The sequence below is a fragment of the Pan troglodytes genome, chromosome 7, assembly GCF_028858775.2.
Source record: "Pan troglodytes isolate AG18354 chromosome 7, NHGRI_mPanTro3-v2.0_pri, whole genome shotgun sequence".
In the NCBI taxonomy this organism is placed as follows: Eukaryota; Metazoa; Chordata; class Mammalia; order Primates; family Hominidae; genus Pan; species Pan troglodytes.
The window spans coordinates 153,789,546-153,911,040 of NC_072405.2; the positions used below are offsets into that span (position 1 = coordinate 153,789,546).

The 121,495-nt window shown below is 58.1% G+C and overlaps 1 protein-coding gene across 3 annotated transcripts; it reads right to left on the reverse strand.

Moving 5' to 3' along the window:
• Positions 1 to 3,391: 3,391 nt before the first annotated feature.
• Positions 3,392 to 118,641, reverse strand: ZC3H3 (zinc finger CCCH-type containing 3). 3 transcript variants are annotated; one of them, XM_063816627.1, is made up of 13 exons: positions 118,501 to 118,641; positions 106,103 to 107,119; positions 102,734 to 104,051; positions 100,995 to 101,191; positions 72,528 to 72,681; positions 40,799 to 40,986; positions 34,008 to 34,050; positions 33,773 to 33,931; positions 33,600 to 33,669; positions 31,080 to 31,211; positions 6,675 to 6,859; positions 5,769 to 6,103; positions 3,392 to 3,821 (listed from the first exon to the last, which is right to left on the reverse strand). In XM_063816627.1, the coding sequence occupies exons 2-13, from the start codon at positions 106,653 to 106,655 to the stop codon at positions 3,790 to 3,792; spliced, it is 3,366 nt and encodes a 1,121-aa protein (XP_063672697.1). In that variant the 5' UTR covers positions 106,656 to 107,119; positions 118,501 to 118,641; the 3' UTR covers positions 3,392 to 3,789. The 3 variants fall into 3 exon arrangements, with proteins under 3 accessions (XP_063672697.1, XP_063672698.1, XP_519998.6); XM_063816628.1 differs by lacking the exon at positions 118,501 to 118,641 and adding an exon at positions 116,830 to 117,037; XM_519998.9 differs by lacking the exon at positions 118,501 to 118,641 and having other exon boundaries at positions 106,103 to 106,309.
• Between the last annotated feature and the right edge of the window lie 2,854 nt (positions 118,642 to 121,495).

The following is a 121,495-nucleotide window of genomic DNA, read 5'->3' on the forward strand; positions in this document are numbered from 1 at the left end:
AATTATTTCCTTAAATCTGTAGAACTGAGGACCGGCTTCTTGCTGGCTGGAGGCTGGAGGCCACCCTGAGCTCCTCACCAGGTGCAGCCCCAGCACAGGCCCTGACGCCTCGGGCCAGCAGGGAGAGGCTCTCAGGGGGGCGTAAGGTGCCGTGATCACAGCTGCGGCATCTGGCCACCCTCCAGGAGTCTGTCGGAGGAAAGGGGTCACCCGAGGGTGGGAACGCTGGGCGGGGGGGGGGCGTCACAAGGCTACCTCAGGGCCTGTCCCCCACACACGTTTGTGAGAAGGCGGAAGGTTGGCTAGGTGGGGAGTTCTGGGTTGGTGGGGTTGGGGGGCCTCACAGACACCTGAGCAGATGGAGGGGCAAGCCCTTCAGGCCGGGGAGCAGGGAGCCCAGAGCCACTGCCTGGGAGGGGCCTGGAAGGGCCCAGGGTGGCTGGGTCAAGATCAGAGCCCATGGGGGCTGGTGTAGGGCCCAGGAAGTCATCGTGGGCCCCCAGAGGGCTCTGGGTGGAGGGAAACCTGGTACGAGGAGGGACAGGGAGGTTGGGGTGCTCACCAGCTGAACCCCACAGCTCCCTCTGCTGTCCACCATGGGACCCCACGCAGTCTGCTGTCTGCTGGGGCCCTGAGCTCATGCATTTTACTGCAGGGAGGGGCCTGAAGGGACCGTCCTGGCACAGCTCCTCCACCCCTGCCAGAGCACAGCTGCGCAGGAGGGCTGAGCTAACCCTGCCAGGCCATGCGTGGACCTCCTGAACCTCACCCTGCTGCCCCAAGAGTAAGTGCTCAGAACTGCGTAGAGCCTCGCGTGGGGTCTGGAGTGTCATTTTGGGGGCATGTATTTAGGTGGGAGAACCCCCACACCCCCAGTGCCTGCGTTTGCTGTGCGGAGCTGATCACAGGAGACAGAACCTTCTCCGTCCCGCAGACAGAGGCTCTGCATCTTCTGGGCTAGGGGGCTGCTGGGGCTGCCTCCACCCCCACCCTGCTCCTGCTGCCCGGGCGCCCCTCCTCCACGCAGGGGCTCATTTGCATTTAAAAACAAGACAACCAAAAAACAAGCCCAGGGCCTCCTGAGAGTCCCTCCTCAGCCTGTCGCTGCTCTGCCCAGGGCCTCCTGAGAGTCCCTCCTCAGCCTGTCGCTGCTCCGCCCCTTCCTTGTGCCCCTACTCACGCACGGATGGTGCGCCTGCTGTATGCCAGGTGCCAGTCAGGGCACTCGCTCAGCCACTGCACGCCCAAGCTCCCTGCCCTCCCGGAGCACCCGTGCTGCTGGGCGCTAAGTGAGGCGGGGTCAACACCCTCAGCCCAGAGGCAGGATGGGCACAGGCCTAGCCCAGGAAGGTGCTGGCACTCCCGGCGGACCCCCAGACACTCTCCCTTCGGTCACCTCCCAGCCCCCAGGGGCATCCAGGCCAGCATCCGACTGCCCAGCCGGCACCCCTCCAGGCACACAGGGCACAGAGCCACACTCTGAAGTCACTGCTGCACCCCTGCTCGCCCATCCACCTCCCGCAGTGGCCCTGGACTCTGCCCACGGCTCCCACCTCTGCGGCCATCACATCTCCCTTATAAGAGACAACAGCGCTAAGACCCATCTGCTTGGCGCTGGGGGGATGCATCACCTGCCTGGGACCCGGCCGTGCCCCGCCAGGGCTCTGAGGACCCCCTAGAGTGCTGTGTGCTTCCGCTTCAGGGTTTCCATCCGGCTGCCCCAGCACACACCACTCTGCTGCACGCACAGGCTTGGGTGCAGGGTTACGCCCTCCTCTCCTCAGGAAGCCTTCTCCTTCCCTGTTCCAACCACCCCAGCAGGGGACATTCCACCAGGCTGTCCTCAGCTGGGGCCATGGTCAATACAGGGGCAGGGACTCTGCTAGTCCCAGCCTCCCGGGTCCCTTGGCCAGGTGCCCTGGCAGTCACTGGTCTGCTGCCAGCTGCCCCTTGGCATGAGGGGCCTCGTGTGACCAAATGGGCACACTCCATGCAGGGGAAACGCAAGGACTTGAGACCAGGCAGAGCCCAGGCTGCACAAGGTCCCCAGATGGGGGATTGGGACACCATGGTGGCCCCCTGAAGGCAGTGGCCAGCCTTTTCTGAGTCTTCCTGCTGGCCACTCCCGGTGGGGGCTGCATTTGGGGACAGTGGACCTGGCCCTGAACTGCCATCACACTCCCTTGCCCAAGAGCAGTGCCCTGGGCCTCCGAGGGGCTGTGCCGTGTGTCAGATGGCAGCGCTCACGGTCCCAGACAGGCGCTGGGTGGACGGGGAGCCTATTCCCCACCCCCCACGAACGTTTCATGTTTCAGGGGCTATGTGCCAGCCGCAGGGTGGCCGAAGGAAGTGGCACCCATGGGTGGGTCCAGCTGCCCACCGGGCCTGCGGCAGACGCTTCCCGGTGGCACAAAGTGAAGTTAGAGGATCTGGCCGCCTCATGCCCAGCCGGTGCCCACCCTCAAATCTGGGGTCCCAAACAAGGACACAAGCCCCTGTGAACACTTGGGTCTGGGTGAGCTGAGCCAGTGTTGGAGGGGACAGAAGCCAGCTGGGCACACCCCACCCACAGCTCTGGCTTCCAGAATCCGCCATCCCACCCAATCCGGCTGGAATCCCAGCAGGGCCAAGGCCACAGGCTGGGTCCCAGGGCCCCAGGGTAGAGGTCACAGTGATGACCACTGTGGAGAGAACCGGAAACTGCCGCCGTGTCACCCAGCACTCGCTCTGGTGGAACCGTCGCACGAGCCTCGCGCCTCGTCCCCTCTGATGCCAACGTCAGGACACCCCACTTCAGGGTGGAGGCCACGACCTCAAGGGGGCGGAGCATTCTCCCCGCCCGAGTGTGGACCAGGCCAAGGGGCCTTGCGGGGTGTGGGGTGGGCAGTGGCAGTGCCACCCACCCAGAGCCCAGGCAGGCAGAGGCTCGTGCATCTGACTCCAGGCTGTGCCGTGGGGCCCCTGAAGGTGTTGCTGGCCTGCCTCGCCCAGGGGCCACCCCCCATTTCTTTGGAGGTGAGGGAAGGTGGGAGCGGATGCCTACAGGAGCCTTGCCCCTCCAGGCCTTGCCTCTCCCAATCCAGGGTCTGTGGCACAACCTCAGCCAGGCCTCCTGCTCAGGCCCCTCCAGCACGGGCACCCGTGCAGGGCAGGGGAACCGGGAGCTGGCCGAGCTGCCCCACCCACCATGGCTCTAGCCTGTTGCATCCGGGTCCCCAGAGTGCCCCCTAGGCCTTCCCCACCCCAGATGGTGCTGCTCAGGTCCAGGGAGAAGCGCCTTCTGACTTCTGAACCATCGTGGGAGGTAGGAAAGGGGCCCCATACTCCTGCCCAGAGGGGCGGTGCTTTCCGCCTGACGGTGGCATGGCAACAGTCAGGACAAGCCAACCAGTTACGGATAGAACCTTTATTGCTGAACATAAAACACCTGCCTGGGAGGCCTGGCCAGTGGCCTCTTCACTGGGCCGAAAACCTGGGTGGGGAGGGCTGGGGGGTTGCAGGGCCACTGTTGCCAATGGCAGTCGGGGACAGGCCTGGAGGCCAGCCCTGTCTGGCACCCTGGAGGGTGGTGGGGTGGGGACAGGGGCCTGGCTTGGGGGAGGAAGACCAGGCCCTGGGCACACGCTGGTCATGGAAGGTTGAGGGCCAGGCAGGCAGAGCAGTGTCCCTATGGCCCCCAGGTGAGGCTTGGTGGCGGGCGGCCCTCCTGTGGGGTAGAGTGGTGGACAGAGCCTCTTTCCTCTCCAAGGATGAGGGTCTGAGGTAGGTGCAGGCCGGTCCCTGGGGTCCTCACAGACGTGGTTTGATGTGCAGAGGCTTCCCTATGCAAAGAGGGCAAAAGTTAGGTGCCCAGAAACCCCTGGAAGAACCTCCCCAGCCTGCAAAGCTCCTGATCGGGCTCAGGATGGGGGGGCTCTGTCAGCCCAAGCACACACAGCAAGGTCTGCAGAGATATCCTCCTGAGTTCGAGGGAGAAGAGCACAGACAGGCCACAGGCTTCAGCTTCTGCCCCCTGCTGCCAACAGGTCCTGGTGAGCCTCTGTGGCTATCTAGCCATGGTGCAGGCTCAGTCTATGAGGTCAACTGAGGCTTCTGCCTACAGTCCAGGGGTCCTCCTGGGCGGGCGGCAGTCCCGGCCACAAGGTCTGCAGGGTGGGCCATCAGTACTGGTGCACACAGCACCAGACAGCCCTGCACGTGCAGTGAGGCTGCCAGACACATGAGGCGGCCACGATGCACCTTCCATATGGAAAGCCGGGGTGCACACAAGCTGTGGCGGGGAGGGGCAGGAGCAGAGCAGAGGCCCCAGGGTGAGGCGGGCAGGGCCTGGAGGCAGGCAGTGTGGAGGGAGCAGTTCCCCACAGCGGGGAAGCCCAGGGGCTCCTGCCCCATGAATGTTCACTCACTGGGTGCCAGTGCCTCTCCTCCCTGCCCAGATCTCCCCTCCAGACCACCCGACAGGCACCACGGTGGCCTGCTGAATAGAGATGTCTCCGTGTAGCTGCCCACAGGACTGGGCCTGCCCAGGTACCCCTCTTCAGGGCCGATGAGCCCGCTCACCCGTGCACAGCTGAGTCGGGCCCAGCAGCCAGGGCCCAGGCTACAGACTACACAGGCTCTGACCCGTCAGCCTGCCCCTGCGGTGGCTGCTCCAGCAGCAGCTCCAGCTTCCTACCCAGAGACTGTCCCAGGCACCTCCACCTGCCCGAGCTCCTGGCCATGGCCAAGCAGGGGAGGTTTCTGCAGCCTTTCCAGGCCCCGCCCAAGGTGCACACAGGACCCCTCAGCACCCTGCCCACCTCCACTGGCTCTGGAACTGGCTGCTAGGTTCCTGATCTTTAAAAAAAAAAATAAAAGTGGCTGCCTCGGGGCCCCATCTGCTCCCCGACCCCAGAGAGGCCCACCCAGATGGAGGGAGCGGGTGCCCAGGTCTCGTGGGGCGGAGGGTCTGGCCACGGCTCCACGCCCCTGACGTGGAGGCTGCGAACAAGAGGCGGCCCCTCCGAGGCAGGCGTTTGAGCGTGCTCAGCGGAGCTGTTGGAGAAGGCTGCAGCAAGCATCTTCCATTAACGTTACGACCGTGAAATATGACAATAAAATGATAGCCGTATGGTCGCAAATTTGCAGCCCGCCGAGCTGCGTGGGGTTTATCGTCACTCAAACGCGCGGAGAGCTGTAAAATGTTTACAGAAAGGGTCGTTTGCAGCCATAAAATCCTCTTTTCTCTCCTAAACAAGGCTGAGTGGAGCCATTTACCAAGCCCCAAATGCTCATCGGGGGAGAGGGAACATCTGTTCTCTCCAGGAGTGCGTGGTGATCTTCCAGAACAAATTAACAGAAATGGGTGCTTTCTAATTAAATCAGCCCTCAGCTGGGGCAGACTGCGCAGCGGCCACCGCTACACTCGCACCTTGGCTGGCCCTGCCCCAGGGCTGGCAGGTGCACCCCTGGCGCCCGTGGGACTCACCCAGGCCCCACCTGGAGATTCTGACGTGGTGGTCTGAGGGGGCATTTAAAGCTCCCCTGTGCCCGAGCCCGGCCATGCTGCCTACCTGAGTCCTTGGTGAGGGGGGCCCTGGGGGCCCGAGCCAGGCCGTGCTGCCTACCTGAGCCCTTGCTGAGGGGGGCCCTGGGGGCCCGAGCCAGGCCGTGCTGCCTACCTGAGTCCTTGGTGAGGGGGGCCCTGGGGGCCCGAGCCAGGCCATGCTGCCTACCTGAGCCCTTGGTGAGGGGGGCCCTGGGGGCCCGAGCCCGGCCATGCTGCCTACCTGAGTCCTTGGTGAGGGGGGCCCTGGGGGCCCGGACCCTGGGCTGGGCTCCTGGGCTGGGCGAGGACTGCAGGGAGATGAAGGAAGGCAGCTTGCAGAGCCTGTTGGAGCACGCTGCTGCTAAGGCGGCCTCCTGGAGAGATGGTGCCTCGTGGTCCAAGGAAGCGGGAGGGGATGAGGAGGAGGAGGAACAAGAGGAGGAGGAGGAGGAAGCCTTTGAGGATGCGGGAGAGGCTGACCCCCCTGGGCAGTGGGGAGGTGCAGCCAGGGCAGCCGCAGTGAGGGCAGCCGAGCTGGGCGTCTGCCTGGTGGGGCGCTGGGATGCTGAAGGCTTCCTGCAGGGAAGGAAGGGGCAGACGTGTGAGGTGGGGTGACGGGTGGGGATCCCAGCGACAGGCTGCCCATGATCTTGGCTGCTTCCTGCTCCCGTGGCCCTCCGTGGTCTCAGGGCAGAGCTGGAGGCATAGGTCAGGCCTGGCCCTTGGCCGCAAGGACAGGCTGGGTGCAGGGATGGCCCCAGCTCCACACCGAGCCTGCCCCTCACATCCAGGGCCTTAGCTTCCTGGTCTCCATGGGGCTCCACACCCACATGGCAGGTGGGCTGGATAAGGGGGCCCCCAGACTCCTCCCGGGGCTGGGCCTCCCACCCTGTCCCAGTGAGCAGGTCTCTGTGAGGCCCCACCTTCCTCCATTGGCCAGGGATGCCCTTGGCTCTGTCCAGACTTGGAAGTGGGGTAGGGGCATCTCTGGAGGTCATGTGATCCCCAGCCTTGGATTGGGATTTCTTTCTGGTCTGAGGCCCAAAGAGCTGGAGTTGGCGGGAGCTCAACCAGAGGGCCCTGGGCATCTCCCCAGACAGGGAGGGGCCACCCAGGCTCACATGCACAGTGCCCACTGCCCCATCACCTGGGCCCGTGGCTGGCCGAGACCCTGCTCCTGGCGGTTGCGTCGCTGGGCCCTGGGGCGGGGGACGTGGCTGCCCGCCGACTGTGGCGTTTCTGGGTACGGTGGAGCAGCTGGCACTGGGCGCCGCGGGGACACGCCCCCCTGCGGGCAAAGTCGGGGCACAGCAGCGTGTGTTTCTTCTTGCACTGCAGAGAGAAGGTGTGCAGGTGGGTGGGCCGGCTGGAGGCTGTGGCGCTGCACGGGGAAGGCAAGGAGAGCCGGGCCAGGCCCCCCGAGTACCCACGGGGCCCCATAGGCTCCGTCCAAGTCTTGGGGCCAAAGGCTTCCTCTTGGAAGGCTGAGGCCACCAGTCCAGAGAGGTTCCACCTGGGCCCTCACCCACCCACAAGAGGCCCTCAGCCAACTGCAGGCCCTGGGCACAGACTGAGAGCAGGGCGGGGCTGGGCCAGCGTGGGGACTCCCAGAGCCTGCGGCCAGGCCATGGCTCAGGGCTCTGCCCACCCGCTGCCTCTGCCAGACCCCAGCCAGCCCATCCTGGCAGCACAGAGGGAGCCCGGGAAGGTGGGTGTGGCTAGAGACCTGGGGGTCTTAGGCTGGGCCGGGAGAGGGTGGGGCAGGTCAGCCAAGGCCAGGCTGCACTGGGTCAGGGCTGGGCTGGGCACGCGATCCCTAGCACCTGTCACAGTGCTAATTATACCCACAGGGCAGGGGGTGTGCCAGCCAGCAGGTGCTCTGGGCAGCAACATGGCCCCAGCTCTCCTACCAGGCCCACAGGGAAACACAAAGAGGCTGCCCAAGGCCCCAGCGGCCCAGCCTGGCCTGTGGAGCAGGGCGCCCAGCCTGCCGTTCCTCTGCCCACCCCTCCCGGGCTCTGCTCTGCAGCCCAGCTGCCTGCCTGCCTCGTGCCCAAGGCCTTTCAGGGAGGGTATGCCCTCCCCCTCACCCTGCAGAGCCCACTGCATGGGGCACCCAAACTGCTCTTCATGGGACTAAGCGACAGGCGTCCCCAATGTGAACTGTGACAAGCTCCAAGAGTGGAGCTCAAATCTGTCACGGCACTAGAGTGGCCGGAGTGCTTCCAGCTCGTGGGGTGCCACAGCCTTGAACCCACATCCTCCCAGCCACACAGTCCCTTGCCAGGCACCGGACCTAAGAATCTGGGATCCCAGGTACTGCTCCTGTACCTGGGGCTGGCCGTGAGCACCTGCTCAGAACCGGGCCCTGCACTGTACCCCATACCTTCCCTGGATCCTGTGGTGTGGCCCCCGCCATACCCCCAGGTGGAAGCCAGGCTCAGGCCAGTGCTTGCACCCTCACTCACTCACTCATTCATTCCTGCGACACGGAGTCTGAGTCCCTCTACACAGGGCCTGGTAGTGCTTTGGGGCCCAGAGACCAGGGGCTCCTCAGGGGCCTGCGGCTGGAGAGATGCCCGGTCCTGCAGCAGAGCAGGCTTCAGGGGCCCGGGGGGGGGGCGGGGGCAAGGCCTCCTGGGGGGGGGCAGGGGCAGTGGCTATGCCTGACAAGGAAAGCCCTGCCACCAGCACAGGCATCCCACGCGGTACTGGGACGGGCGTGGCGGTGTGCAGGTCCATTGTTCACAAAGGGGCAGGACTGCAGGCATCACCAAGGCTGCGGGTGCATTTTATCAGATGCACCCACAGCCCCAACAACGGCTGGTGGGCAACACTGGATGCAGAGTGCCCGGCTGAGATGTCCAGAGGGCACCTGCCACACAGCCAGTGTGAGCTGAGGTGTGGGTGTTGGTGTAAACCACGTGCCAGGACTCAGACTTAGTAGGAGCAAAATAATGTAAAATGCACATTTCTTTTTCCTTGATGACATGTTGAAATTTTTGATAGGATGGGTTAAATAAAACATGATTCCATCTGCTTTGGTGTATAATCTTTTTTAACCTTTTAAAGGTGGCTACTAGAAAAGCTGAAATTCACATATGACTCATACATGTCTGTACTGGACAGCGCCGATCAGAACCCTCCTGCAGAACACAACCAAATCCCGAGGATCAAAGAGAACTTTCTGAGGCCCTGCACAGTGGCTCACGCCGGTAATTCCAGCACTTTGGGAGCCAAAGTGGGTGGATCACTTGAGGTCAGGAATTCGAGAGCAGGCCTGGCCAACATGGTGAAACGGTCTCTCCTAAACCGTCTCTACTAAAAACATGAAAATTAGCTGGATGTGGTGGCACGCACCTGTAATCCAAGCTACTTGGGAGGCTGAGGCAGAAGAATCGCTTGAACCTGGGTGGTGGAGGTTGCAGTGAGCCAAGATTGCACCACTGCACTCCAGCCTGGGCAACAGAGTGAGACCCTGTCTCAAAAAAAAAAAAAAAAAAAAAAAAGAACTTTTTGAAATTACTTAGGAGCGATGAAGAAAGTAAAATGATGGAAGAAAATATACAAGGAAACACACTGGACATGAAATGAATCTTAAATTTCAAAGGCCTGAGACCTTCATCTCATGTTCACTAATGAAAAACCCAAACCAGCCAATCAAAACCCCCAGAAAACTCTCCAAAGATCTGGAAATGTATCACCATCTGTGGAACAGCGAAAACAGGGCTTAAAGGAAAATACATAGCCTTAAATGCTTATATCACAACAGAAGACCTAGCTTAAAAGTTAGGGGGAGAACAGCAAATGAACTCAAAGCAGAGGGAAAGAAAAACAAAATAGGAATTAAAACCAAGAGAGTTAAAATTTGGTTCTTTTAAAACAGTAATCAATTTATCCAATAGGGTTAATCAGGAAATAAAGAGAAGGAAGATGTAAACAATGTTGGGAACGCTAAGCGTGTAACTAAAGATGCTGCAGATGATGAAAGACACCGCACGCTGTGATAACAAACGTCATGCCAGTATGTTTGAAAACACCAGTGAATCGACAAATTCTAGAAAAACTGACAAGAAAAATAAATCCAAGTATTTCTATAACCATGAAGAAATTGGAATCAGTAGTTAAAAAGCAAAGCTCCAACCCAAAGGGTTTTACTTGTAGTTCTTTTTTTCCTTTTTTTTTTTTTTTTCTGAGACAGAGTCTTGCTCTGTTGCCCAGGCTGGAGTGCAGTGGCACGATCTCGGCTCATTGCAACCTCTGCCTCCTGGGTTCACGCCATTCTCCTGCCTCAGCCTCCCGAGTAGCTGGGACTACAGGTGCCCGCCACCATGCCTGGCTACTTTTTTGTATTTTTAGTAGAGATGGGGTTTCACCTTGTTAGCCAGGATGGTCTTGTTCTCCTGACCTTGTGATCCACCCACCTCAGCCTCCCAAAGTGCTGGGATTACAGGTGTGAGCCACCGCACCTGGCCTTTACTTGTGGTTCTACCAAATACTCCAGATGTACAATTCCAGTCTTCCATGAACAAGTCCACTGTATAGAAAAACACAGAACACTACTCAGCTTATGGGGCCAGAATAATCTTGAAACCAAATCTGACCAGGACTATATGAGAAAAAAACATTTAGGCCAATATCACTCATGAAAAGAATGCAAAAAGTCCTACACAAATTATAAACGAGAGTCTTGCAATGTGTAAAAACACTAATATATCAAGGACCAAGTTGGATTTATCTCAGGAATGCAAGGTTGGTTTAATATTAGAAAATCAATGAACAAAAATTAGCACATTAACAGGTTAAAAGAGAAGAATCATATGATCACCTCACAGATATGAAATAAGTATTTAATAAAATTCAACAGTTTTTTAAAAAGAAACATTTAGCAAATTAGTGATTGAAGGTAACTTCCTCAGCCTGATATACAGGGTTTCTTAAAAGATAACTCCCAGAAAGCATCACATGTCAAGGGGAAAGTTTGGAAGCCCACTATCATCACCAGTCAATATTGTATTGGGGTCCTATCCAAGGCAGGAAGACAAGAAAAAGAAAGAAAACTTGTTTGGACTCAAAAGAAGAAGAAAAAAAGTCATTATTTGCAAATGACATAATTGTTTATACAGAAAAATGCAAGAGAATTTATAAACTAATTACTAATATAGTTCAGCAAAGTTGCTGGAGATAAAATCTATATAAAATTATATTTCTATACGCCAATGAACAGTGAGATAATACAAATTTTAAATATACTATTTATAGTAATAAAAGTATTAGGAATAAATCTAACAAAACCTAATCAAGGGCTGGGCACAGTGGCTCACGCCTGTAATCCCAACACTTTGGGAAGCCAAGGCAGGCGGATCACCTTAAGTCGGTGGTTGGAGACCAGCCTGACCAAAATGGAGAAACCCTGTCTCTACTAAAAATACAAAACTAGCTGGGCATAGTGGCACATGCCTGTAATCCCAGCTACTCAGGAGATTGAGGCAGGAGAATTGCTTGAACCTGGGAGGTGGAGGCTGCAGTGAGCCCAGACTGCACCATTGTAGTCCTGCCTGGGCAACAACAGTGAAACTTTGTCTTAAGAAAAAAAAAAAAAAGATAATAAAGAACCTTATTAAAACACATTAAAGGTAGGAGGCCAGGGCGGGAGGGTGGAAGGATTGCTTGAGACCAGGAGTTCGAAATCAGCCTGGGCAACACAGCAAGACCCTGTTTCTACAAAAGATTAAAAAAAACAAAATTAGCCAGGTGTCATAGCATGTGCCTATAATCCCTGCTGCTTGAGAGGCTGAGGCAGGAGGATTACGTGAGCCCAGGAGTTGGAGGCTGCAGTGACCTATCATCACAACACTGCACTCCAGCCTGGGTGACACAGTGACACCCTGTCTCTGTCTCTTAAAAAAAAAAAAAAAAGACATTAAAAGGGAGGGTCTAACTGAAGAAATACAGATGTCATCCCCACAGGCTGGCAGCTCATTGCTCTGGGGACAGATGCCCATTCCACCAAACCGAGCTACAGATTCAAGACAATCCCAATCAAAATTCCAAGTTTTTTTAACCTGACAAGAAAAATCTAAAATGTATTTCTGGGAGAATAATGGTCAAGAATAGCTGAAATTCGTTCTAAAAAAGAACAAGGTGAAAGAACTTGCTTTATTATTATGAAGCTCAAATAATTCAGAGCATGGTTTGGCTCAGGGACAAACTGACCAATGAACAAACAGAGAGCCAGAAGCAGAGCCCGCATCCACGCAGACCTTACCACAGGAGGGAGGGCTGCACCGCACACCCGCTGGAAACAATGGGCTTTTCGAGGCCAGGCGCTGTGGCAAAATGAAACTGGACCTCACCGCACGCACCACACAAGAAAATCACCTCCAGCTGGATGAAAGTCTCAATGCGAAAGGTAAACACAACAAAATATTTAGAGGCAACTGAGCACAATCTGGTGTAGAGAAGAATTTCTTATTCAAGACACTAAGGGTGCAAAATGTAAAGAAAACTATAAAACTATGTCCGTTAAAATCAAGAACTTCTGATTTTCAACACGTCACAAAGAAATGCAAAGATAAACCACAAACAGAGAAGACATGTGACTAACAGATTAAAGTCCAGGACATTATATGTATTTTTATGTTTGTTTATGTTTATAAATTCCCTCTGAGTCAGTAAGAATCAAACAACCCAAAAGAAAAACACCCTCACCCTCACCAAAAAGATTCCAAAAATCACCAAAAAGATTTTCCAGAAGCGAAGACACAAAGGCCTTAGAAACATGGGAACAGGTCTTCCACCTCAGTTTACATCAGAGAAATACCAATTTAAAATATCAGACAGCTTTTAATCCTTCTAATGGTCAAAAAGTAAAAAAAGGTTGAACACAGCCTTCACAGAAAGCACAGAGGCCCGTCCAAGCTGCCGAGCGTGACAGGCCAGGCGGCCTGGGTGGGCTCATGTTTCCAGCTAAGCCAATGTCCACACTGCCTGGCCACGCACTGAGGCACTGCTTCCCACAGGGGGCCCTCTGGGGCCTGGACTGGGGCCCGCAACCGGAGAACTGTCTTCAGATAACTAATTGGTCATCTGCCTTTTCTATCAGCACCAAGACAGTGGAGAGCCTCAGGTGAATCTCCCAGGCACCAGGTCACCTCTTCCCCAAGCCAGCCTGGCCCTGGGAGCATGGTCCATAGGGAGACTCTTCCAGCCTGTGCTTGCGGAGCTGACATGAAGGGCACAGGGACTGGGCCAGGCTCCACGGCGCTCTCTTCCTTGGCCAAGAGCAGGCTGATTTGCCCAGCTGGCTTGACCACAGCAGCTCCCTCACCACCCGTGCTGGTTCAGCCCAGGGCCTGAGGGGCCCCTGCCCTACCACAGCACCCAGCCCTGCTTAGTTCTCTCCTGGGGGTGAGGCCCTAACCCCACAGCCAGCAGCACCTCTGACGGCTGTGACGCACCCTTTGTCCCCAGCAGAGTTGCCAGCTTCCTTCTCACTGTCCAAAATCAAAGCTGGCCCCTCTACCACCACCAGCCACCTTGGAGGACGTGTTCCAGACACTTCTATCCACGCTCTCCATCTTTCTCACGCTCCTCTGCACTCCAAAATCAGTGACTTCATGGAATGTAGTATCTTGGAACAGAAAACAGCATCAGGGAAAACTGAGGAAATCTAAATAAGGTCTGGAGTTGACAGTTACACCACACCAAAGTGGATGTCTCAGTTCTGACAGCGAGATGGTACATGAGTCCATTCTCGCACTGCTATAAAGACATACCTGAGACTGGGCAGTGTATAAAGAAAAGAGGCTTAATTGGTTCACAGTTCACAGGCCGTACAGGAAGCATGGCAGCATCTGCTTCTGGGGAGGCCTCAGGGAGCTTCCACTCGTGGCAGAAGGTGAAGTGGGAGGGAGGCACTTCACACGGCCGAGCAGGAGGACGAGAGAGAGCGGGGCAGATGCTACAGACTTTTAACTGACCAGATGTCATGAGAAGCCTACCACAAGAACAGGACTCGGGGGATGGTGCTAAGCCATTAGTAACCGGCAGGGATGGCCGGGTGTGGTGGCTCATGCCTCCCACCACTTTGGGAGGCTGAGGCGGGTGGATTGCCTGAGGTCAGGAGTTCGAGACCAGTCTGGACAACATGGGGAAACCCTGTCTCTACTAAAAATACAAAATTAGCCAGGTGTGGTGGTGCATGCCTGTAATCCTAGCTACTCAGCAGACTGAGGCAGGAGAATTGCTTAAACCCGAGAGGCGGGGGGTTGCGGTGAGCTGAGGGAGTGCCATTGCGCTCCAGCCTGGGCAAAAAGAGTGAAACTCTGTCTCAAAAAACAAAACAAATAAACAAACAAAAAATTAGCCAGGCGTGGTGGTGCATGCCTGTAATCCCAGCTTCTAGGGAGGCTGAGGCAGGAGAATCGCTTGAACCTGGGAGGCAGAGGTTGCAGTGAGCCAAGATAGTGCCATTGCACTCCAGCCTGGGCAACAAGACTGAAACTCTGTCTAAAAAAAAAAAAAAAAGACAAGGCAAGTCCTTTCTACCTATGAACCCATAAAATCAAAACAAGTTAGTGACTTCCAAGATACAATGGAGGCATAGGTATTGGGTAAATACTCCCATTTCAAAAGGGAGAAATCAGCCAAAAGAAAGGGGCTACAGGCCTTATGCAAGTTCAAAACACGGCAACGCAGTCATTAAATCTTAAAGCTCCAAAATCATCTCCTTTGACTCTACGTTTCACATCCAGGGCACAGTGATGCAAGGGGAGGGCTCCCAAGGCCTCAGCCAGCTCCGCCACCATGGCTCTGCAGGGTTCAGCCCCCACAGCTGCTTTCAAGAGCCAGCACTGAGTGCCTGCAGCTTTTCCAGGTGCATGGTGCAAGCTGTCGGTGGATCTACCATTCCAGGGTCTGGAGGACAGTGGCCCTCTTCTCACAGCTCCACTAAACAGTGCCCCAGTGGAGACTCTGTGTGGGGGCTCCAATGCCACATTTCCCCCTAGCAGAAGTTCTCTATGAGGGCTTGACCCCTGCAGCAGGCCTCTGCCTGGACATACAGGCTTTTCCACGTATCCTCTGAAATCAGGCAGAGGCTCCCGAACCTCAACTCTTGCACTCTGAGTACCTGCAGGCTTACTACCACGTAGAAGCTTCCAAGGCTTACTGTGGTTTGCACCCCCTGAAGCAGTGACCAGAGCTGTGCCTTGGCCCCTTTGAGCCACAGCTGGAGCTGGACTGGCTGGACACAGGGACCCAGATCCTGGGGCTGTGCAGGGCAGTGGGGCTCCGGGCCAGGTCCAGGACACCATTCAGTTCTCCCAGGCCTCATGCCAGTGATGGGAGGGTCTGACATGAAGGTCTCTGAAATGCCTTGAGGCTTTCTCCCCATTGTCTTGGTTATTAGCACTTGCCTTCCTTTTAGTCACACAAATTTCTACAGCCTGCTCGAATTCCTCCCCTGAAAATGGGCTTTTCTTTTCTACTACATGGCCAGGCTGCAAATTTTCCAAACTCTATTTCCCTTTTAAATATAAGTTCCAGCTTGAGGTCATTTCTTTGCTCACACATATGAGCACAGAATGTCAGAAGCAGCCAGGCTACACCTTGAACACTTTGCCGCTTAGAAACTTCCACCAGATTGGTTGTGTACAGTTGCTCATGCCTGTAATCCCAGTACTTTGGGAGGCCAAAACGGGCGGCTCACCTGAGGTCAGGGGTTCAAGACCAGCTTGGTCAACATGGTGAAACTATGTTTCTACTAAAACCCCATCTCTACCAAAATACAAAAATTAGCTGGGTGTGGTGGTACATGCCTGTAACCCCAGCTACTTGGGAGGCTGAGGCAGGAGAATTGCTTGAACCCAGGAGGCAGAGGTTGCAGTGAGCTGAGATCGCGCCACTGCATTCCAGCCTGGAGCAAGACTCCATCTCAAAAAAACGAACAAAACAAAACAAAACCAAACCCACGAAATTTCCACCAGATAGCCTAAATCATCATTCTCCAGTTCGAAGTTCCACAGATCCCCATGGCAGGAACATAGTGCAGCCAACCTCTTTGCTAGCACATAACAAAAGTAACCTTTGCTCCAGTTCCCAATAAGTTCCTCATCTCCATCTGAGACCTCCTCAGCCTGGACTTCACTGTCCATATCACTCTGAGCATTTTGGTCACAACAATTTCACAAGTCTCTAGAAAGTTCAAAACTCTCCTCATCTTGCTGTCTTCTTCTGAGCCGTCCACACCCTTCCAACCTCTGTGGGTTACCCAGTTCCAAAGCTGTTTCCACATTTTCAGGTATCTATATAGCAACGCCTCACTCCTCAGTACCAATTTTCTGTATTAGTCCATTCTCACATTGCTGTAAATAAATACCTCAGACTGGGTAATTTATTTCTTTATTGAGACAGTGTCTTACTCTGCTGCCCATGCCGGAGTGCAGTTGCACAATCTCAGCTCCCTGCAACCTCCACCTCCAGGTTCGACCGATTCTCATGCCTCAGCCTCCCAAGTAGCTGGGATTACAGGCATGTACCCCTGTGCCAAGCAATTCTTCTATTTTCAGTAGAGATGGGGTTTGGCCATGTTGGCCAGGCTGATCTTGAACTCCTGGCCTCAAGTGATCCGCCCACCTCGGCCTTCCAAAGTGCTAGGATTACAGGTGTGAGCCACTGCACCCAGTCAAGACTGGGTAATTTATAAAGATAAGAGGTTTAATTGGCTCACAGTTCACAGGCTGTACAGGAAGCATGGCAGCATCTGCTTCTGGAGAGGCCTCAGGGAGCTTCCAATCGTGGCAGAAGGCAAAGGGGAGGCGAGGCACTTCACACGGCCGAGCAGGTCGAGAGAGGGGGCTGGAGCAGGAGGTCGAGAGAGGGAGGAGGTGCTACACACTTTTAAACAGCCAGATCTTGTGAACATTCCATCACAAGAATAGCACTGGAGGATGGTGCTAAACTATTAGAAACCATCCCCATGATCCAATCACCTCCCACCAGGCCCCAACTCCAACATCGGGGATGATAATTCGACATGAGATTTGGGCAGGGACATAGGTCAAAGCACACCACACTGCTGGCTGTGGATCTGCAGGACGCTCCTGGCAGGGGAGGCTGGCTGAGGGTGTATGGGAACTCTCTGTGATACGTCTGCAACTTTTTGGTAAATCTAAAATAATAACAAATATATTAAACACAGTAAGTGACTGGATGCTTTCTACCCTGACCAGTGAACAAACCACCAGAGAAGGGCTGTGGGGCTGCTGTGGGGGACTGCGGGTGCCCACATGGACAGCAGGGAGGGGCTCCTGAGAGGGAGGCCAAGAGCTCAAAGCACATCAGCCAGAACCCAAAACCTACAGACACGGGAACAGGTGCTCCCAGAGCAGAAGGCAGGAAGCAGGACAGGAGCCCGGGGAAAACCTAAAGCAGGAGGGAAATAATAAAGAGCAATGACAGAAGTCAATGAAAAAGAAAAGGAACAAGCAACAAAGAACACTAGCAAAACCAAAAGCTGGTTGTCTGAAAAGGGCAATAAGATAGACATGCCCCTGGCAAGACTGTTCCCAGAAACAAGTGAGAAAACGCAAATTAAATACAGATGAAAACAACTCTAGACGCGACAAAGGATGTTGTAGACACACCGACATGCACCCATACGTTGAAAACCTCAGTAAAACGGATCCACTTCTGGGGGAAAATAAGCCAAAACTGGCATTAAAAAGAAGTAGGCCGGGCACGGTGGCTCACCCCTGTAATCCCAGCACTTTGGGAGGCTGGGAGTTCAAGACCAGCCTGGCCAACATGGTGACACCCTGTCTCTACTAAAAATACAAAAATTAGCCTTGCATGGTGGTGCACACCTGTAATCCCAGCTACTTGGGAGGCTGAGGTGGGAGAATTGCTTGAACCCAGGAGACAGAGGTTGCAGTGAGCTGAGATCGCACCACTGCCCTCCAGCCTGGGTGACAAAGTGAGACTCTGTCAAAAAAAAAGAAAAGAAAAGAAAAGAAAAAAGAAGGAGCTTGCATTGCATTGCTGGGAAGACAGACCCAAAGTACCAACCTACCATCCCTGTACTTCCCGCTAAGTGCCACCGTAACAAATCCAAGCCACCTCTGGCTGCGGAGAAGGCGCTGATGGAAGGGATCGGGGCACAACTGGTGCTGGGTGCCCTTGGGCTGCTTCCTGCCCCATCCAAGACTTGGAGTCAAGGAAGCCACAGCCCAGAAATGCCCAGAGGCACAGGCAAAGGGCAGCCCAGCAAGACAGAAGGTCTCGGGCAACAGCCATCCTATTCCAGCCAACACGCAAAACCACTGCACCCCCAGCCAGACCAGCAAAGGCTGAGGAGGGAGCCTGGACTCAACCCTGGCCAGGAGGCCCTTCCCTTCCTTGCCGGGGTGGTGAAAAGCCAGGACATTCACCCCTTCTCCATCCCCCACGGAGTCAGTGGAGGCCATGTGGAAGAGGCACTGTGGAACTCCTTCCCCCAAGGCAGGGAGGGAAGGTTCAGGGAAGGTCTGTTTTCCACACCACCCTCCACAGTGTCAATGAGGCCAAGGCAGGGAGCTGGGTTTCCACTCCTAGCTGGCAAGAAGGAGGCAGCCCCTCCACCCAACAGCCAGCATGACTAGGCTCCCACAGAAAGTGGCTGCTCACACTAAGAACAAGGGAGGCTCCAAGCTCGGTGAAGAGGGGCAGCACCAACGCTGACAGACAGGGCGTCGGAATTATTTCATAAAGACAGAACAGCATCACAAAGACACTTCTACACGCAATACAAACATGCTGGAAACAGAAGAAATAGAAAGTATCAACAGAGAAAAAGAAGATATAGTAGAACCAAATAAAATTTTAGAACTAAAAAATACAATAACTGAAATAAAAAACTCAGTGTGTGGCTCAACAGCTGAATGGATGAGACAGAGAACTGGAAGACAGAATAACAGAAATTAACCCATCTGAACGACAGAAAGAAAATAAGGTTTAAAAAATGAACAGAGCCTTCGGGACTTTGGGACCACAACAAAAGACCTAACATTCATGTAACTGGAGATGCAGAAACAGAGGAAAAAGAACTCAAAGAAATAATACAAACTTTACAAATTTGGTAAAACACATAAGCCTATAGATTCAGGAAGTTGAGCAAACCTCAGACAGGATAGACCAAAGACATCTACCCCAGATGTCAGACAGGATAGACCAAAGACATCTGCCCCAGATGTCAGACAGTGAAAGTTAAAAACAAAGAAATAATCTTCAAAGCAGCCAGAGAGAAACTACATTATGTTTGTTTTTTTGAGACAGGGTCTCACTCTCTTGCCTGGTGGTACAATCATAGATCACTGCAGCCTCGACCTCCAGGGCTCAAGCAATCCTCCCAACTCAGCCACCTGAGTAGCTGGGACCACAGGCGCATGCCACCATGTGTGACTAATTTTTGTTTTTTTTGTTTTTTTTTTTTTAAAGAGATGGGGTTTTGCCATGTTGACCAGGCTAATCTCAAACTCTTGGGCTCAAACAATTTGCCCACCTGGTTCTCCCAAAATGTTGAGATTACAGGAACGAGTCACAGCACCCCACAGAAACCACATTTTACCCACTGGGGAAAAATTCAAACAACAGTGGATTTCTAACCAGACACCATGGAGGACGTAAGGAAGAGGCATAACATTCTTCAAGCTCAAAAGAAAGAACTGTCAACACAGAATCCCATATTCAGTGAATTATCCTTCTGGAATAAAGGGGAAATCAAGACATTGTCTGATGAAGAAAAACAATGTCACCAGCAGTCTTACCCTAAAAAGTGGTTAAAGTTCTCCAAACAAAAAGGAAACAAAAGAAAAAGGCTTGGCACAACAGGAAGGAATAAAGAACAAGATAACCAAAATATGGATAAACATACCAGACTTTCCATCTCTTCCCCAGTTTTTAAAATTATGTTTGATGATTGAAATAAAAATTATAACTGTGTCTGTTGTGGCTGTAACTTCTGTAGAGGAAGTATTCCAGATGGTTATAAAAGGGGAGGTTAAGGGAGATGAGGGAAGGTAGGGTTTCCACACTTCACTCAAACTGGCAAAACGACACCACCAGCAGACGTGGATCAGTCATGCAAATATAATATAATACCCAAGGTAAGCACTACAAAAGCTATATAGTGGTCCTCCCCTTTCCACTGTTTCACTCTCTGCAGTTTCAGTTACCTGAAGTCAACTGTGGTCAAAAAATATTAAACGGAAAATTCCAGAAATAAACAATTCATAACTTTTTCTTTTTTTTTTTTTCCCAGATGGAGTTTCACTCTTGTTGCCCAGGGCTGGAGTGCAGTGGTGTGATCTCGGCTCACTGCAACCTCCATCTCCCGGGTTCAAGCAATTCTCCTGCCTCAGCCTCCCAAGTAGCTGGGATTACAGGTGCCTACCACCACACTCAGCTAATTTTTTTTTTTTTTTTTGTAACTTTAGTAGAGACAGGGTTTCACCATGTTGACCAGGCTGGTCTTGAACTTCTGACCTTAGGTGATCTGCCCACCTTGGCCTTCCAAAGTGCTGGGATTATAGGTGTGAGCCATCATGCCCGGCCAGCAATTCATAATTTTTTTTTTTTTTGAGATGGAGTCTCTCACTGTCACCCAGGCTGGAGTGCAGTGGCGCAGTCTTGGCTCACTGCACTGCAAGCTCCGCCTCCCAGGTTCACGCCATTCTTCTGCCTCAGCCTCCTGAGTAGCTGGGACTACAGGCGCCTGCCACCATGCCCAGCTAATTTTTTTTTTTTTGTATTTTTAGTAGAGACAGGGTTTTACCGTGTTAGCCAGGATGGTCTCGATCTCTTGACCTCATGATCCACCTGCCTCGGCCTCCCAAAGTGCTGGGATTACAAGCATGAGCCACCGCGCCCAGCCAACAATTCATAAATGCTTAAGTGCATGCTATTCTGAGCAGTGTGATGAAATCTTGCACCGTCATGCTCTGTCCTGCCCAGGACATGAATCATTCCTTTTTCCACACTGCATACACGACCTAACATTAGTCACTTAGTAGCTGTCTCCCTCATCACACTGACTCTTGTGGTACTGCAGCACTTGGGTCCGGGTAACCCTTATTTTCATAAAAAATGGCCCCAAAGTGCAACAGTAGTGATGCTAACAATTTGGATAAGAGAAGCTGTAAAATGCTTCCTTTAGGTAAAAAGGTCAAAGTTCTCAACTTAAGAAAAAAAAAAAATAGGCTGGGCGCAGTGGCTTACGCCTATAATCCCTGCACTTTGGGAGGCCAAGACGGGTGGATCAGGAGGTCAGGAGTTCAAGACCACCCTGGCCAACACAGTGAAACCCATGTCTACTAAAAATACAAAAATTAGCTGGGTGTGGTGGCGGGTGCCTGTAATCCCAGCTATTCAGGAGGCTGAAAAAGGAGAATCACTTGAACCCAGGAGATGGAGGGTGCAGTGAGCCAAGATTGCACCACTGCACTCCAGCCTGGGTGACAGAGCTAGAGTCCATCTCAAAAAAATAATAAAAATAAAAATACAAAAATTAGCCAGGCGTGGTGGCGCGTGTCTGTAATCCCAGCTACTTGGGAGGCTGAAGCAGGAGAATCGCTTGAACCCGGAAGGCAGAGGTTGCAGTGGACAGAGGTTGTGCCACTGCACTGCACTCCAGCCTGGGTGACAGAGCGAGACTCTGCCCCCCCCCCAAAAAATAATAATAATAATATAATATTCTGAGGTTGCTGAGATCTACAGTAAGAATGAATCTTCTATCCATGAAATTGTGAAGAAAGAAAAAAAGAAATTAATGTTAATTTTGCTGTCACACTGCAAACTGCAAAAGTTAGGGCTACAGTGTGTGATAAACGTTTAGTTAAGATTTAAAAAGGCAGCTGGGCGTGATGGCTCATGCCTGTAATCCCAGCACTTTGGGAGACCTAGGCGGGTGGATCATTTGAGGTCAGGAGTTCAAGGCCAGCCTGGCCAACATGGTGAAACCCCATCTCTATTAAAAACATAAAAATTAGTCAGGCGTGGTGGTACACACCTGTAATCCTAGCTACTCAGGAAGCTGAGGCAGAAGAATTGCTTGAACCCAGGAGGCGGAGGTTGCAGTGAGCCAAGATCACACCACTGCACTCCAGTCTGGGCGACAGAGTGAGACTCTGTCTCAAAAAAAAAAAAAAAAAAAAGACTTAAAAAAGCGTTTGATTTGTGGGTGGAAGATAATAGAAACATGTTTCAAATGATAGAATTGGGTTCCATGACATCTATGGGTTCAGGTACCCATGAGGGATCTTGGAATGTATCCCCCACAGAGAAGGGAAGACTACTGAATAAAGATCTATATTGAAAAACACTATAAGTAAATCAAATAAAAATTCTAAAAAGTGTTCAAGTAACCCATAGGAAGGCAGGGGGAAGAAAACCCAGAGGGAAAAAAAGAACTAATAGAAAACAAAATAAATCAAATGATACACTTAAGCCCTAATATAGCAATAACCACATTAAATGTAAATGTCCTACATATATCAACTAAAAGACAGAGATTGGCAGAGTGAATTTTAAAACATGATTGAACTATCTGCTGTCTATAAGAAAGTCACTTCAAATATGACACATATATAAATTTAAAGTAAAAAGAGAAAAAAAAGACATGAAAACTTGATTCAAAGAAAACAGGCGTGGCTATATTAATATCAGAAAAAGATGACTTCAAAGCAAAGAAAATCATCAGAGACAGAAACATTATATAATAATAAAAGAGTAAATCTATCAAGAATGCATAGTAGGGCCACACTTATAATCCCGGCACTTGGGAGGCCAAGGAGGACCACTTGAGGCCAGGAGTTCAAGACTAGCCTGAGCAACATAGCAAGACCCTATCTCTACAAAAAAAATTTTAAAAGTAGCCAGACATGGTGGTGCGTGCCTGTAGTCCTAGCTACTCAGGAGGCTAAGGTGGGAGGATCGCTGGAGCTCAGGAGTTTGAGCTTGCAGTGAACTGTGATTGTGCCGCTGAGCTCCAGCCTGGGCAACAAAGCGAGACCCAGTCTCTAAACAAACAACAACAACAACAAAAAGAATGCACAGCAATTCTAATGTAAATGCACCAAACAAAAAAGCTGTAAAATACATGAAGCAATAACCGTTAGCTATGAAAGGAGAAATAGACAAATCCACAATTATAGTTAGAGACTTCAGCACCTCTCTCAACAACTGAAAACTAGACCGAAAATCATCAAGGATATAGAGAACTCAAAAACACCTTTAACTAGCAAGCTCTATTAGACATTTATAGAGCACCAACAACAGTGGAATATACATTTTTTTTCAAGTACACATGGAACATATACCAAGATAGACTATATCCTCAGCCATAAAACAAACCGTGAGAAACTCAGAATTAAAATCTGTATGATTTTAATCAATATAGATCGAACTAGAAATCAATGAAAGAAAGGTAACAGGAAAATCTCAAAACACTTGGAAACTAAATAACACACTTCTAAATAATCCATAGGCAATACTCTGGTTTCTCTTCAGATCATATGACTCTTATGCCTTTTACTAAATAATCCATAGGGCAAAGAGAAAATCTCAAGGGAAATAAAACAAACAAAAAAAATCACAGGAGCTGGGCTTGGTGGCTCATACCTATAATCCCAGCACTTTGGGAGGCTGAGGCGGATGGACTCTTAAGCTCAGGAGTTTGAGACCAACCTGGGCAACATAGCGAGACCTCATCCCTATAAAAAATACAAAAATTAGCCAGGTGTGGTAGCATGGACCTGTAGTCTCAGCTACTTGGGAGGCTGAGGTGGGAAGACTGCTTGAGGCCAGGAGTTTGAGACCAGCCTGGGTGACAGAACAAGACCCTGTCTTACAGAAAATTAAAAAAATTAATCAGGTATGGTGATATGCACCTGTAGTCCCACCTACTCAGGAGGCTGAGGCAGGAGGATTGCTTGAGCCCAGGAGGTTGAGGCTGTAGTGAGCTATGATTGCACCACTGCACTCCAGCCTGGGTGAGAGTGAGACCCTATCTCAGAAAAAAGGGAAAATATTCAAATTATTCAAATCAATAATCTAAGCTCCCATTTCAAGAATGTAGAGGAAAAAAAACAGCAAAATAAACCACAAGTAAGCAGAAAGAAAGAAATAATAAGAGCAGAAAGCCCAATGAAATCGAAAACAGAAAACCAAAAGAGAAAAATCAGTAAAACAAAGAATGGGTACTTTGAAAAGATCAATAAATTGACAAACCTCTAGTAAAACAGACAATGAAAAAAAGAAGTCACAAACTTCCAGTAACAGAAATGAAATTTCCAGTATCACTGCAGATTCTGCAGACATCAAAAGGACAATTATTAAATACTTCAAACAATTATACACACATAAAATTGACCACTTCGATGAAATGGACCAGTTCCTAGAGATACACAATCCACCAAAACTGACTGAAGAGTAGAAAATCTAACTAGATCTACACAGCAAGGAGATTGAGTCAGTACTCAAAAATCTCCCAACAAAGAAAAGCCCAGGACACAGCTGGGCACGGTGGCTCACGCCTATAACTCCAGCATTTAGGGAGGCAGAGGTGGGAGGATCACTTGAGCCCAGGACACAGCTGGGCGCAGTGGCTCACGCCTGTAACCCCAGCATTTAGGGAGGCAGAGGTGGGAGGATCACTTGAGCCCAGGACACAGCTGGGTGCAGTGGCTCACGCCTGTAACCCCAGCATTTAGGGAGGCAGAGGTGGGAGGATCACTTGAGCCCAGGAGTTCGAGACTTGCCTGGGCAATATAGCGAGACCTTGTTCTTCAAGAAAAAAAAAAGAAAAAGAAAGAAAGAAAAGAAAAAAGACAGAAAAGCACAGGACCAGACGGCTTCACTGGTGAATTCTACTAAAACATTTAAAGGAAGAATCAACACCAATTCTTCTCAAACTCTTACAAAATGTTTAAAAGAAGGAAACATTTCCTAATTCACTCTGTGAGGCCAGTAGTACCCCGATAACAAAACCAGACAAAGACACTAAAAGAAAACTACCAACCAATATATTTTATGAATATTGATGCAAAAATCCTCAGCAAAACATTCAGCAACACATTAAAAGGATTACACATCAAGGGCCAGGTGCAATGGCTCACGCCTATAATCCCAGCACTCTGGGAGGCCAAGGCGGGCTGATCACCTGAGGTCAGGAGTTTGAGACTAGCTTCACCAACATGGCGAAACCCGTGTCTCTACTAAAAATACAAAAATTAGCTGGGCCTGGCAGCGCGTGCCTGAAATCCCAGCTACTCATGAGGCTGAGGCAGGAGAATTGCTCCAACCTGGGAGGCGGAGTCTGCAGTGAGCCGAGATCGTATCAGTGCACTCCAGCCTGGGCAACAAGAGCAAAATTCTATTTCAAAAACAAACCAAAAAAAGGATTACACATCATAACCAATTATTCCCAGATGCAAGGATGGTTTCATACACAAAAATCAATTAATGAGATTGTGACTGACTGTGATTCAATGTGGTCAGAGTCATGAGCTGACCACCTTAATAGAACAAAGGAAAAAGACCACAAGATCATTTCAATTGATCTACAAAAAGGCCTGACAAAATTCAACACCATTTCATGTTTTAAAAAAACCAAAAACCTAATAAATAGGATAGAAGGCAACTTCCTCAGTGTGGTAAACACTATACATAAAAGCCCATAGCTAACATCATATTCAATGGTGAAAAATGAAAGCTTTTCTTCTAAGATGAGGAAAAAGACAAGGATGCCCACAGTTGCCATTTTAATTCAATATAGTATTAAAAGTTCTAGCCAGAGGCTGGGCATGGTGGCTCAGACCTATAATCCCAGCACTTTGGGAGGCCAAGGCAGGCGGATCATCTGAGGTCAGGAGTTTGAGACCAGCCTGGCCCCACGGTGTGACCCTGTCTCTACTAAAAACACAAAAATTAGCTGGGTTTGGTGGCACATGCACCTGTAGTCCCAGCTACTTGGGAGGCTGAGGCAGGAGAATCACTCGAACCTGGGAGGCAGAGGTTGCAGTGAGCCGAGATCATGCCACTGCACTCCAGCCTGGGCGACAGAGTGAGACTATGTCTCAAAATAAATAAATAAATAAATAAATAAATAAATAAAAGGCACCCCAATTGAAAAGGAAGAAGTAAAATTATCTGTTTGCTGATGACATGATCTTATATGTAAGAAAACCCTAAAGAATCCACACACAAAAAAAGTTAGAATAAAGAAATTCAACCACAACAAGTGGTGGGGAGGGTGTGGAGAAACGGGAACCCGTGCGCCGTTGCTGGGAACGTAAAATGCTTCAGCCACAACAGAAAACACTTTGCCGATTCCTCAGAAAGCTAAACACAGAATGACTCAGACTCCAGCAATTCCACTCCTCAATATGCACCCAAGGGAAGTGAAAGCGGGGCTCAGACAGACGCCTGGTTGTCAGGAATCACTACAGCACCAGTCACAGTAGCCACATACCCACCAGCACACGAAAGAACTAACAAAACGCAGTGCACACACAACGGAATGTTACTCTGCCATAAGAAAGGAATGAGGTGCTGCCACACGTGTGAACCCTGGAAACATTATGCCGAGTGAAAGATGCCAGACACCAAAGGACAGATGCTGGATGATTCCACTGACGGGACACAGCTAGACCCTGGAAACATTACGCTGCGTGAAAGACGCCGGACACCAAAGGACAGAATGTGCGATTCCACTTAGAGGACACAGCTAGAGGAGGCGCCTTCACTAACTAGTTAGGTGTCTAACTAGGGTTTGGGAAGCGGGGAGTGGAGAGTCATTGCTGAATACTCAGTGTTTCTGTCAGGAGTGAGGAAAACATTTTGGAATGTTTCCACGGTGTTGTGAATGTAGTTAGCTATTGAACTAAGTGCCATTTTGACACTTAAAAATGGTCAAAATTTATGTTATATATATTTTACCACAATTAAAAAGTAACACAGTATACCAAAAACTATTGAATTGTACACTAAAATGGGTGAATTATGTGGTACGTGAATCATATCTCAACAAAGCTGTTTTTCAAAAAAGATAGGAATGGCCCATAAGCACCCAGGTGCTCTGCGCATCCAGGCCATCAGGGAAATGCAAACCAAAACCCCAGGGATACGGCACACCACACCCACCAGAACGGGTGTGCCAGAAAGGCAGATACCCAGAGCTAGCGAGAAAGTAAGCAAGACGAAAGCCTTGCTCGCTGCCGGCAGGAGTGTCAAACAGTGAAGCCGTTTTAGAAAACAGGAGGCTGTTAACCTAGAGTGACCCTGTAGCCCTGCAGTGACCCTATGGCCCTGCAATTCCACTCCTAGGTGTCTACCCAAGAGAAGCAAAAGCATCGGCCACACAAAGGCTGGAGCGCTGACATTCAAGGCAGTATTATTCACGACAGCCCCCAACTGGCAACCACCCGAACGGACAAAGAAAGTGTGGAGAGTCTCTGCAGCGGCTTGACTCTGTAATAAAAAGGGGTGCAGCGCTGAGGTGCTGCAGGACAGACCTCCAAACATGATGCAAAATCAAAGATGCCAAACAACCATGTACTGTATGATTCCAGCAACACGAAAGGCCCACAGAAGAAACTTACCGAGACAGAAGTGGATGAGTGTTAGGGGCCGGGACTGATGATGAAAAGAGTGAGGGAATTCTGGGGGGCGATGAAAACGACTGAAAGCTGCGTTGTGGTGCGGCTGTACCACTCTAAGTTTACTCAAACCCACAGAACCGTACACCTAGAGCAGAGGAATTGTGTGGGAGGGAAACTGTACTTCGATAAAGCTGCTTTTTTTTTTTTTTTTAAGCTGACACCACAGATCAAAGGGTTAGATCACTGTTGAGGGAAAGCACCCACGACATGAAGAAAAACTAAGTGAGGCCCCACCTCACACAACACGCAAATGAAGAACAGCAAACGGCAGCCGACTTGTAGGGAGGCCTCCCTGTGCCAGGGCCACCCAGGACACCGCCAGGCCCACTGTGGCCCCCTGAAGAGTCACCATGACCCTCTGAGATAGGCAGTGCCGTTATCCCGACTGTATATAAAAGGAGACTGAGGCCAGAGGAGGAAGTAACCGTGCAGGGACAAGCGACACCCACAGCTGCCTCTTGAGCCAGCAGCAGGCAATGCGGGAGGCACTCTGTGACCGTGGGTGGAGACTGGTCCTAAACAAGACCCCGAGCACAAATCACAGGGCAAAGGATGTCAGGACCTTGCCTCATAAAGGATGAAGGATTCGGCCTAACAAAGGGCAGCACTGGCGAAAGCAAGGCACCAACAGAGAAGCGCTGTATGTGAACAAAACCGAGACAGGCGCTGTCCAGAGGACACAGGAGCCCCTGCAAGCCTGGAGGATGAAGGCAGGGTGTGCGTGAGGGGAATCCCAGGTGACTCAGGTCTCAGCTCGCACTTGGGGAGCTGAAACCCAAGGCTCAGCCAGGGCCTTCCCTCTCCCGACAGCTCCCTGCAGACAGGCACCAACCACACACAGGGTGTGGGGAAAACGGCAGCACAGAGGCTCATGGAGCAGGCACTGCAGATGCAGGAGGGCCAAGGTGTGCAGGAGCTCTCAATGCAGAGGTGGGGATGGAGTCACTGTCACCCCTGCACACATGCACACGATGCTCCCCAGCCCTGTGCACTGGGGGCGCTGGCAGCCAACACCCTAGCTGCAACAAGCACACCCAGCGCCCAGACCCTGAGTCCTAAACACACCCAGAAGGAACCAGGGCGCCCTGCAGGAGCAGCTGTCCCACCTAGAGCCACCAGGAGCAGCGCCCAGACCCTGAGTCTTTTTTTTTTTTTTTTTTGAGACAGAGTCTCACTCTTGTCGCGTAGGCTGGAGTGCAGTGGCGCAATCTCGGCTCACCACAACCTCCACCTCCCAGGTTCCAGCAATTCTCCTGCCTCAGCCTCCCGAGTAGCTGGGATTACAGGCATTTGCCGCCACAACCGGCTAACTTTTCGTATTTTTAGTAGAGATGGGGTTTCACCATGTTGGCCAAGCTGGTTTTGAACTCCTGACCTCAGGTGCCTCGGCCTCCCAAAATGTTGGGATTACAGGTGTGAGCCACCGCGCCCGGCCCAGACCCTGAGTCTTAAACACACCCATAAGGAGCCAGGAGCGGCTGTCCCAGAGCCGCCGGGTGCTGGGAGCATCTGGGTGCCAGAAAGCAAGGAAGGGTGAAGAAACTGTCAGGCAGATCATAAGGGCAGGAGCCCTGGCAGGGCAGCATATTAAAAGGGGACGGCAATGGACACAGCCGGACACACCCGTGGACAAACAGGCGAGCGGTGAGCACGGAGGAGGGAAAACTCTTCCGTTCAAGGACGCCGGCCGCGGATCAGAATTTGACAGCTGGCTATTAAGACTAAGGGGAGAAGGTGGAGTTTTCTAGTCTCAGAGTCTCCCCCCAGCAAAACGTATCAGCCGGGGAGATCCCTTTGACAAGGATGGAGCGAGCGCCTGAGGCAAGGGAGGAAAACAGCGCTGCACCAGGACAGGGACGCCTACTGGGGAGGACTCTGCGTCTCCGGGTCTGGGCAGGACGCGGCAGACCCCGCAGGTGTGTACAAACAGGCAGTCTGAAGTCATCCCCGTCCTGATATCTAGGAGGGCAGGCGGCATCTGGCAGAGGTTGACCCCTGAGTCATAGCCGTGGCCCCCCAAAAGGGGAAGGAGCGGAGATTTACTCCCAGCCTAAATTATTCACAAGGAAAGGGAATGTGGCTCTTTAACAAGCCATCGCTTTATGAAGCAAGGTTAACAATTTCACTTGATTCAGTGGAATATTATAAACTCTCTGGGGCCCATTTGAGGACTTCTACTTCAGGCGCAAGGTGACGATTCAGCACTTTTCACATTATTTAGAGAATAAAATTAACCCTCGCAGGCCCGGGCTGCCGCCTGTCCCCGCTGGATCTGGCCGGCTCAGCGCTTTCCCATATATAATTACAAGCTGCTATCCATCATGCGGGCGCCGCGGCGCGGACACACGGAAAGGCAGCAGTAAGCACTTCCACTAATAGAAGCAGGACCTAAATATCACTTTGATATTTTCATTTAAATCGAAACATTTTACAATAATCAGCCATGGCCGCCATGGGGATCCTGCCACAGCCCCCGCAGAGTCTGGGGCTGCCCCAGCCAGGCCCTACCTCCCCGGAGGGGATTGCCTGCCAGGTTTCAGGTTGGGGAGCCCGGCCTGGCCAACCCTTGGCCTGGCAGCAGGGGCTGCAGGCTGACTCCTCCTGGGAAGTGGGTGTGAGGACTGAGGATGAGGGAGAGGATGCTTGGGAAGGGCCCGGCCCACCACAGAACGCTGTGCACAGGAAGGAGTGCGTGGCCCAGCTTCTACAGGACCCCACAGGTGAACCCAGCAAGGGAGGGGCAGGAGAGCCGCCAGAGCCTCGGGCCCGGTGTCCTTGCGGGTGGGCTGAGAAAGGGTTCCTGGGGTGCCTGGTGTTCTCGGCTTCATGGGGGCTGCAGACCCTGAGGCAGCGCCAACACAAGTGTGAGGTCCGGGTGGCAGTGAGCCGTGCTGCAGGCCCCGGGGCTCCCTCCCAAGATGCCAGGGACAAGGAGCATCTCCAGGTCCCCCAGCTCTGGCCCCTCCCCAGCCTGAGCCAGGAGGCCCCCAGCCTCAGCCACCAGCCTTAGGCCAGGTGCAGGAGCCCCCACGGCGGGGAGAGAAACAGGCGTGAGAGGCTGGGGGAGAGGTGGCTTGTACCCGGGACCAGGCCCACTGGAGATGCTGAGGCCACACTGCTTGTGGCGGGGAGTCCTGGTGAAGCCCAGGAGGGCAGGTGAGGCAGAGGGGAGGAGCTGGCTGCACTGCCGGGAACTTCCCAGACAGGTGAGCCTGTGAGTGCCTCTGCAACACAGGAGTCAGTCATGCCCCCAGGAAGAGGGGAGCCGCAGCCATCAGCTGCAGCCCAGGTCCCCAATTCTCCACCCAGCAGTGGTGCCCCGCAATGAGCTTCAGCGCCAGCTCACTCCACCCTTGCCAGCCACGGCTCAGGCGGCCCCCTTGGCTCTGCCTGGCCCACCCCTCTGCCCCAGGCTGGGTGGGAGTGTCCCGTCCACCCCCTGCCTTCCTGGGGAGGCTGCTGGCCCCACATCCACCTGCAGCCCTGCCGGCTCCCTGGCCTCCAATATCCCCTTCACTGCACTGCCACCCCCAGCAACATCCCAGGAGCTGCTCCGGCCCAGTCACCACACCCCTACCATGGGGGGCCAGCTCCTGGGGCTACCAGTGCTGCACCTGGAAGTCTAGGTCCTCTGCGCCTCACCTTCCCATGGTTCAAACCCCGCCCTGTGTTGGTGCTGTGCAACCCCGGGAAAGTTGCTGGACCTCTCTGAGTCACCTGTGAGGTGGAAGTGATGACACTGACCACCTCAGGGCTGCAGAAGGGTCATCCAGCCACCACGGCAGGTACCCAGGAGTGAGCAGAGGACGAACAAGCCACAGGAACCCCGCCCACTCGGGCCCCCACGGACCACTCACCTTTGCACCCAGGGGGCAGTAGCCTTTGAGGAAGTCGCTGCAGACCTCGGCCTTGCGGGACACGTACACGTGACTATAGGGACAGTTGCTGTTGCTGCAGATGCCCTTCAGGAAGTAGGAGCACACCGGCATCTGCAGGCAAGGCCGGCAGTGAGGGCCAGCAGGCAGCCACCCTCCAGGGCCCAGAGACGGTGGCTGGGGACCCTCCTGCGGCCCCGCCCGAGAGAGAAATGGACACGCGGCACCAGCAGGCAGGAAGGGCAGCCACCACGACCTGCGGGGCAGGGAGGCTGCTGCTCAGAAGTGGGCCCCAGCCTCCCCAGGTGAGCCACACCCCTGCCGTGCTCTGTCTAGAGGAGGCATGGAGCAGCCCTGTGGCCCTGTGGCTCAGCCTCAGGGGCGCCCTCCTCTGAGTCCCTCACCTGTTCTGAGCCTGCCCACCGTCCAGGATAAGATGGCAGCCAGGGCTCCCAACCACTAGCCTGTGGCCAGGGCTGCCCTTGGAGCCTCTCAGGCCATGGGGACCAGTGTCCAGGTGGGAGGACGAGCCACGGGCCAGCAGCCAACAGAGGGCTCTCCCTCTCCAGGCACCTGACCCGTGGGCCACAGGCAGTGTCCCTGGGCTCTAGGTGGGCAGGAGCCACCTGGAAGCAGGCCTGGTGTAGCACTGGCTGCAGGCCAGCACCGTGGAGGCCAAGGCTGTCAGCAGGAAGGGTCCAGCAGCGTCTTCCTCCCCAGCACAGGGCTGCTGGCCACAGTCAGTGCTTGTTATCACCACTGGGCTGGGAGAGGGAAAAAATGTAACTTTCCTCCCATTTGGGGGAACCTCAGGCCTAAGGAGCAATGGCTGGGCTAGGGCCACCCAGGGAGGGAAACAGGGGGTCTCTTGCCATCTCCAGGAGACATCTCCCTGCCCCTCGTGGGCCACCACGGGCTCCTCCTGGGCTGCCTGGGTGTCCAGAACAAGGATGTCACCGTCCAGCCTCAGCATGGAGCCCCCACAGAGCCCCTGCCAGCACCCCAGGGTCTCCAGTCTTGCCCCAGGCTATTCCCGCTCCCCTCCCAGGGCCTTCCTCCCTCCTGGGTCAGACCACCCTCCCTGCTCCCACTACCCTTGTCCCCCTCCCCTTCTCAGCCTGCTCAGAGCTGCTGGGGCCTGAGGAGCCCTGGGGGATCTGGGCAGACCCAGAGGCTTTAAAAAGTCACTTTTCTGGGGCAAGGTTGGGGATGGGAAAGGAACTTGTCTAAGGCCAAGGAGGGAAGAAGGGGTCCAGAGAGCCAGCGGCCAGGGCTGAGAGGGAGGGAGGGAGAAGGCAAAGAAACAAAGGGTGATTTAACGAGCGGGAGTTTATTTCTAATTGTCTTTTAACTGCAGCCGCAGAGGGGAGAGGGGCTGGGGGCCGTTTGGGGCTGGCGGTGGTGGGCTGTAGACAATTCCCTTAATGTGGTTTTTGATATAGAGCCCAAATTAGCTCTAATAAAAAGGGATGATAAAGCCAACTCTACAGCAAACGGAGCTCCTCTTGGCTGTCAGAGCGGGGCTGTTATCAAGAGGAAACTGCATTCTCATTTCAATTAACCTTGTTTGCACCCCGCCACGTCCACACAAATAACAATAACATTAATTCAGGGCACTGGTGCGGGGCGTCCACATTAGACAGCTTGGAATGTGCTCCGGCTTTGGAGCTGGGAGCTAATGAACCCGAAACTCGACGTGAATTTCCAAATTGCTCACAACAGAGTTCCGAAGCTCTATTAGGGAGAAAAATGCTGATTCTTTTCAAGTTCCTCAAGGGGAAAAGCTGTTGCGGCAGCAGCACCCCTGCCCAACACCGCCTCCCTCTCCCAAGGCAGCCCTCACTCCACTCGCATGCTGTGGTCACACCGTGGCTGAGTCCGGGGCACAGGAGCTACATATGTCCGCCAGCACTGACCCCTGACCCCAGCCCCAGGGCTCTCTTGCTGCTTCCCAGCAGGGGACCCACCTTGGCTCAAAGCAAGTCTGTTGGGTTTCAGGCCGCGGGGATAACCGCATGAGCCAGGAGTCCAGCTGTTCCCCCTCCAGCCCCTCCCTCCCGCCCTCTGCCCAGGCAGCCTCTCCACCCAGCCCCTCACATACAGCTTCCCCTCTCCTGCCAACCCCAGTCTGAAGAGGCCCTGAGGCCTCAGCCCTGGGTCCACAGGGGCACCTTCCTGGGTCCACAGTGGGACCACCTTCCCCTAGGCATGTGTAAGGGGGGCCTGGGGATCTGGTGAGGCCTGGTGCTGCCAGGAGAACGGAAAAGAGACCCCTGTGTGTGGTGAGCAGGGACCCTATCAGCGCTGCTTTCCTGGGAAGAGGAAGCCCGGCTGCAAAGCCTGCAGTGGGGTAGAGACGGTACAGCAGACTCTAAGGACGCCAGGGCAGGGATCTGCATGTCCCAAACCCAGGGAAAGCTGTGGCACCATCTGCCCGGAGGCCAGGTGGCTGAGGCCCCGGAGAAAGGTGCACGGGAGCAGGGCCACCAGCACCGCACTCACCTTCTCCTTGGACACATGGTGGGAGAAGGGGCAGGTCCCATCCGTTTTCTTGCAGGTGCCCCGGACAAACCTGCAGCACCAGGAGAAACGGGTGTGAGGAAGGGCCGGCAGGGACCAAGGGCAGGGCCCTGCACAGAACCTCCCCCAGGCCCACAGCGAGGGCAGGAGGGCACCTGGTGCACACGGCCACCTTCTCGGGATCGTGGATGTAGGGGCAGCGCTCGCCGCGGTTGCACCTGCCGAAGCGGTTGTAGTACATGCAGTACTCCTTCCTCTTCTCCCTGCGCTGCCGCGCCTGCCGGATGATGGCCAGGCTGCGCTGCACTGCCCGGCTGCAGACGGGGAGAGAGGTGCGTGAGCCTGAGGGCGAGCAGGGAGCCCACCCACTGCCCAGCCCAAAGGCAGTACCTGGCCAGGGAACGGCTACAGCTGCCTGCAGGATCCAGCCGGCCTATGGGGGAGAGAGGCACGGGTCATAGCAGGCCACAGCCTGGCCCGCACGCCCTTTCCCTGCTGACCCCCTTAGTCAAGGCCCTCAGGGGTCCCAACACTCAGCTCAGGCACAGCCTCCCCTCCAGGAAACTGCCCAGAGCTCCCCTCCCCACAGTGGTTCAGATGCCCTGGGCCCTGCCAGGCCCCTCTGGGGACACAGCACCTGAGAGTGGGGAGCTGCTGGGCCCTGTGTCTGGCTCCTCTCCAGGGCAGGGTCCGGGCAGGGCTCCTGTCCCTGCCCTCAGAGCCAGCAAAGCCAGGCAGCATCCGCAGAGGGCTTGGCCACGTGGGCTGGAGACACCCGCCTGTCCCTGCTGCCTCCCTGGCCAGGCTCCCCAGGGCCACACTCTGCTGGCTGGAACCCCCCTGCTGGCTTCCTCATGTCCCTGGGTGCCCACCCTGGGCCAAGGCAGTGACTGGCCTATGGACACTGCTCCTGGCTCTCTCCTCAGCCCTGGCCACCCAGGAAGCCGCCCTGTAAACAGAACAGCTGCTAAGAGCAGCACCTCCCTCTGCCAGAGCCTGGGCTGGGGCTTGTAGGGGACCCGCGGGGTCACTTAGACCAGGGTGTGAATATGGCCCGTGGGGCACACATGGTCTGGCCTTTTGGGAGCAAGAATGGCTTCTGACTTTTAGAGGGCTATAAAACTAAAGACATGCAGCAGAGAAGGTGTAGGGGCAAAGCCCGCTTGGCGGAGGCATCTGCCCAGCTGCCCACTTGCAGCTGTGGAGGCCTGGGGGAAGGGCACCTGTCCCTGAAGCCCTGGGCTGGCGCTGGCAGATCCTGGCTAGTGTCTGTTACTCTAAATTTTAGAGGTGCCTCATCAGATGCTCCTCAAAACCCCAAGCATAAGCGCCACCCCCGTCTTTCTGAAACCGCACACCACGGCCTGGGAGGGCGGCCTGGGAGTGCGGTGGTGGCAGGAAGGAAATGGACCTTGGGGCTGGACATGGCCGAGTGCTGCCAGGCCTGAGAGCCAAGGGGATGAGGCGGGGAGGGGGTGCCATCTGGAGGAGGAGGGTCTGCTCCGGTGACACAGCCCTGCCTGCCTTTTACAGACAGAGGTCACCCAGGATCACGGGGTGGGCAGGGCAGGACCAGCCTGCTGAGGGCGGCTTTCCCGGGTTCCTCAAATACGCGCATGATCCTTCCCAGACCAGATCCAATTTCCTACAGGGCAAATGCTGAAATGGACACTGCAGTTAAGAGGCAGAGGTGACATCACTCAGAAATTCTGGGGACCTGAGGTGGTGACAAAGCCATCCTAGTTTAAAAAGGGATGTCCCAAAGCCGCCCAGCCCCAAATAGCCAGACCTGCCCCACTCTGAGCACCAGAGAGCAGCCTCGTCCTCACTCTCCCAGATGGCCCAGCAGCCGCAGACTCCCACCCGAGGACCCAAGGCTTCCGCTCCCTCGCACCCCCAGGCTGGAGCCCCCCACACTCCTCGCTTTGTGCTTTGCGTCCAGCCCAGTGTTCCCTAGCTGGGGTCAGTGGTGCTGCTGCCCTTCACCCTCAGGGGCCCTGCCTACTGTCCCCACTCAGCCCGTCTCAAGTTTCAAAAGGGCAGCTCCAGAGCTGACTGGCCAGCGAGCCCGGCTGGGGCAGGAGCAGGAGCTAGTCATGGTACCTGGGGCAGGAAAGGAGGCGCTGAAGAACGCAGAAACCTGGGGCGTGTGGGGGGCCAAGGGCAAAGGGAGGGTGATGAGGGTCTTGGTGTGGAGGGACCAACACGGGGGTGCTAAGGGCAGCCCCCGTTCTCAGGCCGGGACCCTTATCCCCGGGTGGGTAGCAGGGCCCAGTCCAGACGGCACAGGCACGCCCTCACACCTGCCAGCCTGTGGGGTGAGGGACGCGGCAATGCGGCGGTCTGTCAGCACTGCTGGTTCCCAGGCTCTCGCCCAGGCTGCCAGTGACACTGCGACGCCATCTGCTCCAGGCAGGGACACGCTGGCATCACGTGCCCGCCTGGCAGGACTGGGTGCAGCAGGAGGGGTTACCTCCCTTTCCACTTTGCGCTCTTTAAAAAAATGCCAGTGTGAGGCTCACGGCGGGAGTTCTGACAAGAACAGGAGGCACTTTTTCAAATGCTTTGCAGTGTTAAAAAATGCACATAAAATAGCTGGCTGGAAAAGAGGCAAGGGCTGCCTGAGAAGTGCTAAAAAGTTCAACTGAATAACCCCCAGCAGCTCCACAGCAGAAGGCGCCGTGCATTCCAGAGAACTTTCACTTCCCCGGGATCTTCCCAGAATAGACTCGGCTCCCACCAGCCCCACCCCCTGCTCGGTGCCCCAGTGCCGGCTCTGGGCACCACTGGATGTCAGGTTCTGCAAGGCAAGCGGGGTGGGGGCCTTGCAGTCAGAGGTTCCTCAGCACCTCCAGCCCCTGCTCCGGCCAGCACCCACTGGACAGCTGCTGCCTGGCCCAAGGGACAACATCCACGATGACCGGGGCACGCAGGCAGCCCCAATTCCCAGGCCAGCCCTCTCCCAAGAAGTTAGGCAGGGCTGCGCCAAGCCCTGGTCTGCTCACAGCGTGCCCACCAGGCCCTCCAGGGCACGTCCGTCTGGCACATGGAAGCTGTGCTCTTGGGAGAAGGCGGCCAGCGGCAGAGGGCGCCCCAGGAGAGGCAGTGTGGGGCGGGGGCAAGCCGACAGGGCCTTCATCACCCCAGGGAGGGTAGGCAGGTGACCAGCAGGGGAGGCGCAGAGGCCGGACGTGCCAGGAACACGCAGCAGCTGGCCCACAGCAGGGAGGGCCACGGCCACAGGTGCCTGGGGGCTTTGGGGACACAGAACAAGCCAAGGCCAGCCCTGTGGCCAGAGACTGGGGCCTCTGCCCCACCACAGGAGCCATCAGGCTCTTGGTGGCCACATATGGGCCATGCTCACTGGGGGCCCACACAGGATTCTGTGGGGAGGGACCCTGGAGCTCAGGCCTTCAGGTGGCAGGCGGGCCCAGGAGGGAGGGCTCAGCTTCAGGGAGTGGGGAAGCTGGGGGTAGAAGCCATACTGTCCTCTGCCGTCTGGGGCCCAGAGCCCAGGGGGTCAGCCAGGACAGCCACCCCCACCCCTTCCAAGAAGGCTGCTGCACTTTCTTGTTGAAGTCAAATTTCTGCTGACACCAGGGGAGGAAATTTATTTCTTTAATTATTATTCCTCTTAAGTGGGCTGGTCAGCGGTATCCCACAGCTGGGAGCCATCTACCTTCCTCATGGCGAGGCGGGGCCGGTGGTGGCCCAGGCAGCTGGAGCTGTGGCCTCGCCTGTCGACCCAAAGGGCGAGTGCGGCCTCACTGGGCTCTGCACAGCCCCAGGACTGCCACAGTCGCCACCAAGGCTGGCCAGCGGGACACCGGAGGCCATAGCCCTACTCGATGGCAGGCGGGGCCTCCCCAGGGGCAGGGGTGGGAGCAAGGAGGCCCCTGGACCCCTGCCTGCCCTGGCTGGCACCAGCCTCTGTGCACCAGACCCTCCTTGCTTGCGTTGCTGAGGCTGAATGAAGGAGTTCTGGGTTGCTGCTGGTGCAGGGGTGAGACGTGCCCCAGAAGGGCTGGGGGAACCAGACTGACTCTCTGATGGCTCTGGGCCAAGGGAAGGGCCAACAGAGGCAGAGGCCAGTCAGCAAGGGTGGCCGGGATAGACTGTTCACAGTGTGGTGACGTCAGGGGCTCTGCGCCCGCCAGGGCTCTGCCATGTGTGTAAATGGCAAGGCGAGATTCTGCGGAGCTCAGCACTTGGCACCGAGGGGGAGACACAGCAGCACCGCAGCCTCCCAGGGAGGAGTGTGGCAGCCCCTCCTTCTCCTCCCCACTGCTGAGCGGGCCAGGGCTATGCACTCCCTCCTCCCCAAAGCTCAGACCCTGGGCCATCCGGGTGGTGGGCACCGTGTCTGAGGGGGCCAAGTGCAAACCTGCTGCCTGCCACAGGCGTCTCTGTGGACACTGAGGGATGGGAGAGCTGGGATGGCAGGTGCACCTCCCCCCACAGGCCCACCCAGCCCAACAAACGTGGGCCACAGGATCCCGGCGAGGGCTGAGACGACCCAAGGGCCCCGGTGCGGGGAGACGGACCCACGCCACAAGCCCCTCCGTGGGTCCCACGGGTGCACGGTGCGGGGAGAATCCCAAGGACACACCGCGACCTGGGTGAAGAGGCGGGGCCAGCCTTGGCCCTGTGCAGGGAGTGGGATGCAGCTGCTGCAGTGGGGGCCACTCCCTGAGTGGGTGGGTCCTCCCTGGGATGGGCTCTGGCTCTGGAAAGGGCAGTACGCATCCCCTCCCTGGCTCCAGCTTCCGCAGAGCAGGGCAGGGCCTGCAGACTGACTGCCAGGAGCAGCCTCAGCTGCCTATCCTGGCCGCCTGGGGCTCTCGCGGATGTCAGGACATCATGGTCTCCATGGCTGCTGTCTTGGCCACTTAATTATCAACCTCAGTCAGTACTATTATCATGACTACCGGGAGCTTTCTGAATGTGGGTGCAGTGGTGCCAGGTAGACCCTGCCTGCCCCCAACCCATCTCCTCCCCCTGCTGGCTGTGCACAGGGTCCTGCGATGCCTCACACCCCCTCCCACTCCTGCCCAGGCCTCTGCATGGTGGCCTCAGGATGCTCTTGCTGCTCCTGTCCCTTCTGAGCCCCTCTCAGTTTTCAGCTCATGAGAAAGGCCTCCCTGACCGCCTGACTGGACACGAGTCTGCGTATTTACACCTGTGGGCCCCAGGAATCTTCACTGGTGTTCAGCCCACACCTCTCCCTGCACTAGGGACGTCAGAGGCAGCATCCATGGGAGATGCAGGGCACCCTCCCACCCAGGCAGGCAGGTGAGGGCTCAGGGTGCCCTTCCCTGGGCAGAGGGATCAGCCTGGCTGCTCTGCCCACTGCCTCTAGGACCAGAGAGGAAAGCCAGTGCCAGGACTGTGCCTGCAGCGTCAGTGCACTCAGGACAGTGCCAGCCAACGTGGGGCTTGGCCTCTGCCAAGGAGGCCCAGGGGAAGGTGGGACCACCCGGCATGAGCAGAGAGGCACCTCATGGCTTTGTCCCTGGGGGTCAAGCACGATGTCCTCAGAGCACCTGCTGCTGGCCCTGGGAGCTCCACTGGTCAGGGTCCCTGTTGGTTCACATGGCTGGTGGCTGCTGGACGGCCACAGGCGCCTGGGACCTGCTGTGCCAGAGACTGGCCAGGGGCTTATACTTCACTCAGGGAAATGACTGCTGGAAAGAAGCCCGAGGCCCCTGCCCTCCACGATACAAACAGCTGTGTGTAGCCCCATAGGCCACCAAGCTCCAGAGTCCGAGGATCAGAGGTAACCAGAGAAGGCCCTGCTGGGTGACAGGAGGGCCTGTCCCCCAACCCACGGCAGCATCCCCCAGGGGCAGAGCCTCACCAAGGCCCCCATGTTCTGAGCCAGCTCCTGCACTGAGCACCCGGGGTGTAGCAGAGATGAGACCACACGCACAAATCACACAGCCCAGTCCCTCAAGGTACGGGTGGGGAAGCGGAGGCACACACAGGGGTGACACAGTGCCCAGGAAGGGACCCAGGGCTTCTCACCAGATCCTCAGTGAGTGGGAGGCACACACAGGGGTGACACAGTGCCCAGGAAGGGACCCAGGGCTTCTCACCAGATCCTCAGCGAGTGGGGACTTATTCCCGCCCAGTTCACCAGGGCCCCCCAGCCCCAGCCACCAGGCTGCAGGCATGGTCATGGGCACTGACCAGCCACAGTGTGGCTCAGAGCCCTGTGGGGCAGGTGCCAGGGCCCCCGTGCTGCTCCCAGCGACTCTGCCCAGGAAACAGCCCAGAAGCCCCTGGAGCCCAGAGATGGATGCTAGGAACACAGCCAGGCAGGGCGGCCAGTGAGGCTGGCTTCCAGGGAGGTACGCTTCCTGCCTCTCCTCTGACCCCCGCAGACCCTGCCCTCGGAGTCCACCTCCTCCAGGGGCTGAATCTGTTCTCTCTCTAGGTCCCAGGCGGGTCGGGGAGCCAGCATGGCCAGCCTCTGCAATCCCAACACCACCTGCAATCTCCCTCTTTTTTTTTGATGGACAAGAAAGGGGGTAAAATTGGACTGAAACCAAAATATTTTTCTAGTTAATTTGTAGGATAAGCGAATCCAAAGCATTTCCTTCTCCTGAGCCTGTTTCCCTGGGCTGGGAGGGCGCGAGGTGGCGGCGCCGGCTGCCTCCAGACACAGTTGTCGAGGCGTCGCCAATGCGATTATGGGCGCCGCGGCCCCAGGTGTGCGCTCGCCCAGGCATGTTTGCCGTACCTGGCATCATCCTTTTTCCAAAAGCGAAACACGGCGCTTGTGAGCAACTCTCCCCCACCCCACAGAAAATCAGGGGCCGCTCAGCCACGCGAGGTGGGCGCCACTCCAGGGCCCTTCCTGGGGGATGGCAGAGGAAGGCCTCCTGGCACCCTCCATTCTCCGGCTGCCCTGTTGGTCTCACTAGGGATGGCTACGAAGGCGCCGGGTGTATGGAAGAGTGAAATTAACTCCCAGGATGGGACATGACCCATTTGGGAAGTGCTTGTTTGGACTGGCTCCCTGGGAGCATGAGGCCCCTGACCTCTTCCCCAAGACAGGGGCGTGAGCCAAGGCCCAGAGCAGCCACAGCATGTTAGAGGTTAGGGGGTCTGGCCTGCAATGCCCACCACACGCTAGCCGGTCGGTGTCATCTCCCAGCGCCCCCGCCCTCACCTCTCACCTGTGCGGAGGAGGGGCCTGCTGCCCGCATCGCTGGGCTGGCCGGAGGTCTTGGAGAGCTTGTTGGCAGATACCTTGTAGAGGACCCCTCCGATGCAGCGGTAGCCTTTGCTCCGCCACCGAGGGGAGCCTGGTTGGGCTTTCCCACCCCCGCTGGCAACTGGACGCAGGCGGTTCAGCACCAGGGACCTGCAGAGACAGGAAATGCCCGTCAAACCTGGCCCCAGGACAGACTACAGCTCTGATGGTCAGTGCCAGGGGCAGAGCCCAGGCCTGGCCTCCCGAGGGGGACAGGGAGCAGCACTTGCGGTGGGTACACACTCCAGCTGGGTGACCACGGGCCATTGGCCCAGCTGCCAAGAGACCTCTGTCCCCCTCTGGCCCCCAACCCCCACCTCAGGGACATTTTGGCCGTCATCAGGGAACACTGACAAGGAGTCCCAGGAGGTGGCGCCCCCGACCCCACCCACGAGGCTGGGAACTCATGCGCCCCTAGAAGCCACGGTGAGAGGGCAGCGTTCTCCTCCAGTGCACACCTCTCCCGTGGACATAACCACCCCTGGGCCCCTGACCACCTGGCTGTGTGCTGCAGGGTAAGGGTCCCTGGGGCTGCAGGGCAGAGGGGCTGCAAGGTGTCTGCGTGTTGGTGAGAAGCACACCTGGCCCTTGGCACCTGGGCTGAGGCTCCCTTGAGTCGGCTTCAAGGCTGGGGCTATTTCTACCAACGCGGCCCCGGCACACACCACCCTGGCCGTCAGGACCACAGACACCATAGGGTCAGCAGGCTACCCTGCCTCTTCTCCTCCTCCACCCTGTCCTGCCTCCCCTTCATCCATAGCTCAGAGAGCCCTGCACTGAGAGGGCATGGGGACAGCCTCACAGACCCCGGGCCACGCTGTTTGAGGGAAATGCTGATGTTGCCTCAAGTCCAAGGGCTGAAGAGGCCGCGACAGCCCCTGGAGTTAGCTGAGCCGACAACCCTGGCTAGAGGAAGAGACCTAGGCCGACAGACCCTGAGCCCTGGCAGCCCCCACTCCTGCCAAATACTCCACAGCCTCCAGGAAGCCAAGGGGCAGAGTAAGACAGGAGGGGCCTGAGCTGTACTCCAGAGGCACCTCCCTGCAGCTGCCAGCCACACCCACAGCCCTGCGGACCCTCGGGCAAGCAGCCCCCAAGGTGGGGGGCTCAGGGCCTGGCAAATTGAGCTTGATTCCACATGAGCTCACGCTCTGCTCAAGCTGCCATGACCCCTGAGGTGGATACCGTGCCCCCAGCAAATCTGGGCAAGACATTTTTGGGCAGCCATGGGTGCGCAGGCAGCAAAGGGACCAGTCAAGTGGGAGGCGAGGACGGGCAGCTCAGGCCTGGCACAGGGCTGTGCCCCTGCTCTACGCTCCCCATCCCACACTGGTCCCCATGGCCCTGCAGCTACACAGCCCTCTCTGCTATGGAGTACCTGAGCCCCCCAACCCATCCACAGCTGCAGGAGACCCTTTTCCAGCTGGTCTGGGCCAGGGTGGGGTGCCCCCTAGACCCAGGCCTGCAGCATGCATGAAGGTGGGGCTCGCTTGTCTGGCTGGATGGGGCAGGTGCAGGGGGACAGCAGCATATCCATCAAAGCCACCCCACGAGGAGCCAACAGACCTGGTGGTACTGGGGATGGAGCAGCCCTGCTGTCGGGTTCCGCCGTCATCCCCACCACTCAGCCCCGCAACCCCTCTGGGCCTTGGTCCCTCTGCCTGCAAGCTGGGGTAATTCTCAGCAGCCGGGGGCCTCCAAGGGCCCATTAGAGAGAGAATGGGAGCAGAGAGAGCCCGGCGCCGGGGATGGGAGCTGCAGTGTAAGTACAAGCACGGCGGCCGGAGCACTTAACCCAGTTTCCTTTAATTAAAATTCAAGTTCACAAACACCAATCTTGGCGGGAAAGAGCCCACCAAGGGGCCTGGCAGTGCTGAGTGGTCTGCTGGCCCCCACCTCCCACCTATCCTGTCTGCGCCCTGCACACTCCAGCTGCTCCCCAACCCCCAGCCGGGCACTGTCTGGGCCAGAGGGGTGGAGGGTAGGCATCCTGCCAGCCAGACTCAGACCTCCAGGCTCTCATCAGACCCTGGGGTCCCAGTGCAGCCCCGGCCTCCAGGTGCCTGCAGGCCCAGCAGGTGCATGGCCTGTACCTTCAGCTTATCCTGGCACCAGGCCTGGAGGGAGGCGCCAGGCAGGACCTCCTGCACCAGCCTCTCAGTTGGAGAACCCCATCAGCCTGGGGGGCTCAGAGGCAGGTTCTGACCTTCCACAGGAGCTACGGCCACTACCTGGGGGACACTCAGCTTGACCCCAAATCCCAGTCAGGCTGAGCCCAGGGCCCTGCACCAGCCCCACAGTACTCACAGGCCTCAGGGGTCTCACCATTGGGAGGGTGAGGGGGCTGGTGGCCAGGGTGCACCCCCCCACCGCAGCACCAGCCACTCACAGAGCCTCTGGCCATCATACAACTGGGGCCAAAGCTAACTGTGGTCCTCGCCCCGGAAAGGCTGCTCAGGGCCAGCCTGGACTTGCTCCCGGGAGCCCCCAGCTCCCTGCCTCCCCACAGGCTCCAGTGAGTAGATGGTAAGTCTGCACTCTCAGGGGAAGCACCCAATCCTGCATGCCTGACCCCGCCCACAGCACAGGCTGGGTTCAACCCTGGCCGCCACAAAGCAGGAAGGACGAGCAGGCAACAGAGCCAACCCAGCTCTCCACCTGGGTCCAGCCAGGACGCCCTGAGGAGATGGTTGGGTGGGAGGCCCAGAACCCAGGTGTGCAAGGACTCACCTGCATGGGGACAGGCCACCACCCACTCACTGTGTGGCTCTCCAAAGGCACCCGGATGGAGGGCAAGGCCCGGGCTGCAGCACTTGCTCCCCTCCCCCAGGGGCAGCCACAGCTAGCCAGGCCCAGGGAAGGGCCCGTGGGGCAGAGGCATCAGGGCCTCTGGGGGTCAGCAGGCATTGGAAGCTTCCAGGACCGCCCCACCCACCAGGGCCGCCCCTCAGCTCTGTTTCAGGACCTCGGTCTGGCTGGGCGCTACAGCAGCCATGCCCCCGCTCCTTCTTATTTTTTTGTTTTTTTGAGACGGAGTTTTGCTCTTGTGACCCAGGCTAGAGTGCAATGGTGCGATCTCGGCTCACTGCAACCTCCGCCTCCCGGGTTCAAGAGGTTCTCCTGCCTCAGCCTCCAGAGTAGCTGGGATTACACGCATGTGCCAACATGCCCGGCTAATTTTTGTATTTTTAGTAGAGATGGTGTTTCACCCCATTGGCCAAGCTGGTCTCGAACTCCTGACCTCAGGTATCTGATGGCCTCGGCCTCCCAAAGTGCTGGGATTACAGGCATGAGCCACTGCGCCCAGCCGCCCCCGCTCATTCTTTGGATGAACATGAACAATTAGCTTGTCCCCTTCTCTTCCCTCCTAAAAAAAACACCTTACTGGAGTGTGAGAACACCCAGAGGACATTAGAGGATCTGGGCGGAATGGAGATGTGGCAGCCCCTGCTGAGCCGTCCCGGGATCTGCACCCGCTCTTCATGCTTGGGAATGTTCCCAGCCCCCCACTGCCCACCACAGCCTGGGAGCCCAGGGCCTCCCGGGAATGGGGCAGGGCGCTTCCTGGTGCTCAGCACACCTAGCCCAAGAGCCTCATTCCAAGAAGCTGCATCCTGGGAAGATGCTGTGGCAGAACCTCGGGCCTGTGCAGGTTGGCAGGGGTGACGGAGAGCTGTCTGGGGTTGCCCTCACCCCTGCCCTCGCCCTGGCTGCCTGGCTGGCTTTGGAACCTACAGCAGGAGGGTGCTGGGAGGGCATGGGGCGAGGGCCTTGTAGCTTTTCACGGCCGTGGGTGTCACAGCACTCCAGTAAATTGTGACCCTAATGGAGAGGATGGCCTTTGGAAACCAACTGCATTGAGAAGGGGGATGAAATTAATGAGATAATAGCAGGGCCAAGGACCCGGAGCGCGCGTCTGCCCTCACGGAAGGCTCTGTAATTCCTTTTCTGCAACGGGAGCTGCAGATCTAAAGGCCTCTCCCATCCGTCCGGCAGGCCCACACCGCCAGGAAATTTCATTAACGCTGGAAAATAGGAAAGGTATTAAGCGTGGATAATGAAGGCCAGGGAGGGAACAGTGCCTTAAGATAGTCTTCTTTCTCGCCTTTGTAATGGGAGGCATGAACTTTCCCTTCAAATCCATTTCTAATCCATTTGAAATACTACAGCAAATTATCTTTCCTTCAGCCCGAAATCGGCCAGCCAATTTACTCCGAATAGAAGTGACAATGCCCCAGGATTTATCACCATAACCTTGACTACACCAGGGCGAGGCTGGGCCTCCCCTCTCCCCCCTGGGGGGGCACAAAGGCCAGGAGGGGGAGATAACATTTTAAATGAAAAGCAGCAGTAATGGGGAGAAAGACACACACACTACAAAAGCAGGTGTATAAAGAAGCTGTCTGTGCAGTACTGCCTTAGGAGTAGCTGGAAACTTCCAGGCCAGAGGCTGTCCGGGCTGGCGAGGGGCACCACAGGTGCCCAGAGGGCTGAGCCCAGGCCCTCCTGTCTCTGAAAGCCCCTGTCCTGCCTCAGCCTGGGCCCCTCGGACCTGCTGAGTGCTGCCAGCCTCGCTAGGCACAGGTAGCAACAGTGGGGGCCGGGCGGACCTCTGGCTCTCGACCCTCAGGGACTCCTGTCACCTGTCCCCAGGACTTCAGTGGCGCTGGGGGCCTGGGCAAGATGGGAGAGAGGCTCACTCTGAGGTCTTCGTTTTCCTGAAAGCCCAGGGGCAAACCTGGTGCATCCCCTGCCGGCATCCACAAGGCATGCCCACGCACAGCCTGCCAGCTGCCAGGCTCCCGGGCCTGCAAGCCCTGGCCTGGGCCACTGCTGCCGAGTGGCCCATGCAAGGACTCTGAGGACCAACCCTGGACACCCACACTCTACCCACTCCCTGAGGGCACTGCCCGTGGCAGGTCAGAGCAGCCCCCTCGCCACGTCATGTGGGCCGTGCAGGCTGAGAGGGGCCTCACCCCAGGCCACGTCATTGATCCTGGGCACAGATGCACACATACACATGGACCAGATCAGTGGCCTCGCAGTCAGGGCAGTGCATGCACAGCAAGCAGGCCCCGTGCACTGCCTGCCCCCAGGGTGACAGCCTCAGCACTTGCGCTCCCAGCAGCAGAAGCCCCAGCTCAGCAGAAACACATCTGACAGACCAATGCGGCTCCTCGGGTGAGTCCAGCCCTCTGAGCACCCAGGCCCTTTCAGGCCCTGCTCCCTGCCATGGGCACTGCCTGCGGTGTCTCCGTGCCATGGGACCCAGCTCTGAGACCAATCAGAGAGTGCTGGGCCTGGCAGTCAGCGTGACTGGCACACTGGCATGGCAGGAAGGCTGGGGAAGGGGCCCGGTCTCTTGACTCAGGCAGAGGTGGTGAGGGGACTGGGGGAGGCCTCCTCCACCCTAGAGACCCGGGAAGCAGCCCAGCACCCAGGATGCCCCGGCGGGACACACACTGGTGGGACCCGAGGGTCCAGGCCACAGCCAGGCAGCTTTTAAGCCCAAAAGTTGTGTCTTCCGATTGCCCAGTCCCACAGCACCTTCAGACATGCTGCCCAGGACACCTTCCCTGAGGCTCTGTGGCTTGTTCAACAGGGTCTTCCAAGGCCTTGGGTCATGTGGCCAGGGGTTCGAGGTCTAGGCCAGATTGCAGGCAGCCCTGGGAAGGCTGGGCCTCTCCGGAGCATCCTCCCAACCCAGCTCCCAGGCCCAGTGGTGCGACCAGCGGCTACACAAAGGCCAACACAGACCACAGTGGGTCCAGAGACCCTCATCTGGAAGAGAGCCGCTGATGGGAACCAGGGGCTCCTTCCCCATAGCAGCCCCTCAGCATCCTTCCCTCCCCCCCACCCCCGAAGCTCCCATGCCAGCCTCGGTGACATGGCACCCCATGTGAGCCTGAGTCCCTCCCCACCCTCCCAAAGTTCCCATGCCAGCCTCAGTGACATCCCACCCCACGTGAGCCCCTGAGAACTCCGTAAGGTTGTGTCTGTGCTTGAGGAGAACACCTGGGAACAGAGAGGTCACTGTGTGACCAGGGGCGGGAGAGGCGAGGCCAGCAGAGGGGAGAGCCGCTCCCAGACCCTCCAGACCCGCCAGGGGCTCCACAGCAGGGAGGGCTGGGATTTGAAGATTTCTTCCTGCCAAGCGCCGCCACACGGTGGAGCCAGCGAGGGGACATCAGACCCTGGGAGGGAAACTGAAGGCAGACAGGGACGATGGGGACCTTCCAGGACCCTCGTGTTGTCGCCCTGCACCTCCGGCTGCTGGCAATCCAGCTCCAGTCTTGTCTGTTAAACACACTCCAGCACCAGCTGGCCCTCCTGCTCCCAAAGCCAGGCCCCGCAGCCAGTGTCGGTCAGCAGTTCTCTCCATGAGGGGCCTCATCAGCCTCCACTCGGACCCCCTGCCCAGGGCCCTCAGCCTCACCACTGGCAGAAGCCCTGCCCCGAGGCAATGCCCAGGCCCTGAACACGCCACGCAGAGCCCCAGGCTGGCACTAAGCCAGCTGGGTCTCCGCCCTGGTTCACAGCTGAAAGGGGGGCTGCACCCACCCCACCCTGCCAGTTGGTTTGAAAGCTGCACATTTGATCAAGTCCCTGCCAAGACCCTGCAGTGGGTCCCCTTGTTCTCAAGATGACCAGGTCAGAAGGCCCTGCGGGGCCAGGCACTCAGGTCCTGCTGGCCACAGCCCCCATGCAGCCTCTCTCCAGCCTAGAACTCCAGTTCCCCTGGGAAGTTCTGATTTCTGGAAAGCACCGTGCTCCCTCCTGGCGCCAGGTCTTTGCACGTGCTGTCCCTCTGTCCAGATCCCAGGGCAGGCCTGAGGCCAAGTGCAGATGTCACAGCACTGGGGAGGCTGGCCCTACTTACCACTGGGGAAAATGAGCACAGGGGCCGTATCTGCAGAGACCACTGCTGCACCCCTGGCCCTGCAGATGTGCCGGGCACGCAGGGGGCTCTGTAAATGTGTGTTGCGAGAACACACCCAAGTGTGTGCCACCCTGGGGCTCCCAGGACCTTAAGAGGTCCTAAGGGAGGAGTGTGGGGTGGGGAAGGGTCAGGAGGCCCTGGTCAGTTACAGACACTCAGGAAGGAGACCTGTGGCAGGGAGGTGGCTGCCAGGGCTTGGTCAGCAGATACAAGGAGTGGACTCAGGCAGCAAGGGCCAGGCGCTGGGAATGCGGGCTGGGGCAAGATGGGCTCTCTGAGAACAAAGGGAGCAGCGGGGCTCAAGGAGGGAGGCATGGTCAGAACACATGCCCTGAGAGCTCCGAGAAGGGCGAGCCTGTCCCTGTCTCCCCAGGACGATGGCCAGGCTGCTACGGAGGTGACACAGGGACGTGCAATATGCAGACGTGGAAAGACCCTTGGGGGCATAAGTATGGTGACAGCAGGAGAGGCCAAGGGCTGAGCGAGGTCTTGGCCCGGCCCTAGCAGCCAGAAGAGGCAGGACCACAGGAGCAGGTACCGGGCCTCGGGGACACGACCTCAGGGCCTCCTAGGCCAGGGTTGTGCCTGTGTGTGGGCCGGGGACCCAGCAGCTCCTGGCCAGGCCGCCCAGGCCAGTGGCAACGTGCAGTAGACAGGCAGTCCAGCTGAGACACAGAGAAAACAACCGGAGAAGCATTTTTCAGGAAATGGAGCACAATTTTTCGAAGCTTGGAGCCCGAGCGGGGAGTGCGAAGTCAGCAGAAGAGGAGCGGCCGGGGGGAGGTGGCGCCGCAGCGAATCCCCAAGTAGGTCAGGCAGAGCCGCGCCGTGACAGGCACTAAACTGCTTAAGTGGGGCTTTCCACTGGAAACGCTGACACCCCCATCACAGTGCTGGCTCGGGAGGGCGAGCATGCATGTGTGTCCATGCGTGTGCGCGTGTGGGGCTGGCTGGAAGCCTCCCTCCCGGTTTCTCCCGGTGCTGAGCCACTGCGGCCCCCGAATGGGTTGGCCAGGCTACATGGGGCCCTTGCCTGGAGAGGCCCAGCCCGTGAGGCTGGGGCAATGCAGGGGAGGTGGTTCTACTGGACAGACACTCACAGAATGTCCTGAGTTCCAGAGGAGGAAGACAGAGTCCCTCGCGGGAGGGGCCCAAGCTGGGCCGGCAGGGAGGGGCGCTCAGGCCAGACAGAGCAGAGGCGTGCAGTGGGGGTGCTAGGCGGGCTCCTGGACCCTGCCCCCACGATCTCAGGGGCAGGGCTAAATGCTCAAGGGCCTGTGGCTGCCAGGGCTGAAATCTGACTACGTGGTGGCCACGCAGGCCTCACGATGGCTATGGCCACCTCATCTCACAGAAAGGACCCTCTTCTAACTTACTCCTCACAAGTCTGGCCCCCTATCCTCCAAATCCCTATACCCAGACCGTGGGGCCCTCACCAGCTCCAAGGGGCCTCCAGGTACCTGGGGCAGTAGCTGCTGTTCAGCAGGGGCTCCGGCGCCATGGCCAGATGGGCTCTCTAGTCCCGCTGTCACCCCCACAGCATCTACCTCCCAGTACGGGGGCCTGCAGAGACCGGCCAGCCGCTCGGCTTTCCAGGATACACCTTCAGCAGGCAGGCAGGGTTACAGGCCTGGGTGGGAGCTGAGAGCCCTGCACCAGAGGCCAGGGGCGCCGTGAGGGGAAAGAGCCATGCAGCCTTAGGGACAGCAGCCTTGTTTGGGGGCCCCATGAGGACAGGGACAGCCTTGAGTGCGACTGGTCCAGCTGAGGCTGAGCAGGGCTGGCTCCCCGGGCCCCTGGGCTGACTCGTCGGGTGGAGGCTCTGTTGTGACATCTGAGGACTTCCTCACTGGACACTGGTCCTTCCGAGGGCCATCCCTGCCCCGTCTCACCCCAGTAATGAATAAGAAGGATTCGGAGGCACCTCTGCAGCCTGGCTGGGCGGCAGGGGGCAATACTAATGACACTGCCTCCGTTACAAACGTCGTGCTCCATTATGAGGGGCTGGGACTATTTTATGTATTTTATGTGCTCACATCTATTCAATTGGTATTTCGATCAATGGATGCATTACAAGCTTTCCCTTTAAGAGCCTAATAAACAACAAGATGGAAAGTAAAATTCTCCATAAAATGACACTTTTAAAAATCCATTTCAGCTGAAGCTATCGGTGTTTTGTATGTCAGCTGCAAAAAACAAGTATTAGTGGGACTTCATGGCCCCGGAGCGCCGAGTTCAGCTCGTCCGGCAGAGGTGCCAGGCGGCCAGGTGCAGCTGTCCTTGGCGGGCCCGCGACCCTCTGCACCTGTGCCACCCTTTGGGCTGGGTCATCGGCCCAGGACCCACTCTGTCTGTGCCGGCTACTGAGGGGCAGGCTGGCCAGGAATCCTGCCTAGGCCCTCAAGGACCCCTCAGGTCACTGCTGTCTAAAGAGACTCACAGCAGACATCCCCCAACTCCCAGGCCCTGGGACAGCCCCTCCGAAGACCACACAGCAAATCCGGCTCAGCTCCCTGGAAAGGGATGGTGACCTCAGCAAACTTCATGCAGCCCTTGCAAGGACAGTGGTATCTGCAAAAACCACGGGAAACCCACAATAAAAACCCACTCACTTCAGAGGGGTAACCAGAACTGATTATGAAGCAAAGATGTGTGAAAACCAAAGCCCTGCAAGACAGCGGCAAACACCAGTTGGAACATACAAAGAAGAGAAGCCAGAAACACTCTCAAAGAACTGAGGAAAAATTCTACAGCAGGGGCGCCGGGCCAACATGTGGAAGTTATGGAGCATGGGTCCCCCTGGTGCTGAGAACAGGAGGGAGGCAGGCGGGGCCAGGGATCTGAGGTGTTTGTTGTGTGTATGGCTGAAATCCTAAGAAGAAGAAAATGCAAATCTATGATTTGGAGGCTGGTTCCTTGGTGAGGCCGAGAACCTGCTCCAGAGTTTCTAAGGTGATCTGGAAGAGTGAGCATTCAGGAATAACGAAGGGCACAGACAAGAGGGTCAACAGTGAGGATGGAGAGTCTGGGAACAGCCCATACATCTGCTCACCCGAGTGACACGGGCGCCCCTGCACCTGAGTGGGTCAGGATCTCATTTCAATACATGTGTCTCCATGGGGACTCTGGCCCCTACCTCAGACCACAGGTAAAAATTAATTCAAGAAGCCTCAGGCTTAAAATATAAAAGCTAAAATAGCCAAGCTTCTAGAAGAAAACATGAATGTGGGATAGACAAATATTTCTTAAACAGGACACAAAGAGCACTACTCATAAAAGGCTGAAAAACCAGATGCCGTGGAAGAGCAGGTCCCTCGCTGTAAGCAGATGTGTGGGGCGGAAGACATCCACAACAAAAACAAACTCCCACAAATCAGCCAAAAGGCAAATCACACAAAAACAGGCCAACACCCAAAGAGGCCCTTTACAGTAAAGAAGGGCACCACCAGGAGACCTGAGTGAAGAAAAAGATGCCCAGCAATGCCAGCCAGCGGGATGGGCGTGAGGCCCCACACCCCCCAGCATGGCGAGAACAGGAGACACGGGCCTGCGAATCCTGGCCAAGGCCACGGGCCAGCCACAATGCTCACATGCTGCTGCTGGCAGGCTGGGACAGCTACCTGGGACAGCTTCCAAAGCTCAGTGTCCATCACCCTCTGAGGCAGCAACTCCACAGAAACGAGGGCTACCAGCACCCAGAGACACACCCAAGACAGCAGCTTCATAACTGGCAAGGATGGGAGAGACTCCAGATACCCACCCATCAACTGCAAGATGGCGCATCCGTATCACAGATCACCACACGGCAGGGAAAAAGAATGAGTTCCCGCCAGGCACGGCACTGTAGCGGAGTGAGAAGCGTGGGCGCCTACGGCTGCCTGGCTGCTGCCATGGAATGCTCTGCAGTGGGTGGCTACGACAACAGAAGCACACTTTCTCACAAGGCTGGGGCGCCGCACCGAGGCTCTGGCAAGGCTGGTTTCTGGTGAGGTCTCCCTTCCTGGCTTGTACTGTCCTCCCGTGGCTTTTCCTCTGGGCATGTGCCCCTGGTGGCACTTTTTATTCTTGTAAGGACATTAGTCCTAGTGGATCAGGGCCAAACACGTATAATCCCATTTAACCTCAATTACCTGTTTGAAGACCCCATCCCCAAACGTAGTCACATTGGGGGTTAGGGTTTCCATCTATGAACTTGGTGGGGGACACAATTCAGTCCATGAAAAGTGATGAACAAAAGAAGTCAGACACAGAACGGCACCCGCTACATGACCCCACCACCAAGAAGCTCACACAGAAAACAGCACCTGCTCCACAACCCCACCACCACGAAGCTCACACACAAAACAGCACCTGCTACAGGACCCCATCACCATGAAGCTCACACACAGAACAGCACCTGCTCCATGACCCCATCACCACGAAGCTCACACACAGAACAGCACCCGCTACACGGCCCCATCACCACGAAGCTCACACACAGAACAGCACCCGCTACACGACCCCATCACCACGAAGCTCAGACACAGAACAGCACCCGCTACACGGCCCCATCACCACGAAGTCACACACAGAACAGCACCCACTACACGACCCCATCACTACGAAGCTCACAGAACAGCACCCGCTACACGACCCCATCACCACGAAGTCACACACAGAACAGCACCCGCTACACGGCCCCATCACCACGAAGCTCACAGAACAGCACCCGCTACACGACCCCACCACCACGAAGCTCAGACACAGAATAGCACCTGCTCCACGACCCCATCACCACGAAGCTCACAGAACAGCACCCGCTATGCGGCCCCATCACCACGAAGTTCAGGAACAGGCAAAGCCAATCGAGGTAGGCAGAGAGCAGAAAAGCAGGTGCTCATGGGGTAGACATGAGTGGGAAGGGCCAGAGGGAAGCTTCCAGAACTCATGCCATCTTAGGTAGGAAAGGCTGTTCTAAGCACATCAATACATGAAATCTCAAGAGACTGGCAGATTTAAGTGCACAGAAAAGTAAAAACTTCTGCAAACATCCTCACGAAATTCAAAGCGAGGAAAATGACAAAAAGGCGACTCCCCCTGAACACTTGGAGTTCCATGAATCCATAAGAAACAAGCCAGCTGGAGACAAGCGAATAGGGAACACAAACCATGTTGAACTTGACCAAGAATTAAAGTTAAGCCTGGATGGCACCCTCCTCAGATCTGCTGTCCATGTTTCTGCCCGTGGCTGCTGACGCTGACGAGGCCCGGAAGGGCCAGCAGTCCATGCCCCCTCTATCCCCCAAGCCAGTGGCAGCGCTGACCCCCAGGACTGTTCATCCAGCTGAAGGCGCTTCTCTGGGAAGGGCCTAAGACCAGCAATGAGAGGAGCGAGGTGGGGCCTGGGTGGGGATCAGCTTGTGTCTACCCGGCCAAATGTCATTGCCTGCAGGGAGCCTTCCAGGCTGCAGACACCAGAGAAAGGTTGGAGCTGTGTCTGGTACCTGTGCCCTAACTGAATCCTCTCCTTGCTCTGCCACTCCCCATGACTGCTAGTACCCACTGGGCAGGGGACGCCCCAGGTGGGAAGGGCTCAGCCAGGGCCTGGTTCCAAGAAGCTGGGTAGGGTGGGGTGGGGGAGTCCTGGAGGACGCGCAGCCAATGGAAAGGAGGGAGCTGGGGCCCCTCAGCCAACCTTTGGGGGGATGCGCCCTCCCACCGCGGCTGGGCCACGGAGCCCCGCCCACCACCGCCTGGCCCCGCCCACCGCCCTGGCTAGGGGAGAGGGGCCAGGGGAGGAGCCGGCTGGAAGCAGCCTCCGCAGGCAAGGGGGCGCCTTGCCCCTGTCCCGCCCCAGGACCGCCCCAGGCAAGCCAGAGCACTGAGGGTACTGAGCTGGGCCATAATTTATGCCCGCCCGCCTATGCTTTATGGCTTTCTTAATTCAGCTCCTGCTACTATTAATGTAGTTAATGCTGAGATTATATCTATTTTCTGGCGTCAGGCGGTGATTTATTCAAGCCATTTTTCCGGTGGAGGCTCCCACGCTGTTAAATCAAGCGCCTTGCCAATTAAGTGCTGACTTGGGAAGTGGACGCAATCTTAGCAGACATCCAACCGCAAATTAAACCGCGCCTGACTCTGGGGAGTGGACGGGGCAGCGGGACCCTTGCTGACTTGCAGGAAAGTCAGGAAAGTGGTGGGTGCATCCTACCCACTGTGGTCCCTGGGCCGGTCCCTGGGCCTGTCCCTGAGCCATTGGTCTCTGGAACTGCAGCCCACACCCACACTCCAGGCCACAGGGTTCCAGGGAAACACCCTTAGACACCCGTGCTTCCTAAACCACGCCCAGCAAGCACCTGACACACAGGGCCCTGGCAGGTGCTGGGGATGGGGCAGGGGCGGCGGAGGGGAAGGGGGCCATGAGGAAGGTGGGAGCCTCCCCAGCAGGTGGGTGGAGCTGCACAGTGCTCAGCAGCTGGGAGGCCCCCCGGGGCCTGGACCCTGCAGAAGTCTCACCCACGGTCCCATCTCTGAGGGCCCACATAGCAATACAATAGAAAGGAGGTAGGGAGGCCAGGGTTGGGGGCAGCCAGGCTAATGACTCCCACCCCCAACAGGCCCAGCTCTCCTGAACACTCCTGTCCCCTGTGGGGGCCTCAGTCCTCTGTCAGGCACTGTCCACATGCCAACTGCAGTGACCACCCAGGCCCAGCCCAGAGACCACCCGGGCCCAGCCCAGAGAACCTGCTGTCACCCTCCTCCCTAGTGGGGCCCTGGGACAAGGTAGGCAGATGTGCCACCCTTGTCCATCTGCCAGATACTCAGCCCAGCCTTGAGAGGTTAATCATGTTTTGGAGTGAGATCTGGCTGGAGGATTGATATATTCGAGGAGTTAAATAAGATACTGATGGCCGGGTGCAGTGGCTCACGCCTGTAATCGCAGCACTTTGGGAGGCCAAGGCAGGCGGATCACTTGAGGTCAGGAGTTTGAAACCAGCCTGGCCAACATGGTGAAACCCTGTCTCTACTAAAAATACAAAAATTAGCCATGAGTGGTGGTAGGTGCCTGTAATCCCAGCTACTCCGGAGGCTGAGGTAGGAGAATTGCTTGAGCCCAGGAGGCAGAGCCTGCAGTGAGCTGAGATTGCACTCCAGCCTGGGCGACAAAGCAAGACTCCGTCTCAAAATAAATAAATAAATATTGACTATGTAAATAATACTTTACGACCACCTCTAAAACCAAGGTAAAGTGGTATTTAAAACGGCGTTTAACTGTGTAAGGCACCCAGGTAGCGCCGGGTGACAAGGACATTTTATTTCTTCCTGTCAGGGGTGGTTTTTCAGTTTCCAGGAATGTCCATGCTTGCCCCTCCCTCCAGGGAGCCCAGGCACCAACTGGCAGACACACACATATCCACGGCTGGGCAGACAGGGCAGGAGGGCCCAGGCACAGGGGGCTCCGCCCTCCCCGGCCTGAGAGGAATTCCACGGATCCCACAGGAACCCCTGGGGGGCCCTTGAGCTCCCTCCCCGAAGGTCCTTGTGCAAACTGAAGGAAGGCTCCCTCCAGATTTGTCACCAGACACTCCCTGCAGCCTGTCCCTGCGATGCCACTGCCGGCCCACACGGAACCACGCTGTGGCCTGCGGTTCCGCCAAGGTGGCAGCAGCATCTCACCAGGGAGCTCCTGCATCCTGTCCCAAGGGCTTGCCCACAACATGGACAGGGACAGCCATTCACAGCCGGGCCTGGGCGAGGCTCACACCCGTATGACCCCACAGGAGCCAGCCCGAAAGGGCAAAGCAGCATCTTGAGCCCCACGGCTGGAGACGCAGTGTGCCACACCCGGCTCGGGGCACATGCCCCATCACCAGCTCCTCAGGCCAGCCCAGCCTGGAGCCATGCATTGGTCACAGTGGTACAGAGAGGACCCCCCTGTCCTGGACTCACGGGTCCCTCTGCCACCGTTGCCCAGCAGGCCATGCTCTCACAGCAGGGATGGGGTGGACTGAGCAGAGCTGCCCTCCGGGGCAGGGGAGGCAGAGGCCGTGCAGGGCTGTGGGGCTGGGTGCAGGGTGGGCCCTAGAGAAGGAGCAGAACAGGGCATGACTCCCTCAGTCCTGCAGGCACAGGACACCCTCGGCCCTGGGCCTGGCTTGGACCACTCACAGCACCTACTCCTTTTGGCCTCCCTCTTTGCTAGGAAGCCCTCAGCCACCGTGTTTCTGGCAGCCCACCCCACAGGCACGTTGCCTCCACCTGGTGCACCAGGCGCAGCACCTAAGCGTGGCGCGTATCCCTGGGGAGGAGGGCAGAGAAGGAGTGAAAGCAGAAAGAGGGCACACTACAGAGAGCTGGACACATGCGTGCAGACAGGGAATGGAGAGGAGAAACAAGAAGGAAAAGACAGACATTGCATGGGACCAAAGGGTGGAGGCCTAAGAGGCACAGAGATGCAGGGATCAGCAGGCCCAGGTCGGGCGGCAAAGCCTCGGGGGGAGGAGTGTGCTGGCCTTGGAGGCCTCCAGGCGCCCCCTCCTCACTGGCCACCCACTGAAAACACCACAGTCAGGGGATACACACCACAGACTGGCCCAGTGGGGGGGATCCGGTGGCAGCCACCTCCCTCCTCCCACCAGGGCCTCAGCATCAGGCCACTCCCAGGGCCCTGGCCCGCCTTATATCCCCCACCATCTGGACCCTCAGTCCAGGACACACTGGCCCTGACCCTCTGCAGCACTGACCACAGGACCATCCTGAACTCCCTGCCAAGAGCTGCCCACCTGTAGCGTCAGGAACGGAGCCAGCAAACAGACCTGGACCCAGAGCCACTGCCGGCTGGATGCTCAGCTCCCAAGGGACTGATGCCAGAGGGGCCTGGGGAGGGCCTCACCTCGCACCCACACCTGTGTGGGCACCTGACCACATGCACGTCCTGCTGATCAGAACAGCAAAGGAAGAAGGCACCCTGGCCCAGGGGCTCCCTCCTCAGGGTCCTGTGTTCTGGCCCAGGGGCTCCCTCCTCAGGGTCCTGTGTCCTGGCCCAGATCTGCCCTGCCTGCCAGCAAGGGCTGGGGTCTAAGATCTCCAGGAAAAAGTCCCTCTCCCTTTGTCCGGAAAAAGTCCCAGAGGATCAGAGGTGTCCCTCAGGGACACCCCAGCCTCGGTGTGGATGCGGACTAGCTCAGGCCCTGGCAAGACTGGCTCTCCTCCCTCTTCCCTACCCCAAACCACCAAGGCAGAGGCTGCAGGAGGGGTCTGGCCCTCGGCCACACCTGGAGAAGGTGGAAGGTATGCAGGCTCGGGGGGATGCCAGCTCAGCCCTGCTGCCATGGGCACTGCCAAGGACTCCACTCACAAAGCCGAAAGGCCTGCCTGCCTCAAACAAACAGAGAAATAAATAAATAACCACAGCACACTTTGAAACAACTTCCAAATTAAGAGTTGCATCCATGCTGTCAAGCCCCTGCTAGCAGCTTCTGTGGCACCTTCCGTGCAAAACCGTATCTCAGCCCATTTATTAGAATGATGAAGGCAAAAGGGATCTAAAAATTGCACTCCTTCCTTAATGAGCAGCCGAAGGGATCGGTAAGCATAATTTCAGAGGCCAGTAATATTTTATATAATCGCCGAGTGGTTTAAATTGAAAACCCCCAACTGAATCAATATTTACTGCATTGAAACGAAATGAATAGTAATAAGTCACTAAGCTCCCTGTCCTGTTTCATAAAATAAAAAATTATAAAAATGAGCACAGGCACAGGGAGGCCATCACATTAACTTTTACAGCACTTGGGGAGCCGTAACCGCCTGTTCCCATAAAATAAAACTCTAAAAAACCTGCCGGAGTCCTGCCTCAGCAGCACGTGGGGAAGCTTGGGGAGTGGGAGGGGAAGGGGAGCGCTGAGGGCCATCCCCACAGGCCTCCCCAGGGCCAGGATGGGCCCCAAGACCCCACAGGCTGACCACGCCTGGTGCCCACCCACACCCCACACAGAGGCCCAGAGCGCCCTGGACCCAGCTTCAACAGAGACTTCCTGCCACCCTCAGGCCAAACTTCCTGCTTTGATTTCTTTACCAGTTTTCTCAAATGACAGAGTATCTCAGAGAGCGTGAATGAGAAGCTCAGGCTACGGGACGGGTGGCAGCCCGCCAGCCCTCCCTCTGAGCAGGCCCCAGGCTCTGGGTGGGAAAAGCACAAATGCCTGCCAGCGTGGAGAATGGGGCTCCGGCAGATGACCCCCGAGGGGTGAGCACAGGGCCCCACCCCACAGTGCAGGAGCCTGTGGCCACCCCTGCGAACAGGCCCACACAAGGCCCGGGAAGGTCAGGGCTTCAGAGCACAGCGGCGCCAGCAGAACCCAGAGCGAGGGCCAGCCGGGAAGGAAGGGCCAGCCGGGACAGGAGGGAAGCGGCAGGTCGGGGGAGGGGGGTGCTGTGGGCACACACACGAGGGGATGGGAGCACAGGAACACAGCCCCCAGAGGGCCAGGAGCCCCCACACTCACCCTGAGACCCTGGGCAGGAACAAAGGCCTCATTCCACCAGGTAAGGCTGGCTCAGCAAGGTGGGGAGGGGGGCCTCCTGCAGTCAAGAACGAGGAGCCAGAATACCGGCCACCAACGGGCAAACGGCCTGAGCAGACCTTTCACACGGGAAGACCACCAGTGGCCTGAGGAGGTACTCAACATCACTGGACACCAGGGAAACGCAAATGAAAGCCACAGTGAGAGGCCACACACGTGAGAGTGCAGATTAGAAAGCCGGTAACAGCACGTCTGAGGGAACAGAATGGGGCGGCACGCTGGAAAGCAGTTTGGTGATGTCACATCAAGTCAGCAGATGTCTTACCTCCCAGCGATCCCACGCGCGACAGTCGTGGAAACAGGTGCACAGAAAGAGCTGCACAAGGACTCAGCAGGCTCTACTCACAGTCACCCCAAACTGCAAGTGACTCAAGTAAAATTAATAAAGTGCGGAACAAGAAAGGAAGGCTCCCTGGCAAGGATGGGAAATGCACTGTGAAGCCAGCAATGACACGAGCCTGAATCAGATGCCAAGTGAGTGAGCCAAGCTGGAAGCAATGCGAGAACATCTGACTCCATTGACAGAAGCTCCAGAGCAGGCAGCTAATCCACAGTGAGACTTAGAGCCACAGGATGCTCCAGAACAGGCAGCTAATCCACAGTGACAGACTCAGAGCCACAGGATGCTCCAGAACAGGCAGCTAATCCACAGTGACAGACTCAGAGCCACAGGATGCTCCAGAACAGGCAGCTAATCCACAGTGACAGACTCAGAGCCACAGGATGCTCCAGAGCAGGCAGCTAATCCACAGTGACAGACTCAGAGCCACAGGATGCTCCAGAGCAGGCAGCTAATCCACAGTGACAGACTCAGAGCCACAAGATGCTCCAGAGCAGGCAGCTAATCCACAGTGAGACTCAGAGCCACAGGATGCTCCAGAGCAGGCAGCTAATCCACAGTGACAGACTCAGAGCCACAGGATGCTCCAGAGCAGGCAGCTAATCCACAGTGACAGACTCAGAGCCACAAGATGCTCCAGAGCAGGCAGCTAATCCACAGTGAGACTCAGAGCCACAGGATGCTCCAGAACAGGCAGCTAATCCGCAGTGAGAGACTCAGAGCCAGGGCTGCCTCTGGGGATGGAGGCCTCTACCGGGAAGAGGACAGAGAAGGGCAATGGCAACGTTATCTCGACGAGGTATGCGTTGCACAGGTGCATGCGTTTTGGGGTTTCTGTTGTTGTTTTTGAGACAGAGTCTCACTTTTTCGCCCAGGCTGGAGTGCAGTGTCAGTCAGGGCTCACTGTAACCTCAACCTCCTGGGCTCAAGTGATCCTCCTGACTCAGCCTCCTGGGTAGCTTGGGTACAGGTGCATGCCCCCATGCCTGCCTAATTTTTCTTTTCTTTCTTTCTTTTTTTTTTAACTGTAGAGACAGACGTCTCACTATGTTGCCCGAGCTGGTCCTGAACTCGCAGGCTCAGCTGTCCTCCTGTCTCAGCCTCCCAACGTGCTGTGATTACAGGCGCAAGCCACCGCGCCTGGTGATTCATTTGTTAGAACTCATAGACTGTTAGATTTATGCCTCCCACTCCATGTAAATTCTACCTAGAAAAGAACCATGAACACATGTGGACCTCTAGTTAGTAGCCCTGCTTTGCTCCGTGGTATCTGTTAATAGTACTGGAACTTGTGTGCTAGGCCTGAGCAAATGAGCAGACAGACTGAGGGTGATGGGGCAGGTGTCTCGTGGCTGGAGAAGAGTCAGGAACACGAAATGAGGGAAGGCTGAGTGAAACAGCAGAGATGGAGTGGAACTTGTGCTGTCAGGGTGCGGGTGTGCATGGGAGTGGGAGCAGACACTCAACGCCCTTGTTCTGACTCAAGAGGGCAGCAGCGTGTGCCCCCAGGCCAAGACCTTAGCACCACTGACACCTGTGGCTGCATGATTCTTGGCCATGGAGGGCCGAGAGCCATTGCCCCCCAAGGAGCCGGGGTTCTGCAGAGAAACAGCTGACTCCACGGTGAGCCTGGAGCACCTGCCGTGCAGAACGTGACAACGTGCCCAGGAATGAGAGGACACATCAAAGGGACGCAGGCCAGCCTCAAGCGGCTTCCACCAGCCAAGGCTGGGACCAACTGAGAACCAGAATAACAGAGCAGATTACAGCCTATCAAGTGGAGTAAGACTCCTGGGTCCACGCCGTTAAAGCAAATCAACAACGACGCAGGGCAAAGGCGACAGGGAAAGCCACCGCTCACAGCATGGAAGGAGGGGTGGGAAAGTTATCCCAACATCTAGAATGAGTGGACAGAAGTCTGGTAAGAAACAGGATGCTCCCTCAGTCCTCACGCTTTTCCCCAACAATTGCCCAAAGTAACCTGCTCCGCAGAGAAACTGCCGGATGGCCTAAACCCAGCGGTCAGGCCAACACTGCTGCATCAGGCAGCCTGAGGCCACACCAGTGCTGCCATGGCTTTCCTGCCAAAATTGCGAATCTGCATCTCATCACAAAAAGACATCAGATAAGCCCAGTGGAAGGACAGTGCACAAAATAGCTGGCCTCTCTTGTCCAGACTCCCAGCCCTTCCTGCACTGGAGAACTGCGCATGGTCACAGAGACACCCCAAAGCACCAGGCTCCGGGGGCACCAGGGCTCCGCTTCTGTGCAAAAGCTCGTCTATAAAGGGAGAGAAAGCAATACTGCAAATGCGATGAAATATCATATAAACAACTGGTGAGTTTCAGTAAGGAAGTCCTGGGTGGTATTTTTGCAACTTCTGTAAAAGTATATCAAAACAAAAAGTTATCCCAAAAAATTAAATGCAAGAAGCTAGTTAGGAGAGGAAAGAGGAGAGAGCCCAGGAGCCACACAACTACTCTCCTCCCTCCCAGGGGTTCCCAGAACAGCCAGGACAGGGAGACTCGGCACCCAGGCCTGCCCCAAGGCTTCTGCATCCACCTGTCCATCAAGCAGCACCGCCTTCCCAATCCCCCCCAACCCCGCCACCAGTCACGGCCACCTCATCCCTGCAGCTGGGTGGGCAGCAGCAGGAAGCTGCCCCCGAAGGTGCAGCCATAAAGCCAGGGGGGCAGCCTGGGGTCCACATGGGCCATGAGCCACAGAGCAGTACCACCTCCGACAGGCAACGGCCTAGGACCAGCACCGCCTGCCCCTGCCCCATCCTGGCAGCTGTGGTCTTTTGGTGCTGACTGCAGCCACCGGTAGGCCAAGGTCTCAGTGGAGTCCTGGAGTAGGCAGAGCACAGACGCGATGCTGTGGTCAGGAGGGCCCTGGGCAGCCAGGGACCAGGGCAAGCCTGAACACAGATGTCACACCTGCCGGCCAGCAGCCCCACAGCAGGAGCTGAACCAGGGCCGTCGCTACCTGGCTGTCTGGTACGGCCAAGTCCAGGTCCCCTCAGTGGTCTCCCGGTCTCACGTGTGTTATCTGGGCCGCCAGCAGCTCGAGGCCTGGCCAGGTCTCTGCACTCGAACACGCTGTGCCTCCCACAGGGCTTTCTGGGGCTCCCCGGTGCTGTGTCAGCTGCTTCCTTCCCCAAGAGAGTCCCCTCTCTGCCTGGCAGGCACCACAGCACGAAGAGTCCCCAAAAAGCCTGTCCCTAAGTCCCCACGGGGCCATAGCTTCCATGCAGGCAGGGCCAGACAGAGATCAGGCCCTCAACACACACCAGGTGAGCGAATGCAAGTGAAGGAGCCAAGGAAACGGCAGGAACTGCCAGGGCCACGCACCGGGGCCCGGGGCAGGGGCTGTGTCACGCAGCCTGCTACAGCCACCTGCCTGGGGGACCCTGGAAAGAAGGTCAAGAAGCCAGACCTCAGCCTGAGTGGCAGCACCCACAAAAGCCCATAGACTCAAGGCTCCTACCCAGTTAAAAATCACAACCCAAAGCACCACCCCTCTATGTGAAGCCCTGTCAGGCCGGGTTCTCCCAGAACCTGCAGGGCTGAGCCTTCCTGCCCTCCTGGCTCGGGGGGAATCAGGAGACCCCGGTACTTAGGGTCACTTGCACCCAGACCCCCTGACCTGAGTCCACAGCCTCTGAGTGTGGCCCACTCACCAGTCATCTTGCCTGGCCAGCCTGCTGTCCTGCCACGGAGGCGAGGAAGGGCCGTGGAGGCTGTGGTGGCTCCAGGACGCCCCCAGAGCTGTGCTAGGACATACAAGGTAGGCAGCAGTGCTCCCAACCAGCCTCCTGCCCCACGCAGCCCTGTCCTCCCCGGCTGAAGGGGGTCACCCCATGTTCTGCCCACTCACCACCTTGGGCCTACTGGCCCCCACACTGCTGTGTGGACCAAGCAGCCCAAGGGGGATGGGAACCAGGGGCAGAGGGGTACAGGGTGGGGCAGAGGGGTACAGGGTGGGACAGAGGGGTACAGGGCGGGGCAGAGGGGCACAGGGCGGGGCAGGGGGGTACAGGGCGGGGCAGAGGGGCACAGGGCGGGGCAGGGGGGTACAGGGCGGGGCGGAGGGGCACAGGGCGGGGCGGAGGGGCACAGGGCGGGGCGGAGGGGCACAGGGCGGGGCGGAGGGGCACAGGGTGGGGCGGAGGGGCACAGGGCGGGGCAGAGGGGCACAGGGTGGGGAAGAGGGGCACAGGGCGGGCAGGGGCAGAGGCAGAGCCATGGCTCAAACGCAAGCCACCAACGTGAGCCTCCCCCAAGAAGGGGCGGAGAGCTGCCGAAACCAAGCAAGCCGCATTTCCAGGCCCTTTGCTGGCCAGGACCACTGCCCAGCCCAAGGTTGCAAACACTGAAGGACTCAGCAGAGGCTCCTGGCTGTGAGGGAAGCCTGGGAGCAGAGGGAAGCGCCCGGGAGTAGAGGGAAGCGCCTGGGAGCAGAGGCTCACTCCTGGCCATCAGGGAAGCCCAGGAGGAAGAGAACCGCATGTCCTGGGTTCTCTGGACAGAGGGATGAGAGGGCCTGGAGGTTGAGGATGCCATGCAGGGCATCAACACCCAGGGCCAGAGCATGGTGGGAGCCGGGAAAGCAGTGGCAAGGGCTCCCAGCCCCTCCCGCCCAGCAGCCAGGCCCCAGGGCTCCCCGCCCCCTCTGTGCTCTGGCCCTGGGTCTTGCCCCTCTGTCCTGAGTGGGCACCTAGACCTGCGCCCAGCCGGTGTTCAGTGCGAACACAGTGGGTGCATCTCTCCTCCCACGAAACCAACACTTGCTTTTAACAAAATCAGTCGAAACTCAGCAACTCCATTAACCAAAACCAGAAGCGACAATGCCATTATTCTTCAGCATTTTCACAGCATTCAGGGCCGCCCTTGAATGCCCTCTCCAGCATTCAGGGCCTCTCCAGGCTCTTTGCGTGAGCTGCTCACAGTAGAGCCAGCACCGGGCAGCAAGGATACAGATAGGATACCTCCATCCTCCACGGAGGCCCTGGGGAACGGGCCAGGCTAGACACGGGCAGACACAGGGCTTCAGCACTCTTGGCAAAGGCCCAAGCTCCCCAGGCTCCATGTCAGAGGGGAGGTAGCAGGAAGGCAGTAAACACCCTGGAAACGTGCCCTGGAGCCACACCGGCCCTCACAGCCCAGGAGGCCCGCAGCAGTGCCGCCTCTCAGCTGGTCTGCTCCTCACCCGGGGCTGGCCCTGCCCTGATAACCCCTGGCCCCCCACCAGTGCAGCGGCCGGGCTGCAAATCCCACCTTCGACACCACCCCTCAGCCCCTATCCTCTCTGCAGACACTCCAAACCCTTTGTGGTATGGCCATGCTGGCCTCTCAACCCCCCACAGGCCCCTGCCCTCAAAGGGGCCTTCTCTGAGCCCCCCACAGATCCATCCTGGGTGGGCCTCAGCACATCCGGCAGCAGCCACCCACAGAACTATCTGCTTCTGTTGTCTGCTTGCTTTCTGACCGCCCCCCACAGAAGGACAGCACTGTGGGCAGAGCCTGCCCCCTCAAACTCTGGAGCTGCCTGCTGCCCAGGTATCTGTGGGTGGGGGGAGCCCCACCCATCCAGTGCCGGGCACTCAACAACTGACCCTACACACTGACACCCCTTTGGTGTCTAGAACCTCCCCATGCCAGCCTGTAACAGGGTCCTGGGCCTGGGGCTGGCTGAGCAGAGCATCTGCACACTGCCAGGATGGGGCGGGCAGGGCGTCTCTGGCTCTCACCAGATGCAGAGCAAGCCCTGGAGTCTAAGTCCATTTTCTGCTGCTATAACAGAATACCACAGCCTGCGTCATTTATACAGAAAACAAGCGTCTTTGGCCCACAGTTCTGGAGGCTGAGAGATCCAAGAGCATGGTGCCGGCACCTGGTGAGGGTTTTCTTATGGCAGAAGGCAAGCAGGTGCCTGAGATTGAGAGGCAATCATGCCACACCCTGCCTTTCTGATCAGGGGCCCCTCCCACCACACAGCACTGACCCATCCACAGGGGTGGAAGCCTCACAGCCAATCACCTCTCACAGACCCCACCTCCCCACACCACCACGTCACAATGTCTATTTTTTTTTTTTTTTTGAGACTATCTCACTCTGTTGCCCATGCTGGAGTGCAGTGGCACCATCTTCGCTCACTGCAACCTCTGCCTCTGGGTTCAAGCGGTTCTCCGGCCTCAGCCTCCCAAGTAACTGAGATTACAAGTGCCTGCTACCATGCCCGACCTTTTTTTTTTTTTTTTTTTTTTTTTAAGTAGAGACAGGGTTTCACCATGTTGGCCAGGCTGGTCTTGTACTCCTGACCTCAAGTGATCCGCCTACCTCGGCCTCCCAAAGTTCTGGGATTACAGGGGTGAGCCACTGCACCCAGCCATGTCTGTTAGATGTCAACGTAAGTTTTGGAGGAGACATTCAACACCAGGGCACTCAGAGTTGGGCCATGATGGAGTGCTGGGGTTTTTCATTTTTGTTTTTGAGACAGGGTCTTGCTCTGTCGCCCAGACTGGAGTACAGTGGCATGATCATGGCTCACTGCGGCCTCAACCTCCTGGGTTCAAGTGATCCTCCTGCCTCCTCAGCCTCCCAAGTAGTTGAACCCACAGGCACAAGCCATCACACCCAGCTAATTTTAGTACTTTTTGTAGACATGGGGTCTCACCATGTTGCCCGAGCTGGTCTTGAACTCCAGAGCTCAAGCGGTCCACCTGCCTCGGCCTCCCAAAGTGCTGGGATTATGAGTGTGAGCCACCATGCCTGGCCACGGGGAGCTGGTTTTACATAAGGATTCATCCCAAGTTCCTCTGATCACGGGTGTGAGCCATCATGCCTGGCCACGGGGCGCTGGTTTTACATAAGGATTCATCCCAAGTTCCTCTGATCACGGGTGTGAGCCACCATGCCTGGCCACAGGGCGCTGGTTTTACATAAGGATTCATCCCAAGTTCCTCTGATCACGGGTGTGAGCCATCATGCCTGGCCACGGGGCACTGGTTTTACATAAAGATTCATCCCACGGTCCTCTGACTACAGGTGTGAGCCATCATGCCCGGCCCGGAGCGCGGGTGTTACATTAGGATTCATCCCACGGTCCTCTGACTGGCACACCCTTTGAGGCACATCAGAAGATGGCGAGAACTCTGCTGTGGACTGAATGTTTGTGTCCCTCGAAACCCGATGCTGAAGCCCTGACCCCAGCGGGATGGCGTGAGGACGCAGGGCCTTCAGAGGTGAGGAGGTGAAATGGTCCTGAGGTGGGGCCCTCGTGATGGGACGAGCATCCTCATAAGAGACCCCAGAGTGCACACGCACTCACCACGCTCTCCCTGCCTCTCTCTGGGCCATGCGAAGATGCGTGGGAAGACAGTTGTCTGTAAACCCGGAAGAAGGCCCCTGCCAGACACCAAGTCTGCCCAGCAACCTGGTCTCAAACGTCCGGCCCAGGACTGTGAGAAGTCAGCTTCTGATGCTGAAGCCCCAGTCTGTGCTACTGTGTGACACGGCCCCAGCCGACAAAGACAGTGCCCAAACCAGAAGACGGGCAGGAGGTGGGGCAGGGCGGCTGGCGTCCCAGGAGGCTGTGCAGGCACACCTGCTCATTAAGGAGACACACGTGGGGAGCGCAGCATCGCGGTGAGGACCCCTCCCGTCCCCAGGCTGAATTCCTCTTTAATGAGACGCCACTTTGGAGAAGCGTTTCAGAGCCCTTCAAAATCCTGGCCTAACTCTCGTCAAAACTGCACAGATTACTTAAGATTTACCGCACAGACACAAACTAAAATAAAATAAAATAAGGCAGCCCAGCGAGAGGCGGCCTCGTGACAGGACCATTTGTAGTCAGATGGAAAAGCCTCCGATTCATCTGCTTAAGCACAGCAGCTTCTGTTTATTTCGCACTTTCATGTCAAATGAATTTGGAAAGAGAAAAAAAGTGACAAGCAGTTAGGGATATAAGTCACATTTCAGCTTCAGTTCAGATTAATGAACTTGCTGGAGCTGGTGAGGGCACCGGCAAATCCACAAATCTCAGGACAACAAAAAAATTAAATCCCCTCAGCAGAGCCTCAGCCTTCAGGGTGACTCCTCCAAAACCCTTCACTGACCTTCTGCCTCGCACCCCTGCACTCCAGGCCCTCTGGGACAGGCTTCACTTCAAGGCAGCAGTCCTGGGGCCCGGGGGAGGGCTGGCCAAGGCCGGCTCTCAGGGACCACTGTGGCATGGCCGAGGCATGTGTAAGGCAGCAGTACAGTAAGCTCCCAGGGTCCCCGAGCCAGAGCAACAGCCCCGTCCTGTGTATTTGGCAGATGCGACAGGCACCACGCTCAGCAGAACAACCCAGTCCCATGCCTCAGCTTCTGGGGAGAGGTGGCACATGGCCAGCACACCGCCAGCATGCCCCCGTCAGCTGTTGCCCCGCCCCAAGCAGCCACATGGCCGGGCATCTGCAGGCCAGGGCAACGCGGCCTCTGATGGGAGCACAGGTGGCACCGTGGATGCCACCCGTTGAGGCAGGAGTCCCGTTCTGCCCGTGGCATACAGGCACTGCTCCTTTTCTCCTCCCACCCTCTGCCCCACCCCAGTCTCCACACACGATGTCTGGCGCGTGCCACAATGGTGTGCCCATCCTCAGAGACCCTGGCTGGCAGCACACAGAAGCCCCAGAAGCTACTGCCCAGCAGCCTCTGCCTTCCATCTGACAACAACGAGCACTGGCCGGCCACAAACCTGAGGCCACTGGCCAGCACCCAGCCATCTCCAGACCACCTCCTCCAGCACCCAGCCATCTCCAGACCACCTCCTCCAGCACCCAGCCATCTCCCCACCACCTCCTCCAGCACCCGGCCATCTCCCCACCACCTCCTCCAGCACCCAGTCGGCTCCACCACCACCTCCTCCAGCACCCAGCCATCTCCCAACCACCTACCTCCTCCAGCACCCAGCCATCTCCCGACCACCTACCTCCTCCAGCACCCAGCCGGCTCCCCACCACCTCCTCCAGCACCCAGCCATCTCCCCACCACCTCCTCCAGCACCCAGCCATCTCCCGACCACCTCCTCCAGCACCCAGCCATCTCCCCACCACCTCCTCCAGCACCCAGCCGGCTCCACCACCAGCTCCCCCAGCACCCAGCCATCTCCCCACCACCTCCTCCAGCACCCAGCCATCTCCCCACCACCTCCTCCAGCACCCAGCCATCTCCCCACCACCTCCTCCAGCACCCAGCCATCTCCCCACCACCTCCCCCAGCACCCAGCCATCTCCCCACCACCTCCTCCAGCACCCAGCCATCTCCCCACCACCTCCCCCAGCACCCAGCCATCTCCCCACCACCTCCCCCAGCACCCAGCCATCTCCCCACCACCTCCCCCAGCACCCAGCCATCTCCCCACCACCTCCCCCAGCACCCAGCCATCTCCCGACCACCTCCCCCAGCACCCAGCCATCTCCCCACCACCTCCCCCAGCACCCAGCCATCTCCCCACCACCTCCCCCAGCACCCAGCCATCTCCCGACCACCTCCCCCAGCACCCAGCCATCTCCCGACCACCTCCCCCAGCACCCAGCCATCTCCCCACCACCTCCCCCAGCACCCAGCCATCTCCCGACCACCTCCCCCAGCACCCAGCCATCTCCCCACCACCTCCCCCAGCACCCAGCCATCTCCCCACCACCTCCTCCAGCACCCAGCCGGCTCCACCACCACCTCCTCCAGCACCCAGCCGGCTCCCCACCACCTCCTCCAGCACCCAGCCATCTCCCGACCACCTCCTCCAGCACCCAGCTGGCTCCACCACCACCTCCTCCAGCACCCAACTGTCTCCACCACCATCCCCTCCAGCACCCAGCCGTCTCCCCACCGCCTCCTCCATGTTCAGGTCCAGAGAAAGCCGCTGACAGGGAGGAGAGGCCCCAGCCCCTATTACAAACCCAGCCATCAAGGGGCCCTGACGCTGTCCTCCAGCCTTCCACATGGGCCCAACATGACCACCAGGCCGACAGTAAGTTTCTACTTAAATTAGGAGGGAGAGAGAGGGCGCGTGTGCCAAATCACCCCCTGGGACAGGGCAGAGGCCTAGACTCAGGCCGGGCACTCACTTGCCTACCCTCCTTCCCTCGGGCTGCAGGGAAGGGGAGTTTCTAGAGCTTCCCAGAGGAGGGAACAGGCCTAATCACCCTGAGCCCTCCCCAGTGCCCAGGGCAGAGCTAGGGCCAATAGCTCAGGGCCTGGGGCTCTCCAACCGAAAGCTGAGAGGAACTGCAGAGGGGTCCTGGGGGCTCATGCCCAGGAGAGGGGCCCCTTCTCGTGCCTCCTCAGGGCGGTGCAGTCCCCGCCATGAGCATCACAGCCAAGGGGAGGGGAGGGGAAAAGAGGGCAGGGGAGGTCCCAGGGACAGGGACAGAGAGAGGACAAGGTGAGGGCTGTTGTCAGCAGCAGAGCTGTGCAAGCTTCACTGCGGCAGCCTGTGTTACTGTTTCTTGTCCCCACCTTGGGCAGGGCCCGGTTCCATTCCTCTCAGGATGGGTGGTAGAGGTCCTGCCCCCTCCTCCGTCTTTGGGGTTCCAGCTCAGGCCCTGTCCTGAACACCCCACCACAATCGAGCCTAGAGACCCTACTCATTTCGCATGGTACAAGCAGGCAGGGACAGGCTGTCAGGTTCACGCTGCACTGCGCTGCCCCCAACTACACCCTACCCAAGATGCTCAGCCACTCCCAGCAGCAGCCCTGGGACCTTCGTGTGCATCCTGGGGCAGGGTCAGCCTGGCCTTCACACACAGACCCCCAGGGCCTTCCCTCAACACTCAGAGCCCCCTGGGCCTCGCTGTACTCCCCACTGCCATCCCTTCGCAGAGCCTCTGCCAGCGGCTCCCTCTCCTCCCAGAGCAGTGCTGTTGGCCTCGTCCATCTCCCAGGAGCTGGCGGCTTCACAGACAGCAGGCCCGGCTCCGTGCTCGGAACTCGCGGATCTGCTTCAACAACAGAGCAAGATGCTAAGGCTCCGAGGGGAAGAGGCCTAGATGACTTCCTCTCAGGGTGACCAGGTCTCCAATCACAGTGAGGGGTCGGCAGGGGGCATCCCACACCGGCGCTGTCCCTCAGCCACTAGTCACCCTGCCTCCCTCCCCTCCCCCGTGTCCACCAGCCCCTGCCAACTCTGACCACCGTGGCTTCCAGGACTGCTGGGGCTTGCCCGCCAGCCCCTCCAGGGATGGGACAGGGAGCTGGGGCCCAAGGAGAGCTCTGGTCTCAGGCTCCAGCCAGCCAACTGGCAGGACAGCCTGCCTTCTTCCTCCATGGCAGCCCTAAGTCCATGGTGGCCTGGGCCTGCCCAGGGAGGGCTGAGGGTCCAGCCACATGCAGGCAGCCCTGGCTCTGATGCAGCACCAGAGAGGGCGCATGGGCCAGGCTAGACCAGCCGCTGGCCCAGACGCCCTTTCTGCCTCAACAACCCTGAGCCCAGACACGCAAACAGGCAACAGCAGGCCAGGCAACCATGCTGGGACGCAGGTGGCAGGTGACCCTGGGCGAGGCAGGCCCAGCCCACTGGTGGCCATTCTTCCCAGGACTTCCTAAGAGTCGTGCCCCTCAGCTCAGCACCCTCCCCACCCCACTCCCACACCCTATCCATAAGCCCAGGGCTCGTGTCCCGAAGGGTCCCAGGCGCCTGGCAAGGAGTGGAACAGGACTGGGGTGAGGCGGTCAGGAAAGCGAGGAGGGCCCCTCACACACCCCCTCAGCCACACGTGCATCCTGGGGCAGGCTCAGCCTGGCCTTCACACACGGAGAAGACAATGAGGCCTGGAGCCCATGGCCACCAACCACAGCCAGGGCCTCCAGGGGTGGGCTGAATTCAGGCTTCTGGTGCTGGGGCCCTTGATCCATCAAAGGCGATGCCTGCTCCACCTCCTGCCCACCCATGCCTGTGGTGCAGCCCCTACACCAGCGCACTCAGAGAGTCACGGCCGCTCCCTGCAGGGCAGCTGGCCAGGCTTCACTTTGGAAGGACAGGAAACTTGGAGGGAGCCTCTCAGCTGACCCGCTGCTCTCAGCCACACGGCGCCGACAGGAGGCCCTGGGCGCTGGGCCGGCTGCCACCTCCTCCTCCTCCCGGCCTCCTCAGCCCCAGGGCATGGGCACCTGTTTCTGTGCAACAACACCATCAGGGCCCTCCTGGGCAGGCCCAGCTACAGGACCCAGACCATCCGGACCCAAACCAGAGGCCTTCTTGGCCTTCAGAATCCAGAAGGAGAGGCCCTGCTGGGTCCGCCCTGAGGAAAATCATCACTTGGCCCCCAGCCACATCCCTGGGAGAGGTGGACCCTCGACGTCGGGCTGACGACGACCACAGGACGGGGAGCAGGAGCAGAGAATCCATAAATCTGAACCTCATTCCCGATGATCCGGGGCTCTTATTAAGTAAATTAATTTAAGTTAATTTAGCTCGATCATGACTCCCGATCACAGTGATTTAGTGTGGGGGAAATTGCATTAGGAAAGGCCATGCTCACCAGATAGAAGAATGGAAGAAAATTAGATCCACTTAGCAATGTGAATTAATATGGAAATAGCAGGTGTAAATTTAACCTTATCGAGAGAATAAAAATTATCTTCATAAATTTGTAGAAATAGCCCCCGAGATGCTTATAAATCTATTTAAAACAAAAATATTACAAAAAGTGCAGTAAAATTAATTTAAAATATACTCCAGCTATTGCCTCCAGAAAACTCAGCAGCAGGGCCAAGCTGAGTGTGGCCTGGTGATACGGGAGGCAGCAGGACACCACCTGGTGGGCTCGCCAGCTGGCTGACCTGCCACGAGGCCCCAGAGCTGGGTAGGGCTGCCCATACTGGTGGGTGGATCCCCTGGGGTTAGCCTCAGGCCTGGAAACCTCTGGCTAGCAGCAGGGAACCACCAGGCAGCTACGGTCCGGTGGGTGGCCGCGCCCTGGACCGTGGCTGCTCGCCCTGAGGCCCTGCCCACCATCTCTGGCCCACGCCACTCCCCCAGGAGCAGATTCCCTCGGGGAGGGTCAGAAGACAGAGGGAGGGGTCTGCCACTGCCTGCTTCCCATCTGCCTGTCAGGGCTATCACCCTCTCCCAACCTGGAGATGGGGCACCACCACCACAGCAAAGGAAGGGGCCAACCTCCTAGAGCCAGGCCTCCTGAGGCCCAGAGGCTGAGCAACCTTGACTGAGCAGGTGGCAAAGCCTCCCGGGATAGCGGCCCCAGGAGGGCAAAAGCCGTTCCCTGCCGACAGAGCCGCCCTCCCAGCCTGCATCGAGGTCAGAGTGCGAGTGGGGGCCAGACCACGGACAGGCAGCCAGCAGCAGGGCAAGGAGTAGCTCACATCACCGCCTTGACAATCATACACTGACAGCTTCCAGACAGACCACCGAAGGCCCAGCCTCTCCCACCAGAAGCTTCTCCCCGAGAGATGCTCAGACAGCACATGGCGTGGGCCCTGACCGTCTGGGCAGCAGAAGCTTTCATGGCACAGAGCCCTCACCAGCTAATAGGCTTGCTGAGAACAGCAGAGCATGTGTGTGCATGTGTGTCCGTCTGTCTTCATGTGTATGTGGTAAACACAAGCTGGCCTCCTATTTGGTGCAGAAATTGCTAAAGACACAGAAAAATCAGGCTGGTCCCCAGCCAACGAGCCCAACACCAAGCAGTTCTGGGATGCGCTCAGCTCCCCCTGCCCTTGGATTCTACCCTGCAGCCCTCAGGGCAGGGCCAGACAGCCCAGTTCCCAGGCCTGCAGGAGCCTGCAGGAAGCCTTCCTACCTGGATAGTGAGAGCCGCCGGGCCCGCCAGGAGGGCAGAGACACGGGGAAGGGCGGGGTGCTGAGAGGCGAGGCCGGCGTCTTCTTGACAATGCGGTAGCGGGTCTTGATCACCTTGCTGGTGGGTGCAGTCCGCACGGCATGCAGGCTGGACGCTGTAGAGAAAACCCAGGGCACAGACATGGGTCAGGGAAGGCCGGCAAGGGTAGGGTCAGAGAGGCCACACACAGTGCCAGCTCTGCCCACCGCCTCCGCCGGAGCCTGAAGACCCTCCATCGCCCCATGGATAAAACCCTCAACCCATGTGGCACACACATCCCCAGGGCGCCTGGCAGCCGACACTTCAGGAGCTAGCCAGTGCAGCCTCTGAGAGGCGGGCACCAGCCCCGCACACCCTCCAGCCATCTGGAGAAACAAGGGAATGCCCACACCACAGGAAAACCAGGAGAAGCCAGGGGTCTGGCAGCCGGGGATGCCTTGGAGTCCCCTAGACAGTATCCGCAACAGGGGCACTCGAGGTGGCTGACTGACTTCCAGCAGAGCAGTGAGGAAGGCAGATGGGCCACCTCCACCCAGGCCAGAGGGGCGGGGCTGGGAGGCTCCTGGCCTGTGCCCTGCACAGGGGAGGGGCGCTGGAGCACTCACCTCCTCAAGGGGCACCTCCTCACCGCTGTGCCCAGACAGACTTATGTACTTAGTCACTGTTTTCATAACATTTTGCAGGGTGATAGACACAACGGCTTTTTTCTTGCTGAATGTTTCATGCAATTAACAGGAATCTTTTGCCCGAGTTCCCTTCCACCTGATAGCTGGCAATTTACCCATAGCTTCGAGGGTTGCATCTAATTGCCCAACTTGCATCATGTACAGCTCTGACTGCCCAGATCATTAAAGCTAACCCAGCAGTGGGCACAGGCCCGCCTTCCCAACAGCTCCCCTGGCAGCCCAAGGCTCAGGGGCTGCTGCAAGAGGCCCCCGCCCCCCTCCACCCCCTTCAGGGTCGCCCACAGGAGGACCCCACCCAGCCCAGCCCAGGGGATCTCACTTCCTTCCAGTCAGTGCCCAGCTTCCCCTGTGCCCGGGACCCCTGACTGCCCAGGACACACCCTCTTGGCCCCCACAGCCAAACAGCCCTCAAGGCACCCTGCTCCTTGAGGTGCAGGACCAGTAACTGTTACCATTTCCCAAATTCTTTTCCAGAGCCCTAAACGCAACGGACCTTGAGCAGCCAGGGCCCCTCCTTGAGGCCGAGCTTCTAGCCCATCTCTCCACAGACTCGCTCACTCTCCTGCCCACACTGCCCTGTCCAGATGTCGGCAAAGAGCCCCTCCCTCAGGCGTTCCCCCAGCACCACCCAAGCTGCAGCCTCTACTCAGGCACCTGTCAGCCTGCACGGGAGCAAGTCAGGAACACTTGGCCCCAACATGACATCAAAGCCTTCCCCAGAGCCCCCCAGAGTCTACATCAGAGAGTCTGCCGATTGTATTTTCAAGGTCTTACAAAAAAGGAGAAACCAGCAAAAAAATCAATAATAGCTTGTTTCAACTAAGCGCTGGAGAACATAAGAAGTCCTTAAGTTATCAATAACCCCGAGGTGACCTCGCCACCTTCCAGCCCTGCTGCAGGCTCCTTGCTTCTGCCTGAGGAGAGCATGGGCTGCCCGGCTGCTCCTGCCCCACCTGGGCCAAGCTGGGGTCCAGCCTCGGCACCTGGGCAGTCAGGGCACCCACTGGAGCACTGCCAGCCATGGGGCCAGGGCTCAGGGCTGCCACCAGCCCACCCCCAACCCCAGAGTGCCCAAATGACCCACTTGCCAGCCTGCAGCCTGCTTCCCACCATGGCTTCCCACAAGCCTCCCAGGCCGCCCAATGCCTGCTGCTCTGGGACGCAGAGCCTGGGGCGATGCTGGCCCCTTGGAGCCACGGCATGACAAAGCTAGGGTGCAGTCCTGCTCAGAGGCCAGGTGGGGCCAAGCAAGGCAGGAGGGACACTGGGCCACACTCGGGACACTGGGCCACACTCAGGCCCCGGGGATTCATGTTCCCCTCCCCATCAACCTCTTTCCCCAAATTCTAAGTACAGGAGCCCCCAGACCTGGCCCAGCTCCATTCCCGTCGCCAAATGCACAGCCTCCCTTTGGCTAAAATCACTTCTAACCTTGGGGACCAGAGCTCGCCCTCCCTCCCAGGTCCAGCACATGCCAAGTCCTCTAGGAAGTCCCAGCCCCGACTGCACACAGGACTGGACTCTGCATTCTAGAACACTTCTGCCCAGGAGGGGCAGCTTGGGGCAGGCAGGGCCTGGCGGGCGGCGGCACCATGATCACACTCCCGCGCAACGCTGGCAGCAGTCAGGTCAGGCTTCTTTGCCTTACTGCGTGTTACTTCTTAGTGCCCAAGTGTCACTCCTGAAAACCACACGGTAATAACGCAGCCCCAGCCTCTTGTCACAGCCCACTCAGGCTGGGCAGGTATATTCTGCACGTCACCTAGATAGACCCCTCTCCTACAGTCCCTACCAGAGTGGGGGCACTTCAAGGGGCTCACAGTGACAAGGTGGCAGCTAGTGTGGGCCCAAGCTGGGCTCCAGCCTGCAACCCACCCCCACAGCAGGGTCGTGTCCCCCACGGCCTGGCCCTGCAGACCATGGGCAGTCCCTGTCATTCCCAGATGGGCAGCTCGGACAAGCTCATGACAACCCAGGATGAGCAGGGCACAGCCGGACAGATGGGTAGTAGCAGATGAATTCTGAGCTGGGCCCCCAGCGGCTAGCAGGAGCAAGGGGTCCTAAGACCATGCATGGCACATGGACCCAGAAAGTCAGGCTGCAGGAAGGAAGGGTCCCTCCCTGGCCCTGTTCCCCAGGGTGTGCAGCGATGGCGTGGGCAGGTGGCAAGGCTTGGGAGGCTGCAGGACGCTGCTCTGTAGCCGAGAAGGACCCAGGCAGAAACAGGCCTCTGCCCTCCTCCCTGAGGACACAGGCCCAGGCGCCCATCCCTCCTGGCTGGCTGGGGTTTGTGTAGATAATCGTGTTATTTAGATAGGATGTTGGTTTAATTCCCTTCATTACAGACTCCCAGGGCTGTAATTTTTTTTCTCCACGTGATGCATTCCCGTGGCACACTCCGCGCACATCAAACCCCTTGCGCCTTTATTGCCGGCGATGCCCCGGCCCGCGTTATCAGCCCCACACACGCAGCCCTCTCTGCCTGCCATCAAGAGGTCACTTCTAATGACTAATCGATCTCATTAGCTTTCCTAATTAAAAACTTTACTACCGCAATGGAAGACAAACTACAAAAAAACTGCTGGCATCATATGTGAATGGGATATGAGCCCATCCATCAGCAGGGTTTGAGCTCTTGCACACGGCACCATGCCCTCAGGCTGGGGACCAGGTGGGGCAGCCCTCAGGCACCTCGAGAGCCCTGCTGTGTACCAAGCACCACATGCCCAGTGACGCATCGTCAGGAGGGCGGCCGCTGAGGCTGGGCCCGGCCATCAGGGGTCCAGGAGTCCTGCAGAGCCTGGCCCTGCCCACCCGGCTCACTGTCCTCGGACAATTCCAACACAGATGGCTGGTCTGATCAGATGGGGGTCGCAGCCTTGCTCTGTTTTATGTGGAGCAGGAGTTGAGGGAGAGTTCAGATTTTTATGGAACTTCAAAGGGAAATAACTAGGAAGAAAATGAGTTGCTAATTTCACAATTGGTTAATGAATAAGAAGATGAAACTAGAATTACTACTCTGTGCAAAGAACTGTCTGAGGCTGCCAAGCAGGAGAGAAGGCTGCTCCACCACTTCACTGTCCAGCCCACCAGGGCCAAGGTGAGTATCCTGGGGAGCTGTCCAGCTATCTGTCCAGCTCCCAGCCTGCTGATGGGAACAGGACCAGCTCCATCGGGGAGGGCCTCGCCCATCAACTGAGGTGGAGACCCAGAAGGCCTCTGACCGTGCCCCAGGCCAGCATCTACCAGCCCCTGGGCCTTATGCACAGTGGGCTACAGAGATGGGAGCACCAGGGCCTCCAGAAATAGCAGGCACAAGAGCGGGCCCTGGTGCAGATGGGCCCTGCGCAAAGACAGCAAAACTGTCACTGCTGGGCTGCCAGCCCAAGAAAGTACCCTGGTTCTAGAAGCCCCTTCCCCAAGCCTCCACAGGCTTTATCCCAGCTGGGGAGCGGGGACAGCTGAGCAGGAGGCCAAAGACTGGCAGGGAATTTGCTGGAATCGGCCACAGCCACCCCCACAGCAGCAGACAGGACGGTGTGGGGCCCACGAAGGGATGATGTTGACTTGCCCGACAGACACCTTGCACCACACCATGTTCCCGGGAGAAGTGACAGCAGCGAGCGGCCAGGATGGGCCAGACCCACAGAACAGGCCTGGGGCAGCCCAGACCCTGCATGCAAGGAGAGTGAGCAGGGAAGGGGCTAGTCCAGGTGCAGCCCCCGGGGCCACTGCAGCGCTGCCCAGGGTGACGGATGGCTGTGGGCTGAGGGCATTCCGGCCAGTCAGGCCCCCCATCCCTAATTCCTGACGATCCCACCTTCTTTGTACATTGCCTGATCTGCTTTTTATCAACAGCTGCCCTGGCACCTCACCATCTCCACACTGCCTATGCCCTTCTCTGACTAACGGCAGCTTGCACGCCTGCGAACCTACTTTTCCTGGTTGTCTGTGACCCGTTTCTGTGTCTTTCCAGTCCTCTTGCAGTTTCTGAGGCAGTGCCAACTCTGTGCCAGCCCAGGTCTCTGGCCCCGGTGCCCTGAGCACGAGGCAGGAGGGGCCGGGCAGCAGCACAGACTGGGGATGGCACCTTCCAGTACGGCCGTGAGTGTCCCACAGGCAAGCAGGACACGGCCTAAAGAGAGGGCAGGAGGCCCTGTGCCATCCCCAGAAACCTGAGTTCACCCGGCCCCCGGACGCAGCTCCAGTCACACTCCCCGCCCCACTCACTGGCTGGGCCTCTTCCCCCGGCACTGCCTGACCAACCCAAAGCTCAGGGGGTTGCACCTTCAGCCCCACAGCCGCAAGAGGGCGCCAGGGACGAGGCAACGTCTCCTCCCACAGAGCAGAGTTCCCACGATTAATCGCCTAATTAGAGCTGTGATTACAACTGAGAGTGCTCAGTGGCGCTGGGAGGTACACGCAGCGAGCAGGACCCCGGGAAGTGCCCCTCCAGGAGAGCCGAGCCTGCCTGGAAGGAGCAGAGCCTGGGGTTCCTGAGAGAGGAGAGAGCAGGGCATAGGCCCAGCGCTAGAGGAGTGGGGGCTGCAAGAGGCGGGGACAGCCTGGGCAGGGGGTGCCCAGGCGCTGTGGGGAAGTCGGGGTGGGGGGGCGTGGGAGGAGAGCTGGGGGCACTGGGAGTCAGGGCCAGACCCACCCTGTGCTGCTGCATGGCTGGCACCATGCTCACACCCACGGCCTCAGCTGGCTCCACAGCCTCTGGGACCATGCCGCCCTCAGGAAGCACCTGCCAAGCGCAGGCCCCACCTTCCCTGCAGGTCCAGCTCAAAGGCCCCTCACACCCCCACCCCTCCCAACTTGGCTAGGAGACTGCTGAGGGGCAATGGCAGGGGAGCAGGGGGAGCCCCAGGGAACGAGGCAGGCAAGTTCCAGACCAGCCGACAAGGCAGGTGAGCCCAGAGTCCCCATCTCCTCTCCTGCAGCTGGCCGGTGATCCTGCCCCCACCAAGGCTGCTGCACACCCAACACCAGGCCCCACGCTGGAGACTCTCAGGCACAAGGAGTCCCGTCAGGCAGCGTCCCTGACAGTGGCTGATGGCGCTCTTGGAGAAACAGCCATGAAAACTCCAACAGAGCATGTGGCCCATGTTCCCGAGAGCCCTGGGCTCTTGCATTTCAGACCATGACGTATGTCTGAGCGGGGCGCAGACCCCCGGGCCTGCTTGGGGCACAGGGCCTGCTACTGCAGCCAGTCAGAGGCAGCGTCCGCAGAACTGTCTCTCATTGAAGGCAGCTCAGGCAACAGCTCTCGCTGTTCCTGGGGCAGGAGGCTCTGCCCATTGTGAGCACAGATGCCCTTCCCTGCACAGCCAGGCCTAGTCCGAGGCACCTCCTGGAAGGCACCTGGGCCTGGCAGCTCCTCACAGCCTTTGCTGAGGCTGGTGGGGGTGGACAGGGTGGCCCAGCCAAGGTGAAGGGCTGTGGAGCAGCTGAAATCCAGCTTGGCCCCTGACCAGTGTAGCTCGCCAGGGCCTGCACAGCAAGGGCCCCTCCACCAGCCTCTTTCTGAAGTCGGCCCAGTCTGAGTTGTCCCCTGGGGCCGCACAGAGTCGCCACCTTGGTAGCCTGGTGCTCACCCCTGGCACTTCCACACGCTAGGTCCTGAAGGTGGCGAGGCCAAAGCTACACTGGGGGTGACATGGGCTCTGGCCTCCAAGAAGGGGTAGGCAGACCCCAGGGGCCATCAGGAGCGGCTTCCCCAAGGTCCACCATGTGCAGGGGACAGTGAGGTCAAACAGGAGGTCTCTGGCCCTCAAGTGCCACCGTGAGGTCCACAGGAGACTGCCCTCTCTCCCAGGATCCTCAGGCCGTGTGTCCCCACCACTCCCACCCGGGCTGCCACTGCAGGCCCCATCCTGGCTCGGGCCCTGGTCTCCCCAGTGTCTGCAGCATCCACAGTGGAACTGGCCTGGAGCCATTGGCCCACCCAGGGCCTGCCTCCCAGCGTCCACTCGGTGTTACCACACAGCAAACATGATCCTGCCGGGACACACAAGTGCACTCAGGAGCACACGCAGAGACTGACATGCACACGGTGGGCGGTGGGCACGCACACAGGCGTGAGCACACGTGCATGGTCATTCCCGATCCTGTGGCTCTCGCCCCTAGCAGCCAGGATGGGGCCGGGTTGCTCACCCCACAAACCTGTACCCTGCTCTCGCGCCCCCTCAGGCCCTCGAGTTTCACGCAGAGCCAGGCCATGCAGTTCAAATGCAGCCCAGCCCAGGAGCTGGGCTCACCGCCTGGACGTGCCCCTGCGGGCACCCATCTGCAGGACCAACAGCCTCGTTTCTACTGACACCTGGTGCAGTGAGGGGCTGCATGGCCACGCTCCAAGGCCACTCTCCGAGGCAGGACAGGAAAGCCTCCTTGGTTCTTTGTCTGTTTCTTCTCTCTGCCCTCCTCAGTCCCCTCCGTCGGGCCCATGTGCGGCTAGGCCTGGCCGCCGCATCTGCTGTGGTCCTGGGTGTCTGCTCCTGCAGGACAAGGCCTGTGCCCAGCCAGTGCCCCCACCATCCTGCAGACACACGCCCCTCCTGTGAACGCTGGGAGCTCAGGGAGCCTGCCATGGCTTGCACCCACCGTCTGGACTCACCAGTCCTTACTGCTGGGTTCCGAGAAACATGAGGGTCAGTCCCTGGGGCCCAGGCCTGCCATGGGGCTCCCGCCTCGCTCCCCGATCCAGAAGCCCAGCCTCTGCTTTTCTCTTCCCCGACCACACATGGGCAGTTCCCAGCTGCTTTTCTCATCGAGACACCGAGCAGGGCAGGATGGAACCAGCCTGTGGCGCATACACACTCCCCCGCCTGCAACGCCTCGGCCCTCCATCACGCCAGCCAGGCGGGTCATCGGCAGGGCCCCTGGGGCGCAGCGAGGGGCTGCAGTGATTAGTACCGATGAGCACACAAACCGGGCCAGTCATGAGTGACATCAGCTTCCTGCAGATGGCACTGGCAGGCTGTGGGTACCCTGCAGTTGTGCAGAAAAGTGGAATCAAAGTGGGCACCACGGGAGGCTCAGGCTCTCCCCACGAACGGGCCCCCCAGGCCCCTCCACTGTTTGGAGGGAAAGATTCGGGTAGGGCTCCTGCCTGATTCTGGCCAGCTCAGGCAGAACGTCCCCATCACGAGAAGGAAGGCACCTCTGCCCCTCCTGGCCACCACACAGAACCCACAATGCCAGCCACATCAGCTGAGGGCACCTCGGCCCCTCGGCCCACAGGTGGGAATGTGGCCAAGGCCTAGAGGAAGACACCAGCCCACGATGCCCACAGATGGCACAGCTGGGCCAGGCAGGGGCTGGGCCAAGGAGCCTTCGCGGGTGCCTTTGGAAGGGATGGAGACTGGACACACCGGCCGCCTCCGCCTGTGCACCCGGACCACCATCTCTGTGGGCAGACCCCTGGCTGCGCTGGCACAGACTCACTGCCCACCTGAAGCCAGCCCCAGGGGTTACCCACACTCAGCACCCTGGCATCTAGCCAGCCCTGCCGGTTCCAGCTCAGGCCCTGCAGGTGCAGGGAGTGTGCTGCTGACATGGCTGGGCCCTCCGCCCCTGCCGGCCCTCCCCTTGCGTGGCTGGGTGTGCTTCAGGCCCGTCCATTTCTCTAAATGAGCCACAATGGCAACCGAGGCAGGGGGCGGCTGGTGAGTGCCCCGCCCCTACGCTGGCGCGGCAGGAGCTGCCAGGACCGCACTCTAACGAGCCTCAGATGTGGGATGACTGGAACCACAAAGTATGAATTTTTATGAGTCTAATAAATCACTCCACTTTTCTTGTGTGTGATGGCTCCCAGGACCTCAAACGCTGCAGACAGAGGGAAGGAGCCCCTGTACGTGGTGGTGGCCAGGAGCAGGGCCACGGGGCCGCTGGGGCCCTCCTGGGCACCCTCGAACCCTCTGGCCCCACGCACTGAGGCTGCTCAGCAGGGTGGAGAGCAGAGACCTGCTCGCTGCCCCCATTAGGCCCTCCCTGCCAGAATCCCACATTGGCAGAAAAACTTGCCTCAAAGCCTTGTCAGGGCGAAAGGAAACTTTGCAGTCACACACACACACACTCACTCTCATGCACATGCTCACCCCACAACAGAGACCGCAGAGGACCCCAGCCCCGAGACAGGAGCAGCAGGTGCATCCGGCCCCTCCTGGGAGCCCTGCCAGGACTGCCTGGGAGGCTGGGCCCCAGCACCTCCCCAGGTGGGTGCAGCACGTGGCCAGCCACATGAAAGGATGGCCCCTCAGCTTTCACGTCCTGGCCTCGCGTCCCTGGGCCGCAGCCCCGTGGGATCTGGGGATTCATCTTTGACAAACATTTACGGATTATCAAATCACAACGGCAGCCCGACAGGGCCATAAGTCACCCTAAGCAGCCATCCGCAGTGCAGTCTGAGGAGTTTGGGCAGCTCAGTGATGACAAATGACCGCTGTCAGCCGCCCTGTCCCCCCGTGTGGGATCCGTGCTCTCTGTTGTTCCACACTACCTGGTGTTTAATGACAACACTGTCAGCTGGAGACGCAGCACCACCGAAGCCGCTGCCGCGGACTGTCAGAGCCCTATTAAAGGGAAGATTGAGACCCTACTCTTCTTAAAGTCACTCAAGCAACACAAGCTGCTAGTTCCCGTAATTATTGTGCGCGAGCCATCGATCGCACGCCGACACCTGACCTGTCTGTATGAAATGGGAATAGTTTGCTCCGTGACAGTTGCTATAGATTATGGAGGGTGGGGCTTCCTCCCCTCTTCCCCACGGCTCTACCCAGCCTCAGGTGCAGGGGAAGGGAGGGGGCCTCCCTGCCCTCCACGGCTGGAGACAGTGCAGCAGGCAGCTAAGGGGGTTCCCAAAAAGGGTGAACACAGGCCTTGGGCAGGGGTGCAGAGGAGCAGGAGGAAACCGGACCAAGTTGGGCCTGTACCCCAGGCCGCGCTCCAAGCAGGTGGGGTAGGCTCGGGGCATGCAGGCTGCAGTGAAGGACAGCTGGGCTTGGGCCTGGCCAGGTGTGTGTGTGGCCAAGCGTGCACCCAGCCTCGGTCCCCACTTCACAAAGAAGGGCACTGGGGCCCAGGGCACGTGCTCTGTGAACAATGTCCCCCAAGCTCTCCCCACTGGCCTGCAGCCCCACCCAGCCTGTGTGTTCAGAACCCCAGGCCTGCGGCTCACCTGCTCCCAGTCTGGCCATAAGAGGCACCTGGGATGGGCCCTTCCCAGGGCTGGGAGCTCTGCCAGATTGAGAATGCCTCTTCACCTTGTCTCTGCTTTGACCCCCCGCTCCTGCCTGCCCCACACCTGAGCTCCCTCCCCGAATCTCCAGGCCCACCTGTGCTCCCTGCCCCACCTGCACACACAGTTACTGGGAGCACTCAGATACTCGAGGGCGGAAGAGCAGCCCCCAGAGGACAGACCTGCTCGGGGCCAGGACAGCAGCTCCAGGCTCTGAGTGAGACATGGCCAAGCCCCGAGGCCCTGGCCACCATGTCTCAGGGTACAGGACCTAGAGGCGGCCACTCAGCACAGCCTCAGGTCTCCTGGTCCGCAGGGCCCCCAGCCCTTCTGCATGAGCACCATGGCCCTGGTGCTGCAGGAGGGGCTGGCGCTGTGGGCCAGCAGGCAGCTCCAGGGCCAGGATGGCCTAGCGCAGAGTCAGGCTCCTGTCTAGGGGGACCCAGGTGATTCCACTGGGCAGTCCAGGCTGGAAACGGCCTCAGCCTAACCCAGGGAGCCCGAGGCCCTTCCCTCCCAGCCCGCCCCTGACCTTCACATGGCTGGGCGGGGCTGGATCCCAAGGTCAGTGGGACAGATCTGGGGCCAACTGGCTGCCGGGCGGCACGGAGACCCAGCTCCGCCATGTGGCACGGCCTTCTCTCAGGAATCCTCTTCTGCTTCCTCTGAGCATAGCCCAAGAAAGACTCTTTGGAGAGAGTCCTGGCAACACCCTCCACAGAAAGCAGCAGCCCCTGAGAGAAACGACGTGTCCCGCTCAGACAGAAACCGCAGGCTGCCAGGACTCCCCGGCCACATGCCGCTCTCCTCTGGGCCACTCCTGGCCTTTCCTGTGACTGCGGGACAGTGGGCAGGCCGCAGAGGGGAGGTCGTGGGTGCCAGGCATCAGGTGTGCCCTGAGGGCCTCCTCCAGGGCTGGTCTTGGCAGCCACAGCACCAGGGCCAGGCCCACCAAGGCTGGAGATGGCGCGTGGGAGCCACAATCGCAGTCTCAGGGACACTGGCTCGACCGCTTGTGCTCCCTCTGGCACATACAAACGTGCAACTGGGGACCCTGAGAAGGCAGCAAGGGAATCCCTGTCCTCAGCCCACCCAACGGGGGGGGCCGCAGGGGCAAGGGACAGAGGCTCCCCTGGCCTTGACCGGGGTGGCACCAGCCAGGCAGGCAGCCCATTGCCTTTGAGGGAGGCCCATCCCCTCTCCTCTGGATCCTCCATCCCCAAGCATGGGGTGTAGCCCCAGCAGCAATGCCTGCCTCCCGGTGATGCCTCCCCAGTGCACAGTGAGCGAGGGACCCTATGGGGGCTAAGGCCAGGCCAGGGTGCAGCGAGCACTACGCCGGCCTCCCCAGGAAGGTGACTCACCGGCCTCTGAAGGAGGGGAGGGGAGGGGTAGCAGCGAGTGTGCTGACGGCTGACCGGGGGCAGTGGGGCACAAGGCCAGGCAGGCAGTGGCCCAGCATTCGGGTTAGGGTAGGAGTTGGGGAGGCAGGCTGCAGACAGGCCCCCTACCAGCTCCATTCCCCCTAACTAGACTCCTGGCCAATGCCCTGGGGCTCCAGCCTTCGGGGCCAACACAGGGAAGGGTGGGTGAGAACCACCGGGGCCAGTGCCAGCCCTGGCCTTCAGGGCCCCAGACCATAGTGCAATGGGTGGGACCTGGGGTTGGGAGCTCATCTTTCGGTAAGATGAGCTCATGTGTCTTGAAAGCGCAAAGGTTAAAAATGACTAAGCCTCGCATTCCTCGTTACCCCAGGCCTGAGCACCCCACATCACAGCTGCAGAAACGGAGGCTCAGGCTGCCCGGAGGCAAGCCCCAAGCGGCAGGCAGGATCTGACCAGTGTTCACGTGTGCTCACACTGGCACCCGTGGGAAGGACAGGCGAGCGTGCCGTGCTGTGTGTGTGCACATGGGCCACAGCGGCCCACACAGTAGCACAGGGCAAGCGGCCCGCCTCACCTTTCACAGCCGCAGGCCCCACGGTCAGGCCACCTGGGGACAATAGCCTGACCGGACCCCAGGGCAGCCAAGGCCACCACTCCATCCATGCACAGGACTCATCATGGGCCCAAAGGCTGCACTGCAGGGGACGCAGGACACCCCCACAGTCCCAGAGGTGCCCTGCCCTGTGGGAAGCCACGGCCCAGCACCTCTGAGCCCGACGGTGCCACAGGGGAGCTGCGCCAGGCCCATGCCATCCCAACAGATGCAAACCACCCCCCAGCCTGCCTAGGGCCGCCCCCCAGGCCTGGCAGGACTGGAACAGCACTGCTCGCCCCACCCACCTCCTTCCCACACGAAGGCACAATGGAACTGGGTGGGCTTCTTCGGGGCTCAAGGAGGGGCCCTGGCAGAAGGCAGGAGCAGTGGGGGTGCCCAGAGCTCTGCAGGGCAGCCCCAGCCCTGGATGCATGGCCAGCATCATGAAAATGCTGCCTAGGGGCCACCATGAGAAAGAGGCAGGTGGGGTCTCCCCCTCAACAGAACAAAGAAGAGGCTGAGAGCTCTTCAGCAGGGGACTGACATCTCCCGGGAGAGGGCAGGTTGGGGACAGGCTCCCCTGCTGGACCCCGACTTGGGAGGAGGTAAGAGCACCCTTCCGGGGCCACTCCAGCCCTGCATGCAGTGAGGGGGCAGCTGGAGGCCACCAGGAAAGCCTGGGGGTGGTGGAGCCGATGGCCAGCTGCCCACCCTGCGCCCCCACACAGCCCTGGTGCTGCTTCGTCCTCCCAGGCCCACGCAGTGGGAACCGGCTGGGAAGCACCGGGGTGCAGGTCAGAGATGTACCGCAGGGTGCTGGTTTCAGCCGGGCCCACCCAGACACCCCGAGATCACCCAGCCTTGTAAGCTTCTGGCTGGAGCCGAGCTTTGCATCCTCCAATCCTCAGGCAGAGCCCAGGCTGAGCCGTTTCCATTTGCCACAAGGTTCTAGGCCTTTCCACGTTTTGTGAGCGTCCACCTCGAGACACCCCAGATCCCAGCTGGTCGGCACTGCCCCGCTAACAGGGCTGTGGGGCTGAATCTCACAGCGTCCTTCTGCCCCATGGGACAGAACATCTGATTTCCCAATGACAGGCAGCTCATGGTGCCCACCAGGGCCCACCCCTGCCCAGGAGCTAGGCCAGGAGCTGCCCCCTCCCTGCCTCGTTGGCTGGTGCTCTGCCCAGCAGCACCCTCCATGGCTGGGTTTCTGGCCCGTATACCCAGAGAGGGGATCAGGCTTCATAGCAGCAAGTTTCCCGCACACACTCACAGCCACACAGGTAGACGGCCCGCCCGGCCCACAGGGCTCTCAGCTGCAAACAGCTGGCCTGGGGCAGTGAAACAGACCCTGGGAGGGGCAGGCCCGGCCCCGCCACAGCCCCTGCCCAGCCCAGAGGGTTCTCAACAAGAAAACCACGGCCACCCCAGGGGCAGCCTGGCTCCTCCCAAGAGGCCTTGCCAATGAGACGAGGCAAGGAGGCTGGAGACACAGGGCAGAGGCACGGGTGGTGGCACTGGCCCGAGGTCACAGGGCTACTGAGCACACCAAGAGCCAGGCTGTGAAAGTGGTGATATGTGGGTGGAGCCTCAAAAGTCTGAAGGGACTGACCCCACACTCCACCCACTGGTACCCCCTCCCAGGTCTTGAGGGCTCCTCAAGTCCTGGTGCCCCACTGGGCAGCCCCTGCCCCCAGCACTATGTCTGCCTCTGGGGAGCTCCCAGCAGGCCGGGAGGACTGGGTGAGGGCAGGAAGCCCAGGCTGGAGCAGCTCCGGGCCTCCTGCACATGGGGCATCTGCTACTTGTGTTTTCAAAGGGCCCAGAAACAAGCCACGCCTGCAACCCTCCAGAGGCACCCGCCGGGGCAGGCAGGAGGTGGGACAGGCACGGAGGACTTCCTGGGAGGCCAGCCCTATCCAAGCAGCCTCCCCGCACCGCCTTACTTCATTCTCACCACCCCACAGCCGTGAGGCCAGGACTCAGCCCCGACCCCACCAGTGCACCTGCCTGGGGCTCTCAGAGTCTGGGGCCCCCAGAAGGGGTCCCCAGGAAGAACGTAAATTGAGCACACATGCATCTTTCAGGGGTGCTGGAACAGGAGGGAGGGTTTTTCTGTTCTCCACCCCCCCATCCCACCCATGCAGCCCCAGCCTCTGGCCACAGAGGCGGCTCCCATATTGAAAGGAGAGCCAGCATCAGTGGGCACGGCTGCCATGGGAGTTCTCCCTGCTGGGGGCTCAGGGGATCCCCACAAAGTGCCCTCTATGGAAGGGTCAGACTAGAAGGGGTGTGTCCACCCAGGTGTGTCTCTGGGGTCCCTCTGCTGCTGGTCACCCTGTAAGCGTGTGGCCCAGTGCTGAGCCCCCTGACGCCTGGTCCTCTGTCAGCCTTCCCTCGGGATCCAAGTTCACCCCGAAACAGAACTGATGACCCGTGGCCTCACCAGAGCCTGGCTCACTGCAAACGTCATGCTGCTCCTTACAGGCCTTTACATGGGCCACACACAACCCTGTGAGCCACAGCACCGCACAGCACAGAAGACTCCCTGACCTCACTACAGGCCTATTTCCTTTGCCTCATTAAAAATGTATTGGAAGCCAGGCGCAGTGGCTCACGCCTGTAATCCCAGCACTTTGCGAGGCCAAGGCCAGAGGATTACCTGAGGTCAGGAGTTCGAGACGAGCTTGGCCAACATGGTGAAACCCCATCTCTACCAAAAACATAAAAATTAGCCGGACGTGATGGCGTGAGCCTGTAATCCCAGCTACTGGGGAGGCTGAGGTGGGAGAATCTCTTGAACCCAGGAGGTGGAGGTTGCAGTGAGCCAAGACTGTGCCACTGCACACTCCAGCCTAGGGAAGAGAGCAAGACTCTCTGTCTTAAAACACACACACACACACACACACACACAGATATATTGGGCTGGGTGCAGTGGCTCACGCCTGGAATCCTAGCACTTTGGAAGGCCAAGTTAAGCAGATCGCCTGAGCCCAGGAATTGGAGACCAGCTTGGGCAACATGGCGAGACCCTGTCTCTACAAAAAAAAGAAATACAAAAATTAGCCAGGTGTGGTGGCGCACACCTGTAGTCCCAGATACTTGGGAGGCTAAGCTGGGAGGATCACTTGAGCCTGGGAGGCAGAGATTGCAGTGAGATGGCGCCCCTGCACTCCAGCCTTGGTGACAGAGCAAGACCCTGTCTCAAAAAAATATATATATATGGCCCTTTGATTTCAGCAAGAGTCCTGTCCTGGGTGACTTGGAGCCATCCAGCCTAGCCCTTCACATACACAGAACCTGAGCCCCCTCATCCTGATAGTCCAGGGCCCCTCAGGGTCAGGGGCTAGTGACGGGGCAATCTGCCACACGCCCTGCCCAGAGGCGCCCCAGACTGGGCCTCTTCTTCCTGGAAGAGGTGCTTTACCTCCTCCTGCTTTCAGCAGTGCTGGCCACTATTCCCTCATCAACCAGCACTCTGGTGGGCAGACCCTGGCTGGACCACCTGGCCCCCACACCTCCCACTGCACACAACCCTCCAGGTTTGCTCCACGTCCCCAGGGGCTATAGCAAAGACAGACACACGATGAAACCAAGCTCACCTGCAGCACCAGCGGCTCAGAGCCAGATGGGGGTCCCACAACAGCAGGCAGCTTCAGAATGCTGCCGCCACGCCCCTGCAGTTCATGTTTTCCCGGTGCCCTGTCTGGAAGGTGATCTCAGGGAGGGTGGTGTTTGCAGCCATCTTGGAAGACACTCCCCGCTGCAAGCTCCATGTGGCCCTACAGACGGAAGCCACCTCAGGACAACTGCCACCATCCCTCAAGCACCAGCTTGGTGAGCTCCCAGAGGCAGTAGGAGACCACAGCTCAGGGTTCCAGGACATCCGTTTGAGGACCCCTGTCCTCACCCAGCTTGGGCAGGCAGACCCTCTGCTGCATTCTAGGGAAGTGGCCACCGCCAGGCTTCACGCCACCAGGAGTGCATTCTCCGCAGGCTCCCCACCCCTGAATCACCCCGAGATAACGCAGAGGGCAATCAGCAGGAGAAGAGCTGCTGCCTCCCACCGCTGACCCGCTAGAGCCAGAGCACACTGAGACGCAGCACAACGCTCCAGGGCCAACTGAGTCAGAGCGGGGCCGCAGGATGACGGAGAGCGAGCTGGCATGGGCTGGGGGCGGGTGAAGGACGGGGCCTCACTACAGGCCCCACAGGGCCATGTCTGAGCACCCAAGGCCAGCCAAGCCCCCGAGGCAGCCTGGATGCCAGGAGTCTCCCAGACACAGCTAGCCAGCGGGGGAGGGCGCAAGCCTGGAACAGAAGTCTGTGTTCCCTGGGGGCCCCGTCTCTCCCGGGCAGCCTCCCCAGCCCCTAATGGGCAGGAGGGGCAAGTGTGCCTGGGAGAGACACTGGGCACAGTGCCCCTGCAGTGCCCACAGCCTGTTTCAGGATGGGCCCTGGAGCAACATGGCCGGCACAGAGCAGACCATGGTGGGCTCTGAGCCCCACTCCCTCAGTCCTCCCCACAACTCCAGCAGGTGGGGACACAGTCCCAGAGTCCACAGTTACTGAAGCCAAACAGTCTATGACACCAGGCCCTAGGGGAGAGCTCCCTGGGAGTCTGGGCTAAGGTTCCCAGGGCCCTGACATGTGCCATGCTCTGCTAGGAGCCAAGCCACTGCAAGCGCAGGACAGCCTCAGTACTTCATGCCTGACTGCGCTGGTCAGACACACTCGGCCGAGGGGCCAAGAGATCACCGCCAGCTGGTCGGCCTCAAAGAAACCCCAGCTGGGCCAAGAGGCCGCAGCCTCAGAGCCGGGCCCCCAGCCCATCACGCTAGCAGCAGGCAAGTCGCAGAGGTGGGTCAAGGAAGCGGCCAACAGCAGCTGGCCCCTGGCCCTTGGGGAGGAGACTGGCCCCTGTGAGCTTCAGGCACACACCTGACACCTGCACTGGGCAGCACCTTCGAGGCAAAGGGGAGTGAGCTGCGCTGTGCTGCACTGGTGGCCGTGCGGCCCTGGCCTTCAGCTCCCCGGGGGAACAAGAGGAATAGGGAGGGCAGCTGATGCTTCTGCCCACAAGACCCTACAGCAGGGCACCTGCCAGCCACGCTCTGCCCCAAGCCCATGCTCGTGTCCACGCTGTGCAGACCAACCAGTGGCAGAAGCTGGCACATGTACCAGCCCCTGGATCAAAGGCACCAGAAGGGAGCTTGGGGCCCCAGGGCTGATCTCCGAGACCAGGGCTCTGTAATGGACACTCGAGCACACCAACAGCTAACTTGACACTTAATGTCTGCAAGCTGCTAAACTTACGGTCATCATATCTATAGCCACACACTTCCCTTGAAATGCCATCTACTCTCTCCGTGAGCCCCAAGGCCCAGGCCAGGCAGAGTCGCACCTCGCCATCTCCAGCCAAGCCCAGACACAGCCACGGCACTTGCTTGGCTTATCCTGGCCTGGGTGACATCTCCCAGCAGCGCTCGGCCTGCCCTGAGGCTCCCCCAGAAGCTGGTGACGGTACCAGCCTCCTGCTGAGTGAAAGCTCCTGACGGCAGGGTCAGCACAGCCTTGGAGAGCCACAGGCGAGGGGACCAGAAAGGAGGGCCCTGAGGGGTGGCAGGTGGTGCAGGCACAGGCGTGGGCGCGGTCTCCTCTTCAGGATTCCTGTGGCCATCTAGAAGCCCTGAAGAGGGACACATGGCCCAGCCCTTTCCAGAACAGCTGGGCCCAGAGACTCTGTGTCCCTTCCCAGGCAGAGCCACCCAAGGGACCCCACAGCACGGAAGGGAGAGGTCTCAGCTGGGAGCCGGGAGAGGAGCGTCCCTGGGGCCCATCCTGAGGGGGCTCCTTGCATGTCGCCCTGCTCCCATGAGGACACGGACCAGAGGCTGCAGTCACCGGACTCAGCCCTGGAAAGAGGGGGCTCCAATCAAGGGTGCCACAGACAGCCCTGGTCTTCCTGCTATGCTTTCCCATGCACCTCTCTACAGGAAGCACAGTTTGACCAGCTGGGATGCCACCACTCAGCACCCACACAGTGACCAGAGCTGGCCATTCACTGCAGCAGTTCTGTACCAAGGGACAGGATGGGACAGGAGGACAGGGAATGGGCCAGGCCATGGAGGCGGGCAGTGCCTCTGCACCACTCTCCCAGCAGGCCTCCCCACCCAGCTGGATGCCACGCCTGCCACACAACCCCAAGCCTGCCGTCCTCCTGGGCCTGGCACTGGCCCCGCTTCAGCGGCATCGGCCTGCGGCTGGCCCAGAGCCCAGGGTGCTGGCACTGGTGCTGACGATGCAGGGGGCCTGGAGAACCCCCACAGCCACCATAGTTCAAGTCCACCCAGGGCCACACCAAAACCCATGCTAGGATGCAGGCTGCTGCCCCAATGGGGCCACAGAGGGCACTGACTTCAGTGGGGGTCCAGTGGGAGAGGCCCTGGAGAGACCCTGGCTGGACATTCTCTGTCTGCCATCAGGCAAGAGCCCAGCACCTCCCACCAAGAGTCACACCCATGACATCAGGGCCTCGCCGGGCTGGCCCACCAGTCACAGTCCCAACATAGCCCCAGAGCTCAGCGGATGCCCAGTGAGCAAGGGCAGGGCCAGTTCTGGAGAATGAGTGGCAGGAAGACCAGGTGCCTGCGGGCAGGAGACACTGGGCTGGGGCTGCTTCCTCTCCCAGTCCTGCTGCTGGTGCCGAGCAGGAGACCCCTCAGGGAACCAGGACTTCCTTCCCATCAGGACCCCGCCCAGCACGCGATTGGACTTGGTGTAAGGGGAAACAACCAGTGAGGATCACGGGGTTCCCAGACGATGCCCAAGTCCACATGGACTCTGACCACACCCAGCTTTGCCACGACCCACCTGTGGGACCACAGCAGGTGCCCTCAGGAAAGGGTCAAGGTGGAGAGACAGAGGAGGCTGGCAGGGGCCACTTACGGGCAGCAGATGGGGCACAGAAGGCTACAGCCCCAGCAGGGGCCTAAACAGGGGCCCAGCAACATCCTGACCCCATGCAGAGAAGGGGCCAAATCCCAGAAGGCGCAGGCCACATTCGTCCCCAGCTGGAAAGCCGCCTCAGTGCCCAGAGCCACACCCACTCCCCAGTCCCTCAACAGGAGGCCAGCTGAGGCTGGCAGAGCCATGCCCCCATTACTTTGGTGGGAGAACCGAGAGCTGGTGAAAAGACACCGCCAGGAGGCAAGCAGGAGGCAAGCAGCACAAGCCCTGCTGGCCATGCCTGAAGATAGACCCCTGAGAGGCCGGCACAGGAAGAGGACAGGCGGGCAGAGTGGGAGGAGGACCAGGCCAGCAGGGGTGGCCATCGGGACGGCCCTGTGCCGTGCCCACCCGCCACCCGAGCACTTGGCAACGTGCCCCTGGCTGCCTGGTGGGGGTTAGCAGGTGGTGACAGAGCCTGTGTCCTGCACCCCAACACCCACTGCCTGGTGGACTCCTGAGAGAGGCCACCAGGGTGAGGGACCTACCCAGGCTCTCAGACAGGTGTCCTGCACTTGATTCAAAGTCTGCCAAGACACGTGATTGGGGGGATGTGCCAGCCCTGGGCTGGGAAGAGAGGGACAAGAGGACTACCTCAATCCATTCAACAAAAGGAGCAGCCCAAGCTGTCCCCAGCCTGGGGACCCAGGGTCCTACGGCGGTATGAGTTCTGGCTCTCCTGAGAACGCCACCCTGCCAGGGCAGCCCAGGTCTTCAGCTTGGCACCCGCAGCGCAGTGCAGCACCACCACGGCACACACGCGATCCCACGCCAGTTCTGTGGAGTAATTAATTAGCACAGCCACAACCCACGCAAAACTGGAGGCCGCCGGCATGCCTGATAATTTATGCAAGATTCAAAGATCGCTGTGGCTGCCTTTCCTGAAGCCTAATTCAGCATTTTCTTTTTCTCTTATGAAAGCAGGACTCCAGATCTAACTGCTCTCATGCCTTTTCACGGGGTTCACCACAGTAAAATTGAATAGCCCAGCTGCACACAGCAAGCAATGGTGGATCACATACCCCAGAGGCGCCAGGCAGAGCCTCCCAGGTGGGCAATGCTGGCCGGCAGCACAGCCCAGCAGGAACATCACACCGGGCCAAAGCACCCAAAGGCACCGCTCAGCCCCACAGCAAACACTCCTGACCCCATTCACAGATAGGGCACCGAGCACCAGCAAGGAGAACGGGCAGACGGGGCCAAAGTCTCCCACCAGGCCACGCCCACACCACGCCTGGGGGCTCATAACCCTGCCTCCTGCATCCAGCAAAGGTCCAGGCCTCCAGCACCGGACACGGGGCTGCTCCCCAGTACCTAGCAGCATGGGACAGGGTGCCTGCTCCTCACTCTCGCTGGGGCCAGGGGAGTGTCTCCGGCCCCTCTGGCCCTGGCACCCTCCCCCACTGCCAAGACACAGCAAGCCCACCCTGGCACCCACCCTGCGGTGCACCTCGGGCCCTGGGTGCTCCTGCCTCCTCGGGGGCCGCCACTCGTCTCTGCGCAGGGCAGGGGAGCCATCTTGTTTCCGACCACAGCGCTCCAGCTCCCCACAAGGCTGGGACCCAGACCCAGCCAACTCACAACAGAAGCCAGGCGGCACTGCCGAGGCGCTGTGGGGCCAGCGGCCACGCCTCGGCCAGGCAGCGACAGACACCCTCCACGGTCAAGCTTCCGTCCTCAGGCTCTGTGCAGCAGGTCAGGGCTCCACCCATGCCTCACATTCCATCCACGGCCAGCCTCCCAGGGAGATCGCCAGGCTCAGAAAGGCCTCCCAGCAGCCTGGCACAGGAGGTTACGGCGAGGATGGCACAGAAACCAGCCCCTCTGCGGGAGGCCGGGGATCGAGGCTGGTGGCACTCGGCCCACTTGCTCACTGAGCCTCCGAGTGCTGCTGCCGACCTTCACCGGCCTGCACGTCTCAAAGGGGCAGGACAGCGTCGGGGCAGGGAGCCCTGTGTGGCTTTTCCTCCTGGTGGGCAGCCCTCTGCCAGGCCCTCACCCCTCGGTTGCCCGCTAAGCATGGTGACTGCCCTGCCTTCCTGCCCATGGCCTGCCCATGGGGCCTCCTGAGGGAGCGAGGCCCTCCCTTCTGCCCAGGTCCAGTCCTCTGGGAGGGGGGGCGCCTCACCCACACCAGGAGCTGCCGCAGCCTGAGGCTCACGTGCACGCAGGGCAGCCAGGGTGCTCCCCACAGCATCTTCTTAACAGGCAGGACGGACAATAAGCCGGCAATTCCTGCAATACAAAACACGAGGCAGGAGGAAGGAATGCCCATGGTGGCGGGGCGGCTGGCACGCGATCTTAGAGGAGCTGGCCTGGCAGAATGGACCAAGGCCCACCTCACAGACTCCCGAATGAGGGGAGCAAACTGTGCACACCTAAGGGTGGGGGACGGGCCTGGCCAGAGGTTGGGCCTGGTTGGAGCAAGCCGGGCCTTCGAGGTGGGGCAGGGCCAGTCGAGAGAAAGCGGTTGGGTTTTTCCCATGCACTGGAATCCACAGGCTGCGCTGGTCACCGGGAGAAGCCGCTGGGGACAGAGGGGCAGAGGGGTAGGGGGCCATCACACTCCCAAGCTGGTGCCTGCTCAGTGACACCCCCATAAGCATCTGTGGCCAAACAGTGCAAAGCCACAGCACGGGCTGGGTGCAGAATCCACCCAGGCCTCTGATGCCAGGGCTGCGTGGCAAACCACCCCCTCTCCAAGGCACCGGGAGGCAACACAGAAAGGATCATGTGCACAGGGAGGACCCAAGGACACAGGAGGGCCCCAGGTACCTCGGAGGACTCAGAGAGGTCACATGAACAGCCGTCAAGGCAGGCCCTTCTGAGACCGAGCAGTCAGGAGGCAGCGTTCAAGGAAATGTCGCACCACAGTCGGGGGGAGACCCCACACAGGACTGGGCGGGCGGCCAGGGCTCTGGGGAGGCTGCCTTTGGCTTCACCAGGGCTAGAGGGTGAGACCCAGTATCCAGAGAGCGCCGTGTGCCTGAGGGACCCCAGCCACCTGGGTCCTGCTCTGGGGCTGGGGGAAGCCACAACCACCTGGTGGCAGGGAGGGGCCGAGGGCCAACAGCTCACACAGGCTCTCCCTAAGCACTTCCTCAGAGAAACTCGGACTCAGGGAATGGGCATCCAGGCCCCAAAAGAGTCACCCAGGCAGGACAGCCCTGGCACCTAGTGACACCAGCCAGAGGTGGGTCCAAGACCCACGCCTGCCCTTTCTGCCAGTGAGCTGGGGTGAGTGGAGACTCCACTTCTCGTCTGCGAATGCTGACAGCAGTTCCTCCACACCCAGGGGCGGGCACGGCAGACTGAGGGACGGGTAGGAATCGCCCTCCGTGTGTACAGCAAGCTCTGGGCCAGAGGCAGATGCCCGGCCTGGCTCCTTTCAAAGCCTGGGCAGCCGGCAGGCCTCGACCCAGCCTGGTTGTCCACACGAGACCACCACACAAGCCAGGCCCTTTCTGTCCACCACAGGTGTGCCCAGGACCTGCCAGGCCCGCACCCTCCACCAGCACACTGGCGACAAGTCTGGGAAGGCGGCTGCTTCCCAGGCAGGGCCCTGGGCTCATTCCAGGCCATGGGGGAAGGGGGCAGGACACCGGCATGCATCCACCATCCTGGGTGGGTGAAGCAGAGAGGGCCCTCCCACTCCAGCAGATGACGACACCACTGCCTACCCACCTACCACGACTTTTCCCTGGCGTAAAATAGCAGACGTTTCCATGTGGCTGGTAGGAGTCCCATCACCTCCTGCCACCAAGAAGCTCCCCAGCCTGGGCACATGGTGGTGGGTGGGAGAGCTGGCCCTCACTCCTGGCCTGGCCTGGAGTGTACAGCCTGGACAGCATCCCTCTGCACAGGCCGGCCAGGCTTAGGGAGTCATGCCTGTCATCTCAGGGTGGCCGAGCACAGCGACGGGCCCCAGGAGGATGTACCACGAAGCTGGCCCCACTTCCCCCGCACCACAGTGAGAGCCTGGCCACAGTGCTCAGCCGTGTGTACTGTAAACACTGTACTCGAGAACACGAATTGCCACAGTTATGTGAGTGGCAAACAGGACACCATTTTTCAGACTCCGAAAAGGTTTTCATCTCTTCCGCCCAAATGCCCCTTCTAGCATCGGTCCACCAGAGACAGATCAACCCAGGCAGGTCTCTACTGCAGCCTCCAGCAAACGTTACTCGCCCAGGCCACCCTTCTGGGGCTGTCTTCTATCTCCTTTTTTTTTTTTTTTTTTTTTTTTTGAGACAGGGTCTCATTCTGTCACCCAGGCTGCAGTGCAGTGGTGCGATCATGGCTCACTAGAGCCTCAACCTCCCAGACCTCAGCAATCCTCTCACCTCAGCCTCCCGAGTAGCTGGCACTACAGGCGTGTGCCACCACGCCCGGCTAATTCTCGCGTTTTTTGTAGAGATGGGGTTTTGCCACGTTGCCCAGGCTGGTCTTGAGCTCCTGGGTTCAAGTAATCACCCGCCTCAGCCTCCCAAAGTGTTGGGATTCCAGGCATGAGCCTCGGCGCCCGGCCAGTGTCTCACATCCTCATCCCCCAGCTGCCAACAGACCCATCCCCAGGAGAAAAGGGAAGGAAGAAACGGAAGGCAAGGGGCACACTGACAGCAGAGGGAGAGACCCCCAGGAATCCCCTGCCCCGCCCCCAGCCGAGGTCTGACTCCAGGCCCAGAGGACTTCGGAGGGCCGGGAGAGGCAGGGAGGGGAGGAGAGGCACCGAAGAGTCAGGCTGAAACCTTCCAAACAGTCTCAGTCCCCAGGCGTGAGCGGCCACAGTGCTGCTGAACAATGCACTTTTGAATTCAATTAAAGCGATTATCTGTTGTGCCAAATAAATTGTGTACAGCATATATCCTGCGGCACTTTACACCTCCAGGCTCATTATTCCCTAACTGTTTCCTCCTGTTTATGCCTCTCAAATTAAATTGCTGATAATATGCGCCAAAATAAAAAATGAACGCACCTTGTCCCAAGAAAATTGATTCTCCCTCTTCCTGAACTGGCAATGGCCAGGTTTTATATACTCTGTTCTTGGTGATCATTAGTAATTCAATTTTCTTTTTATTAGCGCCCTTATCTGCTGAGCAATATAGTGGCAGGCCTGACCTCTTTCGCACGGGTAAATGTTTAAAATCTTTTCCCTGATTAATTTTGCCAGTTAAGAAAAAGAGGAGAAATGGCCCGGCTCTTAGCCATCACAATGAATAAAGCTTAATGTTGATTGTGATGGAATTTCTAATGCCAGGGAAATTGATTGAACGCGGCAATTACGCTGCAATAGTAACTCAGGGGAGATGGGATCGCTTTCTCCTGGCCGTAGCCTTTTGGTTATTTAAAATAATCCAATTTGCAAGGATAATTATGTATTAGCGTTTTATCTGCCACTTGAAATGAACAGGGGAGTTTCGATACTGGCCCAGCATTAGCAGGTTATTGCTGCAAATTACTTGGTATCTGCTTTCTTTCACATAAAAAGGAAATTAGGCGATCAATTACCAAAAAAGGGTGGACGGAGGCGATAGGAGGGGCAAGCATGCCCTCTGCTGGCCACTGGGCCGCACGGCAAGGCTGAAGTGCGGCGGGGAAGGGAGGCGGCAGCAGGGCTGCCTGGCAGCTTTCAGAAGCCCCTGTCCCTGGTGCATAAGTCCACAGGGCAGTCGTCCCCAGCTGGACACTGGGACACTGCCGTCTCCTTGAAGAGGAGAGGTGGAGCTAGAACTAAGCTTTTGCTGGGCAGAAAATGGGGAAAGAAAACTCCAAACAGCCAAATGAAGGAGCAGTCCCACCTGGCTGCCCCATCCACAGCCCACACGACCCCAGCATCCAGGAACGAACTCCCCGGCCGATGGAGGCCTTGGCCACCCGGGAGGGCTGAAGGAGGGCCTGGGAAGGGCTCACTGGCTCACCAGAGCGCTGCAGCGTTCAACGAAACAAAGCTGGCCCTGCCCAGAAGCCCACTGGCCAAGGCAGAGGACAGGCAGGCCTCAGTTCTTAGGCAGGCAGGCATGGAGACAGTGGGCCTTGCAGGAGGGCACCTGCGGGAGCCACTCAACAGCTTCCTGGGCCCCAGCCTCCCATCTCCTCAGCAGACGCCCTGGCCACGCCCACCTCCCCTGCGGCCAGCTTGGAGTCTCACGGTGGCTGTCTCTGGGGTCAGCCGCCTGAGTGACCAGGCCAGGACGCAGGCTCGGCCTCTCACCTCCGCGCACATCTCCACGGGCTCCCTGCCTGCTTGAGAGCCTGCGGACTCCGCTCCTTGGCCTGGCGTCAGTGGCCTCACGCACAGGCCCTCCCGACTCTGCCCACTCAGGCCTGCCAGACACCCCGGGGCCCTGGACACGCCCCTCCCAGGGTCCTCCCCTGTCCCTCCCTGGCTTCCCAACGTAACCAGAACCAACCCCCCGTTCCCTCCTGTGGCCTACAAGACCCTTTCCCAGGACCCGGTCCCTCTGCCCCGTTGGCTGCATCCCCTCCAAGCCACACTCCCAGATGGTGAACTGGCCCCACAGCCTCCTTGTGCTCCAGAACACAGTAAGCTCGTTCCCACCTCCACGTCGGCCTCAGAGCTGAGCCCTATTCGCTCCTCTCTGCTCAGGTCACCTCCTCAGAGAAGCCCTCCCACTCGCCAACCACCTCTCTGCAGCTGGCCCTGTGCTCTCCCCCTGCCTGTTCCTCAGAAGGCATTTTCCACCCAGGAGCACCTTCCTGGCTGATGTACAAGCACTCCAGTGGCTGCCTGTCTCCACCACTGGAAGGCGGCTCCAGCCTCATCATCTCTTCACCTTCACTGCAGTATCCCCAGGAGCCGGCAGGCTGCCAGGCACAGTGACTCAACCGCGCTTGCCAGTTGGGCCAGTGGTGGGCAAGTGAGTGGGACGCCTTCCCCACCCCTTCCTCAGACAGGACCCTCTCCTCTCACTCCATGCAGCCGCCACGCTGGTCTTTTTTTTTTTTTTTTTTTTTTTTTGAGACAAAATGTCACTCTGTCGCCCAGGCTGGAGTACAATGGCACGATCTAACCTCTGCCTCCTGGGTTCAAGTGATTCTCCTGCCTCAGCCTCCCGAGTAGATGGGATTACAGGCGCTCGCCACCACACCCAGCTAATTTTTGTATTTTTAGTAGAGACGGGGTTTTGCCATGTTGCCAAGGCTGGTCTTGAACTCCTGACCTCAGGTGATCCACCCGCCTCGGCCTCCCAGTGTGCTGGGATTACAGGCATGAGCCACCACGCCCAGCCTCACGTTGGTCTTTAACTATGAGTTTGGCTGGGCACAGTGGCTCACACCTGTAATCCCAGCACTTTAAGAGACTAAGGCAGGAGGATCACTTGAGCCCAGAAGTTCAAGACCAGCCTAGGCAACAAAGCAAGACCCTGTCCCTACAAAAAAATTAAAAATTAGCCAGGCACAGTGACATGCCCCTGTAGTCCCAGCTATTCAGCAGGGTCACTTGAGCCCAGGAGGTTGAGGCTGCAATGAGCTGTGACTGCACCACTGTACTCCGGCCTGGGAGGGAAGCAGGGCCCTATTTCTAAAAACATTAAAAAAAAAAAAAAAAAAACGATGAAGTGAGGCAGGACCGCAGCAGCCCCTCAGCTGTGCACTCCGAAATGGTCAGCCGGTGAAGCTGGTGGCCTCCCAAACCCACTCTTCCTGGCAGGAGTCCGGGGGGCGCCGAGCAAGGCCCCACCAGCAGGAAGCAACCTCCCCCATCCCCTGCCTATGCCCCACTCTACTAGAGGCCTGAAGAGGGAGCAGGCCAGGTGAGCAGGGCTGAACCTGCACCCAGTGGGGAGCCTCTCACCCCAACCACCACGCCATCTGCAAGCCTTGGCCTCCTAGGGCTCAGCAGACCCTGCTGGCCTCCCAGAGCTGGACACCTCCCCAACCCCTCCTCCCCAAGTGACCAGGGGATACCGCCAACTGTCCAAGCCACCCCTACCATCCACTCCCAGACAAGCCCACGACCTAACCGCCATCCGGCCACCTCACTGTGGCCACCAGGGACCGCATGGGTCTCTGCTTGCTCCCTGTCACCAGGATGAAATCCACATGTCCTGGCGTGCAGCAGGTGTCGGCTAACGGGGTACAGCCGACCAGCGCCCCCAGCCCCACTTCCTCCCACCCCACTGTGCTGCAACACCCGGCTGCATCGCCCCATTCAGCCCTCCACCTGGGACCCAACGCCCTGCCCTCCCGCAGCAGGCCCCACACGGCTCTTGGGCCTGCCCAGGCCCAGCTCCTTCCAGAGCCGTCTGAAGCCTCCCTAGATGACAGTACGCTTGGCTGGGTTTCTTTTTTTTTTGAGACAGAGTCTCGTTCTGTCGCCCAGACTGGAATGCAATGGAACGATCTCGGCTCACTGCAACCTCCCAGGCTCAAGCAATTCTCCTCCCTCAGCCTCCCGAGTAGCTGGGATTACAGGCATGTGCCACCATGCCCAGCTAATTTTTGTATTTTTGGTAAAGATGGGGTTTTGCCATGTTGCCCAGGCTGGTCTTGAACTCCTGGCCTCAAGTGATCTTCCCACCTTGGCCTCCCAAAGAGCTGGGATTACAGCCATGAGCAACCGCGCCCAGCCTTGGCTAGATTTCTGAGCACCGGTTCCCAGTCGGAGTGCCCAGGTCCAAGCCTGCTCAATCCCCAACACCCCACCTTCTCCAGATGTCACAGACACGAGCTCGGGAAATCACTGCCCTAACGCGCCCAGCAGAGCCCCAGAGTCGCACAGGACCAGGTGCACAAAGACGAACGTGGCTCCACGCTGACCCCCACAGTGTCTGGGGGGTGCCACACCCAAGGGCTCTAGACCCTCACCACATACCCCCAACCACGTGCCCGCCTGCAGGCCGCTCCCCCAGTGTGTCCTGGCAAACATCACCGCAGTGGGGGTCAACCTCAAAGGCGCTACGCCCCACAATCTGCAGGCCGGGGCCTTCCCAGGCCACCACAGGGGCTCTCAGGGGCTCAAGACCAGTTCTCTCCAGGCGTGACTGGGCACACTTAGAGTGGTACAGCAGGAGACCAGACCAATTCTTTCAGGCCACTCAAAAAACTCACACAGTACCATGTGACACTCAGAAAGGGCAGGGCAGGTAGACCTGCAGCCCCAGCCAGCTGAGCACAGAAGGGCCCTGGAGGAGGCAGAGGCCTGGGGGTGCCCAGCGCAGCACAAGCGAGGGCTTCACCCCTGCTTAAGGGCTCAGCAGCCGCCGCCCTCTTCTCCCTCAGGAGGGACACAGCTGGGTCCATACCAAGGGACACACAGAAGAGGCCACAGCACCTGCCCAGCAGCACATCCCACACCCAGACTGCAGGGCGCAGCATCCGGGCCCTATCCTCTATCTGCCAGCCCACCACCACCCACTGTCTGCCAGGCAGTGCCCTCCCAGCCAGGGCCTCTACCAGCATGAGGCAGGGAAGGTGCCCATGGCTCCTAACAGGCCAGCATATCCCGTCAGGCAGGCCCAGCCCCAGTGCCCAGCGCCCCTGCTCCCAGCATACCTTCCTTGGTGGGGAGGTGGGCCCGGCTCGGTGGCAGGCGACATAGTCGGTGCGTGGTGACCTGTACCAGGCCCTTGTTGGGGGTCTTCTTCAGGACAGGGCTGCTCTTCCCCCTGAGGGCCTGTCTCCGCCGGAGGCTGAGGTGGCTCTTGGCGGTGGTGGCAGGTGAGGTGCTGCTTTTCTTGTCTCCAGGAAGGCTGTGGAGACAAAATACAGGCAGCTCTCAACAAGCCCTGGGGGTTCTGCCCACCCACCCTTCCTCACCAGGACCCGAGGAGCGTGGGAGCAGCTCCTGAAGGCCAGGACCAGGCCTCAGCGGGTCCTTTCTGGACCCTGCCTCCCTCAACCCATGGCGGCCCTGCCCACCCTCCACAGCCAGGCTGAGGCGGCAGGCTTGGATCCACAATCCCAGATGACCCCAGAACCAGGGCAGGCTGCCATGCTCCCAGGGAGAGCAGAGGGGCCTCAGTGCTCCGTCCCCACCCGCATGTCCACCCCCTCCCCATCTGCCCAGGAAAAAGGAGCCTCTACATGGGGCAAAGAGAAGGGTCGACATCCCTGAGGAGAGCGGCCACCGGCCCCAAGTGGCCTGCCAAGCCCCTCAGTAAGGGGGCAGCTTCTCCACGCTCCCTCTCCACACTTCCTGGACAGAGGGAGCTGCCAGCATGGTTTAGAGCAGAGTTGCCACCGAGAAACAGCCAGGAGCGGGAGCCGGGTGCCCATGCGCCTCAACACGGCACCTATCTGGGGGACGAGGGCCAGAGAGAATGAGCTACACGAGCCAGCAACCTAGACCAGACGGCAGGGCGCCACTGTGTCTGATGACGAAGGCAGGACCTCCGCCCTCTGCCCAGCAGGTGCAGCCACCACCTTAGCTGCCAACCTCATGGAGTCCCTGAGCCCAGACCAAGCACTGTGCCATGACACCATCTCTGAGTCTCATCACAAGTCCGCAAGGGTGGAGGCCGGGAGAGATGTGCGCCAAGCAAGTGAGTGACTCTGCCTGGCTGCCTGGCCAAGGGGGCTGGGACCTAACACCAATCTGCTCGCCCTGGGACCAAAGGCCAACTGCAGCCTCAACACTCCGCGAGGGAGGCCACAAAGCCAGGAATGCCTAAGGAGGCTCCCGCCTACCAGCAGCCCCCGGCCCCTGCCCACTCAGCCCAGCTGGAGCAGCCCTCAGCCTGAGGGCCAGCAAAGGCCAGGCCTCCTGGAGCCCAAGCCCTAGACACGGGGCATGCAGGAAAGACCAGGCACCCCTGGCAGGGCCCAGAGCTCTGGTCCACCTCCCAGCACAGACCCGTGGCCGGCAGGTCCAGGCCAGGGGCAGACACACTGCTCTCTGTCCCACCATCCCCCTGGGGACACATGGACCCTGGACTGGTCCCTGGGAGCTACTCCCCCTGCGCCTGGCCTGGCACAAAGCCTTCCCTCTGTGAACCCTGTGCAACTGGAACGGAAGCTGCCCCCAGCGAGCTGCTTGTCTCTCACTGGCAGGAGAAAGGATGGGCTGGCCAGCAGTGTGAGGGACGGGAAACCTGTCCCCTAAGTCTATGCCGGCCAGGGCCCCGGCCCCAGGCAAGCCCAAACCACCACAGCAGCACTTCCTGCCTCATTTCTTGCTGGAAATGTGAACGCAACTGCAGGCAAAGCTCCGAGCTCAGCAGATCCATTAGGGGTGCCAAACAAACCCTCCTCACAGCCCCTCACACTCTACTGCAGCCGGCCGGGATGCCCACCTTGTGCTGCCGCGTCTCCGGATGATCTTGGTGCGGCTCTTCACTTTGTAAGCCGAGAGCGGGGTCTCCCCAGAGAGGGGCTTCAAGCCACTGTGTCCTACTGCTGGTCTGTCCCCCGACGGGGACCTAGACAGGACTGGGGAGAGCTGGGAGGCATGGTCCTTGCTGCCGGCCTCCGACTGCCAACGGAAGGAGGAAGAGGAGGAGGCAGAGGGGCTGGAGGCCTTCCACTTGTACTTGCTGGGGGCAGACCCTGGCTTGGAGGACGTGGCTGGCTTCCTGGGCTTGGGCTCTGGGTCAGCTATGAGCTGCGGCTTCTCCACCTTGTTTGCCATGCCAGCAGAGGCCTTGCACACATTCTCTGCAGCCACTCTGGGACTGAGGGCCCTCCGAGCAGCCCGGGGACTCTTCGCGGAGGCAGCCACCCATTTGTAGTTGTTTTTCCGGAACTTGTTAGTTCGACAGGTCACAACCGGCGAGGCCTCCCGGGCCTGCCTGGGTCCTGAGGCCGGTCTGGCGGGGCCCCCCACTGAGCCAGACGGAACTGGCTGATCTGTGTGGCCAGCATCTACTCTCCTGTCCCCAAGGAGCTGTGGAGCACAGCTGGCCACGGAATGAGAACCCAGCTTCCGGCCCAGGGCCACGCCAGTGCGTGGGGGCAGAGCGGAGGATGGGAAGCTCGCCTTGACGGCAATCACGCTCTCACTGACTGTCCGGTGGGGCTCCCGGGGGCTGTCGCCCACACTGCCCACTGACTTCACCATCCTGGGCTTACCAGGCTCCTTCTGGCAGACCAGAAGAGGATCTTCCACACTGCAGGTCCCCCTGGCTCTTGTTGGCCTCGAGGGCTGCAGCTGTCCCCGAGGGGGCTCACCTTCACCTTCCCGGGGCCTTTGGTCACTCCAGGGGTTGTCCTCATATTCTTCCAAAGAGCCCCGCTGGGCCCCTGAGGCACTGGCAGAGCCAGACTTTGATGGCGGTTTAACTTTGATGACCACGTTCTGACCCTGACTGAACTGGACCTGTCTCTCAAGGACATGCTGCTGCGGGACAGGAGCCTGGCCCCCCCGGGCCCCGTGCAGCGGCCGCACAGCATGGTCGGCAGGAGGGTCTGAGGGTCCCGGGGGCCGATTCACGAGGGAGTATTTCTTGCGCCACGAAGGCCCATGGTGGGAAGAGTAGCCCCTCCGGCTTGGACGAGGGTAGCGGGCACTAAAGGCTCTGCCACTGTGGTAAGTGGGTGGCTGCCACCCAGAAGCTGCTGGGGTACCAGGGGCCGGGGCATTGCCGTGGAGGGTTTTGTAGTCATCAATCAGACCTGAGAAGACAGAACCACAGGCCCAGTTAGCCAGAGGGTAACCACGATAATCATGACTACCCTGGAAGGGCATCAGCTGGCAAGATACCCCCAGATCCCATCTCACTTCTGAGCCCCTGCCAGTTTCAGGAGGGGCAGCCCCCAGAGCCTGGGACTCACTGACAACTCAGCCCGCGTTACCTGGGCCTGTCGCTTCTATGAGCCTTTTCTCCATCAGCTCCACTTCAGTCCTACTTCTGCCTGCTTCACACAGAAATGAACCGTGTGGTGTAACAAGCCTTATTTGCTGGTCTACTGAGTCCACAGTCATTTGCTGAGACGTGTCACTCAGTCTGAAGAAAATCGCAATGATCCCCTCTGCACTGTTTGAATCAGAGGGGACAAGTGGCCGCACAGGCCCTCTGGCTTGCCTACAGATGGAAAGGAGTCACTCCACTGAGCGTAACAGAACTGACACTCTCGAGGACCCCACGCCTGACAAGAGGAAAAAATACTAGGAGCAGAGGCCATTGCTCTGCCAGATTCATAGTCTTCCCTGCAGAATAGGAGACAGCAATGGGCTAGAGTCCTACTGCAGTGAACTGACACAACCACAGGACTTTCCAAATAAGTCCCTGGATAGCTACCCCGGTGCAGGAGGGCCAGGAACACAGGCAAGGGCGGCAGCAGCCAGCCTCCCAGTTATCAGCATTTCCCCACCACAGGCCCTGCCCCCAGGGGCACAGAAAGCCACGTCCAGACATATTGACGCCCCAGAGCAGGTGTGACGGGAGCTCAAGAAGTGTCCCCAAGTGGGAGGCAGCCCACCTGGCCTCTTATCCATACACACTTTCCCAATCCTTAAGTCTTCCCTTTGTGAGAGTAAAAGCAAAAAGGATTTTTAATTTTTAAAGTTTTTTTTGTTTGGTTGGTTTTGGCTTTTTATTTGAGATGTGGTTTTTCTCTGTTGCCCAGGCTGGAGTGCAGTGCCCAATCACGGCTCACTGCAGCCGGGACCTCCAGGGCACAAGCAAACCTTCCACCTCTGAGTAGCTGGGACTACAGGCGCAAGCCACCACATCCATCTCACTTTTTAAAATTTTTCTGTAGAGACGGGCTCTCGTCATGTTGCCCAGGATGGTCTCAAACTCCTGGGCTCAAGCCATCCTCCTGCCATAGCCTCCCAAAGTGCTGGGATTACAGGTGTGGGCCACTGCGTCCGAACATGGATTTTCTTTTTAAGTTTAGAAAGACCAATTTGGGTTTTTTAATGTTTAAGTGTGGAAGCTGAAGCCTGTTCAGTCTGCGCCTGGAATGGCAAGGGGAGTGTGACTGTTCGGAGAAAAGGGGCATCAAAACCGGGCGTTGAGGCTGGGAGCTGTGGCTCATGCCTGTAATCCCAGCACTTTGGGAGGCCGAGGCGGGTGAATCACCTGAGGTCGGGAGTTAGAGACCATCCTGGCCAACATGGTGAAACCCCGTCTCTACTCAAAATACAAAAATTAGCCAGGCGTTCTGGCGCCTACCTGTAATCCCACGTACTCCGGAGGCTGAGGCAGGAGAATCACTCGAACCCAGGATGAGGAGATTGCAGTGAGCCGTGATCGCGTCACCGCACCCCAGCCTGGGTGACAGAGCAAGACTCTGTCTCAAAAAAACCGGGCGTCAAGGAAGGAACCCGCGTGCGCCCTTAGCCTGCTCTGCCGAAATGAGCCATGAACTAGTCCCAGCCCCGCAGTGGGGCGCGGGGAGAGAGACTGGGCGCCGGGGGACGCGACAGCCCGTGGTGGTGGGGAGGGCCGCCGCCCCCCGCGGGTTACTAAGCGACGGCCCTGCCTCCACCCTCTGCAGCCCCAGCAGGGCCGGCACCACTCCCTCGACAAAGCTGGAGCCGGGGACTGACCCGGGCCCTGAGCCGGCCCACAAGTCCTGGCGGACCCTACCGTCCCCCACCCCAGCCGCCACCCAGAACACGCGGGCGGTGAGCGACCCCTTCGACAAGGGGGCAGGGGACCCGCCGCGCGGTGAGGGGGAAAGAAGGGGACTCGCGTCCCGGCCCCGGCCGGACCTACCCTGCAGTAGGCGGATCTGCCGCCGTAATATCTCCTTTTCCTCCATCTCCCGAGTCCGCGACGGCCGGCCAGGCCCCCACGACGTCATCGCTACGCGACCTTTTTCCCGCGGGCGGGGCGGAGCGGGCCAGGGCGGAGCTGCCAGGAGTAGGCCCGGATGTCTGCCGACCGCCGAGGACTCGCCGTCGCCCTGACAACGGCAGCGGAGAGGCAGAGCCGCGCACGCGCAGAGCGAGGCGGGGACGTCACTAGTGAGCGCCGGGAAGTGGCCTGGTAACGGCTGGGAAGGGACTGCTTGGGCTCTGGGAGGCCGCGCGGGCCCAGCTTGTGCAGTCCGGAATCGCGTCCCCCTGGGAGACTTGGCGAGGGGCGAGACCTGGGGCCCACCCAGCCCATACCGCAGTTCCTTCCCACAGTCCCTGCGTTTCATTTCGCCCCAATTGAGTGTTGGGGGGGGGGGTCTACGCGGGGACCCATGGGAGAAGGGCCAGTTAACAATTACTCTTGACCCAGGAGGGTCTGTGAAACCTCTTACTGTGGCCAGAGAAGACATCGGAGAGCAAGGTTCCCTGGATAGACATGTTGAACCTCTGAAAACGTGAAAGTTTTTTAGTTCGTCATTGGAAACATGTACAAGTGTAAACCTCTGTGCGCTGTTGGTGGGAATGTAAATGGCGCAGCACCGCAGAAAACTATGGAGATTCCACAAAAGGTTAAAAGTAGAACTACCGGATATGAGGGCGATCTGGCTGCGACACCTATCATCCCATTGATCGCCAGGGTTGATTCGGCTGATCTGGCTGGCTAGGCGGGTGTCCCCTTCCTTCCTCACTGCTTCATGTGCGTCCCTCCCGAAGCTGCAGCTCAGTCGAAGAGAACGACCATACCCAATAGAGGAGCTGGGCTTCCCTGGTAGAACCTCCAAACAAGCTCTCAAGGTCCATTTGTAGGAGAAGGTAGGGTAGTCAAGATTCCAGACACATCCAAATGAGGCGCTGCATGTGGCAATCTGCCTTTCTAGGAGAAAACAAAAATGGAACTACGGTATGATCCAGCAACCCTACTTCTGGCTATATTCCCAAAAGAATGGAAATCAGAGACTCAAACATATTTGTGCCCCCATGTTCACTGCAGCATTTTTCCCAATAGCCAAAAGACGGAAACAACCCAAGTGTCCACGGGTGGATGGAAGGATAAACAAAATGTGATCCATACAAACAATGAAATATTTTTCAGCCTTAAAATGGAAGGAAATTCGGCCGGGCGCGGTGGCTCACGCCTGTAATCCTAGCACTTTGGGAGGCTGAGGCGGGCGGATCACGAGGTCAGGAGTTTTGAGACAAGCGTGGTCAACATGGTGAAACCCCGTCTCTGCTAAAAATACAAAAAATTAGCCAGGTGTGGTGGCGCGCACCTGTGGTCCCAGCTACTCAGGAGGCTGAGGCAGAAGAATCGCTTGAACCCAGGGGGTGGAGGTTGCAATGAGCCAAGATCAAGCCACTGCACTCCAGCCTGGGCGACAGAGCTAGACTTTGCCTCAAAAAAAAATAAAAGGAAAAAAAGAAGGAAATTCTAACACAGGATACACCATGGATAAACCTTGAAAACACTGTGCTTTGTAAAATAAGCCAGTCACTAAAAGACAAATCTTGTGTGATTCCAGTTCCATGAAGTATCTAGAATACAGATTCCTAGAGACAGAAGGTAGATTAGAGGTTCAGTGGCTGGGATAAGGAGGAATGGAGAAATGTTGCTTAATGGGTGTAGGCTTTCTGTTTGGAGTGATGAAAAAGTTTTGGAAGTAGTGGTGATGGTTACACAAAATTATGACGGTAATAATGCCACTGAATTGTACACGTTAAAATGGCTAGGCTGGGCTGGGCGCAGTGGCTTATGCCTGTAATCCCAGCACTTTGGGAGGACGAGGCGGGCGGATCACAAGGTCAGGAGATCGAGACCATCCTGGCTAACATGGTGAAACCCCGCCGCTACTAAAAATACAAAAATTAGCTGGGCATTGTGGGTGCCTGTAGTCCCAGTTACTCGGGAGGCTGAGACAGGAGACTGGCGGAGCGAGACCCTTTTTTTTTTTTTTTTTTTTGAGACTGCAAAGCCCTTCTTAAGGTTCTGTACCAGCACTTTGGGAGGCCGAGGTGGGTGGATCACCTGAGGTCAGGAGTTAGAGACCAGCCTGACCAACATGGTGAAACCCTGTCTCTATTAAAAATACAAAAATTAGCTGGATGTGGTGGGGGGGCGCCTGTAATCCCAGCTACTCAGGAGGCTGAGGCAGGAGAATCACTTGAACCCGGGAAGCCGAGGTTGCACTGAGCCAAGATCGCACCATTGCACTCCAGCCTGGGCGACGAGTGAAACTGTATCTCAAAATAAATAAATAAATAAATAAATTTCTTCAGGCTGAAGAGGATACAATATGGAGACTCAGATCTACAAGAAGAAAGAGTATAGGAAATGAGAAGTGTGTTAGGAAATGAAAATGTTTTCTCTTTTCTCTAAAACAAGTAGCTGCAGCAAAAATAAGATACTAAGGTTTCTAACATATGTAGACGTGAGACACATGGCAACAGTGACGCAGAGGACTCCCGTGCATGGTGCTTCTGAGGAGACACCTGTGCACGCAGGTAAGGACGCAGTCCACAGCCTCCACCCAGCCCGCCTCTGTCCTGCTCCCAAGGCCAGCACTAGCGAGGCTAGTGTCACTCCACCTCACATACAGTGATGGGCACTGTGAGGGCTTCTCTAGCGGCAGCAGCAAAGGCAGCTTGCTGGCTGGAGAGGGCTGGCTCCCCGAGCAGAAGGGTGAATGAATGGAGGCTGGGAAGTCCAGGCAGTAGAACAGGCTGACTCAGGCCATGGGAGCCCCAGCCAGGAGTCCCACGTAGCCCAGATGGATCTAGGAGAGGCGGAATCCATGTGAAACCATCTTTGCTTCCTGCTGCCTTGCAGACCCCATCCAAGCGCCACCCAGTCCTGTCTATCCTCCCTCCTCATCCTCCTCCTCTCCCGTTGCAACTCTCCCAGCTGAACACTTGGCTAGAGTTTCTGCCTCTCTCCCTCCAGGCAGCCTGCGAGTGGCCTGGAGACAAGCCCATGGGTGACTCTGGAGTGACCTATGTGCCAGGACATGGGTGACCATGAGAGGACTCTGAGAATGAATGGGATGAAATTTCCCACCATGGGGCTTGATGAGCCATTGTGCAGTGGACTAGCCCTGTCTCGTTTCCCTTGAGACTCTTGTGACCACTACCTTGTGACAGCCGGGACTGGCCTGCCGGACCATGACCAGCACATGCAGAGCACTGAGAACGGAATGTTTGCGCCCCCACATGCTAAATTCATCTGTTGAAATCCAAACCGTCAATCTGATAGAATGAGGAAGTGGGGCCTCTGGAAGGTGGTTAGGTCATGAGAGTGGAGCCCTCGTGAATGGGACTAGTGCCCTATAAGAAGCAGACAGGACGGGCGCGATGGCTCACGCCTGTAATCCCAGCACTTTGGGAGGCCGAAGCAGGTGGATCATGAGGTCAGGAGTTTGAGACCAGCCTGACCAACATGGTGAAACCTCATCTCTACTAAAAATACAAAAATATTAGCCGGGTGTGGTGGCACACACCTATAATCCCAGCTACTCAGGAGACTGAGGCAGGAGAATTGCCTGAACCCGGGAGGCAGAGGTTGCAGTGAGCCGAGATCACGCCATTGCACTCCAGCCTGGGCAACAGGAGCAAAACTCCATCTCAAAAAAAAAAATAAATAAAACAAAACAAAAAAAAACAGAGGCCGGGCGCAGTGACTCAGCCTGTAATCCCAGCACTTTGGGAGGCCAAGGTGGGTGGATCACGAGGTCAGGAGTTCGAAACTAGCCTGGCCAACGTAGTGAAACACTATCTCTACTAAAAATACAAAAATTAGCCAGATATGGTGGCACGCACCTTTAGTCCCAGCTACTCGAGAGGCTGAGGCAGAAGAATCGCTTGAACCCAGGAGGCGGAGGTTGCAGTGAGCTGAGATGGTGCCACTGCACTCCAGCCTGGGTGACAGAGCAAGACTCTGTCTCAAAAAAAAAAAAAAAAAAAAAAGCAAGACATTGAGACATTGTGGCCGGGCGCAGTGGCTTACACCTGTATGTAATCCCAGCACTTTGGGGGGCCCAAGGCAGGTGGATCACCTGAGGTCAGGGGTTCAAGACCAGCCTGGCCAACATGGTGAAACCCCGTCTCTACTCAAAATATAAAAATTAGCCAGGCATGTTGGCACATGCCTGTAGTCCCAGCTATTTGGGAGACTGAGGCAGGAGAATCACTTGAACCCAGGAAGTGGAGCTTGCAGTGAGCCGAGATCATGCCATTGCACTCCAGCCTGGGCGACAGAGCAAGACTCTGTCTCAAAAAAAAAAAAAAAAAAAATTGCCGGGCATGGTGGCGGGTGCCTGTAATCCCAGCTACTCGTGAGGCTGAGGCAGGAGAATCGCTTGAACCAGGGAGGCAGAGGTTGTAGTGAGCTGAGATCATGCCACTGCACTCCAGCCTGGGTGACAGGGCGGATTTCTATCTCAAAAAAAACAGCAGCAGCCAGAGACTACCTCTCTTTTTTCTCCACTGTTAGATGTGAGTTCTAAATTTCTTTTCAAAGAATCAATATGTCAATATGTTCAGTTCGTTGCCTCCTACTTTTAAACTTAACTTCCTCATAAAGCAACCTTTTTCGATCACCTGCTCCACCCTGACTCATTCCAGTTACCTGCTCTGTCATAACCATTTTTCCCGCCAAACCACTCACCCCATCACTCTCTTTAAATCAGCCAATCGGAATTATTTAGCCTGTGCGGTCTAACCCTAGCTAATAGGGGAACAACACAGCAACAGGGGCCACTTGCGTCAGGGATAAGAACCCCTTCCCCTCCCGTGTCCAGGTGTGTGCTCACCATTGCTCCATCTGTAAGGGTGCACCCTTCTATAGAAATATCTTGCCTTGGTGAGAATTAAAAGGAAAATGTTATATTCGAGTGCTAGTTCTTTTGCAGCACTGAAACTTTATATATAACATCCACCATGTGATAACACAGCAAGATAACAGCTGGGCCAGGAACGGTGGCTCATGCCTGGAATCCCAGCACTTTGGGAGATCCAGACAGGCAGATCACTTGAGCCCAGGAGTTCAAGACCAGCCTGGGTAACCTAGTGAAACCCTGTCTCTACAACAAAATACCAAAAATCAGCTGGGCATGGTGGTGCGTGCCTGTAGTCCCAGCTACTAGTGAGGCAGAGATGGGAGGAGTGGTTGAGCTCAGGAGGTTGAGGCTGCAGTGAGCTACGATCACACCACTGCACTCCAGCCTGGGCAACTGAGCAAGATCCTGTCTCAGAAAAAGAAAGCGAGAGAGAAAGAGAAAGAAAGGAAAGAAAGGAAGACAGCTGACTGTGTGTCTGTGTGTCACAGGGCAAATCCCCAAATGGGGGCTCAGCCCGGGAGGCCACCTGGGTTCTTGGCTTCACATAGGAAATAATTTTTTTTTTTGAGACAGAATTTTGCCCTTGTTGCCCAGGCTGGAGTGCAGTGGTGCAATCCCGGCTTACTGCAACCTCTGCCTCCTGGGTTCAAGTGATTCTCCTGCCTCAGCCTCCAGAGTAGCTGGGAATACAGGCGCACGCTACCACGCCTGGCTAGTTTGTGTGTTTTTAGTAGAGACAGGGTTTCACCATGTTGGCCAAGATGTTCTTGATCTTCTGACCTTATGATCCGCCTGCCTTGGCCTCCCAAAGTGCTGGGGTTACAGGTGTGAGCCACCGCACCCGGCCACAGGAGAGAACTTAAGAGCATGCCGGTTGACGAAAATGAAAGCAAGTTTATCAAGAAAGTAAAGGAAGGCCAGGCGCGGTGGTTCACGCCTGTAATCCCGGCACTTTGGGAGGCCAAGATGGGCGGATCACGAGGTCAAGAGATCGAGACCAGCCTGGCTAACATGGTGAAACCCCGTCTCTACTAAGAATACAAAAATTAGCCGGGCGTGGTGGCAGGCACCTGTATTCCCAGCTACTTGGGAGGCTGAGGCAGGAGAATGGCGTGAACCCAGGAGGCGGAGGTTGCAGTGAGCCAAGATTGGTGCCACTGCACTCCAGCCTGGGCAACAAAGCGAGACTCCGACTCAAAAAGATAAATAAATAAATAAAAACAGGAAAGGAATAAATGGGTGGCTATCGATAGCAGAGTAGCAGTGTGGGCTGCTTGACTGACCCTTGTTACGATCATTTCTTCATTATGTGCTAAACCAGCAGTGGATTACTCATGAGTTTTCCAGGAAAGGGGTGGGGAGTTCCTGGAACGGATTGTCCTCCCCCTTTCAGACCACATAGAGTAACTTGCGGAAGATACTGGCGTTTGTAAACCGTCATGGTGCCGGCGGGAATTTCCCGTAGTATGCTAACGTGTTGCAATGAGGGCACAGTGAGCCGTGAGGATGAACAGAGGTCGCTTTCATCACCATCTCAGTGTTGGAATGAGACCACCACTTCTCCTGTTGTCCTTCCCAGCTTCTCCCCCACCTCCCCTTTTCCCTAGTTTATAAGACAGGAGAAAAGGGAGAAAGCAAAAAGTTGGAAAGAAACAGAAGTAAGATAAATAGCTAGACGACCTTGGTGCCACCACCTGGCCCTGGTAGTTAAAATAATAATAATAACATTAGGCCGGGTGTGGTGGCTCACGCCTGTAATCCCAGCACTTTGGGAGGCCGAGGCGGGCAGATCACGGGGTCAGGAGATTGAGACCATCCTGGCTAACACGGTGAAACCCCGTCTCTACTAAAAATACAAAAATTAGCCGGGCGTGGTGGCGGGCGCCTGTAGTCCCAGCTACTCGGGAGGCTGAGGCAGGAGAATGGTGTGAACCCAGGAGGCGGAGCTTGCAGTGAGCCAAGATCACGCCACTGCACTCCAGCCTGGGTGACAGAGCGAGACTCCGTCTCAAAAAATAATAATAATAATAATATTAACCCCTGACCAAAACTACTGGTGTTACCTGTAAATTCCAGACATTGTATGAGAAAGCACTGTGAAACTTTTTGTTCTGTGAGCTGATGTATGTAGCCCCCAGTCACGTTCCTCACACTTAACTTGAGCTATCATGACCCTTTCCCGGGGACCCCTTAGAGTTGTAAGCTCTTAAAAGGGCTAGGAATTTCTTGTTCAGGGAGCTCGCCTCTTAAGACATGAGTCTGCTGATGCTCCCAGCCTAATAAAAACCTCTTCCTTCTTTAATCCGGTGTCTGGGTTGTTTTGACTGCGGCTCGTCCTGCTACAGTATTGATGGGTTTTGACTGGCTTCTTTACCGCAACCCGCTTTATCAGTGGGCTCTTTGTGACCTGTATCTTGTGAAACAAGTCGTGCTGAACTCCCATCTCATGGAAACCAGGAAGTGGACCTCACCAACAACCCAGCCAAGCTGGCACTTTGCTCTCAGACTTTCAGCCTTCAGAATTATGAGAAATTTCACTATCTAAGCCACTGATTCTTTTTTTTTGAGATGGAGTTTTGCTCTCATCACCCAGACTGGAGTGCAATGGCGTGATCTCAGCTCGCTCAACCTCTGCCTCCGGGTTCAAGTGATTTTTGTGCCTCAGCCTCTTGAGTAGCTGGGACTACAGGCACCTGCCACCACGCCTGGCTAATTTTTTTTTTTGAGACGGAGTCTCGCTCTGTCGCCCAGGCTGGAGTGCAGTGGTGCGATCTTGGCTCACTGCAAGCTCCGCCTCCCGGGTTCAAGCCATTCTCCTGCCTCAGCCTCCCAAGTAGCTGGGACTACAGGCGCCCGCCACCACACCCGGCTAATTTTTGTATTTTTAGTAGAGACGGGGTTTCACCGTGTTAGCGAGGATGGTCTCGATCCCCTGACCTCGTGACCCGCCCACCTCAGCCTCCCAAAGTGCTGGGATTACAGGCATGAGCCACCGCGCCCGGCCCAACGCCTGGCTAATTTTTGTAGTTTTAGTAGAGATGGTTTCACCATGTTGGCCAGGCTGGTGTCGAACTCGTGACCTCAGGTGATTCACCTGCCTCAATCTCCCAAAGTGCTGGTAGTACAGGCATGAGCCACCGTGCCCGGCCATAAGCCACCAATTCTGTGGTGATTTTCATAGCAGCTCGAGCTGAGTGAGACTCCAGTTTCCTACCACTGACCCTCCTGCCAACAGTTATCTGCCCAACATGTTGGCCGACTGACTGTCTCTTGCCCGCCAGTGAACCCAGATGGCACCACAGGGACCAGAGTTGAGCCATCTTAGGCGAACACAGCCTAAATTACCAACTCCCATAACTATCAGCAAATCAGTGGATGTGGTTTTAAGCCACCACATTTTAGGGTGCTTTGTGACACAGCAAAAACTGATGTATTCTTGGGTAGTAGGGTGGTGGGAGAGGCCCAGCCACTTGCTGAGACAGGGCAAGGTGTGTGAGTTTGTTTTCTGGGGTTGTGAAACTGTAAATGGGATGTGAGCACTGTCAGAGTCAACTTGCTAAAACTGGTCCCCGCAGTTACGCTGAAAGCTCTGGCACGTGTGAAACTGGCAAACGTGAAAACAACCCACCTTGGCGGGAAGCAGAGTCACCTAAACCGCCTGCTGTGCACACCGGTGTTCGGAAGGGCAGCGCACTGCACATCCTGGCCAGGCTGCTTCGTGGCCATCTCTCCCACCGGGGTCTGCAGGTGCTGGCCGCCCACTCTTCCTGGGCGTCTCCTTCCTTCTCGTGGAGCCCCTTCCCATAGCGCTGCCCAGTGTGGGAATGAGTGGGGTGGGATTCCCATCAGACTTCAGTAAACAGATGAACCCCGAGAGTAAGCCATCACTGTTGTCTGTTGCGGTGGACTTCTCCCCTCCTTCCCCACGGGAGATTTTTCTCTGTCCCCATCCCACCTCCCTCTGCTCTCCTCCCCTCCCCAACACCCAGCTTCCAGCTCTTTTCTTATGCAGGGGCTTACTCTGCACCAGAGCCTAAGCAGCCTTCTTCCCTCTGGGTCCGCAAGCTGCCCTGCGCCTGCCCAACACCCCCCCAGGGGTGCCCTGGGCCTCAAAGCACCCCACTTCTCTCCAGCCCAACCTCAGAAGGCTGCCTCAAGCACTAGCCTCTGTTGGGGAAGGGAGGACTAATAAGACGCAGTGTAGCCATGCTAAACGCACTTTTATCAGGGGACATGCGCAGAATGTCAGGCCTTTTGTGGGCTTGTTATGTACCCCATGCCCCCCAATACCACTCCCCGGACCCCACCACCCCTCCACCCCACCCCTAACCCCATCTCATTGCCCTGCAAAAGTCCCTGCCTCTCCCCTCCAGTGACCCAGCCACACCCACCCCGGGGGTGTGGCCCTGGAGCCCTGACCCCTCCAGCCACCTTCCTTGCCAGGTGGGGGTTCTGCATGCAGCCAGGCCCCAGGCCCTCGTGATAGTGGCAGGAGACAGACAAATGCCTACGCAGATAGGAGTGGGTCCCTGGTGGAGCCCCACCTCCAAGCCAAAGACAGCCTGAAAGCCAAGCTACAAGTTAAATCCTCAGACCGGATTGAGAACCTGTCTTCCTGTCTGGCGTGCTTTCCTCTAATTCGTCCCCACCCTTCACCTATTTTACATATACCTACCCTACCGAATTGGCTTTCTACATCATCATGCCCACCTTTCAGTGGTGCCTTTGCTTTAGCCTCTCTTTGAACGCCCACAAACCAATCAGCACGCCCTCCCCTGTTCTGAGCCCATAAAAGCCCAGGACTCAGCCACATTGGGAGAGAAACCGCCCCAGCATCATCCCCTCCCCTGACAGCTATTCCATTGCTCAATAAAATTATTCTCCACCCTCCTCACTCTTTATTGGGGTGTGTTGGGGTTGTTTGGAGACAGAGTCTCACTCTGTCACCCAGGCTGGAGTGCAGTGACACAATTTCGGCTCACTGTAACCACCTCCTGGGTTCAACCAATTCACCTGCCTCAGCCTCCCGAGTAGCTGAGACTACAGGTGCCCACCACCACACCTGGCTAATTTTTGTATTTTTATTTTTTGAGACAGAGTCTCACTCTGTCACCCAGGCTGGAGTGCAGTGGCGTGATCTCAGCTCACTGCAACCTCCACATCCCAGGTTCAAGCGATTCTCTTGCCTCAGCCTCCCAAGTAGCTGGAATTACAGGTGCCCACCACACCTGGCTTTTTTTTTTTTTTTTTTTTTAGTAGAGACAGGGTTTCACCATGTTGGCCAGGCTGGTCTCAGACTTTTGACCTCAAGTGATCCTCCCACCTCAGCCTCCCAGGCCTGAGCCACTGCGCCCAGCCCCTCCTCACTATCTGATTGTCAACATATCCTCATTCTTCTTGGATGCAGTACAAGAGCATGGGACCCATCGAACGTGGTACAGAGAAGACTGTAACACTGTGGTCCTCTGCCCTCCATGACAGAAATGGCGGTGGGCCTGAGCCAGCCCTGAAGTTGAGGGCTGAGGCAGGGCAAGGGCCGGCTGGGTGTCTCCAGCTGGCAAAAGTGATTGAGGAAAGTCCTGCATCACTCAGGTGGGAACAGGTGTCTGGCCAGCCACACCCAGTGCCCCATGATGCCCCTTGTGCCCTCTATTATGGAGGAAGAAAGTGACAGTGGGAGAAAACTGCTCTAGAGGTCCGGTGGGTCCCCCTCATCCCACTCTCCCCACTGTCACGGATGCGCAGTGACACCTACCTCCCACTGCAAGGCCCTCACACCCTCTGGGCTGGGGCCCTTGGGAGAAAGTATATTTTTATTTTTGAGATGGATTCTTGCTCTGTCACCCAGGCTGGAGTGCAGTGTTGTGATCTTGGCTCACTGCAACCTCTGCTTCCCAAGTTCAGGCGATTCTCCTGCCTCAGCCTCCTGAGTAGGCGCATACCACCATGTCCGGCTAATTTTTCTATTTTTAGTAGAGATGGGGTTTCACCACGTTGCTCAGGCTGGTCTCCAACTCCTGACCTCATGTGATCCGCCCACCTTGGACTCCCAAAGTGTTGGGATTACAGGCATGAGCCACAGCACCAAGCCAAGAAAGTGTATTTTGTTGGTCTCCTGTTCCTGAGGTCAGGCATTGCCATCAGGCTCTCCGGGACCATGGTGGGTGAAGGGTGTGAATCTCTCTGTGCCAGGCTTCCATGGGCATTAAACACTGGCCAAAGCGCAGGAGTTCCCCACCTGCATGGAAAACATTCCCCACCCCCAAAGTAATGCCTGGATCCTGGCAGTGACGGCTTCTTCTAGCAAAGTGAAGAGAGGCGGAGGCCCAGAAAGCCAGAAGCCAGGTGGGGCATGCTTCTGTGTCACCCTCCCTCAAGCCCACCCCAAACCTGCCCAGGGAGCGACACTCCTTCCAGAGCTGGGGAGGAAAGGACAGGCCTCAGGGCAGGGACCCCAGAAGGAGACAGGATGGGGGGTGCGTGCCAGGGAAGAGCGCTGGGAGGCAAGGCCTGGGTTCCCTGCAGGCAGCGGCTGGCCCCTAACCCCATCGCCCTCTGCCCCAGGAGCGGGTGTAAGCCGTGGGGTGCCCAGGAGCTGCTGGGGGAGTTTTCCTGAGGCCCCCTGGCCTTAGCAGGGCTCTTCTGCCACCTGCCTCTCCTCACTCTTGGGGCGCCTCTGAACCCGACACCCCCTCCCACAGGGCCCCCATCACCACAATCCGCCCCATGTGGGCTCAGACGCCCAAAGCCCTGGAGGTGGGGGTGGGGGGATAGGGAGGTGGGGTGGGGGGTGGGTTGTGTGTAGAGCAGGGGGCAGGAGGACCAGCAAAAGTGAAGCCGTGAAGAGGCAGGGTGGGGCAGAGTGGGAAAGGCGGGGAGGGGTAGGGGGCAGGGGTAGGGGAGCGGGGGTAGGGGAGGGGAGGGTGGGGGTAGGGGAGGGGAGGGTGGGGGGAGGGGACGGGAGGGTGGGGGGTGGGGAGTGGAGGGTGGGGGGTGGGGAGTGGAGGGTGGGGGGAGGGGAGGGGCAAGGCAGAGAAGCCAGCGAGGAGTGAGGCTGCCAGGACATAGTGGGGACTTCCCCGGCACCCCAGACCCCCTCGGGAGCTGCTGCCAGGCCAGGACAGGGTCTGGCAGGCACCTGAACTCCCGCCCTGCGCGGGGCTGGTTCCCGAGGCCGGGTTGTCCAGGTCGCGGTCTGGCGTGGGTCCTCGTGCCCTTTCCGGCTCCGGGACCACCTCTCTCGCTGGTCCCCTCCTCCGTGCTCTGCGCGCCTCCACCCTAGCGCTTGTCTTGGTTCCTAGGACCAGGGGCCTGGACGCTGCTCAGGGCAGAGGCGCCCCCTCTGAGGGGCTGGCCCCTCAGCCGCACTCCGAGACAGCCGCCCCCGGGACCGCCCTTCCTTGGAGCCCCGCCGCCCGCCGCTCACTCTGCACACGCAGCAGAAGGGACGTGGTGTTCCCCAGGCTCTGGCCCCCCAGGACCTGCGCGGATCTGGCCCAGGGCGCCTCGCCGACTTCCGTAAACTGGGCGGAGGGATGAACCCCGACACAGGGGACGGAGGCGCTCGCCCTCTCGCTGCAGAGTTCTGCCCTCAACACTTCTGGCCCCGCCTGTGAATGGGGGCTGGAGCGATGGGGCGGGGCCGGCCTCCCTCCCTCCTCCCAGGCTGACCTCTGCCCTCCTTCGAGCACTTCCCGTTCGGGGTGATGATTAAAGAACTGAGTGTGGACAGAGCACCTGTCCTCGCCAGCGCCCCGCTGGAAGCTGAGGTTACTTCGTCACCGCCCGTTGACCTGCGGGCACAGTGGGCCACACCTTGCTCAGCCGTCCGGGCCCTCACCTGCCCCTCCTGCCCGCAGACGGCGCCTGCTTGGCCTCAGACCAAGTCCCACAGGGGCTGCCGTGCCTGCCGCCTCCACCCCATTCCCCCACAAGGCAGCGAGGACTTCCCGGAAAATAAGCCTGGGCTCTTCACACCCCTGCTGGAGGCAAGGCCCGCCCTGCACTCTGGAGGCCGCCACCTCTTGCCGGTGTCTGGGAGGGGCCTGACGCACCACAGACCTAGAGGCGGCGAGGCTGTACAGGGCTTTCCAGGAATTTTGCTGCAAAGGAAAGGAGAAAAGCGGGAGGAGGGGAGGAGAGAGGAGGCCCAGATGGGCTCCCCTTCCTGCAGCGGACAGCCACGGGCGTGGCACCGGCTGCGCACCGTGACCTGCACATGAACACACACAGCGACATGTGCACACACAGGAACACAGAGGCCCACTTACATATAAATGCAGATGCGTGCCTGCATCAGCGAGCGGGAGCACATGGGCAAATGCACGTGTACATGCCCTACGTGAACACAAACCCATGGACACAACACGCACGTGCATGCACCCGCGCACAGACGCGCACAAACGCGCACACGTACGTGTATGCACACGCGCACAAACATGCACAAAACACGGACGTGCATGCACACGCGCACAACATGTACACAACACGCACGTGCATACACATACGTACAATACGCACGTGTGTGCTCACGTACACAAATGCACACAACACGCACGTGCATACACGCGCACAACGCGCACACAACACTCAGGTGCATAAACGCGCACAAACGCACAACACCCACGTGCATACACACGCACACAAACGCACCTGCATGCACACGCGCACAACAGCCACACAACACGCACGTGCATACACACGCGCACAAACGCATTAGTCTCTACTTAGGCTCCTGGAGCCTCCTGCTACCATAAGCAAGGATTCTGGGCCCACACCCAGCTAATGGGCTCCAGCTGGACCAGAGCTAGAAGCCCGCCAGGCCGAGTTGGGTACCCCCTGCCCTAGGTGCCCATCACCAGCCAAAGCTCTCAGGCCTGCCTGTGTCCAGCCTGGGGTACACAGCAGTTCTGGGTTTCTGATTACACAAGATAATGTTTCCTTCTGTTGGCATCTGAATTTCCAGTTATTTGTGACTGCAGCATTCCAACGCACACACCACCAGAAATCCCCTTCAGCATACTGGCCTCAGACCTACCAGGGCAGAGACCTTGTCTTGTTTGCTGCTAGAACCCGGGATCGCTGGAAAATCACCTAGCAGCAGGTGCTAATACACATTTGTTGGATGAATGAGTGAGTGTGACAGAGCCTTCAGGGTGAGGCTCAGGCCAGGTCAGCCAGGCAGGGTAGGGGGCTGGTGTGGCCCCAGAGCTCTTGGAGGTAAAGGCCAAGAGGCAGAATGTGGTGGTGAAGGGTGGAGGGTGCAGAGCCCCAGGCTGCCGCAACATCCCTGCCCTGGACACCTCCAGCTGGGCTCAGGGTTGGGCTGCAGGATCTGGGTGAGCAAATGAGCCTGCATCGTCCTTGCCCAACTCTGCCCCAGCCAGGACCTTGACCCCTCGGGAGTGGCTGCTAGGACAGGGCAGGGAGCAGCGACCCCCAACACCTGTGGCCTTGCAGGGATGCTGTGTGCCCGGCTCCTTCCATCTTCACCATGGAGGCTGCAGCACAACAGCTCAGCACGTGCTGGCCCTGTTACCCAGCAGGGACGGGCTGCCACACCCCAGGGCGCTGGCTTCCAGGGGCAGCAGTGTGTGGGCTCCTTGCCTGCCGGGGTCACGGAGGAAGGCCAGCTCTGCCCAGCAGTGTGTCCTGAGATGAAACCTTAGACCCACCTGGTCTGCAAAACAGTACCCAAGCCCGGTGTAGTGGCTCAGCCCTGGAATCCCAGCACTTTGGGAGGCTGAGGCGGGAGGATCACTTGAGCTCAGAAGTTCAAGACCAGCCTGGGCAACATAGTGAGACCTTTCTACTGAAAATTAAATAATTTTAAAAACTTACAGCCGGGTGCGGTGACTCACGCCTGTAATCCCAGCACTTTGGAAGGCCAAGGCGGGTGGATAGCAAGGTCAAGAGATCGAGACCAGCCTGGCCAACATGGTAAAACCCTGTCTCTACTAAAAATACAAAATTAGCTGGGCGTGGTGGCGGGCACCTGTAATCCAAGATACTCGGGAGGGTGAGACAGGAGAATTGCTTGAGCCCGGGAGGCAGAGATTGCAATGAGCTGAGGTTGTGCCATTGCACTCCAGTCTGGGCAAAAAAGAGCAACACTCCGTCTCTCACACACAGACACAAAATTAGCCGGGTGTGGTGGTACATGCCTGTAGTCCCAACTACTCGGGAGGCTGAGGCAGGAGAATCGCTTGAACCTGGGAGGCAGAGGTTGCAGTGAGCTGAGATCACGCCACTGCACTCCAGCCTGGTGACAGAGCAAGACTCAGTCTCAAAACAAAAACGAAAACTTTGCCAGGTGTGGTGCTGAGCACCTGTAGTCCCAGCTACTCAGGAGACTGACAGGAGAGGATCACTTGAGCCCAGGAGGTCGAGGCTGCAATGAGTGGTGATTGTGCCACTGCACT

Excerpts from the sequence above, each read along its gene's own strand:
- ZC3H3 (XM_063816627.1), bottom strand. The coding sequence starts at position 106,655 with ATGTCTTCTCTGGCCACAGTAAGAGGTTTCACAGACCCTCCTGGGTCA. Across the intron at positions 33,932-34,007 it reads TGTAGCCGTTCCCTGGCCAG|CCGGGCAGTGCAGCGCAGCC; the intron begins GTACTGCCTTTG and ends CCCCGTCTGCAG. Across the intron at positions 33,670-33,772 it reads AAGGTGGCCGTGTGCACCAG|GTTTGTCCGGGGCACCTGCA; the intron begins GTGCCCTCCTGC and ends CTGGTGCTGCAG.